A 107,364-nucleotide genomic window follows, 5' to 3' on the forward strand; every position below is an offset into this window, starting at 1 on the left:
ATCTTGGGTGGTATGTTTTTTTTTTTTTTTCTAACTGAGCTAGACTTTTATTTACACCTGCTCTATTTGCCCCGCTTGCCCACCTCCACTGCTATTTATTAAAAGCCTTGTTACAGCTCTACAGATGCTATTCCATGGACAGAAAGATGAAGCAGCTCATACACAAAATTTACCAAGAAAACTTTTATTTTTAGCTAATTTTCCTGGCATATTGCCATTAACATCTTTAGATAGCCCCTCCTATACTCCTTCATTCCTGAAGTTTTTCTTCTTCGTCAACTTTAACTCTGCTCCTGGACTTGTCAACATTCATAGCAGGCAGATATTTGTGCTACAGAAAAGAAAGTTTCATACAGTTTCAGGTTGGAATATTAAACTAAAATGGTTACATAAATTTAAGGAAAAAATATTAAGTTTGAATAAGTTTTAAGAACATCCTTAAAATGACTACCAGTGCTTTTGCAAGAAAAGTTTGCTTACTAAATCAATAGCAACATCACTGCCACTCTGCCTTGTGGACAGAAAGACCTGAAGACCCAACCAAGTTTTGCTTTAGAGTATTTGTAACACAAAAAGCTAGTTTCCCAGAGAAACCATGTTAAAAGTGGGGGGTTTGTTTCTTGGACAGCACACCAAAATATTGTTTATTAAGGATGAATATGTTGGGAGTTTGGAATTAACGTATATACCCTAATATACATAAAACACATCACTGGGACTTCCCTGGTGGCCCAGTGTTTAAGACTCAGCACTTCCACTGCAGGGAACATGAGTTCGATGCCTAGTCAGGGAACTAAGACCCCATAAGCCATGCAATATGGCCAAAAATAAAATAAAATAAAATAGGTAACCAACAAGGACCTACTGTATAACAGAGAACTATACTCAATATTTTGCAATAACCTATAAGGGAAAAGAATCTGAAAAAGAATACATGTATATTATGTACATATAAAGTATATGTATAAAATATATGTGTATCTGAGGCACTTTGCTCTGTACCTAAAACTAACACAACATTGTAAATCAACAATACTTCAGTTAAAAAAGAATGAATATGAATGATTATAGGAATAAGATTAATAATTACTGTTCCTGTGTTAATAATATTATTCTTGATATTAATATTTTATTGTAGGTAAAAATTATATTTGGAGCTAATACATCTTTGGTTTTGTAAGAAATGTGGTCCTTAAATTCAAATAGGATCCCATAGAACTCAAGAGTGGCACAGGATATTTTAAATAGTATATGTCATATATGTTCAATAGTGTTCCTGATTTTAAAAGTAACCTCAGCAGAAGCAGAACATACAAGAAGAAAATAAACCTCACTCAGAATTTTACCACCTAGAGAGAGTTACCATTAACATTTCTGTTAATGTACATATATCTGTTATATATATATATATATATAAAATTTGGATTATATTTAAAATACTATTTTGTAGACTGCTTTTAACCACTTAGTATTATATTATAAGCATTTTCCCATTAAAAGTTTAAGGCATGATTTTTTTAAATGGGATAATACTTCAGATAATAAATGTAGCAAAACTTATAGTAGATCATTTCCTAATTTTCAGTTTTCCACCAGCACAAAATAACATAGTGACAAATATTTTTCAGTATTGCTGACAATTGTCTGAGATCAACTGTCACATAAATTTACTGAGTCAAAATATTAGAATCATTCTGTTAAACGACCAAAGGATAATGACTTCATGAATAGTCTAAGTAACCAAGGAACTGATAAAAAATCTCAGTAACAAAGACACTATTTTCATAAAAAGTTGCTAATAAAATGTATTGGAGAAGGAGGAGATGGGAATGAGAGAAAATAAAATGTCACTTGAATGTGAAAATGAATTATTAGAATTGTTATTTATCAATAGTTTCTTTCCAGAACTGTGGAAACAGTATATACTTCCACCAAAGTATGTGCAATGACCCTCTCACCACACTGGTATTGATACTATCAGTGAAAAAAAACCTTGCCAAATTGATGGCTTTCTTATTCAAAAGTATCTCATTGTTGTCTAAATACAATTTTAAGTGATTTGATTATAAGCAAGTTTATATATCTTTATAGGTTCAGTAGTCACTTGTATTTCATCTTCATGAACTATCTGTTCAAATCCAGATGCAGATATTATAAGAATCTAGAAATTACATTTAACTCTAAAATATCTTTTATCAGATTAGATACAGTTTACCTAAATTTACAAAGAAAGTAAGCTAGATTATCTTGGCCACATCAAAACAGTAATCTTTAATTACTGTAAATGTAAATATTCAGTAGATCAGCTATCCTTATAAGGAATAGCTGAATTTATTTAAATATCATCACTTCTAATGAATTTGGCATACCTTTTCACTCGATTACAGTGTAAACGCTTTCCATTCCTGCCTCGATGTGAATGTTGACATGGCAATGAAATAACCATGTTCCAACATCTCTTGGATACATTTTTAGCGTTTGATAGCTCCCAGGAGGAAGGTCATACACATCAGAGCGAAACACTCCCGTGTTCTCAACAAAAAGACAAAACACAATTAAATGGCTTGTAAGAGATACCTGTCATCACACCTTTGTTGTCGTTCAGCCTCTAAACCATGTCCGACTCTGCAACCCCAAGACTGCCGCACACCAGCGTCCCTGGCCCTCACTCTTTCCCGGTTCACCCAACTTACCGCTTGCTCTAACTCCCCTCATGTATACTCCGTCAGATGATGATTAGAGAGCTTTAGGTGCCACTGAACCTCTCCTCTGAATACAACTGAGAGTTTGGCGAAGGAAGTCCCAGGGCTTTTTAGCGACAGGCCGCAGGAAAAACATCTCGCTCTAAAAGGGTGCTTGTGGCAGTATAGGTTTTAGATGCCTCGTCGGCGTCTCATACACAGTGCTCCAGATTTCAGAGAACATCAGTTTCACAAATCCCGAATGTTCTAACTGAAATGTTTCTAACTAGGGATGTTGGTGACATGAATATGATCATTTTTCAAGATGTAACTAGTCAGGAAAACTCACAGTTTCAGGAAAGAGAGGAGCCACATCTCTGCTCTCCAGGGTTGAGCCCGAAGGCTGAGGGCTTAATGGCTAATTTCTCCCCTAAACAGGAAACCCAAGGTTTAGGAGACTATCTCGTCTGTAGGCTACTCTGATTTTGATAAATGACGGGCAAGGCCTGGCTTGGATGGATTAGAAAAAGAGTAAGAGAGAATGAATTTCTCTGCATAATATTGATAGATGGGAGGTGTTTGGAGCATGGGAGATGTGTTGGAGAGTGCAGCTCATGATGGGGTCCAGAATATTTTGAGGAGAGGAGAGAAGAGAGTCAGGAGAGGAAGAATGCAGAGAAAGAAGTGTTGAGAGTGAGAGCAAAAAGCAAGAGAGCCAGAGGTTCATGGTGGAAGGATAATTAAAAACAAGGACATCTAATGTCAACTGATAAGAACAGTAACATTTTCACTGTGTAATAACAATAATAAAACCCCTCTAACTTACCCCCCAAATTTCACTTGAAATCTATGTCCTTGATTTTACGCTTGCACAGGTAAATCTTAAGTAATGGGGATATATTCCAATTTGGAGCTGCTCAGAGACATGAAAAAATACCAGCCACAGGAGTTAGGGGAGAAGGCAGGAAGCTGAGCTGACGCAGAAAGTGAGAGCTGTAAGTGGCGAGAAGAAATTTAGGCGCTTGAGACTCTCTGGAGAAGCCAGAAGGTGGAGAGGAGGAAGGCCGAGCCATCTCCCACTGGACAGAGAGTGGGGCCTAACGTCATTGCTATTTAGGGAAATTAATTTTCCATCAAAGGTGACAATAATAAGGATGGCATGGATACATTTCCAAGATGTCAGAAAATTTAAGGAACAATATGAAACAATTTAAATGAATTGACAATGTCCAAGGCACGCGCGAGGTACTGGGAAATGTACCATCTGTACCTGGAAATAAATATGAAGGAAATCATAGCCTTAGGGAATAGGAGGTGACTGGCTGGTTTGTCCCGAGACCCAGTTAGTAACCCAAAGGACTGCTCTGCTGTCCCTAGATGTCCCGGGGAGTAGATCCCAGCAGCTGGATCATTGCTGGAGTAATTAAATTCAGCCTCAGTACCGTTTCTCTAGATTCCCTATATACGTATGTTAGTATAGATTTGTTTTTTTCTTTCCAACTTATTTCACTCTGTATATAATTATGACCGATTCATGCTGTTCTATGGGAGAAACCAACACAATGCTATAAAGCAATTATCCTCCAATAAAAAAAGTTTTTTAAATAAAGATAAATTCAGCCTCAAGGGAAGGGAAAGACTACTTGTGTCCCTCCGTGATGAGTTTAGAACGGGCGGCTAGGGCTGGTGCCAGTCTGCATGGCACAAACTGGGTCACTCTAGAGGGAGGCAGTTTCGTGAAGAGGCTGAGTGAGGGGCTCAGAGTGAGACCAGGGGTTCAAATCTTAAGTTTAACTCTTCTTGCTTGTAGGAAAGTTCTTCATCTTGTTCTTGTGTGGGTTCAGTGAAAAACCCACGCAAAACACGAAGCATATCATCTAGCACATAGAAACTTAAAGGTTAGCTATAATCATCACTCTAGAAGTGTGGCCATAAATTTCACTTAATTTGACACCTTATACTGTGATCATTTATGTAAATGTAGCTCCTGAAAGATAACTCTGATTTCATCTCCACATAGCACTTGGCATGGTTCTAGGAACATCACAGGCATTGCTGAACTGAACAATAAGTACACTGTAAAAAACTATAACTGAGTTTTAATCTCTTTTATTCTAATTTTTAGTCTAATATAAACATCTAAGAATTTAATAACAACCCTGTTATCTAGGTTTTTCCTTAACAAATATGAGGAGTGAAGATGGAAGCATGGAAATGTCAAGACTGTTGGACCTGGGCAATGGATAAAGAGATTCATTATATTATCCTGTGTACTTTATTATATAAAATTCCCTATAATAAAACTAGTTTTTAAGCAAGAAAAATTTACAAGGAATAATTTTTTTTTTATTAAAGGAAAGAAAGCAACACACCAATAAAGCTTTGTGTAAATTAAGTCGTATATAACTATTTATTTCCATGATAGACCCAAAGCATTAAAGTTAAAACTATGAACGGAATACATCTAGAATTCAGGAAAGCTTTATGTGAAACTTCTATAAATATGTAAAAGATAGAGTGTATCATGCCAAGCGGTTAGATTAAAAGTTTGAGGAGTCAAATGCAAAAAATATAATTGATCCTCCATTGCACATTAATTTTATATAAGGGATTAAGATGAGAAAATAAAGAGACTGCTCTCTAAGTAAATAAATGATACTAACTTGGATATAGAGGAGGGATAAAATTGAAAATACTTATAGTAAACTAGAGAAATAGCCATCAAGAATGGTCAGTAGAAACAAGTGTAAAGAAGTATGACAGGTGGAGTAATGGGAAACAATTCAGACAGAAGCTATAAGGAAACTAAGAAATCATAAGTAGAAAAAGATGGCAATATAATAACAATAAAATAAAGATACTGTAAAGCCACTTCACACCTAGTCCCATATTTTAATTTTATAGCAAATGTTAAAAGAATGACAGAATTGGAAAGTCACCATTTGGAATCCCCATTAGAAAAACTGAGTCAGGCAAGGATCATCAATGGATACTTTTTAAACTATAAGATGAAAAGCTGTTGTAATAAACTACATAAAGATCACCTCACAGATTACTTGTTAGTTACAATAGGAAAGTGGTACTTTCAAAATGGGGAGAATGGTCCCCATCACCTTCAGAAAGTTATCAAACTTTAGCCTTCACAGTATTAGGACCTGTTGACCCTGTACCTCTTGATGTTATATACAAGAAGTACACAGCATCGCCTAGTTAATGTTCTTGCCAAAGGGGTTTGACATGGATCCGATCACAAGGAAATGATCAGAACAATACAGAATATGGCACATTCTACAAAACTGGCCTGGACTCTTCAAAAATGAAATATCATGAAAGATCAGGGAAATAAAAGTCATACGGTATCCTAATTTTAGGAAAGATATTCAATTGGTAAAGAATTTGCCTGCAATGCAGGAGACCTGGGTTTGAGTCCTGCATTGTGAAGATCCCCTGGAGAAGGGAATGGCACCCCACTCCAGTATTCTTGCCTGGGAAATCCCATGGACAGAGGAACCTGGTGGGCTACAGTCCATGGGGTCACAAGACTCGGACACAACTTAGTGACTAAAACCAGCATGACATGAACAACCAGATGCTAAGTATAAATGATTAGATCTGGGATTAAAAGAAAAACCATTACAACTAGCATTTTGGGGCCAACTAGGGATATTTGAATGGACTGTATGTTAGATTATATTATTCAATGAATGTTAATTTGAAGGGTATGATAATATTATTGTGGTTGAGGCAGGATTGTCTTCATTCTTAGGATACACATGCCTTAGTATTTAGGAGTGAAGAGTCATGATGTTTGCAATTTACTTTCAGTTGGATTCAGAAAAAAAAAACCAGAGAGAAAGCAAATGCAGCAAAAATGTATAGGAGTGTTCAAGGTATTTTTCTTTTATGTGACTGAGAGTTTGAAAATTAAAAAGATAAGTTGGGAAAGAGGGGTTAAACTAAAGGTGATTATAGATGTTTTATTTACTTATGGAGAAACATCAGAATGGAGTAAGAAATGCAATTCATGTATTCAGAACCTTTTATCAAATGTCTGTGGGCTATAAAGAGCTAAATGTGTAACTATTGCATCAGACATGCTGCAGATGGCATGTAATGCACTTGCGTTCTGGCGTGGTCATGTCCTTTCCCATCCTGTTATCTTTCGATGCTGCCCCAATAACAAGGTCCTTTAGTGATTAAAAGGAGCTGCCCAGGTCTCTTACCATGAAGATAAAGCTGTGGCCGTGAAAGTGAGCTGTGTGCAGGTCAGCCTGATCCCCTATGCCAATCAGGTACCAATTCACTTCACTCCCCACGTGAAATACCAGGCCTTGGTTATTTCCAAACACTCTTCCATTAATGGCTGTGGGGGGAGAGGGGGACACAGTTTGTTATATTCGACAAGGATTTGAAATAATATGTTTTTTTAAAAAACACCTTATAGAAAGCACCATGATGTTTTCAGAGGCCATGAGGGTTTTCGAGATAGCCTAAGGATGCTGTCAAACATGACCAAGCCACCCTTTCACGGGTGTGTCTGATGCTGGAGAGTTTTTCCTTGCCCGAGGAAATGAGGCACTGACTTTAACATAATTGGGTTGTTCTAGAATAATTCACAACTAAGGATACTTAAGTTGGTGGGTACTTGAATAGGTCTATAAATTTAAAGCATACCTGAAATCATCTCAATAGGCTTCGAACATCAGCAATGTGATCCCATTTCCTTCATGACCTGTCATGAGTATGACTGGAATGGCTATTTGTTGTTTAGTCACTAAGTTCTCTTGTCTGACTCTTTGTGATCCCATAGACTGTAGCCCTCCAGGCTCCTCTGTCCATCGGCTTCTCCAGGCAAGAACACTGGAGTGGGTTGCCATTCTCTTCTCCTGGAATGGCCATTTGCCTGAGGTCTTGTCTTGCCCCCTCTTTAATCCTCACCAGATATGGCTTCCAATGGGTAATAGGAAGAAAATATTAAGAAAAAAAAAAAACTATATATCCTTCTTTTTACTTTTCTATTTTGTGTCTGTCTTTGGAAATACAGGGAATATATTCTTACAGTGATGCAATATATAAGTAATCCAGGAAGTCCTTTCTTTGGGCTTCCCAGGTGGCTCAGTGATAAAAGAATCCCCCTGCCAGTGCAGAAAACACAAGAGACACAGGCTCCATCCACGGGTCAAGAAGATCCCCTAGAGGAGGAAATACTTGAGAACACTTAAGTATTCTTGCCTGGGAAATCCCATGGAGAGAAGAGCCTGGTGGGCTGCAGTCCACGGGGTCGCAAAGAGTCAGACACGACTGGGCACATAGGCACACACATATCGTATGTGATTAATAACCATTCATCTATGGAGGTTGGGCTCTAATGCTTTTAGCTGATGGAGGGCAGTAATAGGAAAAAACTAGGAGATGCTGAGACACTGCTTTAGATCAGTGCTTCTCAAACTCCAGTGTGTGCGTGGCTGGGAATCTTGTTAAAATGCAGAGTGTGACCCACTGGGTGTGTGAAGGTGTACTGCATTTCTAACAGACTCTGAAGGGATGCCGCTGCTGCTGGTTCACGGACCACACTTGGAGCACAAGTGCCAGAATTGTTCGGGAAACACACGTCTATTTCTATCGTTCTCTAGCTCAGTGCTCTGGAAACCTTTAGCGTAGTGGTTCTCAACGGTTCTCATCCTGCAAGGGAGGCAGTGTCCACAGACAATTTTTTTAGTTCTCACAACTTGAGGAGAAGGGCTACTGGCATCTAGCGGGTCGGGAGGATGGCTCCTGCTAAACCTCCTACAGTGCTCAGGACAGCTCCCCCACGAGGAGTTATCCAACCAAAAATGTCAATAGTGTCAAGTTTGAGAAACCCTGGTTTAGATCAAGTTTAAGTTCCTAACAGGGTACTCATTCCCCACACTGATGGCTTTTTCTTTCCATGCGCTCTGTGACCTAGCTTACCTTCTTCCGTCCACCTGGGAGCTCATTCCTTTCGTTTTCTACTAGAGAGGCTCCTAGGCATCTTTAAATACTCAAAGTTCTCCTCACCTTCATGAAACCTTTCTTGACCTCCCAAATAAGAATTTAAAACACAGCGCTATTTATAATCCTGTCACAGCATCCCTTCCAGTCAGCCTTTTACTGTAGCAATATACTGAACAACTTGAGAGATGATCCACCTTATGGCTTTTGTATGTCCTAAGGCCTCGGACAGTGCTTCAGAGCATGTAGTTAGACCTTGAAGAAATGTTAGCTGATGTCCCCAGTATTACGTTGTCCTCAGGGCTCCAGGGACATTAGAATTCACCATGCTGCTAGCACAGTGGTCTACAGGCTGAGTGCCCACTCCAGCTCACTCACTGTCCTTTTCTCTATGGCTCATGAGCAAAGACTGGTTTTTAAACTTCTAAACAGTTGGAACAAAATGAAAAAAATAACACTTCCTGATGCGGAAATTGTGTGACATAGTATTCCCAGTGCAGCTTTACTGACTTGAAGCCACTTACATTTGCGTGTAAGTACTCACTTACGTGTGAGTGTTTTTGTATCACAAGGGCTGAGTAGAAGAGTTCAAGGCAGAAACCCTATGGTCTACAAGTCTAAACTCTACTATCCAGCCCCTGATGGAAAAAGTTTGCTGGCCCCTGGTCTACGTGATCTGCACGCCAGCGCTATGGATTGTGTTCCTTAGTCTGTGCTGACAGTGATGGATGCAAACCTTTATCTGTTCCCTTTGGGCAGAACCACCTGTAGGCGCCAGCCAGTGAGTTAGTGAGTGGACATTACCATGCATTCCGTTGCTTCGTTTAAAAGTAGTATCATTCCTGTCTACTTGGTTTGGTTCTTGAGCATAGGTATTGATGTTTTCTTCAATGTACCAGGATTCATTCTCATCAAAAGTCATGAAGAAGAGAACACGGTGAACTATGTTTTCTTTGGTGTCTTTTCGACATACAATCAAAGGACCTACCAGTCCGCTATTAAGATCCTGGAGAGACAAAGCAAGATGATGAACTGTGTCCACAACTAAAAAACGCCCCCAGACAAGGAAAAGAGTGGGAACAAGTTTTAGTTTGAGTGAGGTTAGATCCTGAGTTTTGAATGATTAGGATTCTAACTCTGAACATAAGGAACAATATTTGACTTGCTAAATTCTTTTCCTTTTTTTTCAAATCAGAACTTCCACAAATAACTTACTAAATTCTTGATTGGAAAAAAAAAATGATCATCTCACTCATTAGAGTTGAGCTCTAAAGTGAACAACAAACTCCTGAAAGGGATTTTAGACACATTCCTGAGTGGATTTGGCTTTATCTTTGAAATTTTAATTAAAAAACAGAACTTTGGCTTTAATTAGAATTCCCCTTGTGTTAGAGTCGGTTGACAGATTTGTCTAAAGGTCTCGGATCCCCTTCCACCCATGATACGTTTGTTCCTGCAGCCACTTTCTGTTGGGATCCCTGGTTTGTTTATATTTATTTTCTTTTGGGGTTGAGTGTCTGTGTCTGTTCTTGGTTTTGGTGGCGAGTAGGCCAAAAATAACTAAAAGGCCAAAGAAAGGAACTCTCTCTTTTTTTTTTTTAAATACAAATGAACTGGACCTCAAGTTGAGAGTTTTTAAAAGATAAATACTGTGTATCCATTAATTTGTAACTAATTACAGAATTTTAAAACTTCATCCTTCATTTTCTGGAAACTAAATCTTATTCAATGAAACAAAGAAGAGGGTGTTATCATATAATTATACATATATATGTGTGTATCCCATATATATATATATTTTCCATATATATATATTTATATATATTCCACTTCAATCCACAGTAACATGTTGGAAAATATCCTAAATCTAAGTAATCATAAGGTAATAATTTATTTTGCTCTTGAAAAAGGCAAACTTGTGTAGAATTAAAAACTAAGCAGTATTTAGAAAGTTTACATAAAACTGAGATTGTATTTTAAAAAAAAATAAAACCTTTCTTTCATCATAATTTCTAAGAGGAGACAGTACAAAAACTGGAATTTGAAGTTTACCTTGACCATGTCCACAGTCGAATAGTAAAACCAAGGTATGCACTCAAAGTCATTTGAGGTAGGACCAGATCTTTCAGGAACCTGCCAAATGTATGTTCGGATCTCTCCTGAAATAAGTAAATGCAATGTGTTTAAACAGAACCTTTGAAATCACATTTCTTTATGGAAAACCAGAAATGAACGAACCCTAAAGCTACACAGACATTAAGCCGCACAGTCCTTGTCTTCACTCCTGGCTCCACGGCTTCTTGCCTTGTGATCTTAGTCAACGTGTTTACATGCTTTAGGCTTCTCTTTCTTCATGCACAGTCAGGAGGATCCCCTGGAGCAGGGCAGGCAACCCACTCCAGTGTTCTTGCCTGGACCATCCCATGGACAGAGGAGCTTGGCAGGCTACAGTCCACGGGGTCACAGAGAGTTGGACACGACTGAGCGACGAACACTTTTACTTCACTTTGCTTTTCCTCATGCACATAAAATGGTAACTTAGGGATTAGACAAGACGGTGCGAAGGAAGCCCTTGGTGTTACACTGCCTGACCCAGAGGGCAAGGCGGATGTCCCTCTCAGTGTGGCCTGCTCCGTTCTCAGCATTACAGGATCAAAACTTTATAATGCGGGCTTCTCTGATGACTCAGCAGTAAAGAATTGGCCTGCCAATGCAGGGAACATGGGTTCAGTCCCTGGTCCAGGAAGATCCCGTGTGCCAAGGGACAGCAAAGTCATGTGCCACAAATTCTCAGCCAGTGCTCTAGAGCTCTAGAGCAACAAGAGAAACCACCTCAGGGAGAAGCCCGTGCGACTGGAGAAAGCCCAGCACAGCCAAAAATCAATCAATAAATCTTAAACAAGAACCTTTATAGTGATTCTGCCATTGAAAAATATCAATTGTTAACCTAATCCATTTGTTCAGCAAATACTTATTGTAGTGAAGATAACTCAGTCTTTGAAATGTGACAGAATTGTTTTGAATCGCAGCTCCAAACCTTCCAATCTGAGGATCACGTGCACCTCCTTCCTCTCCCCACCTCCACGGCTGTCTGCATTAATTGAACCTTCTTGACTCTTTCAGGAAAGTTCTTGTGGTCCCCACCCTCACCCCTTGCTGTATCATTCTACATCTTTCCCTTGCAGAGGTGTTTTCAAGCACCTGTGACATAGTCTTCCTTCTCCACTAACCAACCCCATCCTCAGCCTCCCCAGTTCCAGATCTTTAACAATCATCTTAGTACTAGCCCTCTCTTGCCAGCCCACCGCACAGGTCCAGGAACACGGCAGGTACTCAGAAGTGTTCGTGAAACGCATGTAATGTGATCCTTTCCTGGCTAATCAGAACAAAGTGCTGACTTGCAAACTCCCTTGGCAGGAGATTCATCTTGGTCCCATGGTAGGACTGTCTGCTTTTAAAATCAAAAGGGAATGTTTCACCTATCATCAAAGTCTATCTTCAGTCTTTCTGTCCCACAAGTCTTTTTTTTTCTTCTGAATTTGACTCTTTCCTTGATACCCTTAATTCCCAGAACTACTTATTTTGACGGGCACCTTTAGACGACATTCTGCTGCTGCTGCTAAGTCGCTTCAGTTGTGCCCGACTCTGTGCAACCCCATAGACGGCAGCCCACCAGGCTCCCCCGTCCCTGGGATTCTCCAGGCAAGAATACTGGAGTGGGTTGCCATTTCCTTCTCCTAGAGGACATTCTGGATGTCCCTTTTATGTCCCCCTTGAAAAATACACTCCACCAGGTGTCAACAGCCATGTCCCCCATGCCTACATCCAGTGACTGGGCAGGGACACACAGGTGCCAGCTCTCATACCCCAACTCAGCTGAGGGCTACCCAATCTTTGAAATTTCTCAGTTGTGGCTGTGACTTCTGTTGAGGTTGCATCTCTGTTAAACCTTTTTTCCCTGTCCAATTTTGCTTCTTTCTTTTTTTATTCCCCCAAAGTTGTTTATCCCAAGACCACTGTCTGCACACAAATCTTCATCTTAGGTTCTGCCTCCTGGGCATTTATATTAAAAAGCATTCATTTCCTTTGAGTTTAGAATGCTGGGTGGCACGCTGTACAGAGTGATGTCCCGATGATTAGCACATGAGGTTTCTCCCTTTTTCTTAGCTGCTCCGCTCTTTCCCTTGCCTCCTCCCTCACACACATCCTGTGCTCAGCTCCTACTTGAGCACTTGAGTTGGAGACATGGAACACAGCATAAATATCTGACCGCTGGACAGGTAAACAGGTGGGAGAGCTGCCCGGAAACAGTACACACACGGCACCCTATCCTGGAAGCAAACTTCATCTGCAAAAGGAACTTCTCTCTCAAACTTGTTCTTCAGGCCCTTCTTGCTGTTGTTCAATTGCTAAGTCAGGTCCAGCTCTTTGTGACCCCATGGACTGCAGCTCACCAGGCTTCCTGTCCTTCACCTTCTCCCAGAATTTGCTCAGACTCATGTCCAGCGAGTCAGTGTTGTCATCCAACCGTCTCATCTTCTGTCGCCCCCTTCTCCTTGCTAGTCTGCTAATGTCTCTCACCTGGAACAATACCCCTATTTAAGACAGAACATTAGCCCCATAGTCTTGCATAAAAGCATTGGGGCTTTGCTTTTCCCCAAAGCAGTTACTTGGCTGTGTTTGCTTATTCTCAGTGGGATAGTTTGTTTTCATTCCAGGAGTGGAATATCTTTCCTTCTGTTTGTGTTGTCTTCAAATTTTTTTCTCAGCATCTTATACTTTTCTGAGTACAGGTCTTTTACCTCTTTTGGTTGGTTTGTTCCTAGGTAGTTTATTCTTTTTGATGTGATTGTGAATGGGATTAATTTCTTAATTTATTCATTAATTTCTCATTCTGATATCTTGTTGCTGGTGTATAGAAATGCAATAAATTTCTGTATGTTAATTTTGTATCCTTCAACTTTATCAGATTCATTGATGAGCCCAAGCAGTTTTTTGGTGGTGGCTTTAGGATTTTCAATATATAGTATCATGTCATCTGCAAACAGTAAGAGTTTCACTTCTTCTTTTCCAGTTTTGGATTCCTTTTATTTCTTTTTCTAGTTTGCTGTGACTAAGACTTTGAATACTATGTTGAATAAAACTGGTGAGAGTGGGCATCCTTGTCTTGCTTCTGATCATAGAGAAAATACTTTCACCTTTTCACTGTTGACTATGATGTTAGCTGTGGGCTTGTCATATATGGCCTTTATTATGTTGAGGTATATTCCCTCTGTACTCACTTTGTCGAGACTTTTTATCATAAATAGTTGTTTAATTTTTCAAAAGCTTTTTCTGCATCTATTGAGATGATCATATCCTTTTCGTCTTCAATTTGTTGATGATTTGTTGATGTGATGTATCACATTGATTGACTTGTGGATATTGAATTATCCCAGGTGGCGCTAGTGGTAAAGAACCCGTCTGCCAGTAGGAGACATAAGAGATGCAGGTTTGATCCCTGGGTCAGGAAGATCCTTTGGAGATGGAAATGGCAACCCACTCCAACATTCTTGCCTGGAGAATCCCCATGGACAGAGGAGTGTCCTTCAACAGATGAATAGATGAAGGAGATGAATATATATATATTGATGAATATATATATACTCATACAATAGAATACTACTCAGCCGTTACAAAGAATGAAATATTGCCATTTGCAACTACACAGATGGACCTGGAGGGTATTATGTTTAATGGAATGTCAACTAGAGAAAGACAAATACTATACTATCACTTATATGTAGAATCTAAAAATAAGACACTAGTGAATATAACAAAAAAGAAACGGTCATAGATATAGAGGATAAACTAGTGGTCACCACTGGGGAGAGAGGAGAGGGGAAAGGCAGGATAGACCCAGGGGTTTAAGAGGTACAAACCACTATGTATAAAATAAATAAGCTGTAATATGCTTATTTATGTAATATGCTTATGTATATTTATGTAATATATGTAATATGTAGTATGCTTATACATTACATTACATATACATTACATAATATGTAATATGCTTATACATTGTACAGCATAGGGAATAAAGCCAGCATTTTATAATAAATGGAGTATGATTTATGAAAATTTTGAATCACTATGTTGTACACCTGAAACTAGTATGATATTGTAAATCTGTTACTATACCTCAATAAAGAAAAAAGCATGGTGCATAGTAGGTATTTCACAAAAGAAAGAAGGAAACCAAAAAAGGGGGGGAAAGAGTAGACGTTATCCTCACAGTCCTGCATAAAAGCTCTGGGACTTCTCTTTCTCCCAAAGCAGGTACCTGGCTGTGTTGCCGCAACAGTGGGGCTGTCTGTTTTCACACCGTGAGCATGAATAGAATATGGTCTTGAGGCTTTATTTTTAAAGACAACATAGATTTTCTCACCAGGGCTGAGAAATATTATAGGACCTAGGAAATAAAAAAAGAAAAATGGATGGATAGTTGTTATTTATTTTAAATTATGAGTCATCTGCCCCCTTAAGTATATACACAGTGACTCATTATATTCCTTAACATGCAGCCAAATGAAACACAGACACATTTAACAAATGGATCATTGCTGGTTTATGACACATGGTTTTTGCCTGGAAAATTTAAATCATCTACAATTTTTATAAGCTCCAGTTCTGGAAAACTTATTTCAATGAGCATTAGTTAATGCCTATGAAAACACACAATTTAGAAATGGAACATTTTCTTTCTTGACCAACCTCACCATTTAAACCTTTTATTCTTTCCCCCCACCTTTACCCTAGTGGAAGATTGGGAGAAACTGCAGGTGTTTTCATTGACCCAGAGCTGTTATCTCTCACAAATTGACCCTTCGTTTTACTCTTTTTTATCCTATGCTATTTCTGCTTTATTGGCTATGCCAAAGCCTTTGACTGTTTGGATCACAATAAACTGTGGAAAATTCTTAAAGAGATGGGAATACCAGACCACCTGACCTGCCTCTTGAGAAACCTGTATGCAGGTCAGGAAGCAACAGTTAGAACTGCACATGGAACAACAGGCTGCTTCCAAATAGGAAAAGGAGTACATCAAGGCTGTATATTGTCACCCTGCTTATTTAACTTATATGCAGAGTACATCATGAGAAACGCTGGGCTGGAAGAAGCACAGGCTGGAATCAAGATTGCTGGGAGAAATATCAATAACCTCAGATATGCAGATGACACCACCCTTATGGCAGAAAGTGAAAAAGAGCTAAAGAGCCTCTTGATGAAGATGAAAGAGGAGAGTGAGAAAGTTGGCTTAAAGCTTAACATTCAGAAAACTAAGATCATGGCATCCGGTCCCATCACTTCATGGCAAATAGATGGGGAAACAGTGGAAATAGTGACTGACTTTATTTTGGGGGGCTCCAAAATCACTGCAGATGGTGATTGCAGCTGTGAAATTAAAAGATGCTTACTCCTTGCAAGGAAAGTTATGACCAACCTAGACAGCATATTAAAAAGCAGAGACATTACTTTGCCAACAAAGGTCCATCTAGTCAAGGCTATGGTTTTTCCAGTGGTCATGTATGGATGTGAGAGTTGGACTGTGAAGAAAGCTGAGTGCTGAAGAACTGATGCTTTTGAACTATGGTGTTGGAGAAGACTCTTGATGGTCGCTTGGACTGCAAGGAGATCCAACCAGTCCATCCTAAAGGAGATCAGTCCTGGGTGTTCACTGGAAGGACTGATGCTGAAGCTGAAACTCCAGTACTTTGGCCACCTCATGCGGAGAGCTGACTCTTTAGAAAAGACCCTGATGCTGGGAGGGATTGGGGGCAGGAGGAGAAGGGGATGACAGAAGATGAGATGGCTGGATGGCATCACCGATTCGATGGACATGAGTTTGAGTAAGCTCCGGGAGTTGGTGATGGACAGGGAGGCCTGGCGTGCTGCGATTCATGGGGTCGCAAAGAGTCGGACATGACTGAGCGACTGAACTGAACTGAACTGACTGAAGAGCTGGAGGTATATATTATTATATAATTATATTATTATATATTATATTATATATATTTTATAATATATTATATATATAATATTATATAATTATATATATAATTATATTATTATAAAACTTCTTTCTATTTGAAGGCAGATTGAATTTGTGGCTCTAAAAATTCTGAAACAGAGATGGTTTTGAGATGAACTAAGGCTTCCCTGATGGATCAGTGGTAAAGAATCCACCTGTCAATAAAGGAGATGGAGGTTTGATCCCTGGGTTGGAAAGATCCCCTGGACGGGGAAATGGCAACCCACTCCAGTGTTCTTGCCTGGGAAATCCCATGGACAGAGGAGCCTGGGGGGCCACAGTCCAAGGGGCTGCAAAGAGTATGACACCAGATAGTGACTAAACAACAACAAAAATCAGACAGAACTCTCCTTAAACACGTGCTCTAACTATTAATATCAGAACCCCGAAGAGACCTGGTAGATACCAGATACTAATGAAGTAAGGTACCTCTTTGCCTCCCATGGCAATGCTACCATCTCAAACACTATGCTTGCTTTTCCTTTTCTAAAAAGTGGGTTGTGTGTGTGTGTGTGTGTGTGTGTGTGTATAAATAAAGGAATCTAGAGGGTCATATTGTGTTATCTTAGTGCATTTGGCCAGAATCCTAGAGAAACAAATATAACACTGCTACTTTTTTTGAAGGGTCCATTCAAAAGCACTGGGAACTGAATACCACAGACCTCCCTCCAGGGGTTGCGAAGCCCAAGAGGCTGATGCAGAGCCAAGAAAAGTAAGCTTGTCAGCTGGCATACCCATCTTCTCAGGGTGCCTTGCCAGAATATGGCCTCCAATAGACACACAGATATCACGACAGAAATAAGATCTGGGCATATGGATATGCCTTGTGACCTCTGGAAATCCTATGCGGTGTATGGACGTGCCATCTTACAGAACAAATGAATACACTGTGTGACCTATGGAAGTGCCGTGTGACTTATAGAAATGTTACATGTGGGTGCCTGGGAGACATTTACAAGTTTTCTAGCTGATCTGTCAAAGGCAGAGGTATGGGCTATATTTTTCTCACTCCTAGACAGAAGATGAAATTAAATCTCGACCAATTAACTGCTTAAACACTTAAATTTAAACAAAGAAGGCCCCCTCCTAACTATATGAGGGTTTCTGGCATTTGTTTTAATTTCAAAGAAATTATTTCTAAACATTATTTCTAAGGTCCCTCCCAGAATCTTGGGATTCTGTGTGCAGGAAGCCAGATAATCTGAAACTAACCATATTCATTGTCTATGATAGCTTTGTTTTACATTTAAAAATATTTGAATCCCTTTTCTTTTACCAATAAAAGTATCTACCAGCAAACAAATTAAAGTTAGAATTATAGGCATTTTTCTCCATTGTGGTAGAAGTTGACAATATCCTTAGGTCAGCAACAATTTCCAGTGGTTGAGGACAAGATGACAAACCCCAAAGCAATCTTCTAGTGCGTCAATACCTAGTATGTCCAGATGTATTTCATCGTCATTTCGTACTGTTTGATTTGTGAATGTGATGTCATCATATTGGCGGTATACGACCTTCTTGTATTTGGACCCAAGATATGTCTCAACTCTATCCAAGTATATGTTTGTTTTGCTTTGAGAAAATAAAAACAAAAAAATCACAAAGTTAATTAATTTAACTATTAAATTACGCAAATTCTCATATGGAAGAACTTACTGGAATAATGCAATTTATTAATATCTAGAGTCTATTTTACCTTAGAAATTCATTTAATTTAAAAAAATATATATTTATTTTGGTAAGATTGTTGGATATTCATTCTGTACCTTAAAACATGTTTTTTAGCATGAAATTTAGTTTTGATCAAATGAATAAATAGTAAGAGAGAAAAATCAGAGAAAGATATCAAATTTTACACACACAAAAAAATTAGTGTCTTCAATTTGAGGTTCATAGAAGAATAGCAATAGCCGGAAACAAATGAAGACAAAAACACTTTGACGGATTCCAAATGTTAAATGTAGCTGAAATTATACTTATTATACCTTAAAGTGGTGAGATTGGATGGTAAAACACATAAGGAAGAGAGAAGACAAGAAGTGAAAAGCGAGACAAGCAGAAACAGCAAAGCAGAATTAAGTTATGTTAATATTTGGAAAGATTAGAAGTATTTATAGCTGAAGACATCACACACACATTTTGAAGTTATTTGTAATTGAATGTGTCCTAAACTACACATGCCACACACATACCACACACAAATAAATACACACCACACACACACACAGACACATGTGTGCGCACACACACACACACGCACACACGCACACACACACACATGACTGAAGACTACAGAATAAACCCCGCCCAATTAGAGGTAGAAGTCACCGCCATACTTCTGTCCTTGGAGATGTTGCAGTTCTCTCTCCCAGTCCCTGCTAGGAGAATAATCCCACACAATCTCCTCTGCTGCGATATAAATAACCTTCGCCTCCTGGTACTGTGTTTGATCCGGGTTTGGCTCTGCACACTCCCTCACTTGGTATTTATGTTTCATGCCTCCAATATAGTGCTCTGAGGTCATACACATCACATCAAAAATGCCTAGAGGGGAATAAAAAAAGAATACTTAAGGCATTGCATTCAGATTTCTTTTCTCTAAGTCATCTATAAGAAATAAATCCCCCAGAGAAATACTATCAGATAGTCCATTCATTCTTTCACTAATTTGACAAGTACTTATTAAGTATCTTCTTTATGCCAGGCATATTTCTGGGCACTTGGGAAACATTAATGAGTAAAATAGGTAAACATTCTTGCCCTTGGAGTTTATATTGCAGGGTGTGGTAAAGACAGACAACCAACCTAGTAAGTAAAACTGATGTGGGTTGGAAGGCGATAGGTGCTATGGATTAAGGAAAATGTAGGACAGTGTAAGGAGAATTCTGGATGCATGTGTGGAGGGAGGGGGCAATGAACAATACGTTCTACAATGACCAGGGTAGGTCTCGATGGGTGAGTGACATTTGGGCAAAGATTCACAAGAGGTGGATGGTGGATCTACAGGAAGGGCGATCTGGGAAGAGGAAACAGATATCATCATTCCCTTCTGAGAGTCTGATTGGTGTGTTTGAAGGCCATCTAAGAAGCCTAGGGGTCTGAGTTAGGGTGAGCACGGCTGAGGGTCCTAGGAGCCAGGATGGGTGGGATGGAGGGCAAGTCACACAGGCCCTCGTGGGCCGCTGAAAACTCTGTAGCCTTAACTCCGAGTCTACGAGTGACCTAAGAACATTCTGGCAGTTGTGCTGATAACAGAATAGAGTGGGCAAGGGAAGAGGGAAGGAGACTTGGTAGAAGGCTCCTACCATGCCCCACAACGGATGATGACGTTGGATCAGAGAGGTAGTGCGGGGTTAGTGAAGGGAAGTTGGAGGAAATCAGAATAATATGTTCTTACTAAGAACCCCAAACAATGACCCCAAGGGAAACGAACCACCTCAACCACAACAGCGACAAACTCCAGCACGGATCAGCCCAGAAAATTGCACCTAAATTCCAGCGGTCTTTTATTTTGGTAATTCTAGGCCCTTCATGGTCTGACTTTGTTTCTGTGAATACTGATATCACCTTCATCAGCCCTAGCCTTCTCTGTCGGCTCTGCACATGCTTCTGAGGTTATGGTCACTTTCCGTGGAGGCGAGGCGTGAAGAAGACGGGCGTGGAAGCACACTCTTCAGACTGAGAGGGTTGGGGAAAGAGGACGTGTTTAGAAAACAGTGACTGCATACGGCACAGCGCTTGACATGGCCGTGTGTTTACTGCGGTGGACGCTGTTTGCCAAAGAGGAGAAAAAGCAGACTACTTTTTTTTTTTTTTAAGACCAGGGTAACTTCTACAGGGAAAAGGAGAGGAAGAAGTGGGAGGGGATGGATGATAACTTGCCACCAGGTGAGTGAGGGCAGCAGAAAAGAGAGAGTGGTGAAGGAAGACCTTTCTTTTTTCCTTGTGATTACTTCTTTTTGGATGATCTTTTAAAATATTATTTTTTAAAGTGTAGTTGATTTGCAATGTTTCTGACATTCAACAATGATTCAGTAATATGCATACATCTGCACATATATATATATACACACACACACACATATATATATTTCAGAATCTTTTCCATTATGGGTTATTACAAGATATGGCATATGGTTCCCTGTGCTGTAAGTAGGTCCTTGTTGTTTATCTATTTTATACATAGTACTATGTATTTATCCCCCTTTCTCCTTTGATAAACATAAGTTTGTTCTCTATGTCTATGAGCCTACTTCTATTTTGTAAAGAAGTTCACTTGTATCATTTTTTTACATTCCACCTATAAGTGATATCACATGGTATTTGTTTTTCTCTGTCTGACTTACTTCACTTAGTATAATAATGTGTGGCTGAATAATCTTCTGATTACTCATAATCACCAACATTGTTTGTTTGGAAAGTAGAATAAAAATTTTTGAAATGTAAATATATAGTCAGATGAATTTTTGATATCACAAAGAGTTAAGATACAAATCCATGGTATTTATAGAGTAATTTGTTTATTGTAGGGCTTCTCACATAGCTCAGTTGGTAAAGAATCCCCCTGCAATGCAGGAGACCCTGGTTCGATTCCTGGGTTGGGAAGATCCACTGGAGAAGGGATAAGCTACCCACTGCAGTATTCTTGGGCTTCCCCTGTGGCTCAGCTGGTAAAAAATCCACCTGCAATGTGGGAGACCTGGGTTCGATCCCTGGGTTGGGAAGATCCCTGGAGATGGGAAAGGCTACCCACTCCAGTTTTCTGGTCTAGAGAATTCCATGGACTGTATAGTATAGTCCATGGGGTCACAAAGAATCAGACATGACTGAGCGACTTTCACTTTGACTTGTTTATTGTATAGCCAGTATTCAACTGGTGTCAGGACTTTTTGACCATAAAGGGTTTTGTTTGCTTGTTTATTTTTTGTTAAGGTATATCTGCAGGATGAAAGAAAATACTAAAATTTTAAGTCTAACATATTCCAGACCCTTTACTACACTGCATCCATCTCGTGTGATTGTGTTTATTGCTTTTTATGGATTGTGAATTATTACAATCCCTGTTTTATAGATGAGGGTATCAGATTCAGAGGAGAGGGGAGGCTCCTCGGATTCCCTTAACAATTTTCTGATACAAGGTGCCTTTAAAAAACTGCCAGAAGTAGTCAACCTCATTGAAGTAAAAACATTTCCCAAGGGGGCAAAACTAGCCAGGAGAGGAATAAGAGAGGAAGGCGGGAGAGAGGAGGGTGAGGCTGATGACGGAGGGAGACCCGGGAAACAAAAGGACAGAGGAGTAAGAAATGCAGCAGATAATGGAATGAAAGCAAATTAAAACGCTTCAGAGCATCTTCATTGCTTTTGAAAAGTATGGGTAGGTTTAGGGCCTGATACCTGGGAAGATAAAAATAGAGAGGGCTGAGAGGGTTTTTGTGTGCAGGAAAATGATATACTAACACTCCTATCAATTAAATGGAGCCGGACAAAAGTATGTTTAAACACTATTTGTATAACTTCCTTTTTTCCTGTACAAGCAATATTCAGTGCATATTGAAGGCATTGCTTTTTCATACTTTGGGCATATTGCAGGCTGATGGAGAAGATCCACAACTTACCTGTGGAATCAGGTGTCATAAGAAGTGTTTGGGAGATATGGGGATTCACAACTATGGTGTCATCCCTTGATCCTAAGGAAGTGAAGGTATTTCCTGAAAAATATATCCCATGTAAGTCTTGACTTGATCCCACACTAAGAACATGCCATGAAACATTGTCTCCTAAGCACATATCTAGTCCAGGCAGATTTCCATACATGTATCCATTTATGGCTGCAAGACATTTGTGACAAAGAAAAGATTGTTTAATTTATTGGTTCTTGACATCTCTTGGAACTCAACCAAGGACTCTTCATTAAGCAGTTCATTCATGTAAGATATCAAGATTACCCAAGCCAACCCCTTCTTTTTAGATTTGATGAAACTAAGGTCAGAGAGACTTGTTCAGTGTCATGAAGCTAATGAATGAAACTGTTGAGACCAGAGTCCAAGTGTCCAGATTCTAGACCATTCTTTTCTCCCGCCACACTTTCAAGTCTTCAGAAACCAACCAACCAGCCAACTCAACAAACACCCCACCTAGCCACTCCATTACTTTGGCAATACAGAAATATGTGACTTTTCTGTATCGTATTTAGCAATAGCTAAAATAATGTATTGCACCAAAAAGGCATTGGTAAATATTTGATAGAATGTAACATAATCACCCTAGTAGGCACTATTTTTATTGGGAAATTATATTTAAAGAAAACATATTAGCCAACCATTGAGGGCAAAATATGTTTCTCTTAAAAAATCTGTAATTCTTTAGACCTAGTGAAATTAAACTGCTTAATACATTATCTTTTAAGTTAAGTGTTCTCTTACAATGCATCTTGTTAGCGTCTTGGAAGTTTGGATCCTCTGTATCCACATTTTCAGGGTCTGTGGTAAATATCCTGATATTTTTATGTAAGAGATAACTTTTATTTTCATCAAATATTGTGGGAAGTAGGTAAAATTCTTTGTTTATTCCTTTCTGTGGATGAGAATAGAAAAAATAAACAGACACAAAATATGCGTAGTACATATTCAAAGTCTAGTCAAATGGTCCGCCCTCATATAGGATTTCCCATGCAATGGGATTTGTATGTTCCTGGAAAAACTGATCAATTAACTTCCCCACTTATGGACTTTTTATACAAATGTATGAATCCCAGTGAATAGATTTATCACAGAGCTAAGAAGTTAGGAGAAATCTCTACCACTGTCTTCATGTAAAGCTCTTACTCTAGGGACCCCCTATATCTTAACTCCATAAAACTAAACACTATAATCACAGATGTTTATAGTGGCTTCTCTTGGAAGCTTTGTAAAAAGGAAGTTAAAGAAAATGTTTTCAATTCTAGAAAGTCTATATTTTAGGGTTTATGAAGAAATATATGTATATATTTATATTTTTGGATAATGTAGAAAAATTATATGTACTATAAAATTTTGAAGCTATATGATTTTCATTATATAGGTGACTATAAATACAAGTCATATTTTAAAATAAAATATACATTCAATTTTATATATATTTATATATTTATATATTAAGGCTTTCTTGTTGTTCTTTCATTGCTAAAATGTGTCTGACTCTTCTGTGACCCCACGGACTGTTGCCCAGCAGGCTGCTCTGTCCGTGGGATTTCCCAGGCAGAAATACTGGAGCGGGTTGCTCTTTCCTTCTTCAGGGGATCTTCCCGACCCAGGGATCGAACCTGAGTCTCCTGTATTGCAGGAGGAGTCTATACCAACTGAGCCAGCTGGGAAGCCCTTACAAGGCTTTCCAACACATGAATTACAAAAGAACCTGGATATTACTTCACCTGTGAGTGAAGAACAAGGGAAATTCACTCATTAAGCATTTACTGAGCACCTCCTACATGCCACAGAAGGACTGGATTTGTTACCAAAAATTTAATAAAACCCTATCTATGGTTTCAAGGCACTTGGAGTCTAGTGGGAGAGACAGGCCAGTAAAAATAAGTGCCTGGGGAAGTGCTCTAAGAGGCTTCCCAGGTGGCTCAGTGATAAAGAATCTGCCTGTGCGGGAGACACGGGTTCAATCCCGTGGTCGGGAAAGTCCCCTGGAGAAGGAAATGGCAACCCGTGCCAGTATTCTCGCCTGAAAAATCCCATGGACAGATCCCATGGAAAAATCCCACTCCTGCCTGGCGGGCTCTTGGGGTCGCAAAGAGCCAGACACAGCTGAAGTGACAGCACAAACCGACAGAAGGAGTCACGGTAACCTGCAGGAGCTTGAACGAACTTTAGTTGGGGAATATTGTTTGAAGAAAATGAAGGGACCCTCAGTCTGAGTTTTTATTAAAAACTCTCCCCTTTTAGCAGGTAAAACTGTGAGGAAAGTCTGTTCCAGACAGAGAGAAGAAGGGCAAAATCAAAGAGACGTGAACCAGCCATCCTTACTCAGGACTAACAGGCTCGCTTTGCAGTAAGACCAGAAAGCAGTGTGCAGGGTGGGGGGCGGGGGGAGCATGGATCTGGAAGGATCCACGGGGTCTGATATGTTGCATTCTGAGCCAACAGACCGTAGGGTGAGTTTTAGGGTCGAGAGTGCCACAATCTGATTAGAAAGGGAGGAATGTGGAGCTGTGCTGAAGCAGAATGGAAGCGGGGATAGGCGTTAGGAGGCTACAGGAATTCAGAAAGAGATGATGCTGCCACAAATGAGGCAGTGGGATCAGAGAGCCGGTGACCAACGCTGGAGGTGAGAAACAAGGAGTTGTTGATCGAAGTCCTGGGCTTGCTGGCGTCCTTCTCTAAGACACAGGACAGAGGAAAAAGAGATGGCTCAGAGAGGGGTGGGACAGGCCGTGGCTGCCTAGAGGGAGATGAGGAGGTAAATCAGTCAAGTGCGGACTTCCCTGGTGGTCCAGGGGTTGGTACTTTGCCTTCCGACACAGGAGATGTGGTTTGGATCTTTGGTAGGGGAGCTCAGATCCCACATGCCTCGTGGCCAAAACCCCAAAACATAAAAAACCAGAAGCCATACTGCAACAAATTCAATAAAGACTTTAAAAGTGGTCCACATAAAAAAAAAAAAAAAAAAAATCTTAAAGAAGTAAAAGAACAGTCCGGCAGAAGTAAAGGCGTCTGAAACACGCCAGGGTGGATATTCACTGGCACGAGAAGACGCAGGCCTGAAGCTGAGGAAAGAGGAAAACCGAGAGACACGGGCACACCAAAGCTGGAGGTGCCCTCTGCACACTGCCTTTCCCCTGAAGACCTGCTTCAGGCAGCCTATCACCACGGCACCCCGGACAGAGGTCCCATCACTTAACCTGTTGGCCGTCCTCTCCAAGACTTCCGTTTCTGCACACGAGAAGAGGCCCTATGAGGCCGCTGTTGATGCCTCTTTTAAAATTCACCGAGGAGAAGTATGACCAGGTCAGACAGTTGGGGTCTGTGGAAGTGGGTCCCACATCTATTGGAACTTCCCATGTATAAACGAACGTTGCCCCAGGATTTACATACGAGGAGGGCGACGGGGTACCTAGTAAGAAAGAAACATTTGTGAAATAGGACCTAGGACCCAAAGTACCCTAGTCTAGCCTGGGAGATCTCTGAGATCACAGACTCTGTCCTGCTCACACTGTCGTACTTTGGGTGACAGCTGGATAGGGCCAAAGGACACCTTCTGCCACCGTAAGTACACAGATCTGTGATGATGTGGAAAGTAGGCTGCCCAAGGATTTTAGGAGGAGTCTGATTTTCTTGCGGACACTGTATTGCTGTCTGCCTTGCTTGTGCCTATGTTGGGCTGTGGTACTTGCCTCCTCCCGGCGTTCTGTAGAAGGAGCCCTCATTGTTCTTGTTGTAAAGCAATCCATGGGGGTGAATGCTGAGCGGCACGGAAGCGTTGTTGTAGAAAGTGACCTGGATGATCTGCCCCACTTCTGCCTTGATGACAGGGCCTGGAAACCAACAGAGGTAGCAGTTGTCCTTGGTGTTCACAAATGTCCTTTTCACGTTGTGTTACTTGGGTGAGGTTCCTCTAGGAACAAATTAAAGGGATGATGCCATGAACCAGAAATGTGTCCAATGAAAAATCTAGGTGATGCAGGAGCTTAGAAACACACACGGATTTGCAGGGACAAAAAAAAGTGTAGTTTCAAATTGGGTGAATCCCGCCAGACTCCTCTGTCCATGGGACTCTCCAGGCAAGAACATGGGAGTAGGTTGCCATTTCCTTCTCCGGGGGATCTTACCAACCCAGGGATTGATACTGGTCTCCTGCATTGCAGGCAGGCTCTTTACCATTTGAACCACCAGAGAATCCCCAAAACTGTGAGTTGGTGAATACTCTTTTGATGGCACAGAATATGTATAAATTGTGCTTATAACCCCACAAGCTATGAAATAATTTTACCAAGGAGTCCAAGGTGTGTTGCTTTTGCCTTCTGGGTTTGGAAGGAAGCATCTGTGTATTCAAAGTAAACTAGTTTTTTGTAAGTTCCTCCGATTCTGCTTGGGCCTTGTTCAAAATAGAAGTGGGATTCACTGTGCAGAGAAAGTAAAAACAGAGAACTTTAAAATTGACAATGACCACGTGAAAAGAAAGCAAGAACCTGCATGGATCTGTTTTAAGTACTTGTAACCTATTTGCGGAAAACTCAGCAGTGGCTACAGGACAGGCAAAGGTGTTTTTGTTCCAATCTCAAAAAAGGACAATGCCAAAGAATGTTCAAACTACCATACAATTGCACTCATTCCACATGCTAGCAAGGTTATGCTCAAAGTCCTTTTTGTGAAGATTTTAGTGAAGAGGAACTAAAGAGCCCCTTGATGAGGGTGAAAAAGGAGAGTGAAAAAGCTGGCTTAAAACTCAACATTCAAAAACTAAGATAATGGCATCACTTCACGGCAAATAGAAGGGGGCAAAATGGAAGCAGTGACAGATTTTCTTTTCTTGGGCTCCCAGATCACTATGGATGGCGACTGCAGCCATGAAATTAAAAGACACTTGCTCCTTGGAAAGAAAGCTATGACACACCTAGACAGCACATTAAAAAGCAGAGACATTGCTTTGTTGACAAAGGTCCATCTAGTCAAAGCTATGGTTTTTCCAGTAGTCATATATGGATGTGAGAGTTGGACTAAGGAAGGCTGAGAACAAAAGAATTGATGCTTTCGAATCAAGGTGCTTGAAAGACTTTTTAGAGCTTTGCGGCTCAACTGGTAAAGAATCTGCCTGCAATGTGGGAGACCTGGGTTTGATCCCTGGGTTGGGAAGATCCCTTGGAGAAGGGAAAGGCTACCCACTCCAGTATTCTGGCCTGGAGAATTCCATGGACTACAGTCCATGGGGTCGCAAAGAGTCAGACATGACTGAGTGACTTTCACTTTCACTTTTGGACTGGAAGGAGATCAAACCTTTCAGTCCTAAAGGAAATCAACCCTGAATATTCATTGGAAGGATTGATCATGAAGCTCCACTGGGCCATCTGATGTGAAGAGTTGACTCATTGGAAAAGACCCTGATGCTGGGAAAGATTGAAGGCAGGAGGAGAAGGGGACGACAGAGGATGAGATGGTTGGATGGCATCACCGACTCGATGGACCTTAATTTGAGCAAACTCTTGGGAGACAGTGAAGGACTGAGGAGCCTGGTGCACTGCAGTCCATGTATTGCAAAGAGTCAGACATGACAGAGGCTGAACAATAGTGATGTATTTACAAAAATAGTGCATGCTCATTGTAGAGAATTTGGAAAATAAAAAAATATATATAACAAAAAATTTAAGATCCTCATAATTCCACCATCTCTATATAATCACTATCAACATTTTTAGTCTTTTGTCTGTACATGTATACAAGTCTCTGTCTGTAGACTACCTATTAGTTTATCTATACATTTTTCTTTTGGAATAGAATTTTAAAAACATTAAGTCTGATTTTTTTTAAGGCAGGTAGTAATAAACATTGCTTTTAAAACAACTGTGTTGAGATGCTAGAGTACTGAGATGAGAGATGTCATTCTTAACTTTTTAATTCTATTGTAATAACATAAAATGAGGACAAGTGTTTCCTAGGAGGAAATAATGGCTTGCAATGCTGAGGCAGCATCAAATTTCATAACCAGGAGAATCATGTGAGCTGAAAGAATCTATTAATTCATACTTATTTTAGTCAATATAAAATGAGAGTTGAATCTAATTTTTGTTCTAAGCCCTGATAAGCTTCTCATAATTAACACAAAATTTCCATTACACAGATTGAATAATTTGTTGATGAGCTTTAAAGTAAGAAAAGAAAATATTCATTTGATAGAACATTCTCAGTTTTCTTAAATTTTCTATGAGTAAATTTAAAAAATAAATACTATGGGGAATATTACTTTCTGGTGGTTATAGAACTTGATATTTTCTGACATAAAACTTTCATTCAATAGACCAAAAGAATTACAACCCCTGTAATCTTCAAGTTGGTAAATATATTTAGCAGTAAGACTATAGAAAAACTTTTTGTGCACTTCCAAATGCTGATACCACAGTAATGTATTTTAGTCTTAGTTTTTGGTTATCAAAGAAATAATTGGTAATATATTCTTAGGTGTTATTGAGTAAATATATATATAAATATATATATATTGAGTAAATATATATATATATTGAGTAAACATATATAAACATATATATGGTATTGAGTAAATATACATATATATATATTGAGTAAATATATATATAGTCAATATATATATTGAGTAAATAAATATACATATATATATAATATGATTTAAGGATGACACAAGAAATAATTGACTATACCCTCAGATCTTAGCAGGAAAGTACAAGTTACACATGAGCAATATTTTTGAATTTTTGTAAAATTCCTAGTGACAACATAATTCACTATGTTTTTAAATATCTCACAATTATAAACAAATCCATTTTAAAATTTAATGCTAAGAAAAAGATGAGAAGTATGTTTTTCTCTGCAGTGGCTTCTAAGGCATTTAGAGAAAAACGTTGTATAGCAATGATCCTTCAGCTGAATATTTCCCAATTATTGTTATAATTATTTTCCCATCTTTATTTTATCAGTATCTTTTTATTATAAAATGCCTAAGCCCTTGTAGAAATAGCTAGGTTATGAAAAAGTCCAATTATCTTTATTCAACCATAAATATTTTAATCACTGAATCATTACCTTCCAGCTTCTGTTAAACTATTTCCACTGAAGAAATCTATGCCAGATGGTGCATAGTCCCAGAAAATTTCTCTAGCAGCAATGTAATAATGAACAACTTGTGTCCCTGTAACATCTGCTGAAGACTTTGGGCAATCCCTTACAATAAAGAAAGCCTGCATAGTCTCTGAAAAATAGTAAATCCAAGTAGAGAATGTTATGAAAACATTAAAACATTTTTCTTAGTCCGTATATATATATTTTAAAATTGTAGCGAACAACATTGCAACTTCCCTTTCTTTTGAGAAATTTGAGGTATTTTATTTACGGAATCTGTTAAAATCCTGAAATGTATGAAGCAAGTATAAGACTCAGGATGCCAAAGTGAATGTTGAGGAGCGTATATCAGTGGAGATTAATAACCAGCGCTGGACCAACTCCTGAGGAATGTGGTACCTGCCTACTGAGAGGAATTTGAGTCTGTTTAATCAAAAGTATCTTCCCTTATGGTTCTGAAGGTGTTACCATTAATTACTAGATTAACTAGTTGGCAGGCAGGAAGAAAATCAAGGCAGGTACGTTTCCATGAGAGCATCAGTCCTGTGTTTTGATTTAAGAGCAACACTGGTGGGAGTGTAAATTCATACAGACTTTTCGGAAGGTGATTAGGCAGCCTTTGTTAAAATTAAGAACGCTTCCATTAAAAACTTTCGCTTCTTTCGGTTAGGCAAGACAAAAATTTGCACAGATATAAAAAGATACAAATAAACGGTGGCTAGCTATAACACTGTTAGTGACTTAAATGGGAAGGAAATCCAAAAAAAGGGGGATTTACATATATGTATAGCTGAATCACTTTGCTGTACAGAAAAAACTAATAACATTGTGAATAAACTATGCTTTAAAAATCGTAAAAATAAAACAAAAAATAAAGGAGTAGCTTTATTTGGGGAATGTCACGGAAGAGATTCTCGCCTGGAGAATTCCATGGACAGAGGGACTTAGCGGGCTGCAGTCCACGGGGTCGCAGAGAGTCGGACGCGACTAACACACACAAACACACACAGTGAACCGAGAAAGTGAAAGCAATTGAGATGTCTATCAATAGCAGAATGGTTAAATAAATCAGGCTACGTCTCAAACAAACACAGAAAACAGTACAGCTATTTAGAAAAGCAGGCTAGACACACATATGGATACCAAGTGGTATCCTCCTTACCAAGCGGAAGGAGGGGAGGGGGAGGTATTGGAAGATTGGGGTTACATATATACACTATTGATACGATGCGTAAAATAGATAACTAAAGAGAACCTCCTGTAGAGCATAGGGAATGCTCCTCGGTGCCCTGGGTGACCTCAATGGGCAAGGAATCCAAAAAGAGGGGATATATGTCTCTGTACATGTGTAGCTAAATCACTTAGCTGTAAGTAGAAGTCACACAGCACTGTAAAGCAACTATATGATAAAAATTTGAAAAATAAAACTTAAAAAATAAAAGAGTAGCTTAGAAGTGTAGGGAATGTCATGGAGAAGATTTCGACATATGGATGAGTGAAGAAAGCAAGCAGCAGAAGATAGAAAAACCTATTGTATACAAATAATAAGCTACTTTTTTAAAAGGTAATAGTTAAATAAAACCTATTATATGGGGCGTGATCTACTTATTTAAAACAGTACCTGTGCATTTTTATTTCTAAGTTTTCATGTATGTTGTATGAAAGTGCATAGTAAACAGCTTTGCGAGGATTCACAAATACACATTGGTGTAAACACAAATGGCTTACAGGGATTATTCACTGGAGAGGGAACTGGGATGGTGGTGGGATAGGGCTGGACTAATGGCACAGTCTTAAATTATTCCTCCAAAGATGAATGCTAAATCTGATTTGTGTATGTGTGTGTGCGCTAATTTTGGTGGTGTAAGCACTTTCCTGTGGCCAAATTTGAAGCGACCACACGTTTATCACCTGGTTTATTTAATTCTCAACTCTTTGGAGCTCCTAAGATGTGGTTCTCATATACCACATTAGACTTTCACTCTTTCTGCCTGCTGCCTTCACCAAATTCTCCCCTCCCTCCACTCCTTCCTCTTTGCTTTCTTCCTTTCTTTCCAGCAAGTCTATTCATGCATTCTTACAATTGCTAAAAACAAAACAAACAAACCAAGAAACCAAAAACAAACAAACAGACAAAAAAAAAAAAAAAAAACCACCCCAAACTACACCATGGGGAGAGAAACACAGGGAAGTCTATGTCGTCCACTAGCCAAGCGTTTTTGGTTGTGTCCAGGGTTGACCCCATCTTTCCTGCAGAGTTGAAGAGGCGAGACCTGTCTTAAGGTCTTGAAGATTTGCCCTTATAGATGGGCAACATCTATAAATGAGGTCAAGAGGAGGAGTGGGTCTGGTGTACATTTTAACCTTTAAAACATATTTTAAGACAATGTTCCTTTCTAAGTGAGAACTCTTGCATTAATATTAGATTCTGTCCTTGAGTTACAATAGCCATGTGTGGGTCTCCTTTTTCTCACAGCCCTCAGAGGGAGGGACACAGCACGCAGGAAATCCCAATAAGTACGTATGCTTTAGTCATTTAAACAGTTAATTGAAGTGTGATGCTGACCAAAGTATGGGACTTAGAAATAAGAAAGGTTTTGATCAGAGAAGTAAATCCCATTTTTTCTAAAAAACGGAGAAAAGTTAAATTCTTCAGTTCAAGTAACAACTGTGTTTTCTGACTGAAAAATCATACAAAACATTTACATGATTGCAAGGATAGTTTAGTCAGATTTAAGAATAGAGAAGATCAGTAATTTCACAAGGGGCCTTTCTATCATTAAACATGAAGGGTGACTGAAGAGGGAAATAAACCAGGAAGCCATTACTGGGTACTGGTTCAGAATTTGCACAACACTTGGGCCTGTATAATTTCTGACTCTCACGGGGTTTGGGGTTAGTGTTTCAACCTCTTGGAACTTGTCTTCTCAATTTAAAAAAGAAGAGTAACTACATGTGCTCTGTCAGACACTCAAGGCTCTTGTAAGGCTCACTGGCTAATAAACACATACTTTTTTTTTGGTAAAAACAGCAACAAAAATAATCCCTGTATGACTAAAAGGGTTTATTACCATAAAGTTGAAAGTGTCAGAGACCTGAGTTCTGGTTTTGACCGTGTTACTGACTTTCCAAAAGGCAATCCTGTCACCTGCCTAATGGCGACATCTTTCCCCATTTGCAAGATGAGGAGTCTGTTATGGGTCATAACACTGAGAGTCCCCTGACCCTGCATTAGGTAAAAGGAATAAATCCTACCATGTATCCGACAGTCCAGCAGCCACTCTCCAACACCCTTGGCCACCATGAAGGCATCACGCATGGAGGCGGGGAAGACGGTAATGGTGTCTCTTCTGTGAGTCTGAGATATCAGAGTCTGTCCGTGGAAGTAGATGGGGTGTATGTCCAACAGGCTACCCATACTGATTAAATGCCACTTGACCCTGTCCTCTGCACACATGGTGAGACCAGGTAGATTTCCGTACAAGTATCCATTTATCGCTGAAAGCAGATGTAAATTAACCCATCGAGCAAGCATGTCACATCAAGGCCACATGGTGTATAGCCTATACGTTTCCTTATCACATCACTCCGGCAGTGCCAGCCTTGTTCTCATGCATAATCTGCAACAGGATTTTGTTCGTTTCCCCCCAAAAGGAGGCTATAAACATTACCTCTGATTAAAGCTGAGGGCAACACGCTCTTAAGGGCAAGAGGAAGAAAGCTAGGCTGCACGATAGGAAACAGTGAAAAGGGGAGAAGAATAGAAAGAAGCGAAGTCTGCGGAAGAAGGAAACAGAGCTGAGGGTGACTGCGATGACAAGAGCACCTTTTCTGAAAAGTTCTACGTCGAAACACATTCCCATGAAAGAGCTGCTCAGTTCTGTCTTTGTTCTTCCATAATATTTTATTACCCTAAAGTCACATATTTGGGGACTTCCCTGGCGGGCCAGTGGTTAAGGATCCAGCTTGCAAGGTAGGCGACATGGGTTTGGTCCCTGGTCCGAAACTAAGACCCCACAGGCCGGGAAGCAACCAAACGCTGAGGCCACGGCTGCTGAGTCCCGTGCACCACAACATAAGGCCCCACAGGCCGCGGCTCAGGTCTGACACAGCCCAACGAACATTCCAAAAATTACAGCTCTCTGTTGTCACCATCCATCTTTATCAAGGTCAGATGTTAGGAAAACAATGCATCTATCTAACTCCACTTGCTACGACACTTTGGAAACCGGCAGCATTTTCTCGATGCCTTCATAGCAACACTGAGCTTCCCTGATAGCTCAGATGGTAAGGAATCCACCTGCAATGCGGGAGACCCCGGCTGGATGCCTGGGTGGGGAAGATCCGCTGGAGAAGGGATAGGCTACCCACTCCAGTATTCTTGGGCTTCCCTTTTGGCTCAGCGGGTGAAGAAACCGCCCACAATGGAGGAGACTTGGGTTTGATCCCTGGGTTGGGAAGATTCCCCTGGAGAAGGGAAAGGCTACCCACTCCAGTGTTCTGGCCTGGAGAATTCCATGGACTGTATAGTCCATGGGGTCGGAAAGAGTCTGACACGACTGAGCGACTTTCACTTCCACTTTCTTTCACAGCAAAAACGGCGTGTTCAGTGTCTGACTCTTTGCAACCCCGTGAAACATAGCCCGCCAGACCCAGAATGAAGAACTGGGAAACAGAAACTCATCGAAGCAAACTGAAAGGAAAGGAAACCACAAAATAAAGTCATAGAAGTTAGAACTATAGGATATAAGGAATGAGAAATTTCTTCATAATCTTACAGCGCATGATGTTGCTCTCCTCGAAGTCGGGATCATTAGCATCAACTTGACCAGCTTCAGTGTACATAAGAATGTTGTCATCGATATACCAGCTACGGTTTTCATCAGTTATAGAAAACACCAGAATGAAATACTCATCGATATATTTTTCCATATCTCCATCCAGGGTTCCTAAAACAAAAAGAACGACAAAACTTACTCTTTGAGAAAATTATTTTTGCTATGAAATAAACTAGTGATTCTGATTCTGATATTCAAAATATGAAAGGAAAACCTTTCACCTCCATAGACAGAAGCCTAAGGAGCTAAGAATGCAAGGAACAGGCAGTTTCTCTTTTCCCTATTTCCTCCCACCCTCTTCTCTATAGGACAAAGGTGGCAGAATTTTGTGCGAGGGTGACTCAGATGAAGATTACTGGGTTTGACTATCGTCTAGTTTCCAACCTGCCCCATTGGACTTGAATGGAGACTTTAGACTCAAGATCGCCATCTGGTGCTCAGAAGCCAAATGGCAATGTTACTTTTCTGACTGGAGAATCGAGGTCAAGACAGGAAGAGTTTGTTAGCAAAATTCCACTAGGAGACTGAGGGAGACCCCACAGATCCTAAGTGGCTCTATTTGCTACAGTGAGATTTTTTCAATGTTACCTCTTTTACAAGTCAGAATGGGTCCGATAAGGCCCGAAGACACATCTCTTAGGGTGTCCACATGGGAGTGGTACATCCGTGTCACGCAATTACTGTCATTGGGGCCAGGCCCCTGGTTTTCTTCTACAAACCACACGTAAGTGTATTCTGCCCCTGGCTGTAGACGGTCATCTTCCTTTTGCAGGCCCGTAGTGTTGTCTGGATAGAGAGCACCTGGAAAACGGAACTTGCGCTGTGGTCAAAGTAATCAATGGACATTTTTCTTAATGTGACTCATGCTTTTTGCATTAAGCCATGAAAGTATGTTAATCTGTACTTTTAGAAAGTGTGTGTTTCCCCCTTCCTATCTCCTGCCTCCTGTCTCCCTAGACTCCTCTTAGTTGGTTTCTACCTGGATGCCCAGCTTGGCCAGCTTCCAGACTTAAATTGGAATGAGTCAGGCAGCGTATTAATGGACTATCATCACCTTTATCGACAGATGCCACAAATATTCATTGTGCACCTACCATCTGCGTAGGTCTTGGATACAGAGAGTTCCTGACTTGAGCTCTGTATCATCGTCATTGCAAATCAGATTTGGGAATGAGGGCATCAGGAGGAGCCACGCTACTGTTGTAGCTTGGACTCAGCCGAGTCCAACCCTTTGCCACCCCACGGACTGCAGCCCGCCAGGCTCCTCTGTCCATGGGATTTTTCAGGCAAGAATACTGGAGTGGGTTGCCATTTCCTCCTCCAGGGGATCTTCCTGACCCAGGGATCCAACCCCGGGCATCAAGGTCTCCAGCTTGGCAGGCAGATTCCTCACCACTGAGCCGCCGGGGAAGCCCCACGACAGGGCTTTACCTGCACTACATCTTCCAGAGGGCATCAGGGCATCCGTGCTACTGTACACACCGCTGTGTTCAAAATGGGTCACCGACAAGGACGTCCCGAGCAGCACAGGGGCGTCTGCTCAATATTATGTGGCAGCCTGGATGGGAGGGGAGCTTAGGGGAGGATGGAATCATGTACACGTGTGGCTGAGTCCTTTCGCTGTTCACCTAAAACTATCACAACACGCTAACCAGCTACGCCCCAACACAAAATGAAGTTTTTAAGAAAGGAAAAAGAGCATCTATGTTACCTACAAGCTGCCCGCTGATGTCAGGAAGTGGTCTTCAGCATGGCTGACATTGCTCTGAGCTCCTACCTTTGTTCTGAATCTGGGGCCTTGCCCTCTTCTGCTTTCTTCTTATCCTAGAATTTTGCCTCAGATCTCCACCATTTGAGGCTGGAATCTAATAACTCTGAATATCATCTCCTCATTCAGTGGGAGACTTTGAAGCATGACCAGCCTCTCATCCTTTATCATCTTTTGAGACCAACCTGCTCCATGTAGAACACAAAGCCCTATTTTGTGCTAGCATTCTCTTCCCTTCCTTTTCCCGGCACCATCAAGCAGTTGTGAGAGTGGACGTTTAGGAGAGAAGATAACTGTCTGGAAAATAGTGACTTTACCTGACACTGATGTTTTCTAAGAGGCTAACCCTCTTTCGGGAGGGATTGGGGGCAGGAGGAGGAGGGGACGACAGAGGATGAGATGACTGGATGGCATCACCGACTCGATGGGCATGAGTTTGAGTAAACTCCGGGAGTTGGTGATGGACAGGGAGGCCTGGCGTGCTGTGATTCATGGGGTCGCAAAGAGTTGGACACGACTGAGCGACTGAACTGAACTGAACTGAACCGAACCCTCGTTCACTAGAAAATGAGATGACAGAACATGGATATGAAATAGCAGGACAATATTTCTGCCAACATAACACTTAGCTCCTGAGTGTCTCCTACCCTCCAAACTTATGTATTTATTTATTTACTTGAGAGAAAAGTGTGTTTTCTTTCCCAGAAGTTGAATGGGGGAGGGGGATTGTCATTCATTCATTTCAAATGAGAAATTGAAGAACAATCTGGGATATAAAAATTAGAGACATCTGAAGTAAAAGTCTGTATTCACCCAACCTACTCCTTTAGTTCATGATTGCCTTGCTTTTCCTGAGGTTTTGGGTTTGTACTCTTCATTAACAAACACTCAGGAACCTAACGAGCAGGAACTCACTTACCTTCGTTATCTTTAGTGTAGGTGAGTCCATGAGGATGGAAACTATACATTCTGGAAGCATTATTTTTCACATGTACATGAATGACGTCTCCAGTCTCTGCTTTTATGATTGGACCTAAAAATCCCAACCAGGATGGTTTTTCAATGGTGGTTTGAAATGTATCATCCGTGTACCCAAAATACAAAGCCTTTTTATAGACAGATCCTATCCTATCTTGGCTTGGTTGGAGATATGTTTTGGATTGAAACTCTCTGTAAACAAACAAACAAGCAAGAACATTAACAAATTTTGACTGAAAAGAAACCAACGTCAAATCAACTGAAACTAGAAGTAAGAATCTTTCCAGTCTAATTTCACAGAGAAAACCCAGAAACTGGTGAAAATCTAGAATGAGCCAGAAACAATACAATAGGCAAGGAAAAGACTGGAAAGTCTGGTGAAGAGATGAAATGCAAAGGTATCAAGTCTTATGCATGGCATTTCGGTTCAAATGACTTAGAAATTCTTTGTACTGAACCATGTATGGAAGGTTTCTAACCCTACTTCAGGGCTACTTTAGCTCTCAAACATTAGATCAATGCTTACAATTTAAGATTCTTTATACATTTCAATGATTCAGGGATTTGTTGGTAGAATTGGGGGCATTTTGGTGGACAAACAGAGTGAATCAGAACCCCACATATAACCTTTAGATTTCTTTGTCCCAATCACCTGAACAGAAAAATCAAGAAGAGAGCTGCAATTTTTACAATCTCTGCCATAGACTCCATACCAGAAGGAAAAGCATTGTTTTAGCTCTTGAGTACCATTCATACTCATCCCTGATTCTGGAAAGACTGAAGGAAAAAGGAGAAGAGGGCATCAGAGGATGAGACAGTTGGATGGCATCACCAATGCAATGGACATGAACTTGGGCCAGCTTCGGGAGGTGATGACGGACAGAGAGGCCTGGTGTGCTGCTGTCTATGGGGTCACAAAGAGTCAAACGCAACTGAACAACCACAACAACAACCACTTATACAAAATCGATGATAAATACAGGATTAGAGATGATCCCTGAAGCATGTATCGTGAAGGCAAGAGTGGCAGTAATCCCAGGAAGGAGCAATTTCTGATTTATGTTAATAGCTGGCTTCCATGTTATGCTTATACTAAAAAACTCGAAGGAAGCAGTTCTAATAGCAAAATGTGCCCTTAAAGAGTCTCCCATGGAAACTTCTTCAGCAACGTTTTATCAGTGAATAACAGTGACCAACATTTGCATTTGATAGCAAATTTTTCAACGTGAAGGTATTACTTACCGATCGTCTGAAAAAGGCCTTCCATTGAGCATGTTTTTACCAGTAGGAGCATAGTTCCAAGTAGTTTCTTCAATGCCTATGTAATAGTACCTATCTATTGTCCAAGCTGGAGAACTAATAAAAACCAGATAGGTCAGTGAAAAAAGGATCTTCATTTTCAAACCTAGCACCTGGAGAGGCTAATTGCATTATGTTTCCCTTCCTTTTATAATCCACACATTCTTCCTTTATTTGTGTTCGTTTACATAAGTCAGGGTTGCATAAGAGCTCATCAAATGCTTCATCTGCATATATGTCATTTCCTTTCCAAATGCATTTGGTTTTCACTAGTCAGCTCAGGTGAAATGTTGCACAACACACAGAGGATGCTGCTTCTTGACCCAGTACACCTTAGCAGTTAAGACCTTGCTTGAATTACTGAGTAGATGGGCTACACAGATTACTCATCAGCCCCTTGAGACTGTTATCTATTCCGCCTGATAGGAATCACCTCCAGTTTAGTCTAGTCTACAGATATCCCGCTCTTTCTCAATTTACTATGTTACCGAATCAGGTTTATTTGTCCAACGGGCAGCAAGCCAAAGGCGGAGATGCCAGGGTTTGTGGCAAAGAAAAGATTCTTACACAAAGAGGAGGACAAGTCTCACATCTGTCTCCCCAAAGCTGGGAGATCTATGAGTTAGAGAAGCAGAGAGGTCGGAGGCATGGGAAAGGTGAGCGGAGGTAAGGAGATGGTGACGTAACCGCTGTTCTGCACGGGTGCACGTGAGCGTGCTTCCTCGTGGGACACACGGCCTGAAAAGGCGGCACTAGTACGTTCTGAGGGGGAGGTTTTCGGCCCTCCGATCTCGAAAGGTCACCCGTCAGATACATGAGCAGGCCCAGTAGAGGGCTCAGCGGTGTCTGTGGACTTGAACTGGGTAAGAGGTGACTCTGAGCTCCTGAAACACAACTTGAGCACACGCATTAAGGTGCCTATGTTGGAGGTACTATTTACAGGAGGTGGTGAAGGGCGTCTTTGTTTGTTAATTAATTGATTGATTTTTGGCTCTGCTGGGTCTTTGCTGCACATGGGCCTCTCATTACAGTGGCTTTTCTTGCTGAGGAATGCGGGCTCCATAGTTGTGTTCCTTGGGCTTAGCTGTCCCTAGTATGTGGGATCTTCCTGGCCCACTGTCCTGTACGTTGACAGGTAGATTCTTAACCACTGGACCACAGGGAAGCCCCTTCATTTATTTTTTAATAACACACAAGAGCAAAGTATCTTTTTCTGGCTGTTTATGTAGATAAACATGCATACTTAAGGACAAAACAAACTAAATACAGCTCTGAAAGGAAAAGAGAGGATTATTATATTAAAAATGTTTTTTTTATGAGAATAGTACATTTCCATATTACTTAATTTTAAAAATCAACAAAATACTTGCAATTTTTAATCCTTTTTTCATTGAAAAATAATGAGAATATAAGTATCTTCCTTATAAACGACAATTACTAAATTCTACAAAGGCTAAGACATCTAGGCTGTCATATTACTAAGTTTTTCACATTTGTGAATGCTCTGGTTAGCTTGAAGAGGAAGCTAGAGAAACAGACCACTGCTTTGGGAGATTTATATGTCACCAGCAGGTTCTGGAAGAAACTCAGAGAAGCTAGGCCTGGAGGGACCATGGCGGGTGGAGAAATCAGTCCCAAGAGAGCAAGCACCCTTGGGGAAGCAGCTGAACAGGGTTGGGGAGGACCCAGGTCATGTGTGATGGGTTTCATAGAAGAGGAGCTAGGGATGGGCTCTTTGGGCTCAATAAGGAGATCCAACTGGGTTGGAGCAGTTGGATGCTAGAGTCACTCACTTCGCTCTATGTGTGGAAAAACCTTACAACCTTCCCTGCCACTGCGTCTGAGACTCGCTGCCGTAGAAGGGTCCACCCATCAGACAGGGGGCAAGATGCCTTAAAAGGACTTCCAGATGTTCCTTTATCTTCTGTAATGTCTTTCCTCTTTCTTTTAGGCACATTAATTTTAGTCTGCAATGTAGATAATAGAAGAGCCATTGAGCTGGCACATTGTTCCCTCAGTAAGTTACCCCAGTAAGTCCAAAGACATCCACTGTATTCACTTCAAACAGATCTATCTCCAGTTTCCACTCTGCCATTCACTAGATGTGTGATTGGGAATGAGTTGCATGATCTTTCTGAACTCCCATCCCTTCCTACTTGTAATATGACGTTTATAATAATTAAACTTCAGGGCTCCCCTTCCGGCCTGACACACGGTACACATTCAAAAAGAGTTAGCATGCTCCCCTGAGACAATGAAAATGGTGTCAGTAAATGTCCATCGTTCCTTTGTTTTCTTCTCAACAAATGACTAGAACTGACTTCTCTTTGGGGAGTTGGGGTGGGGAACACTTTGTCTTGGGTAATATTATACTTTACGGCTCATTCACAGGGAAATTGGGCTTCCCAGGTGGCGCTAGTAGCAAAGAGCCCACCTGCCAATTCAGCAGACCCAAGAGGCGCAGGTTCAGACCCTGGGTGGGGAAGATCCCCTGGAGGTGAGCATGGCAACCCACTCCAGTATTCTTGCCTGGAGAATCCCGTGGGCTGAGGAGCCTGGCAGGCTACAGTCCACAGGGTCACAAAGAGTTGGACACGACTGAAGTGGCTTAGCACACACGCACCGATAGACAAATTATGTTTGCAGTCCTGTCCTTCTCTTCCTGCTTAGCCCATCATAGGTCAGTTTTTTGGTACAGCAGGATTTGATGTTGGTCATCATTATTTGGCTATATTCTTGGATGGTAGCCCAGGAACATAATGTGACTGATTTAGAGAAGCTTCACTGAATTTTGTCCCAAGATGTGAGCGCAAACACCTTGGAGAGAATTTGAATTCTCCTCTGGTTTTCCTCTTTCATAGCTGAAAATAAGCTAAAGAAATAAACTAAGCACATAAAACTATGCATAAAGACCCAGTGATAATGGAACTTTATGTTTGTAGAAAGCTTTACAATATTTAAAATACCTTACAGAAAACAAAATTATCCAATGTGATCTTCAAAACACTGTCCCCTAACTTCCCCCCTTCACACTTGTTTCACAGTTGAGGTATGGACAGCTCAAATGGCCAGGTAAGTAGCTGCAGGATGTAAACTCCCCAGTTATGGAGCCAGGATTCAAATATAAACCACTGGACTCCAAGTCAAATGTTTCTTTCAAGTGACCTTACTTTTCCCCACAATTTAGCTCAGTTGGTAAGGAATCTGCCTGCAATGCAGAAGACCCCAGCCCAATTCCTGAGTGGGGAAGATCTACTGGAAAAGGGATAGGCTACCTACTCCAGTATTCTTGGGCTTCCCTTGCAGCTCAGATAGTAAAGAATCTGCCTGCAATATGCCGGAGACCTGGGTTCAGTCCCTGGGTTGGGAAGATCTCCTGGAGAAGGGAAAGGCTACCCACTCCAATATTCTGGCCTGGAGAATTCCCTGGACTATTTAAGTCCATGGGGTCTCAAAGAGTCTGACACGACTGAGCAACTTTCACTTTCACATACTTCTATATTATTAATATCAACAAATGTTAAGTTTTGCTCAGAATGTATGATGCTAACCATATCTTCCAACAAGGCAAACCAATGGAGTATAAATGGTGTGGGGGCAAGACGAGGAGTTTAAAAACAAGAGGAACATGCCAGCAACTTTCACACCCATTTCTATTTTTTCTATTAACCATTTCTATTAACCGCTGTTCGTTTGAAATGGCCATCAGATTTTCCTTAGCTGCCTTCTAAACACTGGTTCTAATTGTGTAGGCCAATCTGGAAAGAGACGTTTACTAAGCTGTTTTTCTAGAGGAGGAAACTGAAACTTGAGTGCTTTAAACAACTTGCCAAAGCAAATAGGTTTTGGGTTAGCCAAAAAGTTCATTTGGGTTTTTCCATAAGGTGTTTCTGAACAAACTTTTTGGCCAACTCGATATTAAAGCTAGAATTTAAATGAAGGCCTTAAAGGCTGGTAGATGATCTTACTACTAAATGTTCTGCCTTGTAATCTAGGTTACTCTGTGGCAAACTATCAACTAGGATATTGATATTAGAGGAGATTCAATAAGCAGAAGAGCTAGGAGCCAGAACAGATGGGTGCACTTGAGATAAAGCCCTCTGTCCTTTTTGGGTTAAGACTATAGAAATTGCCAGCTTTGACAATATGTTCTAGACTCCATGAAGGACCAGACGTCCACAAAACAAGGCAAGGAAGGGCAGAGAGGGAAGATATGCAGGGCCGATGAGAAAGAGAAAAGCAGCCCCTGACATCCAGAATTGGCCTGGCGTTCACAGGTAGGCCTGGTGTTCTGTTGAACGTAATTTCTAGAACACCATCAGGCCCCACCACTGGTGATCAGGACAGATCAAGATGAAAACAGGACCATTCCATAACCATGTCTGAACACACACGAGGAAGCATGAATATTGTCCAAACCTTTAGGTAACCAAGCATTCCCTCATTCTGGCCAGAACTGGCTACCTCTTTACCAATTACACCTTTGGTTTTAATCCTCTTGCCTCATAGACAAGATTTATGAAGACATCCAGTGGTAGAATTATCCCTTCTTCCTTACTGCATTCAATCCAGAGCAAAGCCTTGTTTCCTTCCACACCCTCTTAAATCACTTAAAGCAAGCCTTAATCCTGTAACCTCCTGAGGGCAGAGGGTCTTATCTTGCTTATTTCCCAGGCTTATTTCTAGTTTTGTTTTGTTTTTTTTTTCCCCTGGATCTTTCAATAATAACTTTATGTGCCCTGAGGCCAAGAGAACTCAGTAGTATTCAATCAGTAGGTTTCTGTGTTCTTCACCTACAGAAAAAACCTCAGCTCCCAGCCTTAAAGATCTCCAACTTCAACGAGTACCTTCTGCTGTACTCAAGATGCTGTGGTTCTGCAAGCGGAAAAACCAGAGTCTCATGAAGATAAAAGGGTGGAGGGAGGGTTTGGAAGTTGCTTTCTGAAGCTCTCAGACCCCAAGTTGGTCTACAGATGAAAAGGAATTTCTCCAAACATGCCTCTGGGTGGGTTTAGTTGCTTCAGTGGTGTCTGACTCCGTGCAACCCATGCTTCCTGTGTCCATGGGATTTTTCAGGCAAGAATACTGGAGTGGGTTGCTGTTTGCTTCTCCAAAGGATCTTCTCAACTCAGGGATTGAACCCACGTCTCCTTCATTGCAGGCAGACTTTACCCACTGAGCCACGGGGAAGAGCATTGCTCAAAAATAACCCTGGTGCCGGAGTGACGAGTTCTAAACTCCACTACCCCAGGGCTCAAATATCTGAAGGCACATGGAGAGAACCATAGGACTAGGTCTGGGTTACACAGAAGCTGGCTGACAAATTTTGGAGAATATGAGATAAAGATCTCAATACTAATGTGAATCTCTGCATGCTGTACTTGGGGGTTTCCTTGAACTAGAATTTCCCAAGACTTTCAGTGAAACTTTTTTTTTTTTTTTGCTTTGTAATCAGTATTTTATTTTATTTTATTTTTTTTGTAATCAGTATTTTAAAGAGACATTCATACATTTCAAGAATTGCTTAAACTCTGGCACCAGATTTAAGCTTGTGAACATATGACTTTAGGCATACAATTAAAGCTATTCATCATAATTTGCTATACTACCAACATTAAGTTATAGTTACTCTGGAGCATAAGTTAAATGGTTTAAAGTAAGCCTGTAACATACCTACAAAAACACCTTCTTATATCATATATGCAAATCACTTCTCCATGTAAAGTTCTCATCACTCTAACCTCTAAGTTTTCCTGCTCCAGAAGTCACTACTCTAAGGCTTACTGTGGTCCAAAGAGAAGGGTGGGGGGTGGTGGTGGAAAAAGTAACCAGGACCAATAGCTACATATATTAATAAAAGATGGCACAGCAGAAGGGAATGCAATTCTACAAGTGCAAGCCCTCAAGAAGCAGCATGTTATGAGACACCCCTTCTTTAGAAAGGTATCCTTTCTATCACTGATACCACAGGCTAAATTAAATCATATAGCAGGCCATCTTCAAGTAACAGTTGAGGTAACAGAATAAATGCAAAAGCATTACAATGAATCCCACTTAATACAACTATACAGACCAACACTCTCTACAAATTAAGTTCTTTGTCTGACTGCCAGTTAAATACAGTTTTAATTTCATAGCTTAATAATCAAGGGTCATACACTGAAGTCAATACATATACCTGGCTTTTCAGTCTAAGCTATTCCATGTACATAGCTGAAATCAATTACAAAGTATGGCCTGACAAATGCTAGGGGAAATTTTTTTAAGTTGTTTTTACAAGTATTAAACTTATCTTGCACACTGAAGTCATCATACGTACAGGGCAAAGTCAGAGCTTTTATATTCGAGTTTATTCTTCATTTAACTTTTAAACACTACTATAGTTGAATATTAAAACAAAAGCAAGTAGTGAGCATATTATGATTATAGTCCTTCACACTCAATCACTACTGCAAATAAAACCCCAGCAGTGAGTGTTATTCACAGGCCCTACTAAGAGGTCTGACACTGAACACCACCCTGAGGATGATGGTCATCACCCTCATACACTTCTCCATTGTAACAGCGCCATCTTTCCTGACTTGAATCAAAGTCCACTAATTCTACCTGGTCCATTTCATCAGTCTCTTCTACTTCCTTCCTCTCAGGCAGAAGTTTTCCCAGCAAAGAGAGTTTATCAGGAGAGAAAAAGCCATTCTCAGGGAAGTTTACCTTAAATTCAATGATTAGGCGACCCTTTTCATGTGGCCTACGATAAATTGGCATGCCTTCATTTAGCATACACTTGATGTCTCCATGCTTGACAATCAGACCTGGATGAGAAGTGATGACTATGGTTCGGTTGTCAAGAGTAGATACTGGCTTCTGGAAGCCACACAATGCCTCAACCAGCTGTTTGTCCATACACAATGAAAGGTCTTCTCCTCCTGCAGTAAAAACAGCATGGTCCTTCTTATCTAAAACAATAATATCTCCTGGCTCCAGTCCTGGTTCTTGGTCTCCTTCACCATGGAATGTTATCTTCTGGCTGTCTTTCATGCCTTTGTCAATATGAACTTCTAGAATTTTGTTTTCTCGAACTATCTTCCTTCCGTTGCAGCTTTTACATCTATCTTTAGGACTGATCTGCTCCCCATGGCCCCCGCACTCCATGCGGACAGACTGAATTTGTTCAACCATTCTAGGTCCTATCTGATGAATTCTTACTTGCATTCCAGTACCTCGACAATTGGGACAGCATTCTACCGCTCCTTTCTTACCACCTCGGCCTTCACATTTGTCACAAACCACATTCTTTTGCAAGGCTACTTTTCTTGTTGCACCATTATATAAATCTTCTAAGGTTATTATAAGTTGATGCACAACGTTTTTACCTCTCCTCTCTGCATCCTGCCTCCTCCTCCAAAAAACATATCAAAGATGTCCGAGGGGGAGCCAAAACCACCACCTGCTCCACCTTCTTTAATTGCCTGTTCTCGTCCTTTGTCATATAATTCCCTTTTCTTTGCATCAGAGAGCACTTTGTAAGCTTGAGAAATCCGTTTAAACTTCTCGCCTTCATTTGGATTCTTAACAGGGTGGTACTTCAAGGCCAGTTTCCTGTAAGCCTTTTTCAGTTCTTCTTGGGTGGCATTGGGTTTGACCCCCAAAACATCATAGTAAGTGGTTTCTTTCACCATTTTCTACAGCCGGTGTGCGGGCAGATGCCGGTGTTGGGGAGCGGGAAGGAGCGCGTTGCTGTGCGCAGCTTGGGCAGTCGCTGCTCCTCTGCCTCTCACCGAGCGTTCTGGAAAGTTCCGTCAATGAAACATTTTGTATGAAAGCCACAAATGATAGTTAAAGATCCAGGAATTGCCAAGGTGACACTGGAATCTACCTTGGTGAACACAGCTCATACCTTGGAAAGTAAATTTTTCTATTCTGCATCGTTTTAAGATTTTACCAGGATGCTCCAGTATTCTTGCCTGGAAAATCCCATGGATGGAAGAGCCTGGCAGGCTACAGTCCATGGGGTCGCAAAGAGTCGGACACGACTGAAAGACTTCACTTTCACTTTCGTGCATGCATGCTCAGTCGTTTTAGTCGTGTCCAAATCTGTGCGGTCCAATGGGCTGTAGCCCATGTTATTCTCCAGGCAAGAATACTGGAGTGGGTTGCCAAGCCCTCCTCTAGGATATCTTCCCAACCCAGGGTTTGAACCCGCATCTCTTACATCTCCTGCATTTGTGGGTGGCTTCTTTACTGATAACACCACCTGGGAAGCCCTTTTACTAGGATATCTATCCCTAAACAATATGTTGTTTATTTTTGAAGAAAAAATAACAGCAAACAAACCTGTTTGTGTTCGGAAAGGGCAACAATGCCACTGTTTTTCCTGAGAGAAGATAAGCTGAAAGTCTCTGGGTCACAGTCTGGTTCCACTCCAGCTCTCAGGAGTGGAGTGCCCTTAGGAGATCCAAACCATGGAAAACAGAAAGAGCAGGAACATCAGCTGCATGAACAGAAAGAGCAGGAACATCAGCTGCACGAACAGAAAGAGCAGGAACATCAACTGCACGAACAGAAAGAGCAGGAACATCAGCTGCACGTGGTTAAGCCAAACCAAATACAGATAGAAATTGTGGCCAGGCTTACTGGCCTGAGGTCAAAAGGATAGGATATTGGCGTCAGGGTTCTTGGTGATGAATGTCCTGGGCATTTCTGTCTCTCAAGGCACACCACCCCAGTGGGCTGGTTCCTCTACATGTGGTGGGCAGGTTTCATTCTAGAACACTTTCCCTTCTTTCAGGGGCTTCCCCTGACCTCTCTCCTATGCTTCGTCTTTTCTTCCTGAGCCCTATTCCGTCCTCTTCTCGGAGGAAGAATAATTCTTTCATTTTGGTGAAGTGCATTCTCTCCGGGGGGCCCCCTGGTGGCCCAGAAGGTAAAGAATCGGCCTGCAGTGCAGGAGACCCCGGTCTGATCCTTGTGTCAGGGACGACCCCTAGGAAAGGAAATGGCTACCCACCCCAGTATTCTTGCCTGGAGCATTCCATGGATGGAGGAGCCTGGCAGGCTACTGTCTGTGTGGTTGCCAAGTCAGACAGGACTGAACGACGAACACACACACATCATAGAAATAACTTCCTTCAGAATTTAAAAGGCACAGCTCCACAGTCCTTATCTAATAGAGCTGCTCAGAAGCTTAAAGCCAATATGATTCCCTACATTTTTTGTTTCTATGTGACCTGTTCTTTTCTCTCTCAAAGCATGTAAACTATCCTCTTTCAGTTGGGGAGAGGGTAGTTTAAACTTCATTTGGTCTATTTTTTCCATCTGGATATGCATGCTCTTCAGTTTCATGGAACGTTCTTGAATTATAATGACTTCTGCCCTCCGTTTTTTCTGTTGTAGAAATTCCTGTTATTTAGTATTCAATTTCTCAGACTGACTGGTTCTCTATTTTTCTTAGTTTTTACCCCATTAAAAAAAAATATTTTTTTGCTGCTCTAATGTCTGAGTAATACCTTGACTTAATTTTCCCAGTCTTCTACTGAGATTTTGTTTATGCTGTCTTATTTTTAATTCCGCAGAGCTCTTCTTTTTTCCTATGAATATTCCTGCTAAAATAGCTTTCTTTTTTTTTTTTTTTTTTCATGTTCACAGAAACTTCTCTTCTCTTTCTGAGGAATGCATGATAATTTGTTTTTTTTTTTTAAGCTTTTTTTTCCTGCAAGTTGGTTGCCTCCAAATTGGTGTTTATTTAAATTTGTTCTGATCTCTTGTCTTTTCTCTGGGAGGCTTTCATCAGATGTCTGGGGGTCCCTGTCTATCTGCTGATGGCAATGAATGAAGGAAACAGCTGACTGGAATTGAGTGTTTGTGTGTGTGTGTGTGTGAGTGTGTGGTGGTTGGGGGGGGGGGTGGCTTATAGGCTCTGAACTTCACTTCTGGGTGAATTGGTTGAGCCATTTATTGAGAAATTTCAAATATCATTATAACATTGAGTTCACCAAAAATTATTTCAGGTTTTCCCATACCAGCTTATGGAAAAACCCAAATGAACTTTTGGGCCAACAAAACGCTGTCCTATGGCTACTGGAACAAATAACCATGAACTTAATGACATAAAACACACATTTCCTGTCTTACAGTTTTGGAGAGCAGGAAGTCCAACATCAGTGTCTCTGGACTAAAATTAAGACTTCAGCCGGCCTGGATTCGTTCTGGGATCTCTAGGCAAGAAGTGATTTCCTTGACTTTCCCAACTTCTCTAGGCTGGCTGCATTCCTTGACTGACCCCCTTCCATCCTCAAAGCCTCCGGAGCAGCAGCTTCTCTCCTCTCCGATTCCCATTTCTGTTCTTTCTGACTCTGCCGCTCTTGCCTCCCGTGTGGCTACGTTGGACACATCTGCATAATCCAGGATAATCTCCCCATTTTAATATTCTTAATTTGATCACATCCACAAAGTCCATTTCAAGGTAACATATTCAAATGCATGTGTAGCCACTCAGCCATGTCCAACTCTTTGTGACCCCCATGGATTGTAGCCCACCAGGCTCCTCTGTCCATGGGGATTCTCCAGGCAAGAATACCGGAGTGGGTTTCTTTGCCCTCTTTCAGGGGATCTTCCCAACCCAGGTAACAAACCCAGGTCTCCCGCATTGCAGACAGGTTTTTTTTACTGCCTGAACCACCAGGGAAGCCCAAAATTGCCATATTTACAGTCATAAGGATTAGGAGGTGGACATTTGCAGAGGTGGAGGGTATTATTCAGCCTGTCAGGCTTCCCTCGTGGCTCAGACGGTAAAGAATCTGCCTGCATTGCAGGAGACCTGAGTTCTCTCCCTGGCTCGGGAAGATCCCCTGGAGAAGGGAATGACTATCCACTCCAGTTTTCTTGCCTGGAGAATCCCACGGACAGAAGAGCTTGGTGGGCTACAGTCCAAGGGGTGGCAAAGAATTGGACATGATTGAATGACTAACACTTTTGCTTTTCACTTATTCAGTCTATCACACTATCTACATTTTTCCTCTTGTACTGGCCAGACTCGTGGGAAAGAGACTCCAGCTTGGAAAGTAAAATAATGGCTGCTGCTGTTATTAGTGGGATGAGAGGGCTTGGAGATGGGGCTGCCTTCATAGTCATCAGTAAGGATGTACCAGTCCCTTAATCTCTGGTTTTGGTGCAGTAGCCCTATCTTGGGTGAACCTGGTTCTCCAGTTCAGAGACCCTCTGTTTGACCATTTCCAGAGAATATACTTTCAGATGTCTGCCCCTTCCCAGTGGCTTGGGGAGAAGAGGGGACGTAGGGATCCACCCAAACCTTCTTGTTTTAGAGGTCTTCCTTTACTCCCAGTTCCAGAGGAATCTGGTGCTATCCACTTGGGAGTATTTTGAAGATTTCAAGATATAAGTCAGGTTTTCACAGTTTACCCAGTGATAGCTTGGGATTTTCATGTTTTTTGAGTTGTTTTTTTTAGTTACATCTCATCAGTATGCTTCATAGCTTCCAAAATTTTATTGCTGTTGTCTCCTCCCATGATTTGCCCATATTGTTAGCCTATGTCTTAAAAAACAAAAAAAACCTATTTATTGTAAATCTAATGTAATATTAGGCAGGAATGAAATTATATGTGTGTGTGCATGTGTGCACTTGTATGCATGTGTGTGTTTTCATATTAACCTAGAAAAATCTTTTATTTTGAATCGCTTGTGTTCCTTGGGTCAGGCATGGGTTGGCTCTTACCTGGGTGGCCAGGTTTGCAAAACCTCCCCACCTGCCCCATTACATGCCCTCAAACTTGATTCTTTGCTTAGGTTTCCTGCCAAGACCGGAATCTTGTCCCTAATTCCCATTTTCAACTCACAAAGCAGGAAGCAGAACTGGCTGGAGTCTTGCTGGATGTAAGTAGTGTTTTCACAATACTATACTTGAGTTGCCTCTACTCCTTATAGTCATTCTTGTGTTGTTGGAAGAGGGTGCTTTTGCTATGACCATTGTGTTCTCTTGGCAAAACTCTGTTAGCCTTGGCCCTGCTTTATTTTGTACTTCCAGGCCAAACTTGCCTGTTACTCCAGGTATCTCTTGACTTCCTACTTTTGCATTCCAGTCCCCTATAACGACAAGGACATCTTTTTTGGGTGTTAGTTCTAGAAGGTCTTCATAGAATCATTCAACTTCAGCTTCTTCAGTGTTACTGGTCAGGTCATAGACCCGCAGTGATTTTGGAGCCCCAAAAAATAAAGTCTGACACTGTTTCTACTGTCTCCCCATCTATTTCCCATGAGGTGATGGGACCAGATGCCATGATCTTAGTTTTCTGAATGTTGAGCTTTAAGCCAACTTTTTCACTCTCCTCTTTCACTTTCATCAAGAGGCTTTTTAGTTCCTCTTCACTGTCTGCCATAGAGGTAGTGTCATCTGCATATCTGAGGTTATTGATATTTCTCCCGGCAATCTTGATTCCAGCTTGTGCTTCTTCCATCCCAGTGTTTCTCATGATGTACTCAGCATATAAGTTAAATAAGCAGGGTGACAATATACAGCCTTGATGTACTCCTTTTCCTATTTGGAACCAGTCTGTTGTTCCTTGTCCACTTCTAACTGTTGCTTCCTGACCTGCATACAGGTTTCTCAAGAGGCAGGTCAGGTGGTCTGGTATTCCCATCTCTTTCAGAATTTTCCACAGTTTATTGTGATCCACACAGTCGAAGGTTTTGGCATAGTCAATAAAGCAGAAGTAGATGTTTTTCTGGAACTCTCTAGCTGTTTTGATGATCCAGCGGATATTGGCAATTTGATCTCTGGTTCCTCTGCCTTTTCTAAAACCAGCTTGAACATCTGGAAGTTCACAGTTCACGTATTGCTGAAGCCTGCCTTGGAGAATTTTGAGCATTACCTTACTAGTGTGTGAGATGAGTGCAATTGTGCAGTAGTTTGAGCATTCTTTGGGATTGCCTTTCTTAGGGATTGGAATGAAAACTGACCTTTTCCAGTCCTGTGGCCCTGCTGAGTTCTCCAAATTTGTTGGCATATTGAGTGCAGCACTTTCACAGCATCGTCTTTCAGGATTTGAAATAGCTCAACTGGAATTCCATCACCTCCACTAGCTTTGTTCGTAGTGATGCTTTCTAAGGCCCACTTGACTTCGCATTCCAGGATGTCTGGCTCTAGGTGAGTGATCACACCATTGTGAATATCTGGATCCTGAAGATCTTTTTTGTACAATTCTTCTGTGTATTCTTGCCACCTGTTCTTAATATCTTCTGCTTCTGTTAGGTCCATACCATTTCTGTCCTTTATTGAGCCCATTTTTGCATGAAATGTTCTCTTGGTATCTCTAATTTTCTTGAAGAGATCTCCAGTCTTTCCCATTCTGTTGTTTTCCTCTATTTCTTTGCATTGATCAGTGAGGAAGGCTTTCTTATCTCTCCTGGCTATTCTTTGGAACTCTGCATTCAAATGGGAATATCTTTCCTTTTCTCCTTTGCTTTTCACTTCTCTTCATTTCACAGCTATTTGTAAGGCTTCCTCAGACAACCATTTTGCCTTTTTTGCATTTCTTTTCCATGGGGATGATCTTGATCCCTGTCTCCTGTACAATGTCATGAACCTCTGTCCATAGTTCATCAGGCTCTCTGTCTATCAGATCTAGTCCCTTAAATCTATTTCTCACTTCCACTGTATAGTCATAAGGGATTTGATTTAGGTCATACCTGAATGGTCTAGTGGTTATCCCTAGTCTCTTCAGTTTAAGTCTGAATTTGGCAATAAGAAGTTCATGATCTGAGCCACAGTCAGCTCCTGGTCTTGTTTTTGCTGACTGTATAGAGCTTCTCCATCTTTGGCTGCAAAGAATATAATCAATCTGATTTCGGTGTTGACCATCTGGTGATGTCCATGTGTAGAGACTTCTCTTGTGTTGTTGGAAGAGGGTGTTTGCTATGACCAGTGCATTCTCTTGGCAAAACTCTATCAGCCTTTGCCCTGCTTCATTCTGTACTCCAAGGCCAAATTTGCCTGGAGTCAAGGTGCTTCTTGACTTCCTACTTTTGCATTCCAGCCCCCTATAATGAAAAGGACATCTTTTTTTGGGTGTTAGTTCTAAAAGGTCTTGTAGGTCTTCATAGAACCATTCAACTTCAGCTTCTTCAGTATTACTAGTTGGGGCATAGGCTTGGATTACCATGATATTGAATGGTTTGCCTTGGAAACGAACAGAGATCATTCTGTCGTTTTTGAGATTGCATCCAAGTACTGCATTTTGGACTCTTCTGTTGACTGTGAAGGCTACTCCATTTCTTCTAAGGGATTTCTGCCCACAGTAGTAGATATAATGGTCATCTGAATTAAACTCACCCATTCCAGTCCATTTTAGTTCACTGATTCCTAGAATGTTGACATTCACTCTTGCCATCTCCTGTTTGACCACTTCCAATTTGCCTTGATTCATGGACCTAACATTCCAGGTTCCTATGCAATACTGCTCTTGACAGCATCGGACCTTGCTTCTATCACCAATCACATCCGCAACTGGGTATTGTTTTTGCTTTGGCTCCATCCCTTCATTCTTTCTGGAGTTATTTCTCCACTGATCTCCAGTAGCATATTGGGCACCTACCAACCTGGGGAGTTCCTCTTTCAGTATCTTATCGTTTTGCCTTCTCATACTGTTCATGGGGTTCTCAAGGCAAGAATACTGAAGTGGTTTGCCATTCCCTTCTCCAGTGGACCACATTCTGTCAGACCTCTCTACCATGACCCGTCCATCTTGGGTGGCCCCACACGGCATGGCTTAGTTTCACTGAGTTAGACATGGCTGTGGTCCTGTGATCAGATTGGCTAGTTTTCTGTGATTATGGTTTTAGTGTATTTGCCCTCTGATGCCCTCTCACAACACCTACCGTGTTGACTGCAAGTGTCTCTTAAAATTCTGTGTTTTCTGTGTTTCTCTTAAAATTCATGGTTCTATGGAACCATGACAACACCTGGTTCCACCAGAACTTAACTTTTCTCAAATCTTGGGCTGATAATAGCTTAACAAACCAGTATTCATATCAATTGTTTTACCGCTGGGGGATGACAAACATCATGCTTTCCTATTTCAAAAATGCCTATTGTGGGAGAGTGGCCTGGTGAAACTCCATCAGCCTTGAGGTATCTCTCCTGTCTGATTTATAGATTTCTAACAGACATAAAACATCCAGCTAAAGACTAGCAGAGAGGCACTCTCCATCCCCCTTTGATGTCTATGTCAGAAGTTTTCTCTGTCCCTTTTTCACTTTAATAAAACTCTGCTACACAAAAGCTCTTGACTGATCAAGCCTGGTCCCTGGTCCTGAAGCTAAATCTTCTTCGGAGATCACAAATCCGACATCGTTCACCATAAGCTCTCACATGTATGGGTGTGAGAGTTGGACCATAAAGAAAGCTGAGCACCAAAGAATTGATGCTTTTGAACTGTGGTGTTGGAGAAAACTCTTGAGAGTCCCTTGGACTGCAAGGAGATCACACCAGTCCATCCTAAAGGAAATCAGTCCTGAATATTCATTGGACGGACTCATGCTGAAGCTGAAACTCGAATACTTTAGCCACCTGATGAGAACTGACTCTATGGAGAAGACCCTGATGCTGGGAAAGATTGAAGGCAGCAGAAGAAGGGGACGACAGAGGATGAGATGGTTGGATGGCATCACCAACTCGATGGATATGAGTTCAAGCAAGCTCTGAGAGTTGGTGATGGATAGGGAAGCCTTGGCAAGCTGCAGTCCCTGGGGTCACAAAGAGTCAGACACGACTGAGCAACTGAACTAAACTTAAGAGTTTTTCAGTGAGAAGGAAGTGTGTTGGCCAGAGGCTGGGGTTTTAGGAACCTGATGGCCGTTATGGTCACAGTCTCAGAGCGGGCGGTAAAAGCTGGTCTCTCCTGCACTCTGTCTAGCCTAGCAATGCCTCCTCTTACCTTAACTGTGTTCTCTCCCCAAACCTTACACCCTGTGCTATTCCTATGACCGTGACTTCCTTCTACCCTCTGTCCCTTCTGCCGTATTTGTGGCATTTCCAAGTCCAACCCTTTCAAATCTTCTCTAACTGCACTTGGATTCAGGGTTAAGTCACCATGGTTCTAAGAGCTTTATATGTGCTAACTCAGTCTTTGCAACAATTCTACTATTATTCCTGTTTTACAGATTCAGAACCTGATGCACAGAGAGGTTAAGTAAACTTGACCAGGGTCACCCAGCAAATAAGGCAGAGCCCAGATTTGATTCTGAGCAACCTGACTCCAGAGTACATCTTTAATCCACGATGTTTAGGCCACTTATAAATCTCATCCATGTGTCAGACCCCATTTTATATATATATATATGTGATATAATTTTGTATATAAATACATCTTATGTTATATAATATAAATATACATATATAATAGATAAAATAAATATGCATATATAATAGATAAAGTTACTACACACAGACACACACACACATATATATGCTCATTTAATCCTCATAGAAACTCTAGATCAAACAAACAAAAGGAAAGATATTGAAGATATGAACAACAAAATTAGCAGTTTACCTGATGGACACTTATAGAATCGTATACCCAGTATTTGAAGAAGACAAAATATTTAAGTACAAAGAACACTTATAAATTTCAGCCAGAAAACAAGCCTTAAAATGCTCATAGTATCAGAATCATATATGCCACATTCTATGATCAAAATACATATAAAGTGGAAATCTCAAAAAATAACAAAAACTCATATATTTGGGAATTTTAAAGCACATTCATAGCTTGAGAAAGAAATTATAAAGAAAATTAGAAAATACTTATAACTTAATAACAAGTTAAAGACAACATTTCAAAGTTTGTGAGATGCAGCCAAAGTAGTACTTAAATAAAAATGAATAAACCAGTCCCATCCTTGCCCATGGTTTCACCTTCTGCATTTTCAACTGAGGTCTGAAAAAATTAAATGGAAAATTCAAAAATTTAATTAAATATGCTTTAAATTGCATGCCTTCTGAGCAGTGTGATGAAATCTTATGTGGTCCTACTCTGTCCTGCTCGAGATCCCCAACCATTGACATCATCCACTCCCCACATCTGATCATTATTGATATCATGGCTCAATGATCCAGATAACTGGAAACAGATGATCCTCCTGCAGAAGATCAGTAGTAGCCTAACTCTATGTCACAATCCCTTCGTCATTCACCTTATCGCATCACACGGTCATTTTATTTTCTCATATTATAAGCAGCAGAAAGGTAAGCACAGTACAGTAAGATATTTTGAGAGAGATCACATTCACAAACTTTATTACAATATGTTGTTATAATTGTTCTATTTTATTATTAGGTATTGCTGCTTTTTTTTTTTTTTTTTACTGTATGTAATTTGTAAATTAAACTATCATAGGTTTACAGGTATAGGAAAAGAAGGTAAGATGTATAGGGTTCAGTATTACCCATGGTGTCAGGCATCCAGTGGAAGCCTTGGAGTGTATCTCCTGCAGATAAGAGGAGACCACTATAGTCTTTTTCCTTTAACTGATTTTTGGCTGCGCTGGGCCTTTGTCACTGTACGCAGGCTTCCTCTCGTGGCGGCGAGTGGAGCTTCCTCTCCAGCTGCAGTGCTCACTGCAGGGGCCTCTCGTCGCAGACCACGGGATCCAGGGCACGGGCTTCAGCAGCCGGAGCCCACAGGCTCAGTAGTTGCAGCTCATGGGCTTAGTTGCCTCACAAAATCTTCCTGGACCAGGGGTTGAATCCATTTCCTCTGCTTTGGCAGGTGAATTCCTAACCACTGGATCATCAGGGAAGTTCTAGGACCATTTACATGCTTACATGCTTAAAAAAAGAAGAAAAATTAAAAATTAATAAACTAGGCTTTCAATTTAAGTCAGAGAAAGTACAATGAGGAAGAAGCAAGGAAAATAAGAGAGAGATAATAAATATAAGAGCATAAATGGACAAAATAAAAATCATTCTCCGTTAGGATTAATTTGCGATACTCAACCTCTCTGAGACTTAAAAAATGAAATAGGTCCCTTCTTAAAAGTGTAAGGAAAAGGTTATCATACAGTTTCATGTCCGGTTCTTTCCTATCTTAAGGTCCTCAAATGGATTTTTCAGAAAGGATTAGAGGATACTTTTTTTTTTAATGACATTATTTTTTCTAATTCTTCAAGTAATGCATTTTCAAAGGAAAATGTGGGAACATAGAACAATACAAAGAAAAGAAACACAACCCATGGTCTCGTCATTAGGTGATAATTATTAATTAACTTTTAGGTATTTTTTCTATGTGTCTGAATGTGTGTACATGTCCACATGTAGTTTCATGGTGATTTGAAAATTTGGGTTCAAACTGCGTAGAAAAGTTTGTATACAGATGTTTTACTTAAAATTGCAGCATCAGCATATACTCTTTTTTGGCCATACTGCCTGGCTTGTGGGATCTCAGTTCTCTGACCAGGGACTGAACTTGGGCTAGGCAGTGAAACTGTGGAGTCTTAGTCCCTGGACCACTAGGGAATTCCTAGCATATACTCTTTAAATATAAAAAAGAAAATTGGATGGCTGGTTAATATTTGATTTACTGATAGATATACTGTACTGAATTTGACTGTGCCCTTCTTGTGGCTTACCTGATCGCTCAGCGGGTAAAGAATCTGCCTCCAATGCAGGAGACACAGGAGACATGGGTTTGATCCCTGGGTTGGGAAGATCTCCTAGAGGAGGAAATGGCAATCCACTCCAGTATTCTTGCCTGGAAAATCCCATGGACAGAGGACCCTGGTGGACTACAGTCCATGGGTCACAAAGGGTTGGACATGACTGAGCAGCGAACACTTTCTACTTTCTTTCTTCTTTCTTGTTAGAGAATAGTCCCAATTGGGAATATTGGGAAATTGTTCAGCTGACATCGATTCACGGTCCACTCAATGTGTGGTACCATACTTAATCTAAACACCGCTGAGAGAGTCTTACTGACAAAACCGGGGGTGCTGACCTGCTAGAAGTTCACGTATAGGCTTTCAGAGACCTGAAAAATGAGACTGCTGGTATGAAGAGTTTAGGGACATGATAAAGTAATCAGAGAACCTCTCTGATATTGACTTTCTTCCTTATCTTTAATTATTTTCCTGATGGCATTGTCTGCATTGCTTCATTTTCTGTTTTGCAATTCAAATTTTCAAGGAAGAATAACCACCAATCTCATTTGGACAGTGTTTGCCTTTAGCCTAAATCACCTGCTGCTAGAGTAACAATAGGTTGCCTACGACTTGGGTGCTGCTCCCAGCTCTGTTAGTTAGGTCCCAGGCATGGGGATCATGTGGTATCCAACATGGCTTGCTTTAGGATACTCACTAGCTTCAGCAACAGCTGTGGACTGGGCAGCTTCTTTAAAAGAAGCTATAGGTTGAGCTATAGCTATTTCCATGGCGTCTGAAAGAGTCAGACATGACTGGGTGACTGAACAAGGAACAATAGGTCGAACAGGCACCAAGGAAAGAGCCGTTCTCCAGACTGCTGGTTACTATTGCCCAGCTTTGGCATAGAGCAGGTGTTGGTAGAGCAACATTGACAGTGTCAATGGGGAAAGGCAACGGGGAAGCGACAGAAGTGTTAAGGCCCAGTGGGCCCATAATGGAGACAGATATTCAGTGGAGCAGCCACAGAGAGCAGAAGAGCCTGGCATGACTGTCCAATGTCAAGCAACTCCTGTGCCCACTTTGTGCTAGGCCCTATGGATGATGGGAAAATATAAGACATGACTGCTGTCCTCCAGGAAGTTACACCAAGTATAGGTAGAAAGCTCATAAGTGTTTTACTTTTTAAAAAACTTAAAAAAAAAAAAAATACAGTAGTGGTAACTTCCCATGACACAGGCATCAACTAGTCAGTGATCACTTTCTCTAAACCACCGAGCGTGTCCTCAACTGCTCATTCATTTCAAGTCAACCTCTTGTAGGCCACCATAGTCACCACCAGGAGTGAGAAAATAAGGCCAAGGGCTCAGTTAGATTGTATAAGTTTATATACAACTTTTTTTTTTTTTTTTTTTTGCTAATCTATCTCACTACTTTCCCCACTGAACATTGACTGAAGTGTTATTCTGTGATGTTTACAGATAGTCAGGATTGGAAAACATTTGGAAAAAGCATATTCCTTTAAACTTTGGGAAAATAGCAAAATTTTTACAGTAAAAATATGTTTTTTTAAAAGTATTTGAAGAGTAAAAAGTAATAAAGAAAACATGGAATATATAGAAGAGTGGGAAGGGTCACCTGTGACCCAAATCAACCACGGCTGGCATTTCTGTGTAAATCCATCTAGATTTAGTTTTTATCCTATATTTTGATTGTTTGGTTTTGTTTGTTTTAGATAGCTATGCTTATACTGCAAATATAAATTTGTGACCTGCTTTTTCACTAGTACAACTCATAATCTTTATTTATTTTTTTATTTTTTGGCTGCCCCATGCAATGTGTGGGATCCTAGTTCTCCGACCCGGCATCAAACCCTTGCCCCCTGCACTGGGAGCTTGGAGTCTTAACCACTGGACCACCAGGGAAGGCCCCAGTACTCATTATCTTTAAAACATCATTTTATATCATATTACAAAGAATGTACCATGCTTTATTTAATCCTTTCCATAAAGTTCTATTTTCTGGGTATTTCTAATTTTCCAGAATATTACGTGATGTTCAAATATATATGTTTGCATTAAGTTTTATCTTGTATTCTTATTTATTTTCAGAGCGAAGTTTATTGAAGTTGGATTTATTTGATTTTATTTGATCAAAAAGATATGAACATTTCTGAAGATGCTGACACACATAGCCTTGAAAACATTTTTAAAAGGACAACATTGCAGTGAGGACAGCAAACACCATCCGGAGGGAAAAAAACATCGTTTGAATGTGACCCTCCAGTCCATTCAGGAGACACAGGTGGATGGCCATATCTTGATAAAGAAAAACATTCTTGTCCTTGTCAAATGATTCCAGGCTATAAAAAATGAAGAAAAACAAAGTGAGTAAACTTGACTTGATTAATGATCCATAATCCAAGTAGCAACTTAAATTTATAGTTTACATTCTAAACATGTTAGAACTAGAAAATATCTATTTGAAACTACTAGAAAAGGTATTAACTATTATATGTTGCTAAACAAGATGCAGGATGTCTCATTCTTGATTTCTCTTTAGTCTGAACTTGCTGAATAGTTTTAGCAGTTTCAACCATAATTAAATTAACATTAATATTTTAGCAGATGAAACAGAAGTACTGTCGTTTCAACAGGATAAAGACATATTTCCCTTCTTCAAAACCACTAACAACTCCATAATAAAGAAAGATTATTATGAATAGCTGAATGTAGCAGCATTCAAAAGAGAAGTTACTTCACTGGGATTAGGTTGTGAGCCTTCAACAATTTTATGAACAGGGACATTCTCAATGAATGGCCAGATTTATTTGAGCTTTGAGTTATTTCTACACAGAAATGTTGCTCATTCAAAACACGTGTTGTTTTCACCATGGAACACAGAAGGTGATTTTACAATTATTCCTTTGGTTCAGTCCATTTAGACAAGCCAACAGACAGACTGGAATATAAGAAAAAATTGAGATATTAGAGGCTGAGTAAAGATGAGGGCAGTAGGAATGGAAGGAAAATGATGCAATTCCAAAAAGTCTTTCAGCAAGACACATTGAATCCTGGACCGCGGAGGGACAGATGCCAGTGGGGGTCTGTTACCTGGATAATGACTGAATAGGTTCCACAGAGGGTCTTGGACAGCTGAATGACCACTCTGATGAGGCAGACAACCACTTGAAGCCCACTGAGAACTATGAGAATAGAAAATAAGATGATGTTCCACTCCACTACATGCGCGGGTTCCAGGCACTGAATCCATTCTCTGGAATCTGTAAGGAAACTGAGAGAAGAAGGCGTTTGTCAAATGACGCATGGCCAAGCCTAAAGACTTGGTCCAAGGAAGAAGGCTGCAAGTTGTTGTATGTTTGGGAAATTAATGTGTATGATTAAAAACATAATGTTATTCAACATTAATTAATCTGTCAAATTATCAAATATAAATATTGAACATGGGGTATGCACAGCACTGGACTATGTTTATGGTGATCATGCCTCAGACAATTCTAATTCACTTAGGAGACAAGATGCATACTGATGAATTCAGCGGCAATGAGAAGCTGCACATGTCAACACCAAGAGAGGCAGAGACTGACCATTTCCTAGGAGCCCGAAGTTAGCTTGGGCTCTCAGGAACAGGGCTGAGCTAGCAGTGGATATAAAATAACAGGTGGTAAGACAGCAAAGAGAAAGGATGCTAGTTATTCCTATACTCGGTCCCAAAGTTCTTTGTAACAGTGGTTCTTAAATTTGAGCATGCATGCCTGCATGCTCTGTTGTGTCTGACTCTTTGCGACCCCATGGACTGTATCCTGCCAGGCTCCTCTGTCTGTGGGATTTCCCAGGCAAGAATACTGGAGTGGATGCCATTTCCTTCTCCAGGGGATCTTTCCAACCGAGGGACTGAACCCAAGTCTCTTGTGTCTCTTGCATTACAGGCAGGTTTTTGCTGAGCCACTGGAAAAGAGTGAATTTGAGCATACATCGATTATCTGGAAGGCTTGTGAAAATGCGGACTCCTGGGCCCCAGCCCATAACTTCAGATTCAGAAGGTCTGGATGGGACTGGAGACTTTGTGTTTCTAAGTTCTCAGGTGATGCTGCTGGCCTGGGGTCCACTGTATGTTCTGCAGCTTTTAAGAAGATTGAGCTTATGAAGGGAAAATGCAAAAGACCCAGCAGTTTGATTCATCTAGCTAAGCAGAGGATTCTGAGGATTAAACCATCTTCACTTTAAGATAATCTTAAAACCACGCTGAATTATCCTGACTGACTTTTGCCCACTTCCAGGTCAGTTATGGCCATTAGCATTTCTCCAAATGTGACACGCTTTGTTGAACTAAATTGAAACAAAAACTGATCGCCTCAAAAAAATTAAAAAAAAAATCCCCCAAAGAAAAACAATCAAGTCCAATTTCAGGGCAGAGTTGTTTATAAATATCTTGTTAATAACAAGATGATTTTTCCCAAAGCAGCCATTCAGGCAACCTTGGTGCCAGACAAGTGACACGTAACTCTCCTTCTTCCCTTTCTTCGTTTCCTTTTCTCAGTGTTTTGGGACATTCAGAGGCAATCTTGAAAATTTCTTGATATTGCTAATGGATGTCTCAAGTGGTAAACAGTACCGAATATGGACTCAGAACTCCTGAATCTGTAAGATCTAGGGCTAGGGACTTTACCTCTTCGATCTGGACAATGGGTGTAAAATACCTAACCCTAGGGTTATTGTGAATATTTGATGAGAGGAATGTAGAAATGCTTTGGAATCTATAAAGCATGATGCAGATGTAATTTCCTGTGATCATTTCCCAAGAGCCACTTCATACACCCTCCTAACCCTAGTTCAGTCTCAGGTACTGGGAAAGATAATCACTTCAAGATCCTTTCTCTAGACTGTTCCCAGTCTATCATTTGCACAGATCATCCAACACCTTAAAGGAAGATGACTTGCAAGATTTCTATTTTTATCCTAGGAGATGGTTCTATTTATTTTCCTTGCATAAATAGAGTGAGGCACTAGCAGGAATAGTACACTGGCAGGATCTGGGAAGCAACAGAGAAGTTCGCCCTGATGTTCATTCTTTCCACAATCTCTATACACAGTTTAACACAGCATTTACTTCACTATGTTATAAATATATCCACAGCTATATCTGGGTATCTAGTTCCTCACTAAATAGTGTACTGTGAGAACACTGCAGTGATTTATCCATCTCTGAACAGGCACATCTAAGGTCTAAGGCAGTGCCTGGCATATTGCAAAGATCAACAAATGCTTGTTGAATGGGACTGATTCAGGATCCTCACTGGTCAGGATGCCAATGGCTGAACTTGCCCACCACTTAGCAGATGGAAGACATTACATGGTAAAGAAGGTTATGCAAAGCCATGATTTTAATAATAAAACTTGGCATGTTGACAGATTATTACATTCAATTTGTGCTTTCAGTTCAGTTCAGTCGCTCAGTCGTGTTCAACTCTTTGCGACCCCATGAATCACAGCACGCCAGGCCTCCCTGTCGATCAGCAACTCCCAGAGTTTACTCAAACTCATGTTCATCGAGTTGGTGATGCCATCCAGCCATCTCATCCTCTGTTGTCCCCTTCTCCTACCCTCAATCTTTCCCAGCATCAGGGTCTTTTCCAATGAGTCAGCTCTCCGCATGAGGTGGCCAAAGTATTGGAGTTTCAGCTTCAGCATCAGTCCTTCCAATGAACACCCAGGACTGATCTCCTTTAGGATGGACTGGTTGGATCTCCTTGCAGTCCAAGGGACTCTCAAGAGTCTTCTCCAAAACCACAGTTCAAAAGCATCAATCCTTCGGCACTCAGCTTTCTTCACAGTCCAATTCTCACATCCATACATGACCACTGGAAAAACCGTAGCCTTGACTAAATGGACCTTTGTTGGCAAAGTAATGTCTCTGCTTTTTAATATGCTGTCTAGGTTGGTCATAGCTTTGCTTCCAAGGAGTAAGCGTCTTTTAATTTCATGGCAGCAGTCACCATCTACAGTGATTTTGGAGCCCCAAAAAATAAAGTCTGACAGTTTCCACTGTCTCCCCATCTATTTCCCATGAGGTGATGGGACCAGATGCCATGATCTTAGTTTTCTGAATGTTGAGCTTTAAGCCAACTTTTTCATTCTCCTCTTTCACTTTCATCAAGAGGCTCATTAGTTCTTCTTCGCTTTCTGCCATAAGGGTGGTGTCATCTGCATATCTGAGGTTATTGATATTTCTCTCAGCAATCTTGATTCCAGCTTGTGCTTCTTCCAGCCCAGTGTTTCTCATGATGTACTCTGAATATAAGTTAAATAAGCAGGGTGACAATATACAGCCTTGATGTACTCCTTTTCCTATTTGGAACCAGTCTGTTGTTCCTTGTCCACTTCTAACTGTTGCTTCCTGACCTGTATACAGGTTTCTCAAGAGGCAAGTCAGGTGGTCTGGCATTCCCATCTCCTTCATAATTTTCCACAGTTTATTGTGATCCACACAGTCAAAGGCTCTGGCATAGTCGATAAAGCAGAAATACATGTTTTTCTGGAACTCTCTTGCTTTTTCGATGATCCAGCACATGTTGGCAATCTGATCTCTGGTTTCTCTGCCTTTTCTAAAACCAGTTTGAACATCTGGAAGTTCACTTCTTTTTAATTTTCAATTATGCGAAATGATTATTACCTCCAGTTTACAGAGTCTCGGAGATATCCAGACATTTGTCAAAGGCCATACAGTTTGTAAGTAGAAGATGGGGAGACTTGAACCCAGATTCACAAGCATACAAGCCCTGTGCTCCAAGGCTGTCATCTCAGCAGAATGTTCTCTTAGGTTTGTGTGAATTTCTAGAGGGAAGTGAACCTGTGTGATTTATTTTTGATTCTCTAGCACCTAATCCAAGGCCTGGACATAGTAGGTGCTTAATAAATATTTGTTGAATAAATGTACATACAAATAGCCAGTCTGGGGTGGGGGGGGGGACTTCCCTGGTGGTCCTGTGACTAAGACTCTGAGCTCCTAATGCAGGGGGCCCAGTTGTGATGCCACATGCCGCGAAGAAGATCAAAGATCCTGCAAGGGACAACTAAGGCCTGGCACAACCAAAAAATACATAAAATAAAAATAAATATTTAAAAAAAACTGATTTGGGCAACTTTCACTTTGAAATTGGAGCCTTATTTGGTTTGGTGGTGGGAAAATTTTAAGGGTTTGACAGCATAAAAAATGACTTCTTGTACCCATTGGGACTTTCTACATTAAGGCTCGCTTTCCCGAGCCCCTTCAGTCCCAAAGGAGTGTCTCCTCCAGGTGTTCAGAAGAAACCTGAAATAATTTTCTAGGTTCTCAGACCTGAAGGAGAGTTCTGCTCACAGCATGTGGCAGCTTGTGGAAGCTTTGGAATAAGAGCAACTACGGGCGCAGAAGCAATTATGTTCTCCAGCAGGATGAGGTGACCATGTAAGACCTGAAATGCATGTGAGCTTTGTTTTCCTTTTTAAAATAATTGCTTTTCTACTTTTACTTTTGGCTGCATTAGCTCAGTAGTGGGTCAGTTAGTCGCCCCAGGGCATGTGGGATCTTGGGCTTCCCAGGCGGCTCAGTGGTAAATAATCTACCTGCCAATGCAGGAGATGCAAGAAACTTGGGTTTGATCCCGGGGTCAGGAAGATCTCCTGGAGAAGGGCCTGGCAACACACTGCAGTATTCTCGTCTGGAGAATCTCATGGACAGAGGAGCCTGGTGGGCTACAGTCCATGAGATTACAAAGAATCGGACACGACTCAGCATGTACCCATGTGGGATCTTCGTTCCTAGACCAGGTATCCAACCTATGTCCCCTGCATTGAAAGTTCAGTTCAGTCGCTCGGTCATGTCCGAATCTTTGAGACCCCATGGACTACAGCACGCCAGGCCTCCCTGTCCATCACCAACTCCTGGAGCTTGTTCAAACGCATGTCCATCGAGTCAGTGATGCCATCCAACCATCTCATCCTCTGTCGTCCCCTTCTCCTCCTGCTTTCGATCTTTCCCAGCATCATGGTCTTTTCCAATGAGTCAGTTCTTTGCATCAGGTGGCCAAAATATTGGAGTTTCAGCTTCTGCATCAGTCCTTCCAATGAATATTCAGGACTGATTTCCTTTAGGATGGACTGGTTGGATCTCCTTGCAGTCCAAAGGACTCTCAAGAGTCTTCTCCAACACCACAGTTCAAAAGCATCAATTCTTCGGCACTCAGCTTTCTTTATGGTCCAACTGTCACATCCATACATGACCACTGGAAAAACCATGGCTTTAACTAGACAGACCTTTGTTGGCAAAGTAATGTCTCTGGTTTTTAACATGCTGTCTAGGTTGGTCATAGCTTTTCTTCCAAGGAGCAAGCATCTTTTAATTTCATGGCTGCAGTCACCAACTTCAGTGATTTTGGAGCCCAGAAAAATAAAGTCTGTCACTGTTTGCATCTTTTTGCCATGAAGTGCTGAGACCAGATGCCATGATCTTCGTTTTATGAATGTTAAGTTTTAAGCCAGTTTTTTTCCACTCTCCTCTTTCACTTTCATCAAGAGGCTCTTTAGTTCTTGCCATTGGAAGGCTCTTCCTGCCTTGGAAGGTGGATTCTTAATCACTGGACCACCAGGGCAGTCCCATGGATGAGACTGAACGATAGAGCCAGTCATGGGGAATTGAGAAGAAAGTGTAACCTCCCCAAGGAAAGGTACAGACCCTCCCTCATTTATTCCGTTAGAGTTCTGAGCACAGAATGAGACAGGGAGAGATTCAGTGGATCTCTCCTCTATCTCTGTCTGGGCCCTTCTTCTCGAGCCAAAGGGCCTATGAGTCCAGTACAATGCCAGTGCGAGGCATTCTGTAATCCAGGCTTGGGTCCCTCAGCGCCTGACTGAACTACCAGCCTTCAGAGCAAGACCACCCCTCGCACTCTTCTTGAGGACACACTCAGTAAGCTCCCGGCTGCTTCCACAAACTCCTGCACCCACTGTGTCCTTGGATCTCAGACCGCACTTCGCTGCCCATCCTGCCTGGTTCTACCTCTGTGTGGCTGCTGATGGAATAGCCCCAGATGACACCATCCGAGGGCACTGTGACGCTCTCCCAGCCAAGTCATTGTACATCTGTAAGAGTCTACATTCCAGCGTGCCTTGGTCACAAAATAAGACTGACCTCTCAGAATAACTGAGATCCCCAAAGCTCCAGCAATTGCCAGACCACAGTAACCACGAAGCTGTTCTGCAGTAGAGCAGAAACATGTCTTTCATCTGGAAATGCTCATGACAGCCTCAACATGCTGTCATGCATGTGGCATTAAAAGACTGGAGGAAAAAATAGATATATAAACAATGATCTATGTAGGAACAAATTGGTCAGAATATCAGTAAACTATTAAGAAAATTCTGGACTAAGGTAGACACACAAAATCGCAAAGGGATCACGGAAAGTGAGTATGAGCATGAAGTCACGTGTTCCTGACTTTCAGATATCCTCCCAAATCAGGGAATTATTCCTTACCGTCCTGCAGTGCCTTCAAAGGCATACTCCCAGCCATCAAGGGTACGGCAATATGGGCCTTGAAGAAGGCCCAGAGCAGATATGACCAGGCAGTATCCAGAGAAAGCAATTCCGAGAGCAGAAAAGATCATCGACAGCACTGTCTAAATTAAACACAGAAGGAGGTTAGTGCCACAGAATGAGATAAGAGGATACTGTAAGCAAATGATCAGGTAGGTAACCTTCCCCTACTCATCCAAGCCTAGTGCAGTCTGTGCAATACCAGTGTTCACAGAAAAATAGAAGCATTTAATCCAAACCCACTTGATCTGAAAAATAAGTTTTTTAATGATTTTTTTCCTTGGCATGTCACAGAGAAAATTAGTTAATTTACTAAATTTCTTCCTTGTTTTCCCCTGGAAGTTTGGCATCAAAATAATGATTAATTCATACATGAATACAGTGAAGAGATATGATCAATCAATCTATACTTCTTTATTGAAGACATGTTATTTCCTAGCTAAAGTGGGTTCTCTAAGAATCAAAAGTTATGATCCTTATTTTTCTCTTAAGAAGATGATAATTGAATATCTTCACATATAGTACTATGCAGGGAAATAGCAGGTGTTAGCCTTATTTCCTTGGCATGTCACAGAGAAAATTAGTTAATTTACTGAATTTCTTCCCTTTTTTCTGGAAGTTTGATATCAAAATAATGATCAACTCATACATGAATACAATGAAGAGATGTGTGTCAATCAATCTATACTTCTTTATTGAAGACGTTATTTCCTAGGTAGGGTGGATTCTCTAAGAATCAAAAGTTATGCTCCTTGTATTTCTCTTAAGATCATAATTGAATATCTTCACATATAGGAATATGTAGGGAAATAGCAGGTGCTAGCCTATATGGTCATATTTATACTCAAGTGAGAATGGATTGATGGGGAGCAAAGTGTTTTCATTTGAGTAGAAAGAATGAGCAATGTTCACTGAGATCTATACAAGCTAAGTTGTGAGATTAAGTAGACTGGTCTGCTCTAAAAGGGAATTCCACATCTTTCTCTACAAATGACCTAATTTTGTTCCATTTTATGGCTGAGTAATATTCCCCGTATAAAATAGATAGCTAGTTGGAACATGCTATAAAGGACAGGGAGCTCAGCTTGCTACTCTGTGATGACTAGAGAGTGGGATGGGGGTGCTGAGGGAGCCTCAATATATCCGAGGGAGGGGATATATGCACACATGCACAGCTGATTCACTTCATTGTATAGCAGAAACCAACACAACTTTGTAAAGCAATTATACTCCAGTAAAAAGAATAAGAAGGAATTCCTGCAGGGGAGTAGAGGGGAGAAGTTTATGAAGACCCAATGGGCATCGTGCTGATACTGGGAAAACAGGGTCGACGGGACACAACCCAGTTTATAAAGTGAATGCAGCTTAGGAGATCCAGGCAAAAGATGTCCTTGGATGCTAGGTCAAGGAGATCAGACTTCATCCTGGGCAAGTGGCTTCTCTCCTCCCACAACTTTTCATTAAAAATTTTTCAACTTTACACAGAAGTTGAAAGTATACTACCCTTTACTTAGACTCACCTCTTGTGGCATCTACCATTTTGTGCTTGCTCCTCCTCCCTCCTTCTCTGTAGGTATATGTACATTTATACACACATCAATTTATTTATCTAAATATACATTTATTACATTTTTGTTGCTTAACCATTTGCAAATAGGTTGCAGGTATTGGGATATCTCATCCCTAAACAACAGTACTTATCTTCCAAGAATAATTATATTCTATTACTTGGCAATTGGTTTTCACTTTTTTGTACAGGAGCCAATGAAGGTTTATGCACAAGGTTACATCTCTTTAATTTCCTTTAATCTATACTATTCATACTGACTTTTTTTCTTTCAAGATATTCAATAATTTTTTAAGAGTCCCAGCCAGTTTTCTTGGAGAAAGTCTCACATTTAGGGGTTTTCTGATTGTTTCCTCACAACTGGACTTGGATGAAACATTTTGGCAAGAACACTTGATCTGTGTATGTCCATTATGGGCCTCTCACTGCTACTGATGATGCTAAATTTGATCCTTGGTTAAAGTGGTGTCCTTTGGATCTATAAATGGATATTTTCTACTTTGCAATTAGGAAGTAATTTGCAAGCTAGTACTTAGATACTGTCATATCTTGTTCCCAAAAGACATTTCAATGGATGGATTTGGCATCTACTGACCCTCATACTCACTGATGGCCAATTATCATAATCAGTGGTTGCATTATGTGCTGTGCTTCATCGCCCAGCTGGGTCTGACTCTTTGCGACCCCATGGACTATAGCCCGCCAGGCTTCTCTGCCCATGGGGATTTTCCAGGCAAGAATCCTGGAGTGGGTTGCCATGCCCTCCTCCGGGGGACCTTCCCAACCCAGGAATCGAACTGAGGTCTCCTGCATTGCAGACAGTTTCTTTATCATCTGAGCCACCAGGGAAGCCCAATGCTGCTTTCTAATCCTATCATTTTTCACACATTTGTAAGTTGTCATTTTTTTGCACAGTAGAACTTCTATTTCTTGTTTCTCTTCTCTGCCTCTCTCTTTCTGCTTTATTGTGGACTCATGGATTTTCTAATTCATGATGTTATAACTCATAATTGTTATTATTTTAGGTGCTCAAACAGCCCAAATATGACCAGTGAGAACAGCCCTTCACGCCGATCCCTGGGCCCTTGGACATATGCCTGTCATCCTTGAGCCCATCCGTGCTTTCTGGCACGTGGTATCCCTAGATCTGCAAGGTGGCACCAGTGGTAAAGAATCCACCTGCCCATGCAGGAGATGTGAGTTTTATCCCTGGCGTTGGAAGATTCCCTGGAGAAGGGAATGGCTATCCACTCCAGTATTCTTGCCTGGAGAATCCCATGGAGAGAAGAACCTTGTGGGCTATAGATCGTGGGGTTGCAAAGAGTCAGACACACTGAAGCAACTTAGCATGTAGCCCTGAAATAGCCCTTTTCCCAACAAGCCATAGAATTAGCTTTTGGGCAAGGAAATGACATGAGTCAATAAATTATTTTGGAAACTTCTTATAACAAGGGTGGCCTAACAACCAGAAGTGAGTGAGCCCCAAAGAAGAATTCCATGTGGAGAAAACGTCAAGTCGTGTTGACAAAGACATGCACTGGATGGAAAGACATTAAAGAGCCAATGAGTAGCTAGAGATGGGCTGAAAAAAATTCCAAAGTTTGGGACTTGAATGAAAAAGAGACAGAAATTGGGATGCCAATAAATGTAGTTTGGTTAGGGAGAAAATTTAATTTAGTTTTAAAAATGTTGATTTCAAGTTAGAGTAGGATGGCCAAACAAAAACATAGAGAAGCCAGTTGATAAATTCAAAAGCTACGATCATTAAAAATGAGAAGAAAAAACCTGTGATTTTTGGAACAAAAGTTATCTCAAATTATATTTCTTTCTTTAGAATTATTTGGTGAATGTAACATTGATATCAATAACCTCAGATATGCAGATGGCACCACCCTATGGCAGAAAGTGAAGAAGAACTAAAGAGCCTCTTGATGAAAGCGAAAGAGGAAGGTAAAAAAGTTGGCTTAAAGCTCAACATTCAGAAAACTAAGATCATGGCATCCGGTCTCATCACTTCATGGCAATTAGATGGGGAAACAGTGACTGATTTTATTTTGGGGGGTTCCAAAATCACTGCAGATGGTGACTGTAGCCATGAAATTAAAAGACACTTACTCCTTGGAAGGAAAGTTATGACCAACCTAGACAGCATATTAAAAAGCAGAGACATTACTTTGCCAACAAAGGTCCGTTTAGTCAAGGCTATGGTTTTTCCAGTGGTCATGTATAGATGTGAGAGTTGGACTGTGAAGAAAGCTGAGTGCTGAAGAATTGATGCTTTTGAACTGTGGTGTTGGAGAAGACTCTTGAGAGTCCCTTGGACTGCAAGGAGATCCAACCAGTCCATTCTAAAGGAGATCAGTCCTGGGTGTTCATTGGTGGAACTGATGTTTAAGTGGAAACTCCAATACTTTGGTCACCTGATGCGAAGAGCTGACTCATTGGAAAAGACCCTGATGCTGGGAAAGATTGAAGGCAGGAGGAGAAGGGGACGACAGAAGATGAGATGGTTGGATGGCATCACTGACTCAATGGACATAAGTTTGGGTAAACTCCGGGAGCTGGTGATGGATAGGGAGGCCTGGCGTGCTGCAATTCATGGGGTCACAGAGTCGAACATGACTGAGCAACTGAACTGAACTGAACATTGATACATGATAATTATGGAAAATCAGAAAAAAAAGTATTTTAAAAATGAAAGAAAGAAAGAACAATTATGTTTTGTTTTCCTATTTGATATTAGTGATCTCATCGGCAGCTTCACATAGGATGAAAGCTTTTTTAAATTATGTTTCTCATATTGATTATAATAAAGTTTTGCCTCCTCATAGGATGAAACAAATAGTTATTTTTGCTGTAGATTTCTTTTATACTTTGTAAAAAATATTACCTATTCATCAAAGCCATCTTTGAAAAAGGAAGAAGGATGTTTTCAAAAGACTGAGTTCCTTATTTACCAGATGTAGCCTTAAGCAGTTTGCTGAAAGGATAAGTGGAGAATTTTCTCATTTGCAGAAGTTGCAACCATAGCGTAATACATATATATGTATACATATATAGATTATACTCTAATGAGAGGATACAATTACACAATTAAAGTAGTCTCAAAATAAAGTGGGAATAAGACTCTCTCTGAGTCACAGTCTAATTTTCTATAAAATGTAGATGATGCAGATGGTTATAGCACCTAGGGCTAGTTCAAAAATTAAAGGATAGAATGCATATAAAAGTTATTTGAAAAGTGAACAATATAATCGAAACATTATCTATTATTTCAAGTGCTCTTCTTTGGCCAAGATTTGTTTTCCAAAGATAATGACCCACAGAATGTTGGCAGAAAATGACACTCCACAGAGGCAATGATAGCAACCAAGAAGGTCACGGGGTTCAAGTCATGCTGCTCCAATATATGACATCTTGGCCTATTAATATCTTAAGCTGAAGGTGTTTGAGGAAACAGCAGAAGCAGGAAGTTCACTCTATCTGACCTCCCCCACGTTTTCACCCTTCTTCCTTGAAACAGGTCATAAAACTCCCATGTGAAAAGCACCCTCCTTGCACCAGGAGGAAGGAAGACATTCCTACCATCAGACTGGAAATTTGGGGACAAGAAATCTGTGTAAACTTGTTAAGCTAAACCTTACCTTCCGAGGTACATTTTCACCATTTAGGACTCCTAGCCCAAACCCCTCCGACTTGCCAATTCTCTGCAAATTTATTGTTGTTTCTTTGTCTAAAAGGTATAGAAGCTTCCTACTCTGGTCTTATCTTCAGGTCTTCATTCTTTTGTGTAGACTCCTGTGGAAGTCTCACCAAAACACAGAAATATTTTATAAAATCTGTATGCTTTTCTCAACTTGTCTTTGTCAGTTTAATTTTCAGACCTAGTTAGGGACCCTCAAAAGGTGGAGGAAAACTTCTTTTCTTTCTCACAGTTCCTGTCACCCACCATGGGGTGCCATCTCCTGAGGACACCCTGCTCAATCCTGAGGTTGTAGTCAGAGACCCTAGACCTCTCACATAAGCTGGCAGAAGAATTCTTGCTAAGTTTCTTAGATCTCTACCTGGGTGGACCAGTTGGACAAAGGTGATAAAGATCCATTCCTTTCCAGATTCAGATTGGCAGGAGAAAAGCATTTGTAAGAATTAGTTTTTGAGATTGTGACTCTGATTACAATTTGGTTTTGGGATACTCATTGGTTATTTTTTTTAATATTTATTTTTATTTATTTATTTAGCCATGCTGGGTATTAGTTGCGGCACACAGGGTCCTTGCTCTTCATTGCAGCATGCGGGATCTAGCTCACCGACCAGGGATGAAACCCAGGCTCCCTGCATTGGGACCTCGAAGCCTTAGCCACTGTAGCAACAGGGAAGTCCCCGAATTGGTTATTGATCCTTTCCCTCCCCAAAACAGGTATTGCTTTCCTGATTGTCTCTTGTTTTGTGTCCTCAAAACTTGGCTTGGCTTTCTGCCCACCGGGGCATGCAAATGTCAGTTCCTGCTTTTGCAGACAGCCAAATGTCAGATCATAAGCCCTGTAAGTATGACTGTACAGAAATGTGATTGTGCCCAATTTGTGGCTAGCATCCTCCCAGCTGCTCTTTGGAGAGATTGTCTAAGTCTTTTTTCTTTTGGCTATTGTATAGTCAGGCCCCTCAAGATGGCCTTTCTTTTGCTGTCTGTACATTTCCTGTTCAACCAGCGCCTGCTTCACCTACACCTTACTGGCAAGACTGACCGTCCTATGTACTTGCCTCAGGCCTCAGTTAATGACTGTTCTTATTAAAGGACCAGTGAGAGGCGTGCCCTTCTGATGGTTTCCCTGGTAACTAATGAGCCAACTGACGTAAATTCCACTATAGCTGGCAAACTCCCCCCGCCCCCACCACCCCAGGGAGTGAAGACTGCCACCATATCCTGCCTGCCGTCCACTGCACATGGATGGGGGGGAGTGTCACTCCAGGACCTTGCTTCAAGGGTGTAAGGGCCCCCATCCCTTAAATCTCTAATGTCTCAGCTGCTGACTCCAGGAGCTCTCCTCTGTCTTGAAGCTTGTAGGCCTGTGGGGTGTAGCCCAACAGCCATCTTTGGAAGAGGTGTTGGATCTTAGAAGGCTTTATCTCTTATACGCTATTTAGGGACATCTTTTGTGCCCATGGGCTTCCATGGTGGCTCAGACGATAAAGAACCTGCCTTCAATGCTTGAGACTGGGGCTCGATCCCAGGGTTGGGAAGATCCCCTGGACAAGGGAATGGCTACCCACTGCAGTATTCTGACCTGGAGAATTCCATGGACTGAGGAGCCTGGCAGACTATAGTTCATGGGGTCGCAGAGAGTCAGACACGACTGAGCAGCTTTCACATTTGTGCCCATGCTTGAGTGCTGACTTTGAGTCACTTGATAAGTATACCTTTGGTTTAAACACTTGAAACGTTTTTTTAAAACGTTGTATGGTTAGAAGCTGGCTGAATTGGAGGTTGATATTCAGAGATTGATAGAAACTTTTTTAAAAAAGCTTTCTCTCCTAAGTGGCAATAACGCTCTGAACTCACAGGAAAAGAAAACATGCGGAAGGCTTTGTAGAATGATTTATGAAAATGTTCCAAACACACGCAGATCTAAATCTAGAACACAGAGATATTTCCATTTGCATCATAGCTGGAAATCGTCTCCCTGATTTAAGGAAACAACTTGAGGATAATGTAGTCTAATGGGCAGGTCAGCCTCTTGCTGTCATTCAGGCTACAAATCAACTCTTCAAGGAATGAAAATGCAATTGTCCTTGTCTCACAAACTGAGTCTTTACAAAACCAGAAATGCAGCTGTAAAACCAAAAGTTCACCAAACCTAACCAATCCCCAAGCCTCTTCTAACACAAGATGTTGGCAGAAATTATGAAAAATAAGAAACAGTTATAAGAGACATTATGAAAGACTGGAAACAGAACAGTTCTGCACTTAAGAAAAAGAAGAAAAAATTTAAGCAGGGTTACCCCAGTCCTCTGATAATAGACAAATATGTCCTAAAACTCCGTCTGAGAGAAACCTATATCTTTTCTCTGTCCCTCAGAGGTTACTCTTACCATGTCATTGAAATGTAAACATCCCAGGAGACAGCTAAACCACTGTTCACAACCATCTGAGTTGAAGGGAAAAAAGGAAGAGACCTAAAAAAATCAAGCTATTATGAAAGCTTCCTGACTCAAAATCTAGCCCACAGTCCCCATAAGTTTACTTGTCAAAGGCAGGTACAAATCTTAAAAGTGATCTCTGCTGGTATCAGTAAAAAGCTTTGGATATAAGAATGGAAAACCATAACTTGTTTTATCTGCACTTGAAGAATTATAGAAAAATTTGGATTCTTCTGTAAACTAATGAGTTTTGTATTAAGGTGCCTGACACATGGCTAAAATTTTAAAAACAAAAGCTATAAGATCTCTATTTGTGTCTGTCTATATGCTTATTTGGACTTCCCAGGTAGAGCTGGTGGTAGAGAACCCGCCTGCCAAACCAGAAGACTTAAGAGACATAGGTTCCATTCCTGAGTCAGGAAGATCTCCTGGAGGAGGGCATAGCAACCTACTCCAGTATTCTTGCCTGGAGAATCCCCATGGACTGAGGAGCCTGGCGGGCTACAGTCCATGGGGTCACAAAGAGTCAGATACCACTGAAGCAATTTAGGACACACATAGGCCCATATGCTTGCTTCTTCCATGTGTGTATGTTATAGGGACTTCTCTTGTGGTCCAGTGGCTAAGAATTCACCTGCCAATACAGGGGCCACGGGTTCAATCCCTGGTCTGGGAACTAAGATCCCACATGCCGCAGGGCAACTAAGCAGTGGGCGACAATTACTGAGCCCATGAGCAACCACAAAGAAACGAGAAAAAAATGAGAACGCCCTCACACAGCAACAAAGAGCCATGCGCTGCGAATAAGACCCACTATGGCCAAAAACAAATAAGTTTTAAAAATAATAAAAATTTTAAAAATATATTTATGTTATAGTTGTACAATATTTTCCTACCTCCCAATGGTATCACCAAATTAATTTGTAAAATCTCTCAAAGTTCTATTCAAATTAATGTAGAGATAAGAAGTTAAGTTTACTTAAACTCTCAAAAATATAAAAACCGATCCAAAGCTTCAGTCTTGATCTGGAATAATCTGGTAAATAAAGCTAGTTTTTACTTATTTTTAAAAATTTATTTTTACCTGGAGGAAAATTGCTTGACAATGTTATGTTGGCTTCTGCCATACAACAACAGGAATCAGGCGTGAGTACACGTATATCCTCTCCCTCCGGAACCTCCCTCCCACCCCTCCCCTATCCTACCCCTGTAGGTAGTCACAGAGCACTTGCTTGAGCTCCCTGTGTTATATAGCAACTTCCCATCAATAAAGCTAGCTTTTAAATTGTTGAAAAATTTTTAAAAAGGCATGTCTTTAGAGTTGTCAGCATTAAATATAATGCAGTCATACAATATTTTTCTACCTAGGTGAAACAACCATACTAATCTGTACTAGATGTTTAAGATGATACAACTATAAATTCAGCCTAAAACCAAAACAAATTAAAAAAGTGAATTGTTTAACGTTTGCCGAGCACAGTAGTTAAGAAAAAAGAGAGAGAAGTTGTATGATTAATTTTTAGGTGCTTTGTTTCTATGATTCTTATGTTTGCTTAATATATATATGTTATAAAATTTGTCAACCAGAAAAATAATAATAGCTAACTTTGTCTAGCGTCTCATAAAATTTTTATGAATAACCTAAGCATGATTAAGAACAAGTGAATTAAATAAATGTATGATAAAAGTTTATAAATAAACTTTTCAACACTAATTATGTTTTATAAAATGTCTACTTTAAAATAGCTTCCTCCCCGAATAGGAAGATTAAGGGAGATTAAGATTTACAAACTTCCAGCTGAAAAATAAATTAGTCACAGCTGAGATATACAGCAAAAGAAAACAAAAAACTTCCTAAATCTTTTTGCTAACTTGAAACTTTAAAGTTATAAGTTAAGAGATAGAAATTAATTAGATATCTAGATCATTTCTGAATAAGATATACTGAAACGTTAATTACTGAACATAAGTTTGCTTGCTTTTTTCTTCCTATTACAGTGGAAATAAAAACATTTGAGCTTGTAGGTGAACACGTCTTGTGCCACATTGAAAAAATGTATTAATATTATGAGGGAATGTATAATTCCAGAAATTATGACATAATATGATATACTCACAAACTTTCCAATCAATAGAATGTTGATATGTAACAGTTCATAATTGCTTACTTCTTAGTTTACACTAGAAATTAAATTTTCTAAAGGTTAAGAATTCTAATTAACATATATAATTAAAGTTTGGTTCAGTCATGTCCGACTCTTTGTGACCCCATGGACTGCCGCACGCCAGGCTTCCTGTCCATCACCAACTCCCAAAGCCTACTCAATCAAAGTTACTAGAAGAAATAAAGGAATGACTCTGTATGGAAGGAAAGTGGGATGTGCTTTTGATTAAAGGTATGAGTTATAGAGATGAGTTTTTGTTAAGGGAAAAGAGTAATTCCAAATAAAATAATTGGTTGTTTCAGAAAGCGGAAGAGGAGAAAAAAGGACAAATTGGCTGAATATAGAGAGTTGAAAAGAGAGAGAGAGGAAATTTTATGCGGTCAATTTGGCTTGAAAAGTTGTTGTTGTTTCACTAGGTCGTGTCTGACTCTTGGCAACCCCACGAACTGTAGCCCACCCGGCTCTCCTGTCCATGGGATTTCCCAGGCAAGAATACTGAAGTGGGCTGCCATTTCCTTCTCCAAAGGGTCTTCCGGGGCCAGAGATCAGGAACCTGTGTCTCCTGCTTGGCAGACAGATTCTTCACCAATGAGCCACCTGGCAAGCCCCCAGTGTCAAAAGTACATGGATGGAAGGCTAGAATGGGGTCTTATCCCAAATTTTATTGGACTGTTGGTCTCCTCTTGATTAGAAATCATGAAAGGTGTTTAACCTTTTGTGTAATCTACCCAGAAGCAAAGATTTTGTGTTTTATCAAAATAATTTCCTGGGCTTCATGTTGTTTTTACCACATCTTTGATTATTTAAGGCAACAGAGTCTTCATTAGAGTCAAAGGTTTTTGCTTGTTTGTCTGTTTTGTCTTACAACTATGTAACTTTCTGTATTTACCTTTGAAATTGTTTATCTTTAGTGAAATGGATCACAAGTATTGTTTCACAGTGACTTGTGATCATATTAATATTTGATATTTTTGACAAATTTACCCAAAATCACTTTCTAAAGTCTTTTTGACCTCCAACTAAATTTGGGATTTTCCAGAGGACCAGTGAAACGTCTCTATAATATATTTTCTCTTTCCTTAAAAAAAGAGAGAGAAGGAGAGGGAGAGAATAATTAGATTTACTTGATATATTAAATTACATAGGAAGCTTTGTCAAATAAGAAGTGATTTTTAACCTTTCTAAGTTATATTTGTAGGGTGCGTGTTACTAATGTAAATGTTCCACGAATTATATGGCATTCCTAGAAAGGTATGTCCTAATACAATGTGTGTGTGTGTGTGCTCAGTCATGTCTGACTCTTTCTGATCCCATGGACTCTAGCCTGCCAGGCTCCTCTGTCCCTGGGATTTCCCAGGCAAGAATACTACAGTGGATAACCACTTCCTCCTCCAAGGGATCTTCCCAACCCAGGGATCAAACCTGAATCTCCTGCATTGGCAGGCGTCTTCTTATACCACTAGTGCCGCCTGGGGAGCCCCAGTATAATGTTATCAGTCATGATTCTAGTTATTATCTTAAAATGTTGTATGTCTCAGAAATAATCAAAGTTTATTGTCTTTTGTATTATGTTAAACTCTTATTAGGGCTTCCCTGATGGCTCGATGGATAAAGAATTCATCTGCAACACAGGAGATGTGGGCTCAGTCCTTGGCCAGAAAGATTCCCTGAAGGAGAAAAGGAGAACCCACTCCAGTATTCTTGCGTGAAAAGTTCCACGGACAGAGGAGCCTGGTGGGCTACAGGCCAAAGGGTCCCAGAGAGTAGTTGGACATGACTGAATAAGTAAGCACACAAAAACTCTCATCAGGTCTTTGACCATGGCCATTTTAAAGACTTTTGTCATTTACAGAGAGTCATTGTTCTATTCTGATGCTTTTGCAGAAGTGTTTATTTTCAAGGAGATTCATAGAAAGAATGCTAACAAGTACAGGTTTGTGATAACTTTAACAGCATATCACTGAACTGAGTAAAACTTTCCAAAACTCTTATACAACTGATGGATCCATAAAATGGTTAACACAAGGCCATGCAGAAGAAAAATTAAGTACGTGGAACTGATGAGTTATAATTGTTTATTACTTTCTCTTTAAAATACTGCTGGTTCCTTAATCTTTTGCTCTCCATATTTAAGGAAACTGTTTACTCTTTTCTCTTCAGCTATCTATGTCTTAGAGCAATTTGGTAAAGTATACCTTTATGAACAAAGATGAAATAATTACTTTATCTTCCTACCTGATCCCTCCAAAATTTGAAAACTCTTAGTGACTATTTTTATTTTTCTGGCAATATAATTATTTGCATAAGTTCAATAAGAATCTGCTCTTCTTTAACATGACACAGTTGGAAACCTTGGTTATATTACCAAGGCTTTGACTAGAATGTCGTGTTTGAGAATGTGCATGGAATTATATGTGACCAGACAACTTTAAGGAACTAAGGTTGACTTTATGGAGCCAATGAAGCCCCTTGGAAACAGTGGCCTGGTACCTTGCTTACAGGATTCCCAGCGGCTTTAGCAGGTGGGTAAGGAAAGTCACTTCCTGGCAGGTGCAGAAATCTCACGATATTTGGGGGACCTAAAGAAGAAAGACATTAACTCAAATCTATGGGAATTTTACAGAAAGTCTGATGGCAATCCTTGGCTTGTCTTCCTAGCCTGGGGAGAGGATTAGAAAAGTCTCATCCGAGGTTCCTTATGAAAAGTTCCAGCAAAGAGGACATTAAAAGAGCCTATATGGTCATCACTATTCTTGCTGAACTTATGTAAATAATCAGGCCAAGTTTAATGTAACTAGACTTATTTCATAAATGAATTAGTCTTTGGCTGTCTCTGATAGAAATGAGGGTGATTGTATAGAAAAAAATGGAAAATCATAGGAAAATCATAACAAACTTTGTGGCTATCAGATTCTAGTCTTATTCATTGTCTTTGAGTTTTCATTATCCACCTATACACTGGATTGGATCCTAAATTCTTTTAGTTTCTTTCAATTTCTGGCTACAATTCCCCAGATTAAGGTTTCCAAATTTTTCTTCCACCCTTCTTCTGACTTGGAATCGTTAAGAACTAAAACTTCCCCTTTTCTAAAACTGGACAAGCTAAAGCTAGGCAACTTGATATAAATTTTAGAGAAAACGCCACAATAGCTCATGTTAGGCAATCAGGCCCTGTTGCTGTGTGAACCTCTCAGAAAGTTCAGCAGAGCCCGTGATGACTTTCCCAGAGACGTCCAAGCTGTGAAGCGGAAAGCTCTGTCAGAGTTTTCCCGGCTCTCACTCCATCAGAGTTTCAACAACTAGAACTTCTCAGTTAGAGACCTTCTCAACTGGCCACACTCGGGACTCAGAAACTGAGTTCATAGTTCATTCTGGCTATTAACTTTTTGTTTGTTTTCATGCGAGTGCCCAGGACTGAGAGACTGATTCATTGGGTTATTGGACAATTCATGCCCTCAGTTTCTGGACTGTGAAACTTCTTCAGGGAAGTTTCAGACAGAAGAATAATGGGGTTGAGGACACACTACCCCAAAATACGGCACCTTGGCACATTAATATCTTAAGCTGAAGGAGTTTGAGGAGACCACAGAAGCAGAATGTTGACTCAGACCTTCCCTACCCTCTCACCCCTCTTCCCTGAAACAAGTCATGTAACACCCAGGTGAGAGGTACCATCTCTGAGCCAGGAGGAAACATTCTTATTACCAGAGTCTGAAATTTGGGGTCAAGAAATCTGTACTAATAAACCTTTGTCTTCCTAGTTACTTCTTCACCTTTCTCTATCCTAACCCAAATCTCTCTGTCTTAGTCATTCTTCACAATTTTATTACTTTGTCTAAAAAGTTTAGAAGCTTGCTCTTTTAGTCACATGTTCAGGTCTTCATTCTCTTATGAAAATCACCATATACATGTAAAAATTCAATATAATTTGTATGCTTTTCTCACGTTAATCTGTCATCAGTTTAATTCTCAGACCCAACCAGGGATCCTAAGAGGGCTGGGGAAAACTTCCTTCTCCTCTACAAAATAAATCTTGGCTGACCTAAATTTCCACTCTAGAGCTTCAGAAGTTACAAACTGCTTCAGGCCCAAATTTGGCCTGCAAGGTGTGTTTAAATGAGAATTAATTGCCAACATTTTATAATTGTAAGTGTTACTTAAAAACTCTATATTTCCACTTCCTGTTGAAAGCTGAGCATTACTGCCCAGTGTTGCAGTGGTAGCCCCTGGTTGGATCTGAGCAGCGGGCCCCTCTCCTCCTTAAAGACAAAATTTGCTCTAAAGTCTACAGCCTCGCATATTTCATCGTTATCAAATACTTGGCATCTGGGAGCACATCAGTTGGGATCCCTATTCTAGATCATACTTTGAAAGAACCAAGCAGGGAATCCAAGGAATTCTTTCTCCCTTCCTCCTGCTCTTCTCACTGAGAGGCCAGTCGTCTCATGCAATATCAATTATAAGACAGTATCAAAACGTTACACTATTTCTAGCATCAATTTGTGCTGGAGATGGTAATAATGAGTTAAGGCAAACTGACCACATGGATTTTTATTAGATACATAATGGTACAAACATTTATTATCTAGAAATTTCCTGAGTATCATACGTTAAAATTTACTTGAATCCATTGCTTCACCGAAACAATTCTGAAAACTTTTCTGTAGTATCATACCAGCAATTACTGAGGGTTGTTTGAGTCAATTGGTTAAGAAAATAGACCCACAGAGGGAACATATTTCAGTCTTCTAACTCTTCCTCCACAAGAGGCACAGTGGTAAATTAAACAACGAATTCAATCTTTCAAAAGCAACAGTCAAGGAAAGCAAGCCACACAATCTTTTCTGCACATTTAAATTTGATTGCACCTGGGACCAACTAAGTCAGGGTCCCTGGAGGTGGGATTCTAACACCAAGCTCCCAGATCATTGCAGTGTACAGCCATTGTGTAGAACCATTGTTGCAAAGAATGCCTCCAAGACCTCTGGTAAAGCTCCTCCTAGTTAATGAATCATATTCTCTTTGAGTCACAAGTGACTTATCTATAAGAAAGGAATAGCAATAATATAATTCACTGAGTAAATGTGAACGAACTGTGAAGTGTTATGCAAATATGAATAAATGATAATGAACATGAGGAGGGGAAGTTGGATAATGGTGGAAATACAGGAGCCCAGCACCTACTTGTTGAGCATAAGCTTAGAAAATGTGGTTGTATTATTCTCTCTTGATTCTATTTTAATTATTTTTAAAGTTCCAATTTAAAAATGTACATAATACATACAGGGATAAATCTCACGCTGCTTGGAAGGAACCAGACACAGAAGATGAATATTCTGTGATTCCATTTATATAGAATACAAACTAATCTATAATGATAAAAAGCAGATTAAAGGTTAATCTTTGGGGGATGATGGAAATGTTCCATCTCTTGACTATGATGGTAGTTTCATGGGTGGAGTTAACTGTCAAAACTCATGGAATTTTGCACTTTTCATTGAAGCCATTTACTGTTTGTAAATTAGCCTCTCTAAACTTGATAAGGGGAAAAATAGACTCACAGAAACCCAGTTAGGAAGAGGTAGTATTATATTCTAACTTCATGTATCTTTAAATCTTGAATTTCTAGAAGAATATAAGCAGAACAAAAGTGGAGGAAAAGTGTATGCAAAGTAGAAGATAATTTTTGCGGAAGGAAACTCTTGGACTCTGAAATGAAAGGACATGGAAAGGGTACAATAGTGTCAGTATCCTTGTGTTTCTGAGTGAGAGGAAAGAAAGTCAGAGCCCACTCAACTGTCCTCAAAATACTGTTTGCTCTTACCATGTATTTTTTGCTGCAGTTTTCACTCTGGCAACATTTATAGTTGTCGTCATTCTCCAATACAAGAAGAACTGCTGCTACTACAAGCATCTATAGTAAGGAAGAGAAAAAATATAAGAAATGGAATACAGTTTGCATTCAAGCTCATAACCAGAACTCGATGTTTCAGAGCATAGACTCTGGGATCTGGTAGATCTGGGTTCATATCCCAGCTCTTCCACTTAATAGCTGTGTAAACTTGAGAGTCCTTTCCTAGAAAATGGTGCTGAGAACTCACCTCCTTAGATTATTATAAGGTATTGCATGTAAAATTTTAAATAGAGTGCTTGATTTATAACAAGTGACTGATAAATATTGGCTATTATTATCATGGTTATCAACTATGAAAGGCTAATGATTGGACTGCCCTGGCAGGCTAACGGTTGGGAATCTGTCTGCCAATGCAGGGAACATGGGTTTTATCCTGGCTCTGGGCAGATTCCACATGGCCCAGGACAACTAAGGCCATGGGTCTCAACATGAGAGGCCATTACTGTGAGAAGCCTATGCACTGCGACAAGAGAGTATCCCCCACTTGCCACAAGTAGAGAAAGCATGCATGTCACAAGGAAGACCCAGCACTGCTGCTGCTGCTGAGTCACTTCAGTCATGTCCGACTCTGTGTGACCCCGTAGACAGGAGCCCACCAGGCTCCCCCGTCCCTGGGATTCTCCAGGCAAGAACACTGGAGTGGGTTGCCATTTCCTTCTCCAATGCAGGAAAGTGAGAAGTGAAAGTGAAATCGCTCAGTCGTGTCCAACTCTCAGCGGCCCCATGGACTGCAGCCCACCAGGCTCCTCCATACATGGGATTCTCCAGGCAAGAGTACTGGCACAGTAAAAATTAAATAACTAAAATTTTAAAAATAAATAAACAAAACTTTAAAGAAACAATGATTAAGTAGGAATAAATAATATGGACATGAGTTTACCATTCTCTGTAGCAAACCTACACTTCTTACTGACTCGGTTGTAGAACAAAGGAAAACCATCCTCCAGACCTTGGCATTTTCCATCCTCTTTCCACTTTCTGCCCTCTGAGAAGGCAGGTGAAAGGTATGGTTAATCTGAAACTAAATCTCTTAATCCAAAGAAAAGTACATTCAGATCATCTCAGATTCAAATTTTCCAACGTATTTTGCCTGTAACAACAAACTGAGAGAATTCAGTGTATTCTACTTCCCTTTCTTGGTATCTTAAGCAAAAGATTTAAGGTCTGGAAAGAACATGGATTTCTTTATATTACAGTTATTGGTTTGGCCAAGTATGAGTCGTGAATTGTTTCTGGCAAATTCTACACCTATCCTTTTGTCCCACTGTTCAGTACTGAATCTTGCAGCAGAGTTAGCCCATTGTTAGTTTACTGCTTGGAGTGAGCATTCCCAGTTTCCAAATTCCTTCAGCCCATCATCTATTTACCTATGCACTTAATTATTTATCTATATTCCTCTCTTTTCTCCTAAAAGGATTTGCTCTTGAAAGAGTATTTTTCAAGAAGTCATAAACAGTGAAAAATAGAAAATAGGTTCTTTTCACAGTTTTTAATTTTACATGGACTATAAGCAAAAGTTAGCCCTATATTCCCCTTCTTTCAACACCGTTAGTTATCACAGTTTCAAAGAGATTCTGGTTTAACTTTAATAATGCCTTGCAAAGCTCCTGTTTATTACAATTATGTATTGAGAGAAAGAATGGCAAGATGAGACACAGTAAATTAGGTGCCAAAATCAGCTTCATTACAATACTGTTAGAAATAATTAAACCTAAACCCTGGAGTCCTGTGTCAAAGCAGAAACACAGGCATGTTCTGTGTTGAAAGAGAAACTGCTTTCTCTTTTTATTGTCAAGTATAACTGCAGTACAGAGGACTCAAGAATAACGGAGGAAAATCACCAAAAATTCCACTTGCTCGTGTTTTAGCTATTTACTCCCACATGTGTGTATCTTATATAGCTGCAACCATAATGTATTCACAGTTTTGTTATATCTGTTTTCCTTAACACAAAATAATATGCACTTGTCCACATTGTTACATGTTCATAATTACAACTTTCATCAGTTATGAAATTAATAGACCATGATTTATTTGGCCATGTCTGTACTATGATGCTTCTAGCTTTTTGCTATTGTAAATAATGCTGACGGGCTACAGTCCGTGGGGTCGCGGAGAGTCGGACACCGTTGAGGTGACTGAGCACATGCATGCAGATGGTGCTGCCATAGGCTTCTGTGTATACGTTTCTTTCCTTATTTTGGACTATCTCCTCAGAGTGAATTCTCAGATTTAGGATCACTGAGTCAAAAGACAAGCATTTTCACAGATCTTAATATATCATATCATTTCTCCAAAAGGCTTACATTTATTTATAGTATCGCCATGAACATCAATTATATACCTAGCATGTAGCACCTGCAGTAGCACTGGGTATTAATAATTCAAAGTTTATTAATTTAATGTGAAAGTGGTAACTAAATGAAACCATTTTTCAGCATAGCTATTCAAATTTTACAAAATTAAACACCCACAAAGGTGTAGAGATAGACTACAATGGATTTTCTTTTCTGTTATTATTAGTGTAGGAAAGTTACAGCACACAGTGTGGGAGTTTTTAGAAATGATATGACCAGGAAAAATGTCTTTTCCTCTGAAACGCCAACATGATTTATTACCAGTTTGTTTTTAAACAGCACAAAGTCATCAGGAAAACGTTCATGGATTCTTACTGTAGATACCTTGATTTCGTTTTCAAAAACACCCACTATCATTAGGGATATAATGTCAGACAATTTAATGATGGTATGGCCCATCCTTCATTCAGTATTAATAATCATGATAGTCACTGGCTGCCTACAACATGTCAGTCTCTGTCCTGGGCATTTCGTACATGAGATTTTATTTAATCCCCACAATTTCCCTGAAAAGTAAATGTCATCATTCACATTCTTCAAATGAGGACACAGAGGCCCAAAGACATCGAGTAGCTTGCTTTAAAGTCTCATGACACAAATGGCAGAGCTTAGGCTGGAACTCAAGTTTGTCTGAATCTTCAAGTTTATGCCTTTTCCATGGTCTCAATAACCCTCCAAGCTAGTGAAACCATGAGTGTAAATAGAAAATCCATTCTGGAAAAGGGCAGTGCTACTGGAGATTAAATACCATAAGTTCATATACAACTTTCATGAGGACATAATATTATGTCCACAGCTTTCATGAGGACATAATATTTCTACGACCCACCAACTTTTAATAGGACTAATTTCCTGCATTGCTGAAGCTATATAAATAAGCAGTTTATTGAAAACAAAGCTACCTTCCAAGTCCTCACAGACTTCCTGCCTTTTTATCCCCATCCATCTTCCAAATCTCAAACCCAGGATTCATAGAATGATTTTCCCATGATTCATCATTTTCACTAGGAACAAGTTAATTCTTAGTAAAAACTCCCCTTCAGCAATCCCAAGTTCTCCAAAGTTACACTTACCATGATACCTGAGAAACAGATTCCTTCAAAATACCAGACGTAGTTGGTGAGTTTATTGCTGGATGCATAGGAAGCTTGCCCATTGGGGAAATACAATAATATGTTCACAATTATACTCCAAAGTGCAAGAGGAATCAGCAAACTACTCAGGCAGCTTCCGCATTTCCGAGACCCCATTCTACCCTGCTCAGAACCTGCAGGAGATTTCAAGAGTGTAGAATTACATCAAGCCTGATTTGTTTTGTTTTCCCCCCTACCTGTCTTTTTTTTTTTTTTTTTCTTCCAAGATTACCTACCACTTTCTGGGTCAGAGCCCTTCAGTTCATATTCATGAGGAGCCAGGACTCGGACAGAAACGCAGCCCAGGATCTTGTCGATGTGGAAATAGTGGTTTACTGTCTGGAGAACAATAAACAAAGATCGACTGGCTGAGGAGCTGAGCTGGTCTTCCTCCTGTGCCAAAGGAATGCGATGCTTTCACCGCTTTTTAAAATAAGTCATTTTCCTCTGAGTTAGAGCGCTCAAGACGGAACCCTGAGCGTGTTTGCAGAAGGAAGCTGGGGTGGGGGTTGGAACTGGGTCTGGCAGCTTTCATTCCAAGCAAAGGACAGGGCTTAAGGAGGAAACGACCAAGGCTCTTATACCGCATGGGATGTGCAGTTTGCTCAAGTATTCTATGTATCTGTCTTTTATTTAGTATTCTTTTTGTTTCTCTTTGCTCACTATTCACCAAGCACTGTTTAAACTACAGGGGACACAAAAAGGACAAAGAAAGGGGCAAATTGGTGGCTGAAAAAACAAGATATCACAGTTGATGAGTTTATTGGTGGAAGACTGAAACAGCTTTCCTCTTAAGAGTTCACATCTTTTATCTCTACTTCTCTGAGGAATAATAACAGGAATAAATTCATATCTCTTACTGTCTAGGAAAAGGAGGTTAAAAAAAGTTGGGTGATTTGATTATCATTTTATGAGTAATAAGTCTGAAGTGAATTGAGGAATGCTCCCTTCCAAATTATTGCCCTAAATTTAAAGAACCACAGACCTCTCTAACTCTGAGGACATAAGGAGAAGGTTATGGGAAGGAACCTTGGCACTAATATGTTAAATATAATGTAGACAGTGGTTTAAAGAATTCAAGGTTTGGAATTCCCCAGTGGTCCAATTGTTAGGACTCTGCCAAGGGCTTGGGTTCAATCCCTGGTTGAGGAACTAAGATTTCACAAGCTGCATGGTGCAGCCAAACAAAACGAAACAAGAATTCAAGGGTTGCCTGACCTCATTGCCACTGTTTCTACTAGTAGCCTCAGAACACTGCTTGACAACTTTCTTAAGTCTCAACTTCCTAATCTGTGAGATGGGAATTAAAAAATGGTACATTTCCCACAAAGATAAATGTGTGGGTTAAACAAGATTATATGTGCAGAACAGTGTCAGATGATAGAGATGCAGCAAACAATAAATGGAAGTTATCATTAATAATGAAAACAGGAGTTACAGGAACACAACGGGAAAAATGGTACAGAAATCAGAAATAAAGTCTGTTTATTTCTCTTGATACCCAAAGAATTTTGTATCATGAAACCTTAAAATGTTGATCCCAGAAATATTTATATTTAATTTATTATCTTTTGGAAAGTATTAATTCTCTAGAACATATTTGCTTTTAATTCAAGAGAAAAAAACTTATTTTATATAAATATTTAAAATTTTACTGTACTTATACTTTTTTAAAAAAGTCGAGCTACGTGGAGCCACATTTGGATTCAAACAAAACACACCCAGAAACTAGTCGTCTTAAACTATAATATTGTTGTTGTTTCCCTAAGTCATGTCTGATTCTTTTATGATCTCGTGGACTATAGCCTTCCAGGCTTCTCTGTCCATGGGATTTCCCAGGCAAGAATACTGGAGTGGGTTTCCATTTCCTTCTCCAGGGGATCTTCCCAACCCGGGGATGGAACTCAGGTCTCCTGCTTGGCAGGCAGATGCTTTACCCTTCAGCCACCAGGGAAGCCCCCAATATCAAAATTGCATCCAAGCTAAATTGCTTCAGTTGTGTCCAACTCTTTGCAACCCTATGGACTGTAACCTACCAGGCTCCTCTGTCAATTTTCAACATTAATAATGTTTATTCTATAGACATTATTAAATCATTGGCAATTAGTTGATATGTCAGTCTCCAGCCCCTCTCCTCTCCCCAGAGGTTGCAGAGTGGGGTTGAAATTTCTGACCCTCTAACCAGATCTCTGGGATTAGTTTTGAATAGAAAAATGACCTGGCATGTTAAAAGGCTCACTCTAGCTGTTGCATCATGATTAGGTTATAAAGGGTGTGGGTGAAAGAAAGAGATGAATTCTGAAGCCATTTCACCAAGCCAGTGTTCCCACCAATGACAGTGGTTCAAACAATGATAAGGCTGGGTTCCGTCTATATTTTGAAGATAGATCCAACAGTATTTGGACACACTGGCTGGAAGAGAAAGAGAGGAGTCAAAGATGACCATGTGGTTTGGGGCCAGAGAAACAGGAAGAATGAAGCTGCCATTTACTGAAATGAGCAAAACAGCAGGTTGAGCAGGTTTGAGAGGGGAAGAGAAGATGGTTCGTTTCAGACTTCTCAAGTTTTGAGACACTTCTTAGAATCCAAGTGGAAATGCCAATCAGGCTGTTGGATACACAAACATGAAGTTCAAAGAACAGGTCTGGGGTGGAGTATGATAGTTGTCAGTGTATGGACAGTATCTGAAGGCACAAAACTCTGGGGGTGAATGTAGATTAGAAAAGAGGTTCAAGGACTAGGTCCTGGGGAGTCCAGAGAATTGAGTTTGGGGATGTGAAGGAGGAGTCAGCAAAGGAGGCTGAGCAGTGGCCAGGGAGTTAGAAGAACCAGGAACTTATCCTGGGAGTTGAATTCCTAAGTTGAGAAAGAAGTAGTCAGTTAGAGTTAAGACTGCCTATAGAGCAAGTCATGTGGGAGGGCTGAGAAGCAATATGGAGGTCATCAGTGAGCCTGATAAGAGGAGCTTTAGTGGTAGGACAGATGTTGAGTACAAATGGAATGGGTTCATGAGGGAATAAGAAAGGAGAAATTGGAAACAGAGAGAAGAGAAAACACTTTTTGGAGAGTTTAGCTAAAGGGAAAGTATGAGTCAAGGGAAAAAGTTTAAAGGGAAAAATTATAGCACATTTGTATACTGATAAGAATTTTTTGTTGGGAGTGGTGGAGGGGAGGGGAGTGCAAGAGAAAAATGGGAGAATTGATAGAGTGGTGTTTATTTATTTTTACTTATTTATTTGGCTGCATCAGGTCTTAGCCATGGAAGACAGGCTCTTCGTTGCCTCACGTGAGACCTTTCGCTGAGGTGCAGAGACTGTTCAGATGTGGCGAGTGGACTCAGTAATTGGGGTGCATGGGCTTAGCTGTTCCACTGCATGTAGGATCTTAGTTCCCTAACTAGGGATTGAACTGTGTCCCCTGCACTGCAAGACAGAGTTGTTGTCACTGGACCATAGGGGAAGTCCCTGGAGCAGTGTTCTTGGGTCAGCGGGAAGCAGCAGGAGTGTCTGCACAAACGGAGGAACTGGCCTAAGCTAGCAGCCCGGCTGGTTCATTCTTAGTAACAGAAGTAAGACGGAGCATGTGGGATTGGAAGTGTGGGAACTTCTGAGGGTTCCTGCATTTCCAGTGAAACTGGAAGCAGGCTTATTGGTTGAGAACGAAGATGGGGAGAGGGTATTGCAGGTTTTTAGAAAGAGAAGAAGGTATGAAACTGTTCCCTAGGAAAGCAAGATGGTCAAAGGTCTAGAGATAGGTGGCAGATGCCAGCAGGCACAGAGGGCCCACTTAAGGTCAAGAGTTTATAGTGAGACTAGACGCATGGTCAAGTGCTTTTCCCAGGGCAGTACGACTGCAAAGGCATGGGCAGAGAGTGGTAAGAAAGCTGGAATCAGCCAGGATTTGGACTTTGCCAGGCAAACATATAAAGAGAGAGAGAAATGGGGGAAAAGAATCAAGAAAATATATGAGAGTGATTATAGTGATCAACTATGGAATCTAATCCAAGGAAGGAGGGAAGTAAGGACATGAAAGAATCTGAGCAACTGTTTAAAAAAAAAAACAAAAAAAGGAAGAAGAAGGCTGGATTTCTGTGTCCTAGTGGAGTTGAAGAATTATTGGTTTGGGGTAGTAAAGAGATAAAGAGCTGAAAAGATAGAAGGTAGTGACTGAGATGAAGAGATGCTGGAATTTGAAATTAAGATGTTTCAGTATTCAGCAATAGGAATGTATTTATTACCACTGAATTATATAGCTCAGTTCAGTTCAGTTCAGTCGCTCAGTCGTGTCTGACTCTTTGAGACCCCATGAATCGCAGCACGCCAGGCCTCCCTGTCCATCACAAACTCCCAGAGTCTACTCAAACCCATGTCCATCGAGTCAGTGATGCCATCCAACCATCTCATCCTCTGTCAACTCCTTCTCCTCCTGCCCCCAATTCCTCCCAGCATCAGGGTCTTTTCCAAGGAGTCAGTTCTTTGCATCAGGTGGCCAAAGTATTAGAGTTTCAGCTTCAGCATCAGTCCATCCAATAAACACCCAGGACTGATCGCCTTTAGGATGGACTGGTTGGATCTCCTTGCAGTCCAAGGGACTCTCAAGAGTCTTCTCCAACACCACAGTTCAAAAGCATCAATTTTTCGGCGCTCAGCTTTCTTCACAGTCCAACTCTCACATCCATACATGACCACTGGAAAAACCATAGCCTTGACTAGACAGAACTTTGCTGGCAAAGTAAGGTCTCTGCTTTTTAATATGCTATCTAGGTTGGTCAGAACTTTCCTTCCAAGGAGTAAGTGTCTTTTAATTTCATGGCTGCAATCACCATCTGCAGTGATTTGGGAGCCCAAAAAAGTTAAGTCTGGCACTGTTTCCACTGTCTCCCCATCTATTTCCCATGAGGTGATGGGACCAGATGCCATGATAGAGACATGGTTAAAATATTATATTTTATATTATGTGACTTTTACCATTAAAAAAAAAAAGATGTTTCAGTATTTGGTGAAGACAAAGTCTAGAGGTGTATTTTGGGTTGAACTGTGTTCCCTTGAAATTCATATGTTGGCGCCCCGTAACCTTAGAATGTGACTATATTTGGAGTTAGAACGAGGCTGGTAGTGCGGACCTTAATCCAACCTGACTAACGTCCCTGTAAGAAGAAATTTGAACACAGAGAGAGAGATACCAGAAGTGCCTGTGCACAGAGAAAAGACCACAGGAGGACTCAGCAAGAGGATAGTCATCTGCAAGCCAAGGAGAGAGGTCTCAGGAGAAGCCAAGCCTGCCCACATCTTGATCTTGGACTTCTGGTCCCCATTACGGTGACAAAATGCACTTCTGCTGTTTAAGCCGCCTGTCCTGTGGTATTTTGTCATGGCATCTCTAGCAGACTAATACAAGGTGTGACCATGGGAGTGAGTAGCTGAAGTAGGGTGGCTACTTTACCCAAAGCAGGAGAATTGGAAGAAAGCAGTGGAGATGGTTGAATATTGCACCAGTGCCTTGAAATGAATGTTAAAATCAACGATTATGACAATGGCAGTCCAGCAGAGAATGACTGCACGGGGAGAGCCAGGTACTAAAATCTTCAAGGAACAAAAGAAAGGAACTTTGATGGGATGTGAATTGAGGTGGGGCAGAAGACTGTAGTATCATCTAGCACTGAAATTTACAGTCTCTCCAGCCAATAGTTAACCATCTCTCTCCCATCAACTTTTAAGCAAAAATGTTTTAAAAAAAATTAAAAATGCTTGATTTGGCTTTTAGATTTTCTCACCCTGAGACTTCTGTCTTAGAGATTCTAACAGGCACTGAAATAAGGTGAACACGAAGAGAACAGGATAATCTCTAAAGAGGGTAACTGGTTACCAAGAAAGCCAGAAACAATGGTGTTTTACCAGACTTATTTGCGAGGCTCTAAGAGGGTTTAGTTGAGCCTTCATAGAATTTCTTGTTGCCAACGTTTTGTACTGGAGAGGAGTGACTAAGAAGACCTTTCGATAAAATTTATGGAGAGTGGAATTGTTGAGCAGTTCCTACCTTGTATCATTGCTATGGCTTCCAGGAATTTTTAGTGTCAGCAAGGTGAGCTCCCAATCAGAGGCCCCCTCAGAATTATCATGAATTGACATCCATTGAGTATCTTTGTCCTAGGCATTGTACTAAAAGCTTTCACATACATTAAAAACAATCACAAAATGAATTCTCACAGTTATACTAAGGTGAAGGCCTTAACTCCATTTTGCATGTAAAAAAATGGCTCTAAGAAAAAAATTTCAAAACTTTGCCCAGGAACTAGAAGTTAAGCCCAAAACTTAAGACATAATCTTTGGACTCTTCCACCATGTTCACCCTGATCCGATACACTTCTATGTATTAAACCCCCTCATCTTCATTGCAAATTATTTTCTTCTTTTTTGAAAAATGATTTTATTTGTTTATTTTTGGCTGCCCCGGGCCTCTGTTGCTGCGTGCGGTCTTCCTCCAGCTGTGGTGCGCCAGCTTCTCTTGCGGTGGCTTTTCTCGTTGCAGAGCAGAGCTCTAGGCATGTTTGTGGAGCAAGGGCTTAGCTGCCCCTCAGCATGTGGGATCTTCCCAGACCAGGGGTCGAATCCACGTCCCTTGCATTGGCAGGCAGATTCTTAACCACCAGGGAAGTCCTACAAATAGGTTTCGAGTTTGGATACTTGGGTTCCTCAATAATGGCTGCCTACATTGCTGTTTTGAAGATACATTGGTTTCAGTGTGAGAAGCATACAGGCCAGATAGTTTGGCTAGATAGATTACTGGTGTCTGCTGTGGACATGGGGTCAGGGAGAAGCAGTGTGCCTGGCTACTATTTCCCAGTCTTGGTCAAGCCCCAAAAGATGTCTCTACTGATGCTTCCATGTCGCAGATAGCTATAGATATTTTTTTGGGGGGGGGTACACGATCCATCACCATTTGGAAGACTGTTTAGTAAGGGTGACAGAAGTGAATGAATAGGGTACGAAAAACTTGATAAAATTGTGAAAAGGGGAGATGAGCAAACTCCTTGTCTTTGGTTCTCATTAACGAGAGCATCTAATAAAGTCTCCCTGGACAATTAAAGAAGTTATTTAATTTCATTCCTAAAAGAGTTCATTCTTAACTGTCTCCTAAAAAAAAAATATTTGGACTTATTTTTTAAAAACCTTCCTAAAGCCATGTGTCTCCAGCAAAATCCCAATTTTCTTGCCAAGGAATTCTTCCTAAATCAGGATTTTCTTGCAGGAAGCATCACTGGTTTGCTGTGCTTACTGGCTACTTTTGGCTTTGGCTTCCTGTTCTCAACAGTGGAGCTGAGGAAATCCGCAGGATGTCTGCTCTGAAGGGATGGGGTGACTCAGGAGGAAACGCTCCACCTAAAATAGTCTTGGTGTGCAGTTTCTGAGTCACTCTGGAGTCAGAATTAATATATGATCCTGGAATTAATCCCACAGGTGGTGGGAAGTGGAGAAGAAGGAAATATCTGAAAGAAGTTTAGCAAAGAGAAAAATCTGCCACCAAGATAAAAGCTGAACTGCAGAAAAGGCTAATATTCAGAAAGAAAGTTCATCCTGGGAGTTCAGAATAGATGCGTTGGGATTTCCCTCACTCACCGTGGGCACAAAGTTTGGATCCCAGTCCAGTGTAGGGACCCGCTGGGAATGGATATTTCCTTAAAAACACAGCAGGAGTTGAATAGCTGTGTAAACAGACATGGACCTCTGGGATGCAGTCCCCTTGGTTTTGGTGTTTATAATTCTTTCTCTATCTGGCCCAAGATGTCTATAGGGCTGCTAGATTCTAGGTTTATCACCAACTAATGATAAATATCTAGCACATTGCCTCCTGAGACAGGAAGGCATATATTAATACAGTTTTTATCCACAGCTCCCCAAGCAATATTCTGTATTTGAATGACCTCTCAGAACCTTGTTGTACTTCCCTTTATCCTCTCTCTTCTCCCCGGCTCCCAGCCCTGAGTCCATTTATTTATCCCAGCTCTTCACAGGGAAGAGAAACCATATTCTGTCACTTATTCTTTTTTCTTGTTTAAGATTTTAAAAAGTCTTTTTAAAAGACCATTTTAAAAATGGACCATTGGAAAAGTCTTTATCGAATTTGTTACAATTTGTTGCTTCTGTTTTATGTTTTGATTTTTTGGCTGTGAGGCATGTGGGATCTTGGCTCCCCAATCAAGGATCAAACCCCCATCCTCTGTTTTGGAAGGTGAAGTCTTAACCAGTGGACTGCCAGGGAAGCCCCAGGCTCTCATTTATTCTTTGAATAGGTATTGAGCAACTACTACACAGCTGGGAGACTGCAAGGCAAAGAACACTAGTCCTTGCCCTCAAGATGCTCTGCCCAGAGTCTGGTAGAAGAAATAGGAAATTTCGACAAAACCTTTGTAATACAGAATCTTGGCTCTCCAGTAGTTTTAAGCATAAGCTTCTGGAAAGTACAGAAATTCACAGGAAACTGCCTGAATGCAGCTGGGAGTTCATAGGAGATTCCTCGGAAGGGAAGGGACAGAACTGAGTCATCTAGTTTAACAGAAGCAGGTAGCAGGGCAAACCAAGAGCCAGTCCAAGACAAATGTTGACTGGTGGATAAAGGCTATGCATAAACTCGATGCGATCTTGGTTTGGAAAACAAGCACCATGAGATACATTTTGGGGACAATTGAGAAAATATCAATATAAATAATGTTAGACAATATTAGAAGTGGTTTTAAGCTTTTTTGGGAGATAGTGGTGGTGTAGTTATATAGTAGGTTGTTCTAATTTTTAGGAGACAGATATGCCTGAAACATATTTGGCAAGTGGTTTAGCAAAAATCTGAAATCTGAAATGGCTTTGCAGAAGAAGAAGGGGGAGAAGAAGAATGGATGCAATGCAGACAGACAAATGAAGCATATGCAACAAAATGACAACAATTGTTGAACTGAATTTGGATGTTCATTGTACTAGTTTTTAACCCTTCTGAATTTGTGAAAGTTTTCATGAAAAATAGTTGAAAAAAATAGTTCCCTGGTAGACAGTTGAGTAAATACCAACACTACCCAAAATTCAGAGGGAATACAAAGTGGAGAATAAATGCTCTGCCCAAATAATTGCCTTACGCTGCACAGAAGCACTGCGTCGGGCCACAGCGTGGTCCACCCTGTAACTTGGAGTCAGTAGTCTTGGGTGTGTCCAGCTGCCCACGTAGGACACAGTGGATGTTGTTGGTGGAGGGGGCTGGTGAGAAGGAACTCAGAGCTCGAAAAGTCTCAGCTGTATGCCAGTCTGGAGAGCCTGAGAAAGTTGTCAGTCTGACTTTGACTTATCCTGAGAAAGTCAAAGTCACGAAAGAGTGGAGGACACTCTAGAGACTGGTTCTGGTTTCAATTTGAAGGATAGATCAGAGTTTGGAAGGCATGGAACCAAGATATCATTCCAGAAACTAGTGCAGTAATTTCATCAGAAATAAAGAAGGCCAAATTCCGGTGAGGATGCAGAGCAGCAGAAATTCTGGTGAGAAATTGCTGGTGAGAATGCAAAATGGTACAGCCAATATGGAAAACAGTTTGGCCGTGTCTTACAAAACCAAATGTACACATACCGTATAACCCCAACAATCTCACTCTGAGATGTTTACTCAAGAAAAGTGAAAATATGTTTAGGAATGTTTAGAGCAGCTTTTTTCATAACCACTAAAACTTGGAAGCATCAACTGGTGATAGATGATAAATAAATTTCACATTAATGAATGAATACTATACAATAAAGATGGAGGGAACTACTGGACTACAGCAGCGTGGGTGACTCTTAAAAGCGTTATGTTAGACGAAAGAAGCCAGACTACACGCTGGATGATTCCACTGATAGGACATCCTGAAAAACACAAAGCGATTGGCATAGAAATAAGATCATCGTTTTAAAGGGGCCGGTGTGGAGGGAAGAGTAGATTATAAACAGGCACATAGAACTTTCTGGGTGACAGAAATACTTTATATAGCATTTTCATTGTGGTAGAGATTACACAGTTGTATACATTTATCAAAGCTGTGTACCTATCAAGTGTGAACTTCATTATATAGAAATCATATCTCAACATACTTCACTTTAAGAAAAAAGAGAAAAAGAATAATAAGACTTGAGGAATGACTGGATAGAGAATAAAGGAAAGAAAAACAAGATATATTCCAATGGTCAAGAAAACATAAATATTAATAAAAGAAGCAGTACCTGATATAGCCAGTTAACTGCTGCAAGAATGAAATGCTGAACTTAGTTACATTGAGGAGTATTTCAGAATGTATTAAAATAATTTCATTTTATGTTATTACTTCAGTGGCCAATTTGGCACAGGTCTGAGGAAAGTGTTACTAACTTTTAAAAGCATATAATGGATTCTTGAGAAGTTTGTGTTCTGGGAACACACAGAGAAAATTTCTGTGTGTATAAATATGCATGCCCATGCCTGTCTCAAAGCATCTGATGATACTTTTCCTTGGAATATGTTTTTCACTGATTTTATGTTCTTTAAGCAATTAAAATGTGTCAAAATGCTTTCTTAGTTCTAAATAATAAAAAGTAGTAAATATTAATTTTTAAAAGAAAAATGCCTATAATACAGTGACAGTAGTGGGCATGGAGATAATTTGGAGAGAATTTAAGAAGGTAGAATCTTTTCCAAGGAGTGATTTTTCAGGTAAGATATGCTTGCATGTGGGCATACGGACCAATCAAGTGAGAATACTATTTGTTAAGCGAAAAGACTGGAAATGATCTCCCTCCCTACCAGTAGGAAACTGCTTAAATAAATTATGGCATAATTCATGCCATATAATGGCAGTCTATAAAATAATGGAATACTATACCACTGTTAAAGTGAGATAAATCTATATGTGTTGATATGCAATGACGTCTGAGTTAGAAAAACACAGTATGTTACATTACTATTTATATAACAAAAGGGTATGATCTATGTCTCTATCTAGATACCTGTCTATCTGCATATCCTCTATAGGTGTAGGATATCTCTGGAAGACCATGACAAGGAGCTGTTTTATCTGTCAGGATCCATTCAGGAGACAGAAATTACACAATAATTTGAGTAGTGAAGCTTTAATGTGGAAAATGATGAATAATTTACTAAATGTAAGAGAATTCTGAAGAAAACTCTAGGGCTTCCAACACTGAGAAGACTTAGCTTTGGAGTTAACCTTAGGGCTGTAAGAAACCAAGACTCCACGCTTGAAAAGTGTGCTCGCGGCATGGAGGCAGCAGATGGAAAACCACCTGGTTTGCTGGCTTCACTTGCTAGGATCACGGCAACAATGTTTTATTTATTTGTTTGTTTGTTTGTTTTTTGATCTGTCACCTCAGGCAAGGGAAACAAAAGCAAAGAAACACAAATGGGACTTCATTAAATTTAAAAGCTTTCTCAAGAGTGAAGGAAACTACCAACAAAATAGAAAGACAACCTACTGAATTGGAGGAGATATTTACAAATGATATGTCTGATAAGGGGTTAATATATAAAATACCTGATGTGAAGAACTGACTCATTGGAAAAGACCCTGATTCTGGGAAAGACTGAAGGCAGGAGGAGAAGGGGACGACAGAGGACAAGATAGTTGGACGGCGTCCAGCATCTCCCAGAGTTTGCCCAAGTTCATGTTCATTGCATTGCTGATGCCATCCAACTGTCTCATCCTCTGACACTCTCTTCTCCTTACGCCCTCAATCTTTCCCAGCATCAGGGGTTTTTCCAGTGAATCGTCTGTTCACATCAGATGACCGAAATACTGGAGCTTCAGCTTCAGCATCAGTCCTTCTAGTGAATATTCAGGGCTAATCTCCCTTAAGATTGACTGGTTTGATCTCCTAGCTGCCCAACAAGGGACTTTCAGGAGTCTTCTCCAGAACCACAGTTCAAAGGCGTCAATTCTTTGGCATTCTGCCTTCTTTATGGTTCTGCTCTCACAACCATATGTGACCACTGGGAAGACCATAGCTTTGACTACACAGAGTAATGTATTGGCAGCAGGGTAATGTCTCTGCTTTTTAGCACACTGTCTAGGTTTGTCATCACTCTCCGGCCAAGAAGCAATCGTCTTCTGATTTCATGGCTGCAGTCACCGTCTGCAGTGATTTTGGAGCCCAAGAAGAGGAAATCTGTCACTACTTCCACATTTTCCCCTTCTATTTGCCATGCAGTAATGGGGCCAGATGCCATGATTTTTTTTTTTTTTTTAAATATTTAGTCCCCTTCAAGGATCACTGCCTTGTTGGGGTAAAACGGCTTGCGTAACTCAATGAAGCTATTAGCCAAGCCATGGAGGGCCACCCAAGACAGACGGGTCATAGCAGAAAGTTCTGACAAAGTGTGATCCACTGGAGGGAATGGCAAACCACCCCAGTATACTCACTGTGACAACCTCATATATATGAGGTTGAACTGTATAAAAAGAGAAAAAGAAGACATACTAATGGCCAGCAGGCACATAAAAAAAATGCTCAACATCATTAATCATCAGAGAAATGCAAATCAGATCCACAATCAGATATCATCTCTGGTATAATGGCTATCATCACAAAGATCACAAGTAACAAATGTTGATGAGGATGTGGAGAAAAGGGAACCCTAGTTCACTGTTGGTGGGAACGTAGATTGGTGTAGCTACCATGAAACAGTATAGAAGTTCCTAAGAAAATTAAAAACTGATCTACCATTTGACTCAGCAATTCCATTCCTCGGTAGACGTCCAAAGAAAATGAAAACACTAATTTTAAAAAATGTATGTACCCCAATGTTCATGGCAGCATAATATGCAACTGTCAGACTGTGTAAGCAACCTAAGTGTCCATCAGCAGATGAAGAGGCAAGATGTGATATATATATATATATATGAAATATTAATGAAATATCATGCAGTCATAAAAAAGAATGAAATTTTGATCTTTACAGCAATATGGATGGATGGATCTGGAGGTTATTATGCATAGTTAAATAAGTCAGAAAAAAACATATTTCATATTTCACATATATGTGAAATCTAAAAAATAAAAGAAACAAATGGATATAACAAGTAATAAACAGACCCATGGGTATAGAGAACAAAGTAGTGATTATAAATTGGGGAGGGGCAAGATAGACAGAAGTGATTAAGAAGTACAAACTATCATGTATAAAATAAATAAGATACAAGGATTAATGAACCACACAGGGAATATAACCATTATTTTAAAATAACTTTTTTAAGCTTTTTAGGGGGCCATGCCATGTGGCCTGTGGGATCTTAGTTCCCTAACCAGGGATTGAACCTGTGCCCCCCGCATTGGAAGCATGAAGTTTTAACAACTGGACCACCAGGGAAGTCCCCATAATAACTTTAAATGGAATATAATCCATAAAAATATGGAGTTGTTGTGTTGTATACCTGCAACTAATATAACATTGTAAATCAACTGTACTTTAATTGTAAAAAATGTGGCTCAGATGGAGAAGAATCCTGCTGCAATGCAGGAGACCCAGGTTTGAACCATTGGAGAAGGAAATGGCTACCCACTCCAGTATTCTTGCCTGGAGAATTTCATGGACAGAAGAACCTGGCAGGCTACAGTCCACAGGATCACAAAGAGTAAGACATGAGTCAACACACACTGGGGCTGAGAAAGGGATGAACTTGGAGGAATGAGCTCCTCAACACTGGACACAGACCTCCTTGGAGAAGGGGCAGGCCCAGTGACGGTGGAGTATTTTGCTGGATTGCTGGATTGCTTGAACTGGTTCACAGTTGACAAACTTCAGGTCACAGGCCAGGCTGACAAGAGGGGAATTCCTCAACCAGGAAACCTGGAGGCTGAGGCTGGTGGGAAAGAAATCACTTGCCAGGGGGTGGGGAGGGAGAGCTGAAGAAATTCAACAGGAAGCTGCCTTGTGGAAAGAGCTGTGGAACTTGATGGGAAACTGACTGGGCCACGACTGGACTCACTGGAAAGCTGCCAGGAAGCTGTGTCTCTGAGCTGGCCCAGGAGAAGCCGGCTGGGGTATCCACGGAACTTGCGGGGTGAGATCCATTGTTGGGACCAACACAGCGCCACAGAAGCAAGAGCAGAAAGCCCACTAGAACCAGGAAAAGAGGCCTATTTGTCCTCCAGAGTCTCTCGGCGTCCTCTACTGGCAGAGTTTAACACTGTGTCAGCTGGCAAGGGAAAGCTGTTTCATTATCACCAGCAGAGAAATGAAGGGGGCATTTGGGACTAAAAGGTAATAAATTCATAAATGCCACAGCTGATAACAATTGTACCTGGGGAGGAAAACTGGTTTATCAGGCTCAGATGTGAAAGAGAAATTTACATTTCACTGCGCGTCTTGCTACTGTTTGATTTGGCAGAGGGGCATTGCAAAATTTCTTTAATGCATTATACTGAATTTCATATTGTAAAATAATAATGCTGTTGATGATAGTAGTATGCCAGTCATCATTCCAAATGCTTTAACTACACTAAATCAGCTAACCTTTCCCCAGGGCAGTTACTCTTCTAAGACCAGTTTTTATACTGGAAAAAACTGAGGCACAAAGAGGTTAAGGGATTTGTCCAAGATTAGCCGTCACATTGTCATGGTGACCGCGGCCATGAAATTAAAACACGCTTGCTCCTTGGAAGAAAAGCTATGACCAACCTAGACAGCATATTAAAAAGCAGAGACATTACTTTGCCAACAAAGGTCCATCTAGTCAAGGCTATGGTTTTTCCAGTGGTCATGTATGGATGTGAGAGTTGGACTATAGAGAAAGCTGAGCATGAAAGAACTGATGCTTTTGACTGTGGTGTTGGGGAAGACTCTTGAGAGTCCCTTGGACTGCAAGGAGATCCAACCAGTCCATCCTAAAGGAGATCAGTCCTGAATATTCATTGGAAGGACTGATGTTGAAGCTGAAGTTCCAATACTTGGGCCACCTGATGTGAAAAAACCCTGATGCTGGGAAAGATTGAAGGTGGGAGGAGAAGGGGACAACAGAGGATGAGATGATTGGATGGCATCACCGACTCAATGGACATGAATTTGAGTAAGCTCTGGGAGTTGGTGATGGATAGGGAAGCTTGGTGTGCAGCAGGCCATGGGGTCACAAAGAGTCGGACATGACTGAGCAACTGAACTGAACTGAACTGAACTGAGCAACTGACACTTTCACACTTTCATGGTATAAGATAGATATCTAGTTTTATCATTTTTGAAATGGTAGTTCAGTTGTCCCTACACCATTTTTTTAAGGTTAATGTTGATATTTTCCCTAGTGACTGTCTTAATCATTTACTAAATTTCCATATATACTTGGGTTTATTTTGATATGTCTAGCCTGTCCCATGGGTCTGTATGTCTATCTAGTCATATATTTTTTAATTGAAGTTTAGTTGATTTACAACATTAATATATGGAAAGCAAATTTGTTGTTATCAAAGGGGAGAGGAGCAGAGAGTGGGACAAATTAGGGGTATGAGATTAACAGATATCGTCTATTCATGATATATTTTAAAGAATCATATGCAAATGTTATTCCTCATTACTCTTGAAAATAATTTTTTGTAAAAGCTCAGTGTACATGTACTTGATGACTAATGGAATTGTTAGGGGAAGCATACTGACTGACACTGCTCATCCCGGCCAGGCACCATAGTTACCATTTGCATAGGTTGTTTTACGACGGGAGGTCCTGGTAAGGAACATGGAACCACCAACTGGAAGAGTTCTGGAAAGGTCAAAGGGCGACACCGTGTGTCCAACCAGGTCCCAGAATCCTTCTTGTTGGTGTCCATCTTGGCTGAGTGATGTGTGCACCACCAGGAAGTGCTCTGAATTAGAACAATTGGCCAAAGACCACCCGGAAACTAATCCCATCACCAGCCCGAGACTGCGGAGTGGTTCTCCTGGGTTCCCTTGGCCTCCTGCTCTCCCCCCGGGGGCCTTTCCCGATAAAATCTCTTGCTTTGTCAGCACGTGTGTCTCCTCGGACAATTCATTTCTGAGTGTTAGCCAAGAGCCCACTTTCGGGCCCTGGAAGGGGTCTCCCTTCCTGCAACAGAATGTGGGAGTTGAAATAAAGGAAAGTATCCAGGCTGACTCCCAGACTTCTTTCCTATTTGCCATGAGTTGGTAGTAAAGCTGTTTGTTGACAGGCGCCAAGGAAAGGGTGTAAAGAAAGCAGATCAGCCAAGAATGGGAACCCAGCATCACACCAAGTGTGTGAGCAGGAAGAGGACTGAGAATGTCCAGTTGGAGGGGTGCGTATGCGTCCGCTAAGGCCGCCATAACAAATTACCACAAACTGGGTGGCTTAAAACAGCAGACATTTATTGTCTTACAGTTCAGGAGACTAGAGGTCCAAAATCAAAGCGGCAGCAGGTTTGGTTCCTTGAGTTTCTGAAGCCAAATCTATTCTGTGCTCAATCATCCAGCTTTGGTTCTTGCTTGCAATCATCGGCATTCCTTGGCTTGAGCCGAATCCGTTCAGTCTCTGCTTCCGTCATCACATGGCCTTCATCTCTGTCTTCACAAGGACTTCTTGTAAGAACACTGAAAAGTGAAAAAGTGAAGGTTGCTCAGTCGTGTCTGACTCTTTGTGACCCCATGGACCAGTCCATGGGATTCTCCAGGCCAGAATACTGGAGTGGGTAGCCTTTTCCTTCTCCAGGGGATCTTCCCAACCCAGGTATCAAACCCAGGTCTCTTGCATTGCAGTCAGATTCTTTACCAACAGAGCTACCAGGGAAGCCCATAAGAACACTAGTCATTGGATTAAGGCTTATCCTAATCCATCTAACTAACCATCTTAACCAATTACATCTGCAAAGATCCTATTTTCAAATAAGGTCACAGCCTGAGGTTTTAGGTAAACATTAATTTGCAGTGGTGAAGGGGGACACTATTCAATTCAGTATTAGAAGGGAGGAAACCAAGGGGGTAGAAGCAACATGAAAACCAAGGGGAGTCAATATCAAGATTCAGTAGATCTGTCAATATCAAGATTCAGTAGATCTAGTGCCTTGGAGACATCAAGTGAAACATGCCCAGAGAATCACCCACCGCTGGCCATCTTCTTGCCTCCCCTATCCAACCACCCAAACTGCCTTTCAGCTGCTATTAATAAAAACTTAAGTGTGTCCTGCCCCCAGGTCCTGTCCTTGCTGGTGCTTACCTGTCCTGGCTCCTGGGCACCATCTCATCCTTCATGTCTCCTCTTGGAGCCCACAGGGCAGGCTTCACACCCATCCTAGACAGATGTAGTATATCCAGTGCCTTTCACTATGCTTGGCGCACAGCTGATTCTTAATAAATTTTTTTTAATGAATGAATGAATGTATTAATTAAATGACATTGTGCAAAGCCCATTATCCAATAAGTTGCTTGTTTGTTATTGTTATCATTTGCTATATTTTCCTCTTACCAATAACTCAAACAGTTCACCTTCTGGTACACATTTACATAACAAAACTCAGCTCTAGCCTTCTGCGGAGTGTGGACTCTCTAACTGGTTATTTCATTATTAATTATCCAAATAAAAAATTTCTCATATAAAAAATTTTATTTGACACTTAAAAGGTACTTACAATGTTCTGGCTGTTTTAAACATTTTATAAATATTAACTAATTTAATTCTTATAACAAGTTAATGACTTTTATGTACTTTTATTATCTCTAGTTAATGAAAAAGGAAACTGAGGCACAGAGGTTAATTTTTTGACTGAAGTCACACAGTTGGTAAGAATGGAAACTGGGATTCAAACAAGGCAATGGGATTCTAGATGGAGTCTGTGCTCCAGCGGGCTTCTCAATATACCTTTAACCTTTCCTTAGATGGGCGGTTGCCTTTTCCATGTAACCCTTCTGCAGTGTGAGATAAAGAAATCAGCTAGCAGGTTTCTTCCGTGGTCCCTACAGACAAGCTCCACCTCTGCATCTAGGTATTCATAGCACAACACACATAACCCCTTAAGAACACGCAATAGTGTACACTTGCTAGGCAGTCTGAATCAGATTTAGGAAAGTGTTAAAGTAACCAGGTTGGGCCCTCGTTGAAGCTTGCTTCCATGGTCAGGAAATCAGGACTTTCAGCTAGGTTTCTAGGCTGGGCTCTCCCAGAAAAGGAAGGTCTGCGTCAACTAATCAGCGTTCTGCTCAGCACAACGTACCAGCTGGCTCCAAGCAAGGCTTCTCTTTGCTCTGTGTAAGGATCAGCCTTGCAATAGCCAGTCTGCTTTTGCCTGGTGTAACCTTCTTGTTCCAGGTCATGTTGGCCCATAACCACCCCGCCTTGAACTGTACAGCTAATTGGAGCTCCTTTCTATTTGCTAGACAGGATACTGCCAGATTCATGAACTGATGAACCAATAAGATCTTTATAATTTATTCCACTACATTTTGTTGTTTAACAAAAGAAATGCTTTCAAGAGTCACCATAACCTGGAAAGAAAGAATTCTGCTAAAACAAACAAAGAGACCCAAATCCCAAATGAAACAAACAAATAAACACAAAACCCTAGATTTACATAACAAATTAAAACCATTCATTTGAATACTGGTGACTTTTCATCCTCAGTAAAACTGCATGGACCTTTGTGCTTTATATTTGCATAACAAAAACTCATTACAGTAGTTATTTTTCTGCAAAAAACGGAGTCATTTTTACCAGGTAGGCCTAATTCCTAATCATTTTCCTGATCAGTTGCTCAGTCGTGTCCAAATCTTTGCCACCCCATGACTGTAGCCCGTCAGGCTCCTCTGTCCATGGGATTTCCCAGGCAAGAATACTGGAGTGTGTTGCCATTTCCTTCTCCCTGGAATCAAGCCCGATCTCTTGCATCGTCAGGCTGATTCTTTGCAGCTGAGCCACTGGGAAGCCCCCACCTCCTAGACAGTGTTCTGCAGCTTTATCATAATAAGTTACCGATTAGAATAGAAAATAAAGTGCACTGCAGTATTGCTTTTGTGAAACCTTGCATATAGAATCGCTACCTAAAATGGTCTCTATCACAACTTTGCTACAGGGCGGTGGAAAACTTGGCTCTAAATAGCAAAAACCATAATTTGCAGGGGTTTTTTTGTTGTTGTTGTCTAAAAAAAAATGCAATGTCTAATCTCTACTGGGTATTGGATTTCATTCATAGAGTATTTTACAGTTTGCAAAACGTTTTCTCAACATAATCTCGGTGACCTAAGAACAGCTCCGTGAGGTTTGCAGGAAGAACATTTTCACCTCCATAAACACACGCAGATAAGCACGCTGAGAAGGCACAGGATGGACTTGCACACTCCCTTGGCTGGGTTGTGCCCCGTGGCCCTGGTAGTACCCGTCTTTCTAACTCCAGCTGCACCAGGCCTCCCAGAACTGCTGGCTGAGACACAGGCCTGAGTACTGAAAGAACTCCCGAATGCCTCAGGAAGTTAGAATTATTGGTCCCTCAGTCAATTTTTAGTGACAGATTTTAGAGCTCTCTCCCACTGCTTGTTTCCAAGACAACTTCTAGCACAAATGTGGGTATGTAAGGATAAAGCCATTAGCAACTTCCCTGGTTGCCTGGGGCCAAAGGACAAATCTGCTCACTCTTCATACTCAAATCTGCTCACTCTTTATGTTCAGTTAGACCCGTGGGTTCCAAGTTTGGCTGCACGTCAATTCATGACATGCAGAAAATCCTGAAACCCAACACACAGTCCAAACCAACAGCATCAGACTCTGAGTTGGAATCTGGGCATTTGTAGTTTCAAAACTCCCCCGAAGAGTCTGATATGTAGTCTGTATTTGGTCAAGATCCAAAGAGTTAGAGAAACATGGTGAATCTAATCTGGTTTAAACCCACAACTCTTTATTAAATGGAGCAACTCTTGATTTGAACACAAGAAAAATACATGGGCGATCCGATTGGTCTACAAATTTTTGAGTCACTCTCATTATTACAATCAAGCTCAATTTACAGAGCACTTCCGCCCAGCAGCGCACTTTGCCGGTATTATCTGACTAAAACCTCCTTAGATGTGGATATTTTCTCCAATTCTCAGGCAAGGAAACTGGGGTACTAAGGGCTCAGCGACACGCCCAGGATCACAGAGATGCTAAGCGGTGGAACTGAGAGATTCGAATCTAGCACTGGACGCACCTAACTTCAGAACAACGCTGCCCGCCACGTGAATGACTGACTGCGTGGACTGGTTCTGTGTTTGGTTACTGGCATCTATCTCTGTCTCTCAGAATCAGTCGCGGCAGCTGAGACTGGCTGGGATCTTCCTCCTCTCTCCTCTTCCTATGCTTCTGTCCGGCCAAGAAAGGCTATGCTTTGTTCGGTACCAATTCGGGGCTTCAATGCCCAGCCCCACCTGATAGACGGTGGGGCTCATACACTTCCGATTGAATGTATGACACTCCAAGCCACGTGGTCTATACCCAGTTGACTAATTGACACGTCCTATTCCTAATAAGGTGGTGTTCCAGGTGACTCGGTGGGTAAAGAATCTGCCTGCAATGAAGGAGTCTCAGGATCCATCCCTGGGTTGGGAAGACCCCCTGGAGGAAGGCGTGGCCACCCACTCCAGTACTCTTGCCTGGAGAATCCCATGGACAGAGGAGGTTGGCGAGCTACAGTCCACAGGGTCACAGAGTTGGAGATGACACATATTCCTAATAAATCTAAGAGTGATTTGAGAAATCAATGCTATGGTGTTCAGCCAGAAAAAAAAAAAAAAAATGAAACATTTCTTCAACAGGAAATCGACAGTGAATAACTTTCCCAGGAAATTCTTAAAATATTAAACAGTTCCATTTAAGTATGTAGACCCTTGAGCTAACGTTATCTTAGAGGAAAATGTAATGACCCCAGAGGAGTCCCATTTGAAAGTCAAAAACTGAGTCCTCCCCCTCGTCCCTGTTCCCCCTTTTCAGAAAACAAGTCGGCATATCATTTGGTGAAAGAGGAAGTGAAACAAAGCTATGTCCAGTGGCCTGAAGCGTGATGCTCAGGACTCTAGCAGAACCTGCAAAAGTCAAATGATGTGGTTATAGATTTTCAGAAATGTTAGTCTATTTATAACGTTCGTTTCAGAAAATATGTAGCCAAAATGAATTGCTCTAACAACTCAAAACAGCAATTCTGAAAAAAATCGCTGTAGCTCCCTGTGGCCTAGAAATGAGGTCATTGTCTCCCTTTTGAAGCGCACCCTCTCCAATTATTTAAGTCTGGACGCAGGTTGGCCAGGCAGCCTCAACCCCAGAGAAGAGGCATTGGATCCAGGGCTGTCTTTACTTCTCTCGGCCACACGGTGTCGCTGTCGAAGCCAAGTTGGTTCACCTTAAAATGCTTCCTCTCTGGGAGGAGCCCTTAGGATGCGAAATAGATACTTCTGTTCACGGAGCTCCCTCCCAAGCTTTCTTCCAGTGACGGCCGAGGGAGAAGGTGGCAGCATATTTC

At 40.8% G+C, this 107,364-nt stretch overlaps 2 protein-coding genes and 1 pseudogene across 2 annotated transcripts; all 3 read right to left on the minus strand.

Moving 5' to 3' along the window:
- Positions 1–211: 211 nt before the first annotated feature.
- Positions 212–38,371, minus strand: LOC133073894 (ceruloplasmin-like). The gene is made up of 19 exons (XM_061167879.1): positions 38,340–38,371; positions 37,039–37,289; positions 34,940–35,152; positions 34,292–34,462; positions 32,769–33,011; positions 29,478–29,643; positions 26,698–26,828; positions 26,102–26,242; positions 25,610–25,821; positions 23,148–23,298; positions 22,341–22,553; positions 19,062–19,269; positions 18,158–18,297; positions 14,977–15,105; positions 10,707–10,813; positions 9,459–9,660; positions 6,905–7,044; positions 2,370–2,532; positions 212–331 (listed from the first exon to the last, which is right to left on the minus strand). Exons 1-18 carry the CDS (start codon positions 38,369–38,371, stop codon positions 2,374–2,376), a joined length of 3,009 nt encoding a protein of 1,002 aa, XP_061023862.1. The 3' UTR covers positions 212–331; positions 2,370–2,373.
- Positions 38,372–44,888: 6,517 nt separating this feature from the next.
- On the minus strand, positions 44,889–46,075 carry LOC133073843 (dnaJ homolog subfamily A member 1-like; annotated as a pseudogene).
- Positions 46,076–59,120: 13,045 nt separating this feature from the next.
- On the minus strand, positions 59,121–86,405 carry TM4SF18 (transmembrane 4 L six family member 18). Its single transcript, XM_061167838.1, has 6 exons — positions 86,146–86,405; positions 85,850–86,043; positions 82,330–82,419; positions 66,579–66,721; positions 60,158–60,338; positions 59,121–59,406 (listed from the first exon to the last, which is right to left on the minus strand). Exons 2-6 carry the CDS (start codon positions 86,024–86,026, stop codon positions 59,392–59,394), a joined length of 606 nt encoding a protein of 201 aa, XP_061023821.1. The 5' UTR covers positions 86,027–86,043; positions 86,146–86,405; the 3' UTR covers positions 59,121–59,391.
- Positions 86,406–107,364: the final 20,959 nt, after the last annotated feature.

The sequence above is a fragment of the Dama dama genome, chromosome 19, assembly GCF_033118175.1.
Source record: "Dama dama isolate Ldn47 chromosome 19, ASM3311817v1, whole genome shotgun sequence".
NCBI classification, from domain to species: Eukaryota; Metazoa; Chordata; class Mammalia; order Artiodactyla; family Cervidae; genus Dama; species Dama dama.

Bases quoted from the DNA above. Each gene is read 5' to 3' on its own strand.
- LOC133073894 (XM_061167879.1), bottom strand. From the start codon at position 38,371: ATGCTCAATGGAAGGCCTTTTTCAGACGATCG. The intron at 34,463-34,939 runs GTAACATTGAAA...TTTTTGTTTTAG, and splicing joins CATTCTGACTTGTAAAAGAG to GAACCCTGGATGGAGATATG. The intron at 19,270-22,340 runs GTAAGTTGTGGA...ATTCCCCTCTAG, and splicing joins TATGACACCTGATTCCACAG to GCATTTTTGATGTGATGTGT.
- TM4SF18 (XM_061167838.1), bottom strand. From the start codon at position 86,026: ATGGGGTCTCGGAAATGCGGAAGCTGCCTGAGTAGTTTGCTGATTCCT. The intron at 82,420-85,849 runs GTAAGTGTAACT...TCCTTACTATAG, and splicing joins TCTGTTTCTCAGGTATCATG to ATGCTTGTAGTAGCAGCAGT. The intron at 60,339-66,578 runs GTAAGGAATAAT...TTCTTCTCTCAG, and splicing joins TTTGAAGGCACTGCAGGACG to TTTCCTTACAGATTCCAGAG.